This window comes from Salvelinus fontinalis, chromosome 26, assembly GCF_029448725.1.
Source record: "Salvelinus fontinalis isolate EN_2023a chromosome 26, ASM2944872v1, whole genome shotgun sequence".
NCBI classification, from domain to species: Eukaryota; Metazoa; Chordata; class Actinopteri; order Salmoniformes; family Salmonidae; genus Salvelinus; species Salvelinus fontinalis.
Window position 1 is genome coordinate 38,476,642 of NC_074690.1, and position 143,873 is coordinate 38,620,514.

Consider the following 143,873-nt stretch of genomic DNA (forward strand, 5'->3'; position numbering starts at 1 on the left):
AAAGACTATGAATAAATTAATCAAAATAACGTTTTTTTATGAAAATATGTCATTCATTATTTGAATATGTTGGTAACCCGTTGTAGAAAAGTGTTAATCCCCCTTGAAGCCTGTGTTAGGAGGATATATTGGCACGCTTTGCCGGCCATCGATTTCGTTTCGGGCCTAACATCACCTGTGCCAATATATCGTCCAAACACCGGCTTCTTGGGTATTATCACTTAATTATACCATGGCATTGTTGAATACTCCTTTCTGATTGGCTTGAAGGACATTCTAGAGCCTGCATTAGTTCCCTATAACGCACGGTATAGTTGCACGATAGAATTCAATGGCTACAGTACATTTGTACATGTTTTGTTTGAGCTGCTTTTGAAAGCAAAAGTCGAATTGAAAACAGTATTGGTATTGTTGAATTCGATCTTCATAATAGCAAGCTACTGTAGGACTGAGGGTTTGGTTAGCTAAACTAACAGGTCTGTTTGCTTACCAAGGCAACTACTGTAGCTATCTAGTAAACTTCCAACCTACTTCAGTGGATGTTGAACACATGTCTACTGGAAAATGAACACATTTCCAGGCTTTACTGTATATGTATTTATATTCCTAATGTGATTTGGTGATGGAGTGTGGTTTTGGAGCCTGGAGTGTGGTTTTGGAATGTTGCAGTGGTATCAACTGCTGTGGTTGGTTTTGGCACTCCATCGTGATTGTCAATCTGTCCTGGTATTAACATACAGTAGTGGTTCTGTTTTTTTTCTATAGAGGGGGAAAGATGGGTTGGGTTAGGGGGTTGAGAGGTTTAGGGAAAAGCTGGTCGTGCGAGAGGTGAGGTAGAGGTGGAGTTCTCTCTCTCTCTCAGTAATGAAGCAGGGGAGATGTGACAGGCAGACTGTGTTAGTGTTCCATGAAGACTGTCTGCTCTGCTCTGTCCTCTGTAGATTACTACCCTATGACGGGGGGGTAGGGTAAGGATTATTTGTGTGTAGTAGGGCTATGTAACGGTTGACCTTGCATGCAGGTTCTGGCATGTGAAGAGTTCATTCATGGACACATACGGTGTTATCCTCAATACTGCAGGACACATGGGGACATGGATATGGTGTTGTGGTGTTCCTCTCTGGCTACAGCTGCTAAGGAAGAACATTTTATTGCCAGGCTGACTGATGAACCAGCAGCTCTTACAGTAAATAAAATATTTGACATTGTTGAAATGTGTTTTAGCTCCTAAGTATCTCTGGGCAGAGTCTGTGTTTATCTTTTCCTTGGGCAGAGACAACAAAGTAATTGATTTCAAATACAAATCCCCTCCTCTATAGTCTGTCCTATCAATATTCAACTCATCCCAACTGAGATAGAGGGGTAGGGAGCCCATAAAGGACACAACTCTCTCCATCTCTACTCACTTTTCATTTCTTTCTCTCGGGCACTCTTCTCTTCTTCTATTCTGCAGTCAAGCGCTACAGTACTATAACAAGTTAAATGTGCTCATGTAGTGGAGGGGGTTTGGTGAACATGTAACGAGTAGCCTTACCTTGATCCTGAGGCCTCATGTTATCTACCAGAGCAATTACCTGTAGGCTTTAGCTCAATGGGCTAACATGGTCTTGAGGCCCACAGATGACATAGGGTTGATACCCAGTCTGTGACATATCCATGAAGTTTCTCTGCTTTTGGGGTCTTTTCACATGACCTCACAGCCAATTCTTCCTCTGCCGCTATGGCTACCTGAGCAAGTTCACTGAATCGACTTGACTGCAAATGACTCAATTCTTCTCTTTCTCCATTGATTGGACTCCTGGCTGTGAAAGTGTACCCGTTCCCCTCTCTCTCTCATCTCTCCATTCACTGTTGCCCTTTCTCCATCTCTCCCTCTCATTCTTCTTTTTCTTCTTCTCTCTCTCTCTCCAGGGTGTATCATGTTTCAGTCCAAACATCCGTGATTGTCCGGTCTGTGTTTGACTAGCGGGTGGCAGGTCCTCAGCTCTGAGTGCCCGATATTCAATGACAATGGCTCTTTTTCTCCAGCCGTAGTGGAATGTTCGAAACGCTGTCTTTGATACACTTGATCTTATGTAAATATTGTTGAAGCTGTCGGACCTTTCCTTGTGTGTCATAGTCAGACTAGCTATGAGAACCGACTCTGATATACCCCAGCATGTATTTGGTCAGCTTTGCCTTATGTAGACCTAGTGGTTATTTCTATCAACAAGGGTCTCTGTGGTTATAAATGTTGAATTGAAGTGCAGATAATCTATGGGAGTGTTAGAGGAATTTATTTCCCGTTTAGTTATAGTTCTAAGTTAAATGTATACAGAATTTAGTCATTATTCATAAAAATCCCATAACCCATAATCCCTGAAAATGTTGGTTGTATTTTCCAACCACAGTAATGTCCCCATTTACTATTTTCTCCTTCACACTTCTTTCTTTTCCTCTATTCCGTAGCTAAGGAATCCCAATTTGGGGCAATTTCCAAACTCATGTACATATGTTTCATTCTGTATATTGTTGCAATAGAAATGTTTGACACGGTAGGAGAATATGGTACGGCAACGGGAGAGTCCCAGTCAAACCAAGAGGGTTGTGTTGCGTTCCTCACCTTCGTCTCCAGTAAATGGGACTTTACTAGAAGCACCACTAATCACAAGCCTGACACCACGAGCACTCCCTTCTGTCAACACACTAGCTACTTCCTCTTTCTTCAGACAACTGTGGGTGCACGTGCGTGTGTGTATTTGCGTGCGTGTGCATTGTATTTCAGGCGTTACCTTCATTCTCTAGAGAGCAAGCAGACATCGGGGAGCAGCATCAGATTGTAACGGAGGGGGAAGATAGATAGTGATCTATAATAGGAGACATGATGTAATATAGATTGCTAGTGTAAGATATGATATAGATTTGTAGTTGACTTTGTAAGACACACACACGTGCGCGCGCATGCGCACAGACACACACACACACACACACACACACACACACACACACACACACACACACACACACACACACACACACACACACACACACACACACACACACACACACACACACACACACACACACACACACACACACACACACACAGACACACACGCACACACAAACACACAAATGAATGATGCACTATTGATTTCAGTCCCCTCTGGGGATAGACAGACACTCTTTCTCATGACGGCACACAGTACATTGGGCATTGTTGGGTATTAGAGTGTTATGTGTTATATTGCACATTTCTGAGCACCCCTCACAACGAGGAGATGAACAGATGGAGAGATGAGTGTAGAGACGCTTAAAAGAGAGAAGATCCATGACAGATGCTTTCATCAGCAAGAGACAGTATGTGTACCTTCTTCTCTCTCTCTCTAACTCTCTCACGCTCTCAAAAACACTCTCCTCTCCGTCCTCTCCGTCCTCTCCTTCCCACTCACTCTTTATTTTCTCCCATCCTCCAGCAGCAGTGGGGAGTACACCCCCTACCAAGTGAAAGCAGACTCGGTGTTTTCAGATGTTCGTATGAAACCATAACAAATAAGCGAGGACCGAACGATCTGACTGATGCAACTGAAACATGCTGTTGAATAGCCTCCAGAGCCTAAGGGATTTATGTTACAGACATACACCTACTGTACACACACACACACACACACACACACACACACACACACACACACACACACACACACACACACACACACACACACACACACACACACACACACACACACACACACACACACACACACACACACATACACATACACCAAGAGGATTAGACATTTGAGTTAGAATGTGAATTTCAAAAAAGTGAATACAATGGAATTCTCTTTGAGTTGGGAAGCAGAAACGTTAATGGTATACTCTTAGAAAAAAGGGTTCCAAAAGGGTACTTCGGCTGTCCCCATAAGACAACCCTTTGTGGTTACAGATAAAAAAACTTTTTGGTTCCAGGTTGAATCATTTTGAGGTCCATGTAGAACCCTCTGTGGAAAGGGTTCAACTTGTAACCAAAAGGTTTCTACCTGGAACCAACAAGGGTTCTTCAAAGGGTTTTCCTATGGGGACAGCCGAAGGACCCGTTTAGGTTCTAGACAGCATCTATTTTCTAAGAGTAGTCCTGCTCCTGAAAGGCACAATGTGTAAGCTGTGTTGGTTGATTAGGGAGCTAAGTGATCTGGCTCTGAAGTTGGGGTCATAGTTAATTTGGATGTCTCTCTCTCTCTCTCTCTCTTTCTGTCACTCACTCACACGAACACACACAAATGAACAGACAGAGAGAGAGAGATAGAGACTGTTTCTCATTAGGACAGTAACCCTAGTCTATGTTTGTCTCATGTGATCCAAAACAGGAAGTAAAGGGCCACCTTTCAGACATCCCCTAGCAGACTAGACTGCACTTTCATGTTTCTCTGTCCCGCACACACACACGCACACATGCATGCACGCACGCACGTGCACACACACACACACACATACACACACACACGTCTGTTTCAAGGTCTCCTCCCCATACATGTGCACCATATCATGGCCTTATTGGATTTCATGGGCCACAGTACCCTGCTAATTAATGTCAGAACATTTCTCTTCTGTGTTTTCCCTCTCCTCTCCATATTTCTCTACCCCTCTCTCTATCAAATGTTCTATCTTTCTCTCACTCTTATTCTCTCTCTTAAGGACAAGACAGACCAACACAAACGTTGGCTGTGCACAGCAGGTGGCCGTCCTATCGCCTCTGACCAAAGAACGTTGGCCGTCAATTTCTGCTAATTCCCCATTGATTCAACATGTCGAAATACAGAAGATGATCTACTGCGCATGGCCGATGTTCATGTTGGCCTGCCCTGTTCTGTCTCACACACACACACACACACACACACACACACACACACACACACACACACACACACACACACACACACACACACACACACACACACACACACACACACACACACACACACACACACACACACACACACACCCCCGTTACCCTGCTGCTGAGGACAGTAATTACATTAACCCTGCACCCCAAGAACCACAACACTTCATTTGTTCACTCAGCGAGATGCCAGATTGATTGACATGCTTTTCGTCTCCGCCTCCTCCTCCCCTCTATCTACCTCTCTCTGACCTCTAACAGAACCCACAGACACAGACCTCTTTTAGAGAGACACATACCTACAGTGGAGAGAGGGGAACAGTAGGACAATCAGTCAGTCAATCAACCAATCAATCCTCCGATCAAGGACAACCAATCAATCACATATAGAGATAGGCAGAAGAAGGAATTGGATATTTATCCGATTTTGATATGTACAGTGTAACTGACTGTATTTTAAACCCTGGTTGTCTGTGTGACTCAAACTTGATAGACATTTCTACGACTGAATCCCGGCCTACACTGCAACAACAACAACAAAAAAATTCAACGCACCATTGTAAGGCAACCTGCTACAATAGGATTGTGTGTTTGCTCAACATTTGGGCATGTATCTTAAACAACATGCATTTTCAAGTTGAATTGAATGTTGACTCAACTTGTAATTTTAGGTTGAGTGAACTTACAATTTAACTTCAGAATTTGTTCTACCTTGTTTGCATATTTCGCAGTGTGCCTCGTCTTTCGAGTGAATTGTAGTTACCACCCATATGTTATTTGTCACATGCTTCTTAAGAACAGGTGTAGACTAACAGTGAAATGCTTACTTACGTGCCCTTTTCCAACAATGCAGAGTTAAAGATTAATATATATATAGTAACACTAGGAATGAATACAAGGTGAATAACAAATAACAAGTCAAAAATAACATGGCTATATGCAGGGTGTAGCAGTTGATGTGCCGGGGTTCGAGGTAATTGAGGTGGCTATGTACATAGGTAGAGGTAAAGTGAATAGGCAACAGGATGATAATAGACAGTAGCAGCAGCATATGTGGTGAGTGTGAGAGTGTGTGTTTGCGTGTGTGTGTGTACGTGTGGCATGTTATGTGTGTGTGTGAACGTATGTATTTTGTGTGTGTGTTTATATATGTATGTATGCATGTGTGAGAGTGTGGGTAGAGTCCAGTGTGTGTGTGCATATAGTCAGAGCAGGAGAGTTAGTGCAAAAAAAGTGAATGTGTGTGTTGTGGTGTGAAAGTGTGTGTTGGGGGTTAGCGTAAGTATGTGTGAGTGTGTGGGTAGAGTCCACTGTGTGTGCATAGAGTCAGTGCAAGATAGTTAGCACAAAAAAGGGTAAATGCAGGCAGTCGGGGGAGCCATTTGATTAGATATTGATCAGTCTTGTTTAGCGGTCTTATGGTTTGGGGGCAGAAACTGTTCAGGTTCCTGTTGGTTCCAGACTTGGTTCACTGGTACCGCTTGCCATCAAGATGCTCTCAATGATGCAGCTCTAGAACTTTTTGAGGATCTGAGGGCCCAGGCCAAATCTTTTCATCCTCCTGAAGGGGGAAGAGGTCCGGTCGTGCCCTCTTCACAACTATGTGGGTGTGTGTGGAGCATGTTAATTCCTTAGTGATGTTGACACAGAGAAACTTGAGGCTCTCAACCCGCTCCACTACAGCCCCATCGATATGGATGGGGGTATACCCACCCCTCCGTTTCCTGTAGTCCATGATCAGCTCCTTTGTCTTGCTGACATTGAGGGAGGGAGAGATTGTTTTCCTGGCACCATACTGCCAGGTCTCTGACCTCCTCCCTATAGACTGCCTCATCGTTGTCAGTGATCAGTTTACCACCATCCTGTCGTCACCAAACCTGATGAGTTCAGGAGGGGACTAAGCACACACCCCTGAGGTGCCCCCGTGTTAATGGAAGTCCAGGATCCAGTTGCAGAGGGAGGTGTTCAGTCCCAGGGTCCTGAGTTTGGTGATGAGCTTGGAGGGGATGAGTGTTGAATGCTGAGCTCTAGTCCACGAACAGCATAGGTATTCCTTTTGTCCAGTTGTGTGAGGGCAGTGTGGAGTGCAATAGAGATTGGGTCATCTGTGGATCTGTTGGGGCGGTATATGAATTGGAGTGGGTCCAGGATGTCTGGGATGATGGTGTTGATGTGAGCAGTGACCTGCCTTTCAAAGATTTTCATGGCTATAGATGTGCCTTTTACGGGGAGATAGTCATTTAGGAAGTTTAACTTGGTGTTCTTGGGCACGGGGACTATAGTGGTCTGTTTGAAACAAGTTGGTATTACAGACTGGGTCAGGGATAGATTAAGCATTTCAGTAAAGACACTTGCCAGATGGTCGGTGCATGCTCTGAGCACGCATCCCGGCGTTCCATCTGGCCCCTCTGCCTTGCGAATGTTTACCTGTTTAAAGGTCTTACTGACATCAGTAGCCGTAGCGGAGAAAGAGATCACACAGTCGTCCGGAACAGCTGCTGTTCTCATGCATGGTTCAGTGTTTCTTGACTCGAAGTGAGCATAGAAGGCATTTAGCTCGTCTGGTAGGCTTGCGTCACTGGGCAGCTCGTGACTGGGTTTCCTATTGTAATCCGTGATAGTTTGCAAGCCCTGCCACATCCATCGAGCAGAGTAGGATTCGATCTCAGTCCTGTATTGACGCTTTGCCTGTTTTATGGCTCGTCTGAGGTTGCAGCGAGATTTCTTATTAACGTCCGGATTAGTGTCCTGCTCCGTCAAAGTGGCAAGTATAGCCTTTAGCAGAGTGCAGATGTTGCCTGTTATTCATGGCTTCTGGTTGTGGTATGTACAGTGCATTCAGAAAGTATTCAGACCCCTTGACTTTTCCACGTTTTGTTACATTAATTAAAGTTTTATTCTAAAATTGATTTTTTTTTTTTAAATCCTCACTAATCTACACACAATACCTCATAATGACAAAGCAAAAACACTGCAAATGTATTCAAAATACATCTCCCCGATTGCTCAGTGTGACCGGGTGGCCACCTCTAGGATGAGTCTAAGTGGTTAAAACTTCTAACATTTAAGAATGATGGAGGCCACTGTGTTCTTGGGGACCTTCAATGCTGCAGAAATGTTTTGGTACCCTTCCCCAGATCTGTGCCTCAACACAATCCTGTCTCGGAGCTCTACAGACAATTCCTTTAACCTCATGGCTTGGTGTTTGCTCCGACATGCACTGTCAACTGTGGAACCTCATGTAGACAGGTGTGTGCCTTTCCAAATCATGTCCAATCAATCAAATTTACCACAGGTGGACTCCAATCAAGTCGTAGACACATCTCAATGATGATCAATGGAAACAGGATGCACCTGAGCTCAATTTCGAGTCTCATAGCAAAGGGTCTGAATACTTATGCAAATAAGAAATTTCTAAAAACCTGTTTTTGCTTTGTCATTATGGGTTATTATTGTGTGTAGATTGCCGAGGGAAAATGTATAATTTAATCAATTTTAGAATAATTCTGTAACAATTCAAATTGTGGAAAAAGTCAAGTATGGTCTCATATTCCAGTCTGTGCTAGTGTAACAGTCCTTTAGCCTTGCGTCCGGATCATTGGAACACTTCCGTATTGAGCGCCTCACAGGTACTTCTTGAGTTTTTGCTTGTAAGCAGGAAGTAGGAGGATGGAGTTATGGACTGATTTGCCAAGGGGAGGGCGAGGGAGGGCCTTGTATGAATTTCTGTGTGTGGAATTAAAGTGATCTAGAGTTTTGTCACCTTCAGTTGCACAGGTGACCTGCTGGTGACAATTTGGTGAAACGGATATCAGTTTCCCTGCATTAAAATAACCAGCCACAATAAACGGCGCCTCTGGGTGTGTATTTGTTAGCGACAGAGACATGTTTGTTCTCTATGCTACAGGTGTGTTCGTAAATTCCATCTGGAGGAAACTCAGAGCATTGTCAGATTGTCCGTTCGTATATTCAGAGCTTTTCGCTCTCGGAGCGTTCAGAAAGCACACTGGACGCTCTGGCCGAGGAGTAGGGTTGATTTGAGCATTCTGACCTAACAACAGCAGTCAAGCACCCAAGCTAACTGGCTAATGTTGGCTAGCTTGCTAGTTACTTCCAGACACAAATGAGAGAACAGCTCACTGACCATTTTAATCACCATAGCAGAGCTGGTTAGGCTGTTTTTATGTTAACCAGACCATTGGTGACTGTAACTGTGCTGCTGGCAATAATTGAATTACGCTATTTTGCCAACGTTTACTGACACCAGCCACGGGTGTTGATGGCACGGAGTAGATAGCCAGTGCGAATTTACCAGCTACGTCTATTGACAGTTGTTGCAATGACATCATGAACATTCTATTGCAAGTAAATTGAGTAACTGTCAATAGACGTAGCTGGTAAATTCGCACTGGCTATCTCCTCCGTGCCAGAGCTCTGTGCCAAAGAGCAGAATAACTGACACATTTATGAACGCTCAACGCCCGTGGTCAGTACAGGTGCATCAAAGCTGGACCCGGGGGACTTAAAAACAGCTTCTGTCTCAAGGCCATCAGACTGTCAAATAGCCATCACTAGCCAGCTACCACCCGGCAACTTAGAGGCTGCTGCCCTATGTATATAGACATGGAATCACTGGTCACTTGAACCTCTCTTGGGTAGGGGGCAATATTTTCCTGTCCGGATGAAAAGCGTGCCCAGAGTAAATTGCCTGCTACTCAGACCCAGATGCTAAGATATGCATGTTATTAGTAGATTTGGATAGAAAACACTCTGAAGTTTCTAAAACTGTTTGAATGATGTATGTGAGTAAAACAGAACTCATATGGCAGGCAAAAACCTGAGAAAAAAATCCAACCAGGAAGGGGGAAATCTGAGGTTTGTAGTTTTTCAACTCTTTGCTTATCTAAGATACAGTGGAAATGGGGTCATATTGCACTTCCTAAGGCTTCCACTATATGTCAACAGTCTTTAGAACCTTGTTTGAGGCTTCTACATTGAAGTGGGGGCAAATGAGAGGGGAATGAGTCAGAGGTCTGCCAAAGAGCCACGAGCTGACCAGGCACGTTCACGTGAGAGAGTTAGCTTGCGTTCCATTGCATTTCTGAAGACAAAGGAATTCTCCGATTGGAACATTATTGAAGATTTATGTTAAAAACATCCTAAAGATTGATTCTATACATTGTTTGACATGTTTCTACGGACTGTAATGGAACTTTTTGACTTTTCGTCTGGACCTAGTGATCGCGCCTCATGAATTTGGATTACTGGGCTAAACGCGCTAACAAAAAGGAGTTATTTGGACATAAATGATGGACTTCATCGAACAAAGCAAACATTTATTGTGGAACTGGGATTCCTGGGAGTGCATTCTGATGAAGATCATCAAAGGTAAGTGAATATTTATAATGCTATTCTGACATCTGTTGACTACACAACATGGCGGATATCTGTTTGGGTTGTGTTGGTCTCTGAGCGCTGTACTCAGATTATTGCATGGTGTGCTTTTTCCGTAAAGTTTTTTTTAAATCTGACACAGCGGTTGCATTAAGGAGAAGTGGATCTAAAATTTCATGCATAACAGTTGTATCTTTTACCAATGTTTATAATGAGTATTTCTGTAAATTGATGGGGCTCGCTGCAAAATCACTGGATGTTTTGGAACTACTGAACATAATGCGCCAATGTAAACTGAGATTTGTGGATATAAATATGAACTTTACCGAACAAAACATACATGTATTGTGTAACATGAAGTCCTATGAGTGTCATCTGATGAAGATCATCAAAGGTTAGTGATTAATTTGATCTCTATTTCTGCTTTTTGTGACTCCTCTCTTTGGCTGGAAAAATGGCTGTGTTTTTCTGTGACTTGGCTCTGACCTAACATAATCGTTTGGTGTGCTTTCGTCGTAAAGACTTTTTGAAATCGTACACTGTGGCTGGATTTACAACACGTGTATCTTTAAAATGGTGTAAAATACTTGTATGTTTGAGGAATTTTAATTATGGGATTCTTGTTGTTTTGAATTTGGCGCCCTGCAGTTTCACTGGCTGTTGACAAGGTGAGACGCTACCGTCCCACATACCCTAGAGAGGTTTTAATAATGGAACACTCGTCACTTTTTCAATATTTACATACTGCTTTACTCATTTCACATGTTTATACTGTATTCTATTCTACTGTATTTTAGTCAGTGCCACTCCAACATTGCTCATCCTAATATTGATATATTTCTTAATTCCATTCTTTTACTTTTAGGTGTGTGTGTATTGTTGTGAATTGTTAGATACTACTGTGGTGTTGGAGCTAGGAACAAACTATTCTTTAGAAAATCATGATGAAAATGGACATTTTACGCCCTTTTTAGACCTATACATGCCTCCTTTAAGACTTTAATATCTGTGAACCGTACATGATACAGACAACATCTTGGTGTCATTATACTCCTTATAGTGTGCTCTAAAATATGAAGTATTTTTTTTAAAAAGGGCCCAAAATGGCCACTTTCATCACGATTTCCTGAAAATGGTTTGTGATACAAATGTAAAAAAATGAAGTGAATGAAGTGAGAATTGTGTGAGAATTGTGAGAATTGCCAGAACAATCTGAAATACCAAAAAGCTTTTCCACCTACAGTATGTTAGCATGGAATCACAGTGGTGCTAAACTCTTGGTTAAAAGGCCACATCAAACCTGCAAGTCACTTTATGCTGGCTAGCAAAGTGATATGTAATTCCTATTGGAATCCAGCCAGAGTGAGGATATCCAACAATTTGTACTTTTAATCACCCACAACCTGCATTGAGAATGACTGCCGGGGAAGAATTGAGACGACCTAAATCATATAAGCTGGAACTGCCGTCTCAGTAACGGGTGCAATAAATCCAACTACTAACAGATTAAATACATTTAGAAAAATATAATCTTATTTATGTTTGTGTGGCATAAATTAATCAACCAATCAATGTACATGCACAAACATAGGTATTGAAACAAACAATTCTGAAAAGCAACCTCCAATAGAGCATAGTGGGAAATATGATAATGATGGGCATGGTTTAGAGTGGTTCTGAGCAAACATGAATTTGTAGTTTTATATTCAGCTCACTTTAAGCTTGTACAGTAAACAAATTTTAACGCATTAGCTCAAATTCTTCTCCTTTTGAAGTCCAGTCAACTCACAGAATAACACTGATTAATTGGTTTAGTTTTTTTTAACAGTGTATCACAGAGGACACAGACATGAAAGAATACACACACAATTAGGACACCACACACACACACACACACACAAACACACACACACACACACTGGAGGGGTGTATCTGGTGGCAGATGGGGAGCAGTCTGGTACCTTGGCAGCAGAAGAGAGAACCCACATTTCTCTACCAGAATCAGTGGACACACTCACGGACATGGGGAAGAGAGAGAAGGAGGGGGGGAACCTGCACTTTGTCATTGTGCCCTGTACCGAACAAATACAATACAGTCAGCAGCATCTCAAACCAAATCAAATGTTATTTGTCACATGCGCCGAGGGGTGAAAGTATAATTAATTTATTCCCGGTACGGGACCTCCTATATGTGCATCCGGAAAGTATTCAGACCCCTTGACTTTATCTACATTTTGTTACGTCAGACTTATTATAAATGGATTAAATTAATGTTTTACCTCATCAATCTACACACAATACCCAATAATGACAAAGCAAAAAAATAAGAAATACCTTATTTACATAAGTATTCAGACTCTGTTCTATGAGACTCGAAATTGAGCTCAGGTGCATCCTGTTTCCATTGATCATCCTTGAGATGTTTCTAGAACTTGATTGGAGTCCACCTGTGGTACATTCAATTGATTGGACATGATTTGGAAAGCCACACACCGGTCTATATAAGATCCCACAGTTGACAGTGCATGTCAGAGCAAACACCAAGCCAACCAAGTCAGGTACCAAAAAATTTCTGCAGCGTTGAAGGTCCCCAAGAACACAGTGGCCTCCATCATTCTTAAATGGAAGAAGTTTGGGAACACCAAGACTCTTCCTAGAGCTGGCCGCTGGGCCAACCTGAGCAATCGGGAGAGAAGGGCCTTGGTCAGGGAGGTGATGGTCACTCTGACAGAGTTCCAGAGTATTTCACCAGTCAGGCCTTTATGGTAGAGTGGCCAAACGGAAGCCACTCCTCGGTAAAAGGCACATGACAGCCCTCTTGGAGTTTGCCAAAAGGCACCTAAATTACTTGTTTCTTGTTTCTCATGGTCTGATGAAACCAAGATTGAACTCTTTGGCCTGAATGCTAAGCGTCACATCTGGAGGAAACCTGGCACATTTCCTACGGTGAAGGATGGTGGTGGAGACTAGTCAGGATCAAGGGAAAGATTCATGGAGCAAAGTACAGAGAAATCCTTGATGAAAAACACTCTCAGGACCTCAGCCTGGGGTGAAGGTTCACCTTCCAACACGATAACGACCATAACCACACAGCCAAGACAACGCAGGAGTGGCTTCGGGACAAGTCTCTGAATGTCCTCGAGCGGCCCAGCCAGAGCCCGTACATGAATCCGATCGAACATCTCTGGAGACACCTGAAAATAGCTGGGCAGCGACGCTCCCCACCCAACCTGACAGAGCTTGAGAGGATCTGCAGAGAAAAATGGGATAAACTCTCCAAATACAGGTGTGCCAAGCTTGTAGCGTTATATCCAAGAAGACAAGAGGCTGTAATCGCTGCCAAAGGTGCTTCAACAAAGTACTGAGTAAAAGGTTTGAATACTTATGTAAATGTAATATTTCAGTTTATTTATTTATACATTTTGCAAAAAATTTAAAAAACTGGTTTGGCTATGTCATTACGGGGTATTTTGTGTAGATTGATGAGGAAAAAAGCATTTGACACATCTTAGAATAAGGCTGTAACGTAACAAAATCAACTGGTGGAAAAAGTCAGCTGGTCTGAATACTTTCCGAATGCACTGTATAGAATCCCTATTAATTGAGTCAATGTATTACCATTTATTTTGGCCAGACAATCCCTTCAAAGGGCTCCTTTACTGGGCTACCCGTGCACGTTCATCCACTTGCAACTTATAGTACCATCAGAAATGATCCATAAACCTTGACTTATTACACATCTTGTTGTGTCACAGCCTGCATTCCAAACGGATAACATATTTATTTCTCACCCATCTACACACAATAACCCATAATGACAATGTGCAAACATGTTTTTGGACATTTTTGCAAAGGTATTCTAAAATTAAATATAGAAATATCACATGTATGTAAGTCTTCACACAAGGTTAGAATAACCTTTGGCAGCGATTACAGCTGTGAGTCTTTCTGGGTAAGTCTCTAAGGGCTTTGCACACCAGGATTGTACAATATTTACATGTTATTTTTGTTTCAATTATTGAGTTTTAGGTTATTATCCTGCTGAAAGGTGCATTTTCCCCCCGTGTTTGGTGGGAAGCAGACTCTATGGTTTTGCCTGTGCTTAGCTCTATTCCATTTCTTTTTGTCCTCAAAAACTCCCTAGTTCTTGCCAATGACAAGCATATCCATAACATGATGCAGCCACCACCATTCTGGAAGGCGAAGGTTCACCTTCCAACAGGATAACTACCCTTTGGGGCGGCAGGTAGCCTAGTGGTTAAAGCACTGGGCCAGTAACCAAAAGGTTGTTAGATCGAATCCCTGAGCTGACGAGGTAAAAATCTGTCATTCTGCCCCTGAACAAGGCAGATAACCCACAGTTATCATTGTAAATTAAATTTGTTCTTAACTGACTTGCCTGGTTAAATAAAAAAAAGTATTGAAAATATGAAGAGTGGTACTCAGTGATGTGTCCTATTAGATTTTCCCAAACATAATGCTTTGTACTCGGGACATAATGTTCATAATTTCTTTGCCACATTTTGTGCAGTGTCTTATTGCAAACAGAATGCATTTTTTCAAATATTTTTATTCTGCGCAGGCTTCCTTCTTTTCACTCTGTCATTTAGGATAGTATTGTGGAGTAACTACAATGTTGTTAATCCATCCTCAGTTTTCTCTTATCACAGCCACTAAACTCTAACTAATTTGGTGAAAGCCCTGAGCAGTTTCCTTCCTCTTAGAGAAGGACGGATGTATCTTTGTAGTGACTGGGTGTATTGATACACCATCCAAAGTGTAATTAATAACTTCACCATCCTCAAAGGGATATTCAATGTCTGCTTTTTTACCCATCTACTGTACCAGTAAGTGCCCTTCTTTGCGAGGCATTGGAAAATCTCCTAGGCCTTTGTGGTTGAATCTGTGTTTGAAATTTGCTGTTTGACTGGGGACCTTACAGATAATTGTACACTACATATACAAAAGTATGTTGACACCCCTTCAAATTAGTGGATTCGGCTAGTTCAGCCACACCCGTTGCTGACAGATGCATAAAATTGAGCACACCACCATGCAATCTCCATATTTATTTATTTTATTTTATTTTTTTATTTAACCTTTATTTAACCAGGTAGGCAAATTGAGAACACGTTCTCATTTACAATTGCGACCTGGCCAAGATAAAGCAAAGCAGTTCGACACATACAACAACACATAGTTACACATGGAGTAAAAACAAACATATAGTCAATAATACAGTGAAAAAAAATAAAAAAAATAAAAATAAGTCTATATACAATGTGAGCAAGTGAGGTGAGATAAGGGAGGTGAAGGCAAACAGATATATGTATAAATAAATAAAAATATAAAAAGGCCATGGAGGCGAAGTGAGTACAACACAGCAAGTAAAATAAAAACTGGAAAAACACTGGAATGGTTGGTTTGCATTGGAAGAAAGTGCAAAATTAGAGACAGAAATAATGGGGTGCAAAGGAGCAAAATAAATTAATAAATTAATTTAATAAAATAAACATTGGCAGCAGAATGCCCTTACTGAAGAGCTCAGTGACTTTCAACGCGGCAGTCATAGGATGCCACCTTTTCAACAAGTCAGTTCATTCAATTTCTGCCCTGCTAGAGCTTCCCCGGTCAACTGCAATTGCTGTGATTGTGAAGTGGAAACGTCTAGGAGCAACAACAGCTCAGCCATGAAGTGGTAGGACACACAAGCTCACAGAATGGGACTACCGAGTGCTGTAGCGCGTAGCGTGTAAAATGTTGTTGTGTTGTGTATGTGTGGTCATGTTGTGTATGTGTGGAGTACAGAGCTGAGGTAGTCATTAAAAAATCATTTTAAACACTATTATTGCACAGATTGAGTCCATGCAACTTATTATGCGACTTGTTAAGCACATTTTTACTCCTGAACTTATTTAGGCTTGCCATTCCAAAAGGGGTTGAATACTTATTGACTCAAGACATATCAGATTTTCATTTTGTATTCATTTGTAAACATTTCTTAAAACGTAATTCCACTTTGACATTATGAGGTATTGAGTATAGGCTAGTGACACAAAATCTCAATGAACTCAATTTAAAATTCAGGATGTAACACAACAAGAAAAAGTCAAAGGGTGTGAATACTTTCTGAAGGCTCTCCAAACAGTGGTGAATGGAAAGTGACATCTGTTACACCAAACACCCCAAAATTTAATGACATTTGGCGATTGTCATTAGGCCAGAATGAATGAACCCGTTGTTGTCCTCGTGCGTCTAGGAGTTGAGCACTCATCTCTGCCTTGGCAAAATGTTTGTGTTCTCGTAGAATGACATCGCATTTTGGAGCGTAGGCTTTACCACAAATTTTTCATGCGTCTGAAATGTGGTAATTATAAAAAGTGGTGTAATAGCCTACAGTTTTCTTGTAATTTTGTTTTAATTCTTTTAATATGATCATGTTTTACCGATACGGCCTACCCCCACTATATATTTTGTAGGGACGCCGTACCAAACCGTATCAATTTACTTTCACCCCTGTATGCGCCGAATACAACTGGTGAAAACTGCTGTGAAATGCTTGCTTACGAGCTCGTCCCAACAATACAGAGTGTAAAATAGTAACACAAGAGGAATAAAATACAGTACACAAGAATGGAGCTACAGTGGGGAGAACAAGTATTTGATACACTGCCGATTTTGCAGGTTTTCCTACTTACAAAGCATGTAGAGGTCTGTAATTTTTATCATAGGTATATTGCCTGTGGATATTGCCTGTAATCCATGTTTTTTCATTTGGATCTATTCTTATAGTCACGGTGGGGACGACATCGTCTATGCACTTATTGATGAAGCCTGTGACTGCTGTGGTAAACTCCTCACTGCTATCGGATGAATCTCAGAACACATCGCAATCTGTACTAGCCAAACCGTCTTGTAGCCGTGCGTCTTCTATATTCAACCCCTTCCGTATTGAGGGCATCACTGGTACATCACTTGTTTCTAACACGGAAGCAGGAGAATGGAGTCATGGTCAGATTTGCCAAAAAGAGGACGAGGGAGGGACTTGTATGCATTTCTGTGGGTAGAATAAAGTGGCGCATGGAACGTGTTGGTAGAAGTGAGAGAGGACGGTTTTAAGTCTTCCTGGGTTAAAGTCTCCGCTCACTAGAAACACTGCCTCTCGGTGAGCGGTTTCTTTAATGTTTATGGCCCCAGTTTACAGTTTGCTGAGTGCCAGAGTGGTGTTGGCTTATGGAGGGATCTAGACAACTGTGATAATTACGGATAAGGTCTGTTGGTGGATAAAAGGCTGCTGCTTACCATGTGGTATATTATATCAGGTGAGTGAAAGCTTGAGATTTCCTTCACACTTGGAGCAGCACGCCAGTTGTTATTTACGAAAAACCACACACCGCCTCCTTTCGACTTCCCCGAGGCCGCCTTCCGATCCTGCCGCTGCATGGACAATCGTACGTAGCATGCGTAGCATCATCATCCAACCACGTTTCAGTAAGACATATAATATGGCAGCTTTTCAATTCTCTCTGATGGAAGACTCTGGAACGGAAGCTCATCCATCTTATTCTCCGGTGACTGGACATTTGCCAGTAGAACATAGGGGAGCGGCGTTCCGTTTCCTCATCGCAACCAATTTCCCCACCTCGTCTCCCGCGTCTACACCAGCTGCGTTTTGGTAGCCCCTGGAACAATGAATAAGGTTCGGTATGAACAGTGGAACAGCTGAGTCGCATTTGAAGTTGAAATCGAGGTTCGTAACTGTTGATCTGATGTCCAGAAGTGCTTGGTGGTCATGTGTGATAATAGTATACACTTTCTTTTAAGATAAACACGATTAAAGACACTATATAGTAAAGTTGGGGTCGAACTAGTAAGATGTCGCCCTTCTTTGTCGGTGCCACCGTCATGAGGTGTTGCTGTATCTCTCAACTCTCTCTCTCTCCCTCTCACTATGTGCGTGCATAGATGTGTGCATCTTAAAGAGAATATTTTTGGGGTTGGGGACTGGGGCTTGTAGTCTGTAAATGTGATTGGTAATTGGTGGCCCAAGTGTAATGTTGTAACGGTGGGAGGAGGTTTCGTAGAAAGCAGCAAGATTAGTGTTAATCACACTGGTATTCCCTAAGGAGATTCTGAATAGACAATGACAGAGACATGGTAGGTCTGCAGACCACCCCCTTCATCCCCCGACCCGGACAACTACGCCCTCAGCGATCCCTCTATGACGTTTAGACCAGGACTCCTCAACTCTGGGTCCATCTAGGATCAGGTCCCCTTTGTCAACGTATTCATTATGATCAGCATTTCCACTCTGAGACTCTGTTGGTTTTCATTACAACCACTTACTTTCATTGACAAGACTCCATTAAATGGCTGTGGCTATTTGAATTATTCCTGATAACTATTCCGCAGAGACGTCGTAGAGCTATTACCCATCTGCCTGCACTGTTTTTAGGTTGAAAGGTGCTGTAGTAAGATGCCACACCAGACTCATTAATTGGCTGCTAATGTCTGTCTCAGACTCATTAGTCAGCTTTTAATGTCTGTCAGATGTTATCTGTCCACTGGCAGCGGGAGAGATGGATCACATGACTCGAGTCAGTGGCTTCAGTAATAAAGGGAGCACAGGTTGCCAAATTGGACAGGTGGCTACACCAGGATGGCGTGAGAGAGGGAGATAAAAAGAGGGACTAGGCGTTTCTGTATACACTGAGTGTACAAAATGTTAAGAACACCTTCCTAATATTGAGTAGCACCCCACCCTTTTTGCCCTCGGAACAGCCTCAATTCGTCGGGACATAGACTCCACAGGGATGCTTCCCACAGTTGTGTCAAGTTCGCTGGTGGCAATTCTTGACACAAACCGGTGCTCCTCGCACCTACTACCATATCTGTTCAAAGGCACTCAAATATTTTGTCTTGCCCATTCACCCACTGAATGGTACACATACACAATCATTGTCTCAATGCTTAAAAATCCTTCTTTAACCTGTCTCTACACTGACTGAAGTGGATTTAACAAGTGACATCAATAAGGGATCATAGCTTCCACCTGGATTCACCTGGCCTGTCTGTCATGGAAAGAGCATGTGTTCTCAATGTTTTGTACACTCAGTGTATGCTATTTTACACTGGGGGGCCTGCCTGTCAACTCTCTACCAGTACCAGTGGGCATGCAAACTTGCATGCACGTACACACACAAAACACACACACCAGGGTTACCGTGGGAATGCCTCTGGCATTGCGTTGGTCAATGAGGTGATGCATTTAAATGGAAATCCTGAAAGAAATGTAAACCCTGGCTGTGTGTGTGTGTGTGTATGTGCGTGCGTGCATGCGACTGTGTGTGCGTGTGCTTGTGTGTCTAAACCCTGTCTCTCTCCTCCCAGTCACACACACATTAGGGTACGGATGGCTGGCTATTAAAGACACCCCACAGCCACTCCCCCTGTGTAAGACCAGGCGAGATTAGCCTGTTCTATTACCACACTAATCTAGTGACCAAAAGACCACAATGACACCCTACAGAGAGCGGGAGAGAGCGCGAGAGACAGAGGGGAGAATTTTTTTATTTAAGCATTCATTCTAACAGCGATTCCATTCTCTTAACATGGTTTCTTCAGTGGCAGCCTGCATAGACAGACGGACAGATTAAGAACGGGTGTCTATCTTTGTGCTCCCGTCTCCCTCAAACTGTTAGAGTGGGCGAGTGGGTGCACATGTATCTATAGGACAGAGTGTGTTCTGTGAGAGAGGGTGTAGTCTGTGGGAGAGAGGAGTGTGTCTAACACCCTTAACGGGAGCAACTCTTCAAAAAGACTGCATATCTGCCCCACACCCCTAACCCACAGGGCAGCTTGGTGTTGGTGTGTTTGTGTGTCTCTCTCAGATCCTATGCAAAACCCTGGTGTAGAATGTCTGAGTATCCAAGGTGATTTGCCTGTTGTCTCCAGCTGGCAAGGATTTTATTTAATCCAAAATCAAATATCCCTGATTTGAATGTGAAATTGAGGTTGGGTTTTGTGCAAGTACGTGTCGTTGCTAAAGTGACATATCTGTGTTGTACTACTGTGGATGTCCTTCACCTATGCTGTCCATGTGTGTGCCCGAAGTTCTCTCCTGCTGTGTGTGTGTCACAGTGTGTGTGTGTGTGTGACACACTGTGTATGCGTTTCTCCGTGTGTGTTTAGCAGATGGCTCTCTCCACACCACTGAACGTTTTAACAGAATGCCTCCCAGCACCCTTCACTTTAATCCACCTGGCTTTGTTGCCGGTCAGACCACACCAGTGCACACACTTCCCTTAGTTACACACACACACACACACACATCGAACACACACTTCCCAGTCGAACACACTCTTCCGCATCTGCGTCAAAAAGAAGCTCAGACAGAAATTACCCATTTGTCAATTTCATTATTCCTATTTTACAATGTACAACCTAGATAATAAGAAGACTATAAATAGAATGAAATCCTTTATGTACCTGATTGTATTTCCAAACAGTAACATTTACAAAGACATGTAATACCTAGAGTATATGTTAATCGTTGACTCGATAAAACTAGCTAATACCGTTGTTAAAGTGTTCATCCTAAATAAAACGCCATTAAGAGCTTGGCACATACATTCTATCACAAAACGCTCCCCTGCCCATATTTCTGTCTTTGAATATCCCAAACTGGTCCTCAAAGGCAAGCACACACACCAGGGTTAAGGTCAATTCCATTTCAATTCCAGTCTATTCAGAAAGTAAACCAAATTCTAATTTAACATTTTACTGATTGAAAAGCAGTGGAAGAGAATTGGAGTTGGAATGTCATTGTATTTTCTGAATTGACTGGAATTTAAATGGTATTGACCCTAACCCTGACACACACACACACACACACACACACACACACACACAGTGATGCTTCAGAACTACACTTTATCAGCTCGTCCATTACGTTTCTCTCGACTTCCAGACGACATTCAATTTGTCCTGTTTTTATTTGTTGAACTATGCTTGACTATTAACTTACAAGTCCTTGTTGGTGAATATTTGTAGCACTCATTAGTCCTTGTCTACAACGCTCAATGGATGGATTACTTCTTAGTGGGAATGGGAGCTGGAGTCCTTCTGGTATAAAGAGAAATGGGTAGTGTAGTCCTGAGATGCATATGAGGCAAACTGGAGGTGTCTATTCCATTTTGAAATGTGTCCGGGAGAGAAAACAGTTTCTAAACTGAAAACAAAGGCACCACTCTGAACGAGCTACAGACACGTTTCGCGCATGACAAGTCGGGATGACACAAAATCAACAACATGTACAAAATAAAAATGAGGAGCAGATGAAACGTTATTTACACGGACACGTATGTACAAAAAGTAAACAAAAAAGGGACAACATGTCTCGTTGTTTCCTCAGTGTTGCAGTGAAACCATCTTCAGCAGCTTCTTCAGCCTCAGGTCAAACCTCAGGTCATAGTTCAAGGGTCAAAGTTTATAGGGTTTATAAAAGTGCTGCTTTTCTCTCTTCCATTCATATTTTCTGTTGTAGTTTTTTGTATGTTGATGTAATTCCTTGTGAAAATCTCATTCTAAAGTGCATGGATGAGGTAAATAAAATTCATTAAAAACAAATTGTTTTAGTTTTGTATCCATTCACTGGCTCAGACGGGAACCATACTGTCTGGCATCTGTTCCTGTATTTGTTGCATGTGGGACAGCAATACCTGCTGCACACTGGCAAGGATCTGGTCCTGGTGTGATGGTGTGATAATTCCTATACTGGTCATGTCCCTGTAAACATGGAATAATTCAATTAGACATGTTCAGAGTTAAGAAGACCATGAGTACCCAAACAGAAAGGCAGAAAGAGAGACACAGAGAGAGAGAGAGAGATACACACAGAGAGAGAGAGAGAGAGAGACACAGAGACAGAGAGAGACACACAGACAGAGAGAGACACACAGACAGAGAGAGACACACAGACAGAGAGAGACACACAGACAGAGAGAGACACACAGACAGAGAGAGACACACAGACAGAGAGAGACACACAGACAGAGAGAGACACACAGACAGAGAGAGACACACAGACAGAGAGAGAGAGAGAGCGGGGGGGAATAGAGGGAGAGAAATAGAGCCATAGTGATATATAGAGAGGGGGGGGGGGGGGGGGTTAGAGATACAGAGAGAGAGACTCACTGATGTGTGAGGGTTAGCAGAGAAATAGACAGAGCCATAATGATATATATAGAGGGGGGGTTAGAGAGAGAGACTCACTGATGTGTGAGGGTTAGCAGGCTGTCAGGGCTGGTGTATCCAGCAGTAGTGAGCGTGTCTCTATACATGCCCATCCCTATAGCCTGAAGACAGTCTTCTGCTGACCACACTGACACAAACTCTGGGCCTACTACAGGCTCCAACAGACTGGGAACAGGTCTGCACAGAGAGATACAGACAGAGGATGAGATAGTTATGGGGAGTGAACGTTATGCTGGAAAAACACATTGAAAGAGCTTGCAATGAGAGACATCGTGTCCAGTGTGTGTACCTGTCTCCCCCTGTCCTCAGAGTGGTGGTCGGGTTGCGGATGAGTTTATCCAGCATGTTGAGGATCTGTGTGAAGCTGGGTCTGTGTGTTCTCTCTGTCTGCCAGCAGTCTAACATCAGCTGGTGTAGACACACAGGACAGTCCATTGGAGGGGGCAGACGGTAACCCTCGTCTATTGCTTTTATCACCTGGACAGAGAGGGAGGGAGAGAGACGTTTGTAATGTCTTTCTTCTTTTGGAACTTTTGTGAGTAACGTTTACTGTTCATTTTTACTGATTATTTCACTCGTTTACTAAGGGAAAATGGCGGCGGAAGAAACGGTAGCATTTTTACTGGCGCTCAACCAATTGTGCTATTATGTGTTTTTTTTCACGTTATTTGTGACTTATTTTGTACATAATGTTTCTGCAACCGTATCTTACGGCAAAAAAAGAGCCTCTGGATATCAGGACAGCGATCACTCACCTCGGATTAGACAAAGATTTTTTCTACAGCAAGGAGGACGCACAAGATACTCTCCAAACACCCCACAGGGCCGACATCCCCGTTATTTGCAAGAGGAAGCGACGCAGGTACAGAGGACAAAGAGCCGGATGCCTGGTCAGGACCCGGAGAAGGCGAGTGGGAAAGCTGCCGTTACCGTCAATACTACTCGCCAACGTGCAATCACTGGACAATAAATTAGACGAGGTACGATCACGAATATCCCACCAACGGGATATCAAAAACTGTAACATCCTATGTTTCACGGAATCGTGGCTGAATGACGACATTGATATTCTGCTAGCGGGAAATACGCTGCACCGGCAAGATAGAACACCACACGGTGAAACGGGGGGGGCGGTCTGTGCATATTTGTAAACAGCAGCTGGTTTACGAAATCTAAGGAAGTCTCTAGATTTTGCTCGCCTGAAGTATTGTGATAAATTGCAGGCCACACTACTTGCCTAGAGAGTTTAAAGCTATACTTTTCGTGGCTGTTTATTTACCACCACAGACAGATGCTGGCACTAAGACCCGCACTCAGTCAGCTGTATAAGGAAATAAGCAAACAGGAAACCACCCACCCAGAGGCGGCGCTCCTAGTGGCCGGAGACTTTAATGCAGGGCAACTTAAATCAGTTTAACCAAATTTCTATCAACATGTAAAATGTGCAACCAGAGGGAAAAAAATTCTAGATCACCTGTACTCCACACACAGAGACGCGTACAAAGCTCTCCCTCGCCCTCCATTTGGTAAATCCGACCACAACTCTATCCTCCTGATTCCTGCTTACAAGCAAAAATGAAAGCAGGAAGCACCAGTGACTCGGTCTATAAAAAAATGGTCAGATGAAGCAGAAACAGGACTGTTTTGATATCACAGACTGGAACATGTTCCGGGACTAAGAATGAATCATACTACACTGGCTCCGACGCTCGTCTTATGTGGCAGGGATTGCAAACTATTACAGACTACAAAGGGAAGCACAGCCGCGAGCTGCCCAGTGACACGAGCCTACCAGACGAGCTAAATCACTTCTATGCTCGCTTCGAGACATGCATGAGCGCATCAGCTGTTCCGGACGGCTGTGTAGCCGACGTGAGAAAGACCTTTAAACAGGTCAACTTACACAAGGCTGCGGGGTTGAGAGCGTCAAGTTCCTAGGTGTTCACATCAACAACAAACTAGAATGGTCCAAACACACCAAGACAGTCGTGAAGAGGGCACCCCCCCAGGAAACTAAAAAGATTTGGCATGGGTCCTGAGATCCTCAAAAGGTTCTACAGCTGCAACATCAAGAGCATCCTGACTGGTTGCATCACTGCCTGGTATGGCAATTGCTCGGCCTCTGACCGCAGGGCACTACAGAGGGCAGTGCGTACAGCCCAGTACATCACTGGGGTTAAGCTGCCTGCCATCCAGGACCTCTACACCAGGCGGTGTCAGAGGAAGGCCCGACAAATTGTCAAAGATTCCAGCCACCCCAGTCAGACTGTTCTCTCTACTACCGCATGGCAAGCGGTACCGGAGTGCCAAGTCTAGGACAAAAAGGCTTCTCAACAGTTTTTACCCCCAAGCCATAAGACTCCTGAACAGGTAATCAAATGGCTACTATTTGCATTTCTGTGCCCTCCCCAACCCCTCTTTTTACGCTGCTGCTACTCTCTGTTTATCATATATGCATAGTCACTTTAACTATACATTCATGTACATACTACCTCAATTGGGCCGACCAACCAGTGCTCCCGCTCATTGGCTAACCGGGCTATCTGCATCTCCTTTTTTACACTACTGCTACTCTCTGTTCATCATATATGCATAGTCACTTCAACCATATCTACATACTACCTCAATCAGCCTGACTAACCGGTGTCTGTATGTAGCCTCGCTACTGTTATATAACCTGTCTTTTTACTGTTGTTTAATTTCTTTACTTACCCATTGTTCACCGAATACCTTTTTTGCACTGTTGGTTAGAGCCCGTAAGTAAGCATTTCACTGTAAGGTCTACACAGGTTTTATTCGGCGCACGTGACAAATAAACTTTGGATTTGATTTGATCTAGTTCACTTGCTTTGGCAATGTTAAACATATGTTTCCCGTGCCAATAAAGCCCTTGACATTGAATTGAGAGAGAACAGGGTATAGAGAAAGAGGGTAAGAAAGCATGTTTAACTAACTTTGTCTACAGTGAATACATTTGCAAACATTTCTAAAAACCTGTTGTCACTTTGCCATTGTGGGGTAGCGTAACAAAATATGCAAAAAGTGGGCTCTGAACACTTTCCAAATGCACTGTAACCGTATAACTTTGCTTCAGTCCACACGGAAAATATTCCACGTTCAGGGGGAAATCCAGGTTTGAGTTATTACATAGAAAACGCACTTACATCCTGGTTACTCATGTCCCAATATGGTCTCTCTCCATAGGACATCACCTCCCACATGACCACGCCATAGCTCCAGGTGTCAGAGGATGGGGTGAACTTCCTGTAGGCGATGGCCTCTGGAGAGGTCCATCTGATGGGGATCTTCCCCCCTGGAGAGTGGTACGTCCCAGTCACCTCCTGTAACACATGGGAAGAGAATGTTATTTGAATCCACAGTCTAGCATTAAGGACCCATAGTTCAAAGGTGAGTGATCTTACACTCATTGAAACATGAACTTCTCACATACTAAATCATTACCCCAGAGTTATAGGCATGTTCTCCCCTGTGTTCTTACCCGTGTGGTGTAGGCATTCTCAGGGTCATCCTCCAGTACTCGGGACAGGCCGAAGTCAGACACTTTACACACCAGGTTGCTGTTGACCAGGATGTTGCGGGCAGCCAGGTCTCGGTGAACGTAGCTCATGTCAGACAGGTACTTCATGCCCGACGCGATGCCACGCAGCTTGCCCACCAACTGGATCACGGTGAAATGACCATCGTGTTTCTAATGGAGAGAGAGAGACTTTAGAACACGTGTCAAACTCATTCCACGGAGGACTGAGTGTCTGCAGGTTTTCACTCCTCCCTTGTACTTGATTGATGAACTCAGGTCACTGACTAGTAAGGAACTCCCCTCATCTGGTTGTCTAGGTCTTAATTTAAAATAAACCCCACCTGCTTTAGAATATAACACACAGTACAAAGACATAAAGATAGAACTTCTTTCTAATCTGTATTTCACAGGGCAAGTACGTTAAGAACAAATTCTTATTTACAATGACAGCCTACCGGGGAACAGTGGGTTAACTGCCTTGTTCAGAACGACACCTTGTCAGCTCGGGGATTTGATCCAGCAATCTTTTGGTTACTGGTCCAACGCTCTAACCACTAGGCTACCTGACGCTCCGAGGAACATGAGGACCTCTTACCCTGAGGAAGGCGTCTAGAGATCCATTCTCCATGTACTCTGTGATGATCATTACTGGTTTACCTGCACAGTAGACAAACAAGCAGCGATTAAGACAGGGGGGTGTTCCACAAGGATCCGTTTTGGGTCCTCTGCATTTTTATATCTTTATAAATGCAGACAGAACCTGTCATTCTCTGCTTGGATTGGTCAAAGTAGCTGTCAATCACTCACATCGCGTGACCACGCCCTCCAGTCTGATGATGTTTGGGTGGTCGAACTGTCCCATGATGCTGGCCTCAGAGAGGAAGTCCTGCCTCTGTTTGTTGGAGTATGCTGCCTTCAGACTCTTTATGGCCACGTAGATCTCCCTCTTTCCCTGGAGACGCAGACGGCCACTACACACCTCCCCAAACTCACCTACAACACACACAGACACACACACAGTATAAATAATTACACACTTCCCCAAACTCACCTATAACACGCACAGCATTAGCATCACACACCTTCAAACCTTGATGATGTACTGTGAGCGTGTGTCAGGCTCCCTTACCAATGCCAATGACCTTCTCTATGTGTATGTAGGAGGCGTCAATCTCTTTGGCAAACTCATGAACCGCCTGGTCAGGGTCCTCATAGGTGAACGGGTCCACGTATATCCTCACACCTACAGATGGAGAAAGGGAAGGAGATGGGTTGGGAAAATGAGTTTGACGCAATGGAGACCTGTTCGTGGAATAGGAGGAAGTGTGTGAGTGCATGTGTGGTCTTACCCGGGTTTAGGTGTTTCTCCTCCTCTGAGTCTTGCTTGGCTTGGCTGTATTTGCCCCTCCTGAAAGAAGAAAGGCAGAGGAAGAAGCAGTGAGCGGCACGGAACACACAATGCGAGTGATTGACAGCTACTTTGACCAATCCAAGCAGAGATTGGCTATTCAAGGCGAGTGGAAGGGAAGAAGGAGAAGGGGGATGGAGGGTGGGAAGGAGAGAGAATAGTGCCTCGGGTAATATAGGAGGAAAGGTGTGTTATCTTACAGAACCTGTCTGTAACACTACCCATTGTGTCTTTAAGCGGTGTGTGTGTCATACCTTGAGAGCCACTGTCAGGAAAAAAGAGGCCTCAAGGGAGAGGTTGTGTGTGAGTGTTCCGAGGCCAGGGGGAAGCTGATACAGTGGCTGGGTTGTTGTGGAGACACTAATGATAAGTCAGGGACAAGGGGATTACCAGGTGAACAATCAGACCTTTAGAAGGACATACTGTCTCCTCTTTAATCCCCCTCCACAGCCCCAGGTGATCTCTGTGTGTGTGTGTGTGTGTGTGTGTGTGTGTGTGTGTGTGTGTGTGTGTGTGTGTGTGTTTTAGCGGTTGCTTGTGTTTCTGAGGCCATATGTGTTTGTACCTGCGGCTGATGATGAAGACTGCGGTGGAGATGAGCAATAGAATCACACCTCCACTGATTGACAGCAGGAGCAGGGTGGAGTTAGCGGCATCACCAATCAGAGGCAAGGGATCTGTCAGTGGGAGGGGACAAGAGGTTACAAACCAGGATGTTTTCATTAAAAACAGGTTCCAGAAAAATGCAATATCTCTTGCTCAAAAACAGCTGAATATAATAGAATAGAATACATTAGAATGTCTTCTACCTGAGTTGGTGGAGAACTCCAAGGGGCCGCTGAACTCTCCGTATCCGGCGGCGGTGCGAGCGCGCACCTGAAACAAGTACACAGTAAGCGGACTCAGCCCAGTGATGTCAGCACTGCGAGACGCCGTCTTCATGATGCGGTAGGAGCTCTCCTTCTGATCCTGATTGGACGAGAGACAGGGAGAGAGAAACAGGGGAGGGATCTGTTAATGCTGGAGCAGAAATCTGCGGTCAAATACATGAACCTTTCCAAGATACAGCATAACTTAAATACACCCCATTTTAATTGGCAAGTGTAAAGAAAAGGGGTAACGGATGATGTCATGATCCTAAAATGTAATTTGAAGTTGCAAAACAATGTTATCTGTGTGGTTCTGGAGTGAAAAACCTCTCCCTGTGGACTCTCGGCCTATAATCACAAAACCAGACAAGCAAGGACAAACTTTAGCCACACAATTCCAAATCAACTACAAATCACTCCCGCCCATCTAGCTCCCTTTTTCTCTCCCAAGTCCCACATAAAAAAACTCCCTTCATTTCTCCCTCTCTTTTTCCATGTCAAACACAAGGAATGCTTTGAAGATTGTTTATTGGTTGTTTTATAGGTCTATTGATACCAGTTTAAGCAGATAGCATGTGAACACTCACAAACATGCATAGATACACAGAACACACACCAGTTATAGGTTTCCATAGACTCTTTACTAAAAGAAAGTGCCATCTAGAACCTAAAAGGGTTCTTTGGATGTCCCCATAGGAAAACCATTTGAAGAACCCCTTTTGGTTTCAGATATAATCATTTTGGGTTCCTTGTAGAACCCTTTCCACAGAGGGTTCTACCTGGAACCCAATAGAGTTCTCCTATACAGCCGAAGAACTCTTTTGGAACCTTTTTTTTTTAAGAGTGTAAAAAAAAACTGATTCCTGAACCTCGGTTTCCACGAGGAATCTCACCTTCTCGTAGTACTTGACCTCATACTCCAGGATCACCCCATTGGGACGGTCGGGCTGTTGCCATGCCAACGACACACCATGCCTGGAGACATCACCAGCCTGGATGGATGTAACTGGGGAGGGAGCTGAGTGAGTGAGAGAGAGAGGTACATAAGTTGAAGAACTAGGACAGCCCAAGATATATCACGGCTTTTATGTTTGTGTATTGGATCTCTTGAATAGTTTACCAGAAAATAATGTAAGACACATTGGCATAACATCTGCAAAATAAAATAATTCAAGCTACAGGATTGACAGGTTTTCATGCAAATCCACATTTGGAGTTATGAAACAACAATTCCCTGAATGTTTGACGGCAATCACAATGACCCAATTCACCACAGCCGAGTCCTGGAGGAAACTTTTACCTTTTCTCTAGGGAACAGGCCACGACCTTTCTCACCTCTTTTCAGCCTGTCTTTCTATCCCTTTATCATTACCTTTCCCACTTTCTTTCCATCCCTCCATCAATGTCTACCCCTTCCCTTTCTATCCCTCTAATATAGTCTTCCTCTTATGTCCCTGTATTCTTGTGATAGTCCCTCTGACATACTGAATGACAGGAGAAGAAGGTTCAATCACTGGTCAATGTGACTGTACAGTGTAGGATGCTGACTCACTAAAGACAGAAAGTAGTTATTTCAGAGTGAATGAGTATTGAATGACAACACTGTTTCTGCCTTTGAGTAATAGTTCCCAGCCCTCTCATTTATCACCCAGTAGGTCACGCTACTCGACACAGGGAGACAACACACTTCCCACAGGTAGTCAGAGCAGGTGTGTCTGCCACTATCTGGGACTCTGATCTTTTCTGATCTTTTCTTTCTTACACTCATTGATATTTTGACCAATCAGATCAGCTCTGAAAAAGATCTGATGTGATTGGTCAAAAGGTCAATTCCTGGGAAAAAAATATCAGAATTGGGCTTCCTGTGTAAATGCAGCCAGAGACATTGTAAAGATGCTAGAGTCAGTGGGCTGTGTTCCAGTTCACGTACAGTAAGCCACACGGGGGGAAAAAAACGTACATAAGCACACACTCCATCTGACTCACACTCCCCGTAGAAGCTCAAATGAAACACCTCGTAAAACTTTACAGACCTCCTAAATGTAGAGGTGATCAAACCAACACGCTTTCTCCCCGCACGCGCTACACACACACACCGTGGCATAAGCCAATAAGATGATGATCACCGTATCATTCAGTTCATGTCACCGAGACAAGTCGCTCCTTGAGAGTTTGACACAAACACACTCAGACACACACACACGTAACTCCCATGTACTGTTCAGAATGTATTCACACCCCTTAACTTATTCCACATTTTGTTGTGTTAAATTCAAAATGGATTACATGAAAATGTATGGAAAATGAAACACAGAAATATCTCATTTACATAATTATTCACACGCCCCAGTCAATACTTTGTAGGAGCGCCTTTGGCGGCTATTACAGCTTTAATTTGTCTTGGGTATGTCTGTATCAGCTTTGCACATCTGGATTTGTTCCTTGCAGATTTTCTCAAGCTTTGTTATGTTAGATGAGGATCGGAGCTGAGTAGCAATCTTCAAGTCTTTCCACAGATTTTCCATGGGATACAAGTCTGGGCTTTGGCTGGACCATTCAAGGACTTTCACATTCTTGTTCCGAAGCCATTCCAGCCTTGCTATGGCTGTATACTAGGGGCCATTGTCCATTCATTGTCCCCTGTATCCTTACCCTTCTCCCAGTCCATGCCACTGAAAAGCATCCACATAGCATGATGCTGCCACCACCATGCTTCATGGTAGGGATGGTGTTAGACGGGTGATGAGTTGCGCCTGGTTGTATCCAGACGTAGCGCTTTGTATTCAGGCCAAAGTGTTTAATCTCATCAAACCACAGAATCTTTTGCCTTATACTTTGAGTCTTTCACGTGCCTTTTGCAAACTCAAGGTGTGCTGTCATGTGACTTTCTCTCAGGAGTGGCTTCCGTCTGGCCACACTAGCAAAAAGCGCAGATTAGTGTAGTGCTGTAGAGACTGCCGTCCTTCTGGCAGGTTCTCCCATCTCAGCCAAGGAACTCTGTAGTTCTGTCAGAGTGGTCATTGGGTTCTTGGTCATCTCCCTGACCAAGGTCCTTCTTTCCCGGTTGCTCAGTTCGGTCGGCCGACAAGCTCTAGGCAGTCCCATATTTTTTCAATTTCCCAATGATGGAGACCACTGTGCTCTTGGGAAATTGTCAACACTCTAGAAATGGTTTTATACCCTTCCCCAGATTTATGCCTCATCACAGTTCTATCTCAGAGATCTACAGACAGTTTCTTGGACTTCATGGTATAGTTTCTGCTCTGACAACTGTGGGACCTTATATAGACAGGTGTGTTTCTTTCTAAATCATGTCCAAAGAATTGAATTGGCCACAGGTGGACTCTATTCAAGTTGTAGTGACATCTCAAGGCTGATCAAAGGAAATTGGATGCACCTGAGCTCAATTTGGAGTGTCATAGCAAAGGGATGTGAATACTTATGTAAATGTAATAGTTCTGTATTTAATTTCCAATAAAACATTTTTTTCTTCTAAAAACACATTTCCCCATTGCCTTTATGGGGTATTGTGTGTAAGAACAAAATATATATATATATATATTTCATCAATTTTGAATTCAGGCTGTAACAACAAGATGTGGAATAAGTCAAAGGGTATGAATACTTTCTGAAGACACTGTATACAGACACACACCAGTAGGCACAAAAAGTTTGTCCAACTTAATCCAATTCACATTCCCCCATTAAAGGCTACCTGCTTCACAGACATTCTCACACACCCCTCAATCCCCCACACTCCATGCAATGCACAGCCTGTGCTTGGCCCCTGAAAACACACACACACACTCCCCTCGTTACTTACATACTCCTTCACACAAACTCACCGGCCTGGTTGGTGGTGAGAGTGACAGACACACTCTGTCCTGCCCCTGCACTGTGGCCCTGGGAGACGCCGTTGCGGGCGAGGATGGTGAAGGTGTAGCGTGTGTGCGCCTGCAGCTCGCTCACACACACCCTGGTGGCCCTTAGGCCACTCTGCTGGGGAGAGAACAGGACATCTTGACTGCAGGGCAGGCAGAGCTGGGCCCCAAGAGGACCCTTAAGAGCCGCAAGGCTACCAGCTTCTCCAAGTCGACTCCCAATCTGAGTTTGATTCCCGGTTTGACTCTCAGGTCCGTGGCAGAGCAGGCAGTCCACACTGTAGCTGATGTCACTTCTCCCTCCGAGCCTGAGGGGGGCGCTCCACTCCAGAACCACTGACGTCTCGTTGACCTCGGAGATCAGCTGCTGAGGAGCAGATGGGGGTTCTGGGATACATAGGACAGGGAGGTAGAGTTAGAAAATATATTGTGGTTATGGTTACATATACTTTCCTCTGTGGTACAGTTTGTCGTTATGTTTTTGTGTGAGAGAGTGTTGTCTGTTTTCTCAGGCTGACTGGCTGAACCCTGTGCTGTATATAGGCATAATTAAGTTTATGACAAACAGACCAAAGTCTCAGTCAGATTACAGTTGCTGGGGGAGAGAGAGCGAGAGAATGAAAGAGAGAGAAAGAGAGAGCGAGAAGGAGAGAGAGGGACAGTAAGTGACATGTAACTGAGCCCGAGGACTATTCATTCGATCGCAACGCCTTATCTCCCGTCCAGGACACGGTGGATTAGTCAGAAGTCTTTAGATCAGTACAGAGGGACGACTGAGAGGAAAGAGAGAGAGGACAAAAGAGAGAAGAGGAACAGAGGGGAGAAAGAGTACAGCTGCATAGATTGATCGACCCCCTAGGGGGAAATGTGTGTGTGTGTGTTCTTACGTGTGCAGGGCATAGATGCAGGGTCACTCTCAGAACGGTAGTATGCCGGGTTGCAGTCACAGACAGTAGCCCCCTCCTTCTCTGAGTGACTGTGCGGAGGACACTTAGAACATGCTCTGTCTGTAGACACAGCTCTGTTGAAACCGACCGTACACGCTACAGAGAGAGGGGAGGGTTCCATTCATTTTCATTCTAGTACAATCAACACATGCATTGACATGACAATACCCAGTTGGACTTATTCAGAATGCCTAACCCCCATGGCTGTCAACCCATTCATGAAATCCTTCACTTTTTCACAACTCTTCTAGAAGTAATTACGTTATTATCATCTCTATTCTCCCCCATTTCATTTCCGGGGGTGACCAAGTCATCGCAGTGGGAGTGGTTCGGAATGTGGGAGTGACAGAGTTTGTGTTTGAAAATGGGGGATGACAGTGTGTCTGTGTGACAGAGTGTTTTAAAACACTCATCAGTAGAGGAAGTCTTCCCATAGGAATGTCCCGTCTCTGTAATCAACGCTGTCCTAACCATCCCTCTCTTCTGGGAGGCTCTACCTCTCTCACACACACTTTCTTTCTCACACTATCTTTCTCTCTGTATTCCTCTCTCCGTCTTTGTCTCTGTATTCCTCTCTCCGTTTTCCTCTCTCTCTCTGTTTCTCTCTCTCTCTGTTTCTCTCTCTCTCTGTTTCTCTCTCTCTCTGTTTCTCTCTCTCTCTGTTTCTCTCTCTCTCTGTTTCTCTCTCTCTCTGTTTCTCTCTCTCTCTGTTTCTCTCTCTCTCTGTTTCTCTCTCTCTCTGTTTCTCTCTCTCTCTGTTTCTCTCTCTCTCTGTTTCTCTCTCTTCCCCTCTCTCTCTCCGTTTCTCTCTCTTCCCCTCTCTCTCTCTTCCCCTCTCTCTCTCTTCCCCTCTCTCTCTTCCCCTCTCTCTCTCTTCCCCTCTCTCTCTCTTCCCCTCTCTCTCTCTTCCCCTCTCTCTCTCTTCCCCTCTCTCTCTCTTCCCCTCTCTCTCTGTTTCTCTCTCTCTCTCGGTTTCTCTCTCTCTCGGTTTCTCTCTCTCTCGGTTTCTCTCTCTCTCTGTTTCTCTCTCTCTCTGTTTCTCTCTCTCTCTGTTTCTCTCTCTCTCTGTTTCTCTCTCTCTCTGTTTCTCTCTCTCTCTGTTTCTCTCTCTCTCTGTTCTTCTCTGTTCTCTCTCTCTTCTGTTTCTCTCTCTCTCTCTGTTTCTCTCTCTCTCTGTTTCTCTCTCTCTCTCTGTTTCTCTCTCTCTCTCTGTTTCTCTCTCTCTCTCTGTTTCTCTCTCTCTCTCTGTTTCTCTCTCTCTCTCTGTTTCTCTCTCTCTCTCTGTTTCTCTCTCTCTCTCTGTTTCTCTCTCTCTCTCTGTTTCTCTCTCTCTCTCTGTTTCTCTCTCTCTCTCTGTTTCTCTCTCTCTCTCTGTTTCTCTCTCTCTCTCTGTTTCTCTCTCTCTCTCTGTTTCTCTCTCTCTCTCTCTGTTTCTCTCTCTCTCTCTGTTTCTCTCTCTCTCTCTGTTTCTCTCTCTCTCTCTGTTTCTCTCTCTCTCTCTGTTTCTCTCTCTCTCTCTGTTTCTCTCTCTCTCTCTGTTTCTCTCTCTCTCTCTGTTTCTCTCTCTCTCTCTGTTTCTCTCTCTCTCTCTGTTTCTCTCTCTCTCTCTGTTTCTCTCTCTGTTTCTCTCTCTCTCTCTGTTTCTCTCTCTCTCTCTGTTTCTCTCTCTCTCTCTCTCTGTTTCTCTCTCTCTGTTTCTCTCTCTCTGTTTCTCTCTCTCTGTTTCTCTCTCTCTGTTTCTCTCTCTCTGTTTCTCTCTCTCTGTTTCTCTCTCTCTGTTTCTCTCTCTCTGTTTCTCTCTCTCTGTTTCTCTCTCTCTGTTTCTCTCTCTCTGTTTCTCTCTCTCTGTTTCTCTCTCTCTGTTTCTCTCTCTCTGTTTCTCTCTCTCTGTTTCTCTCTCTCTGTTTCTCTCTCTCTGTTTCTCTCTCTCTGTTTCTCTCTCTCTGTTTCTCTCTCTCTGTTTCTCTCTCTCTGTTTCTCTCTCTCTGTTTCTCTCTCTCTGTTTCTCTCTCTCTGTTTCTCTCTCTCTGTTTCTCTCTCTCTGTTTCTCTCTCTCTGTTTCTCTCTCTCTCTCTGTTTCTCTCTCTCTCTCTGTTTCTCTCTCTCTCTCTGTTTCTCTCTCTCTCTCTGTTTCTCTCTCTCTCTCTGTTTCTCTCTCTCTCTCTGTTTCTCTCTCTCTCTCTGTTTCTCTCTCTCTCTCTGTTTCTCTCTCTCTCTCTGTTTCTCTCTCTCTCTCTGTTTCTCTCTCTCTCTCTGTTTCTCTCTCTCTCTCTGTTTCTCTCTCTCTCTCTGTTTCTCTCTCTCTCTCTGTTTCTCTCTCTCTCTCTGTTTCTCTCTCTCTCTCTGTTTCTCTCTCTCTCTCTGTTTCTCTCTCTCTCTCTGTTTCTCTCTCTCTCTCTGTTTCTCTCTCTCTGTTTCTCTCTCTCTGTTTCTCTCTCTCTGTTTCTCTCTCTCTGTTTCTCTCTCTCTGTTTCTCTCTCTCTGTTTCTCTCTCTCTGTTTCTCTCTCTCTGTTTCTCTCTCTCTGTTTCTCTCTCTCTGTTTCTCTCTCTCTGTTTCTCTCTCTCTGTTTCTCTCTCTCTGTTTCTCTCTCTCTGTTTCTCTCTCTCTGTTTCTCTCTCTCTGTTTCTCTCTCTCTGTTTCTCTCTCTCTGTTTCTCTCTCTCTGTTTCTCTCTCTCTGTTTCTCTCTCTCTGTTTCTCTCTCTCTGTTTCTCTCTCTCTGTTTCTCTCTCTCTGTTTCTCTCTCTCTGTTTCTCTCTCTCTGTTTCTCTCTCTCTGTTTCTCTCTCTCTGTTTCTCTCTCTCTGTTTCTCTCTCTCTGTTTCTCTCTCTCTGTTTCTCTCTCTCTGTTTCTCTCTCTCTGTTTCTCTCTCTCTGTTTCTCTCTCTCTGTTTCTCTCTCTCTGTTTCTCTCTCTCTGTTTCTCTCTCTCTGTTTCTCTCTCTCTGTTTCTCTCTCTCTGTTTCTCTCTCTCTGTTTCTCTCTCTCTGTTTCTCTCTCTCTGTTTCTCCCTCTCTCTGGAATGCTTTGAAGATTGTTATTTTTTTTTATAGCTCAATCGATACCAGTTAAACGCTGATTGCATAAGAACATGCACACACACGCGCACTAACACACACAGATAGGAGCCATTCACATCCGTTAACCCTGCTTTTATGGCTCTATGTCAAACACTTTACAGCTGTAAGGCCTCGATGTCGACATTTTACATTTGAGTCATTTAGCTAGCAGACGCTCTTATCCAGAGTGACTTACAGTTAGTGCATTCATGTTAGGATGAATGCAGACAACCACATATCACAATGCATTTTTCCTCAATAAAGAAGTTATCAGAAAGTCTGTGCTAGTCGCAAAAGGCAGGTTTGTTTTTGACTGAGCCCCCGCCATCAATGAGTGAGTGTAGTTCCGGGTATTATACTACTATCAGTAGAGACCTTGGTGTGTGTGTGTGTGTGTGTGTGTGTGTGTGTGACGCCATAAAGTCATACACTGTTGAGGGTGGTGGTCTTTGTGTGGGTGCGACAGAGGGGAAAGAGGAGTGGAGAGAAGGAGAGAGAGCGAGAGAGAGAGGAGAGCAGCAGTCCACCATCGCCCTCTCTTATATAGGGATAATAACACCTTTATGAGCTGTCATTCCAGGTCAACGCTCACTCTCCCTTTGCAGCACAAACACAAATCATGACACACACACACACGCCTTTTCCCCTCAGAGAGAGGAATGATGAAAAATAGAGATTATTAGAGACTGTGGGGAACGAGAAGAGAGAGGGACAGAAACATAGAAGATAGGGAATGAGCGAGAAAAAGAAAGAAGAGAGAAACAGTGACGTGAAAAGACGAAGGAGTGTTTATGGGTTGGTGGCCACACTCTCTCCCTTTCTTATTCTCTCCCTCTCACCTTCCCTCTGTTCATTGTGGAAAAAAGGGAGAACGGCAGGGTGGGATGGAGACAAAGCCAGCTCACAGCCTTGAGTCCTGCCCTCCTGCTACAATTCAATAGCTCACGGTGTGCCAAAAAATGTGTGCCAGTATGGCTGTATGTGTGCATGTGTGACAGAGTGTGTGTGTGTGTGTTCATGTCAACGGCAGGTCAGGTATCGCGTGTCTCTTTGATGGACAGCCCCGGGGTCGTCCATCAGACTCAGAGAGACAGGAGTACCGCCCTGCAGAACGCACACAGTAGGAGTGTGTGTGTGTGTGTGTGTGAGGGAGGGGGGTGGCAGTTGACAGAGGAGGAAGGACAGTAGGACACACACACACACTGTAAACAGTCAGATTCTTGGCTCTTGTCTCCAATCTCCTGATGAGAGCGGCTGAAGCTGCTGGGTAAGGGGTAGACAACTCACATTACTCTCTAAACTCTCTCTGTGTGTGAGAGAGATCCCTCTCCACTCCTATAGTTTCTCCTTCCCCTTTGCACTTCATTTTACAGAAAACGCTGAGTTGGGTAGAGTGAGTAAATGAGTGTAGGCTACTTCCTTTGTACTACAAACTCCATAAACTGTGTGAGAGCGAGAAGGACATCTTTGACTATGTACAGACTATGTACAGAGCATAGCCTTGCTACTGAGAAAGGCTGCCGACAGCAGACCTGGTTCTCAAGAGAAGACAGGCTATGTGCATACTGCCCACAAAATTAGGTGGAAACTGAGCTGCACTTCCTAACCTCCTGCCCAATGTATGACCATATTAGACACATATTTCCCTCAGATTACACAGACCCAAAGAATTCGAAAAACCAATCCAATTTTGATAAACTCCCATATCTATTGGGTGAAATACCACAGTGTGCAATCACAACAGCAAGATTTGTGACCTGTTGCCATAAGAAAAGGGCAACCAGTAAAAAATATTTAAAAAATATTTATATATTTAAAATATAAAAGTTTATTTATTTTTGTACTTTAACTATTTGCACACCATTACAGCAGTGTATATAGACCTCATATGACCTTTGAAATGTCGTTATTCTTTTGAAACTTTTGTGATTGTAATGTTTACTGTTAATTGTTTATTTCACTTGCTTTGGCAATGTAAACATATGTTTCCCATGCCAATACAGCCCCTTAAATTGAGCGAGAGCGAGAGCGAGAGAGAAGGGGGTAATTGTTGCAGGGGGCTTTTGACATGCTAATACTCTCACTGTCAGTTCCACCCGCCCCTCCCCCAGCCTGGGCACACACACTAAACACTGTGTGAATGTGAAACTAAATCCACCTAGACTAGTGTGTAACTAGCAGGTCTGGGTGACTGATGGAGGAAGAGGAGCGAAACAACTCTGTAATTATCCTCAAAGACGACGAGTGTCAACACCTTTCCAATGACAAATGCATTCCACATACAAACACACAGGGCTGTGCTTGCATATCTGTGCGTGCGGTGGTGAGGTAGGAGCTAATCCTGGTTTACCCTAAGGGAAAGGCAGGCTGACAGTCAGACAGACAGACAGACATCTCACTCACTCAGAGGAGCCATATATAACATCGAACCAGGCTCTCATACAGATGTCCTGTTGTGTTTAACTGCACCACACACTGTGTGTCACTGCAGAGGTGAGACATCTCCATCGAGGATAATCATAGTTCTTCTGGTTAGGAACTCTGATTTTGTTCACAAGCCACAAGAGGAAGTACCGGAAACACAAGAGGGATTATGTAATCAACCTAGATTGCAGAGTAGCTATATTAAGTAGCTATATTCTACTACAATTTTGAAGAGCCCCTTGATCACAGAGGAGTGAATGGGACAGCCTTGGGATCACTAATCTACAATGGTTAACTCATCTCGTTTTCCCCAGGTCTACCGGGCACCCATAACTCCCTCTGATGTCCATCCATCCAATGTCCATCCCTCCCTCTCATTTATCACTCCATCCATCCATCACCCTGTCCCTCCCTCTATCCATCACCTAGACAGCTGACACACTGGAGCGGTCAGAGGTACTTCCGACTCAGAGAGCGAGAGGGAGGGCGACAGGACAGGGTCATAGAGAAACTCAGGCACACACACACTGTATGTAATGAGATAGATTTGCATTTGATCTGGATTTGCATTTGCGCAAAAAAATGAATATGTAAATGACCAAGATGATAGCAATAAAAGGGCACCTTTACTGTGAATGTTTCTCTTTCACTCTCTCCTCTTGTTCTCCCACTCCCTACACCTATCTCTTCTCTCTATCGGTCTCCCTCGTCTCTCTCACTCACCTCTTCTCTTTCAGTAGACAGGTGATGATCATGTATTCAGTATTCTCCCACAGTGAGAAGCAGACAGGATATGAATATTCAGACTGTCAATACCTTTGTTTTACAGACACAGAAGCAACACACAGCACAGCACTGTGATCACACACACACATTTCCAAAATAAGTCATGTTTTTTTTCACAGGAACTTCCATGTGTGTGTTTTTTAAATGGGGTTTAAGGTAAATATGTAATTTAACTGTAAAAATGTTTTACATTTAATGTGGCTTGAACACAACCAGTCATGTTTTCAACTAATTGTCAAAAGAATCACTTCAAAACGAAGGTTACCTTCGCACGTTCATCCAAAATAATTCCAGCATCCAAACAGTGGCTGAAGCTATGGCATTTTCTTGTGAATGATGTCCAGCATAAGGCAAGAAACAATGCCTTTTTTTGGCAACTTTTTCTAATCATAGTCGCACACCTCATGTAGCCTAGCCCACAGGCCTTTATGTTTTGATATGGCTTTTTCACTATAAAAATGCAATATTTGGAATATTTGTGACCGACTGCCTTGATTCTGTCTTATGTAGCAATTTTTTTATTTTTTTATTTTTTACATTGGATAAAAGCAAAGACACAAAGCTACAAAATGGTACATCATACACCGCATTTGACGAACAATGGGAAAGTAATTCTGCTTTGAAAGTTGATAAAGTTATAACCTCACTTTTGAGAAAATGGCCTTTGAATGTTTGGTACCTACTGGAGAGCTCTTCTTTGTCTACACCCATTCAGCATTGTTCACACCCTCTTAAGCTTTAGCCCCACCCATCTCTTTAAGGGTTGATCCGAGCATTCTGTCCTAACAACAGCATTCAAGCACCCAAGCTAACTGGCTAACATTGGCTAGCTACTTCCAGACACAAATGAGAGAACAGCTCACTGACCATTTTACTCATCCTAGCAGAGCTGGTTAGGCTGTTTTTATGTTATCCAGGGCGTTGGTGACTTCAACTGTGCTGCTGGCAACAATTTACACTTTTTTTGCCAATGTTTACTGACACCGGCCATATTCAACAGGTGTTGAGTGTTCGTAAATTCGTCAGTTATTCTGCACTCTTGCACAGTCAGATGAGAGTGCTCTGAAATCGGAGAAGATAGCCAGAGCGAATTTACCAGCTACGTCTATCAACAGTTGTCGCAGTTACATTCTATTGAAATGGTTACTTGCATAGTGGAGTATTTTGTTAACCTCTAGGGTACGTGAGACGGTAGCGTCCCACCTCTTCAACAGCCAGTGAAACTGCAGGGCGCCAAATTCAAATACAGAAATACTCATTATAAAAATTCAGAAAACAAAACATTTTACATAGGTTTAAAGATTAACTTCTTGTGAATCCAACGACGGTGTTAGATTTAAAAAAAAAATGCTTTATGGGCGAAAGCATACCTTACGATTATTTGAGAACATAGCCCAGCAGGCAAATCATTACAAACAGTAACCAGCCGAGTAGAAGAGTTACACAAGTCAGAAATAGAGATAAAATGAATCCCCTACCTTTGATGATCTTCATATGGTTGCACTCAGAAGACATTCATTTACTCAATAAATGTTCCTTTTGTTTGATAAAGTCTCTTTATATCCAAAAACCTCCATTTTGTTTGCGCGTTTTCTTCAGTAATCCACAGGCTCAAACGCAGTCACAACAGGCAGACAAAAAATCCAAATTGTATCCGTAAAGTTCATAGAAACATGTCAAACGATGTTTATATTCAATCCTCAGGTTGTTTTTAGCCTAAATAATCGATAATTTCAACCGGACATTAACGTCGTCAATATAAAAGGTAAACATGAAAGGCACTCTCTTGGTCGTGCGCATGAAAAAGCTCTGTGACACTGCAGGGTCCACTCATTCAGACTGCTCTTACTCCCTCATTTTTAAGAATACATGCCTGAAACAATTTCTAAAGACTGTTGACATCTAGTGGAAGGCATAGGAACTGCAATTTGAGTCATAAGTCAATGGATACTGTAATGGCATTGAATAGAAAACTACAAAACCAAAAAAAATCCTACTTCCTGAATGGATTTTTCTCAGGTTTTCACCTGCCAAATCAGTTCTGTTATACTCACAGACACTAATTTAACAGTTTGAAACTTTAGAGTGTTTTCTATCCAAATCTACCAGTTATATGCATATCATATCTTCTGGGCCCGAGAAGCAGGCAGTTTAATTTGGGCATGCTTCCCATCCAAAATTCCAAATGCTGCCCCCTACCCTAGAGAAGTTAAGCCATGTAACTAGCTAGGTAAACAATAAACCATAATCCCAACTCATGACGTTACTACCCTGCATGAATCTGCAGGTAGCTAAACAACCAGGTTCAATGTTGGCTAGCTAACATTAGGCTATAACTAACAAAGCAAATGGCTCTGAGATATGAATAATAAGATCATACATGTAACAGCTAGCGAGACAGCCAGCTAACGTTAGCTAGCTAACAGTACACTTGAACTTGAAATGACTGTCAAAATTAGAAAAGTGTAATATCTGAAAATGTAGCTAGCGAGACTATCTTACCCATATACATCGTGGATGGGCGCTTCTCCCCATCACGGATGCCATGGCTGCCCTTAGTATGAAGATGTAATCCGGAGTGTTTACATAGAGTATGATAGCTATTTCCACTGATTTCAAAACTCGGTCCTCCAGAAAGTGGAGAGCGACACTTACGCAGTTCTGATACGCGATACATAAAAAAAAAAAAAAGCTGCGTTAGACAGGATTACCTACACATACTGACCAGCTCCAATAGAGAGCAGCGTGCTATATGGCAGACCAATCCGAACTCATCTCTCGGCATGTCCAGCCCACTCATTATCTCAGCCAATCATGGCTAGCGGGAAGGTTGCTCGCTTTTTTTCTGTTTTCTGTTACTAAACCAACTAGGCTCGTAATTTAAATATTTTAAATCGGATTTACAGATGGCATACAAGTCTTTTATTATGGAACATGAAAGTTCACACGTTCCAGAAGGCATTACTGTCAAAAATACGCATTTTGATTAAAACATAAGTTAGGTTCAAATGGCTCTCCTGTGAAGTAGTGACCCGTGACGTATGCCTAGTTTCCTGAAACGAGACATTTATGTCTTGCACAGAATAGGTTTACTGTTGTACTATGAAAGATAGTAAATTGACATAGGCTAGTTATTTTGCCATTTGTTAGGCCTACTCATCATATTGGCTGACGAAAAGTAAATGTGGAGAGTTCTTCCAATATCTTCAATATGTACCTCGGACATAGTTAAGGACACGCACAGTTGTGTCCCCGATGTGTCTGTCTTCACTTGTAGCCTGTGGAAAAACCTGATCACTTGAGGGAGAGCCATGTGAGTGAGAGGTGCTTCAGAACATGCAGCACTCCGGGCCGAGGGCACGATGGCCACTGGCCGCAAAAGGTATGGATTTTTTATGGTGCATTACGGCCAAACAAAGGGGATGCCGCCGGGAAATTCGAGCCGTTATCAAGTGCTTGTCAAATTGTGAATGAGAGACTGATGAAGTGTGTACAGCCTGCACAAAAAACAAAGAGGAGCTAACGCCTTTCAAGCGACTTTTTTCAAATCATCAATAGACTCACATCATGCAGCCTTACAATGTATTAAACATCAAAACATATAGCCCGACGTTTGTAGAACAACTAAAGTTACATTTATTTGTTAACTGCTCAACACAGAATAGCTGCATGTGCGCACTCCCTCAAATCATTTGGAGAAAATATCCTTTCTATTTAATTCAGCTTAGTTCAAGTGTAGTCTTCATACTATAATATAAAATAATGCCACGGAATTCTAAGCTAATCGTGTCTGCTAGATGAACTAGTGTAGCCCACAGCCATTTGGCATAGCCAGATCAGGACCTAACATAAGGACCGCTCAACTTCTGCTCTTCTAAAATAGACTACATTTTCTTCATATCATGTTTCTTTACACCCGTCTAAAAAATATATTGAATTTATTGTGAAGGTGTAGGCTATATTACATGAGTTATTTGCTTGACAATCACCGGTTTATACGTGTGCATGTTTTTCTCATCTGGCGAAAACAAAAGCTGATTCAAAGGGGAGGGGTGTCAGATTTCAAAACTCTTCCGTGGTAGAATACACATGAGTATCCTTGATGAAAGGTGGCTATTGAGGAGGGGAGGACGCTTCTGTTCACCTACTAACGAATTGACATCTCCCCAACCACTCAGCGGTTTCCGTGTCAAGAGAGAGAACGGAGGAGAGAGGGTGGAAGACAGACTTTTGCTCAAATGAGAAAATGCTTATCTCACCTGAGCGAGCAAAACAGTGCCCCTCTGTCTTACTATATGTAGCTCATGTATCTGATGCCGTCTGACCAAAAAGAGTATGACATGTCATGCACATGGGCAACACATACCGAGGCAGATGGATGCTGTTTCGCTCAGATGCTTTATCTGGGATTGTTGCGTCTTTATGTCGACGTGCGTCTCAGTCAAATAAATGATCAATATTTAAATATTTGATTTCGATGGGCAAGGAGGTACAGTAGGGCGGGCCTGGCCCCATAAGGCCCACCCATAACGCTGGCCCTGTCTCTCTCTCTGGCCATCTCTCTCAACACACACACACACACACACACACACACACACACACACACACACACACACACACACACACACACCAAGTCCTTTGTTGGTTGAGTATTGAAGGTGCACCGGAATGAAAGTCTCTCTGACGTCGATCACACTTGGACAACCGCCACCATGCATCTTATAAAATCTAATTTCAGGTCTCTCTCTATCACTCTCTTACTCGCTTTATTTTACCCCATTCAGTGTCTTCGGAAAGAATTCACACCCCTTGACTTGTTCCACATTTTGTTATGTTACAGTCTTTTTCTAAAATGGATGAAATATGTTTTTCTCAGCAATCTACACACAATACTCCATAATGACAAAGCAAAAACAGGTTTTTAGAGAAAAACAGAAATACCTCATTTACACAAGTATTCAGACCCTTTGCTATGAGACTCGAAATTGAGCTCAGGTGCATCCATTCCAAGACTCAGACCATGAGAAACAATAATCTCTGGTCTGATGAAACCAAGATCGAACTCTTTGGCCTGATAAGCAAGCGTCATGTCTGGCACCTGGCACCATCCCTACGGTGAAGCATGGTGGTGGCAGCATCATGCTGTGGGAATGTTTTTCCGCGGCAGGGACTGGGAGACTAGTCAGGATCGAGGGAAAGATGAACGGAGCAAAGTACAGAGAGATCCTTGATGAAAACCTGCTCCAGATCGCTCAGGACCTCAGACTGGGGAGAATGTCCTGTTGAAAGGTGAACAACGACCATAAGCATACAGCCAAGACAATGCAGGAGTGGCTTCGGGACAAGTTTCTGAATGTCCTTGAGCGGCCCAGCCAAAGCCCGGACTTGAACCCAATCGAACATCTCTGGAGACACCTGAAAATAGCTGTGCAGCAACGCTCCCCATCCATCCTGACAGAGGAATGGGAAAAACTCCCCAAATACAGGTGTGCCAAAATTGTAGCATCATACCCCAAAAGACTTGAGGCTGTAATCACTGCCAAAGGTGCTTCAACAAAATACTGAGTAAAGGGTCTGAATACTTATGCAAATGTGAATGTTTTTTATATTTTTGTTGCAAGAATTTCTAAAAAACTGTTTTTGCTTTGTCATGATAGGGTATTGTGTGTAGATTTATGAGGGGAAAAAACTATTAAATACATTACAGCCTTGTTCTAAAATGTAACAAAATGTGGAAAAAGTCAAGGGGTCTGAATACTTTCCGAAGGCACTGTATATCTCACACAAACACATATACACACTGCAGAAAATAGAAACACTCACACACAGATAACGCACACATGGACACACAGTAATAGCAGCAGATGAGCAACCACAGCTGAACAAAGTCCCTCTAAAAAGGCACCGTCAAAACTCTTAACAAAACGCAGAGGTCCTTTTTCATTCCGGAGTCTGACTGTCCCATTCACATTTAAACCACCTCTGTTGTCTCTCCTCTCCTTCTCTGTCCCTCCCTCGCTTCCTCTCCTCCCAGCCCGAATCACAGCTGTCAGAGTTTTGACGTCTTTATCAACCTCGGTCATGACCCTGCCCTTCACAACTTAACAGAGTGTATTTGTGTGTGTGTGTGTGTGTGTCTGTCAAAGTCTTTGACGGCTTCATCAAGCCTGGTCATGACCCTGCTCTTAAAGGTGTGTGTGTATGTGCGTGTGTGGAGGGGTTGGGCGTAAGGGACATTGGGGGATAAAGTCGAGGGGGGGGGGGGGTAACCTCTCTTATGTTTGTGTTCTTGCCCCCGTGTGAGCCCACTGCACCCCCTCTAACACCCCGACATAGTAACAATTGGGGGGACTGGGCTATCATTGATGCCTTATGCCGTAAATGGCCTCCTTATAGAACCCCCTCTCTATTCACAAACTAATTCCTCCTTCCTTTCCTCCCCCTCTCTCTCTCCAATCCTCCACCCCTACTGCTCCACCTCTATCCGCCGGTATCTCTCAGCACTATTTCTCTCTCTGTCTCTTCATAGCACTCTATAGCGCTAAAAAGTATTCTACTCATTCCCTGCCTCGCTTTGTCGTTTCTCTCTCCCTATTGGTCACCTGTCCATTGTTTGCAGGCCGCTAATTGATATGACGGAAAGACTTAATCTAGGTTCCAATCGGTCGTCAAGCCTGACAGTACTATGGCAAATCACTAGAGCGCTCCAGACCTGAGTGGGCTGTTTCAACTTAGAGTGGGGAAAAGGAAATACTTAAAAAGAGCTAGTCCTTCACTTCTGTTCAAAGGTGATCAGAGTCAAGGGTCTAGTTAAATCTTGTTAAAGAAAACAGCCTTTAGATGTCATTAACTCTGCTATGGATAAGGAGGGGGAGGTCTGGATGGAGAGAGAGAGGGATGGAGAGGAAGAGAGAGGGAGGGAGAGAACCTGGTGTCTGTCACATACAGAAAGATTTGATAGCTATCCCTTTCTCTACTATCACAGACACACACATACACACACCTTCTGCTCGGTCCGCAGGCCTTTAAACGTTTAAGCTGTTTGTTATATAATTAGCCTGCTGGGATGGCCATAATAAATAAGATTGAGAGAATAAACCCACAGCTGTATATCATTCCCTACTGAAGCACTGACACTCAACTGGTGTGTGTGTGTGTGTGTGTGTGTGTGTGTTGAACAGAGACTCTCTATTCAGAGAGAGTAATGGCGTGCTATAAAGCTGTCTTCAGAACGTCTGTTCCCTCCAGTCTCGCCTATTTCCCTCACTCTCTCTTCCAGAGGTCCAAGAGCTGATGACTTAACTTTAGCTCAGTCGACTACGTGCATACGCCCGGGGGTTCGATACAATTTAGAAGAAAATGTGGTCATTAAATTAAAAGTAAATCAAATGCCTTACCCTGACAGACTCCGCTCTTCTCCTCGTATCCCAAGTTACAGACACACCCACCAATGGGGACCAGCCATTCCCCGTCTGCGCCACAATACATCTTGGGCTCCTCCCTCTCTTCTGATTGGTTCACGCACGACCCCCTGACCTCCACTAACGAGGAAGTGTCAGCTCCGGTGTTGGTATCTGGGAAGGTTGCTAAGTTGCGGACAGTGAGGGGGCAGGTTTTGTAGAAGACACGTACGGAAACCAGAGCGATGCAGGCGCCAACATCCTGGAACGCCAGGTAGAAACCCTTCCGGGTTGTGACCTTTACGTCACGCACCTCAGTGTTCAGCTTCATGATGCGGTCCCCAATGTCCACCTGATCATTGTAATAATAACAGAATTACTGATAATAAATAGCCATAAGAACACAACAATGTTACTTCCTTGTAATTTTCCCATTGAAAAAAGATAATCAACACACCATCAGATCTTAAAATTTAACAAAGAGATGAAAAAAAAAAACAAGAGTCCTAACCTGAGTGAAGCTCTCGTCGGCTGCCACGGTGTCGATCTTGAGAAAGTTGCTCTCTCTGATGTAGTGCTCTCTGTCGTTGTTAGACTCATAGTAGTAGAGGTTGAAGGTCTCCTTACAGGTGCCGGTGACTCCAGGCAGGCTGTTACAGTCCCGGAGGGTGAACTTGATCTCGACGTAGATGCGCTGCGCTCCAGACCGAGGGATCCAGTCGGTTCTAAGCCAGTTGCTCTGGCTGGGTTCCATCACGTTACACACCTGGTATGTTCTGATAGGGACGTTCTTCTCATCCATGATGCTTACCTCCTCCCACTGGGAACACACATTCTGACCATTAGACCAAAGTCACTTCTAGTCATCAATCAGCTTCAGTGACGACAAAACCTTCCGTGCGTTTATCTTGGGATAGTTTATCAAGGACGTTTTATGGAGTTGCATGGTGACCTTGCCTAACTATGGCATCTTACTACCATGGAATAGTAATGTGGCCTCCCACTCCCTGCTGGTGAGAGCTTTAGACGGACCAAGCCAGAGAGTGTGTGTGTGTAGAGGTGTTCTATAGGAGCTGTCATAGAGTATGGCTCCAAGTTTTATTCCCTCCTTTGGAGTCTTTGTTGAAGGACAGAAATCACAGCTGTCACAGTCGTAAAGCTGTACACTGGCCCCGACTGTGACGTGGAGAGGGGTTTGTGTGTGTGTGTGTGTGTGTGTGTGTGTGTGTGTGTGTGTGTGTGTGTGTGTGTGTGTGTGTGTGTGTGTGTGTGTGTGTGTGTGTGTGTGTGTGTGTGTGTGTGTGTGTGTGTGTGTAAGCAATGGGTGGGTGGGGGTATGCTGGCAATCAAAGGGCTCAGTGTGTGGGGACCAGGACCTTGTCAATCAAGCAGTTCAGTAAAAGAAAGTGAGCGCAGGGAGACTGGAGAGGAGTCAAGTTCACCAATAACTCTTAAACTAACAAAGAGGCTGGAGAGAGTGAAAGTGAGCGCGAGAGGGTGTGCATGCAATAAAGACAGAGGGAGATGGAGACTGCAGTAGAATGCCATCTAGCTTGGATTATAGGGTATTTAAAAAAAGACTCACCCATAGTCTACCTGTGTACAATTATGCATTACAAACACATGTTCTCACTGAAATAGGTTATTTTGTCTCGGCAGGACCACATACCCCTCCTTCTGTTGGACTTGCCGCCCATTTCAGCTCGCCAGGAACTGTCCTTGTGTCCAGTAACGTCTCTGAAACACACAGTTACAAACAGGTAGGTAAGGTGATTTCCACTTTCCATTGGCAGCTACTCTTAGGCTCAACAAGAACCCATACATACTGTATTCATACAGATGCAGATATGGAAAGAAAATTACAAGATCGAGAAAATATCACAAACAGACAGACTATCTCAAATATACTGGAACGAATGTATAGATTTTGGGCTAAACGTTACACATATAGCTCGCCCATGACACTGTGTTGGGATTAACCGATGCCCCCGTACATTTTTTATTTAACCTTTATTTAACTAGGCAGGTCAGTTAAAAGAACAAATAGTTTTTTTACAATGACAGCCTACACCGGCCAAACCCAGAACGACGCAGGGCCAATGGGACTCCCAGTCATGGCCGGTTGTGATACATCCTGGATTCAAACCAGGGTGTCTGTAGTGACACCTCAAGCAATGAGATGCAGTGCCTTAGACCACTGCACCACTCACGGGGGCTCCAACATTGACTCTGTACCGGTATGCCCTATATGTAGCCTTGCTATTGTTATTTTACTGCTGCTCTTTAATTATTTGCTACTATAATTTCTTATTTTTTACTTAAAACTGCATTGTTAGTTAAGGGCTTGTAGGTAAGATTTTCACTGTAAGGTCTACCTACACCTGTAGTATTCGGCGCATGTGACAAATAAAATTTGATTTGGGAAAAAACCCGTAGCGCAAAGGCCGTAGGTCACTGCTTAAACCGAAAATGTTTGACGTTTTACTTGTTAGAAATGTGAATTTGGAGGTTTCATTTGTGCCCCTGCTGAGTAGGCTACTGACTGCATAACATTGAAATTCAGCTCAAATGAAACGGCATTCTGAACCTGATAAAGAAAGATAGTATGGGAGGCAACCGCATACATTTTTTGATTGCAGTGATTGCGATTATCATTCATCATTATAAGCTAGTGAAACAAATAGTTGGATAACAGTCATATGAAAGAGGACAACGGGGTTTTCCAGGCAGCGGGTAGGAACTCCAAGTATGTACATGCGAAATAAGAAATATCAGTTTCCAGTAGTGCCCGAATATGAAGGGAAAAACGGACCCTCAATTAAGACACGTTAAGTAGCCTAACCAAATATTTCGGAGAACCGTACACTCCCCCCTTAAGCCTAAACAATTCCAAAACACTGATTTCCTTACCTTCGTTAGGTGGATACACTCGGGCGGCGGAAATAACTGTAAACATCCATATAAACGCATAAGTTGTTTTGCAAAAACTCGCAGCCATTTGTGCTGTGTGGAAGTGTCTCCGTTTAGCTCCGCGCATCCCTCTTGGAAAACTGTGTGTGTGTGGGAATGATACTTGGAACGCTGTGGGCAAAAGGAGGTCTCTCGCGTTCCTTCTGACGCAGTTGTAGGTATCTTCTCTTCTCTGGTCAGCGGTATCTCGCTGGCATAGGGTGTAAGTGTTTGTCAACGTGTGAGTTGTTATATGTCATATGTGTAGATTATGTTGTAATGTCTGCGTGTTTCTACTGTTTTACCTGTGTTCCTGGCAATTAGGTCCCTGACAGTAGGGTGACAACATCACACTAAGCCTGCGTCATTGATTCGTCATGATGAGCCAATATAACGTGATCGTTTCGATAAATCAACAGACAAGCTTTCAACGAAACATTTGTAGTATGTGACAAATAATAACCTTTTTTTTGTTTGGGATTGAATAGGACTAATTTAAGATAGAAAACTGCTTATGGATTGAAACAAAAGTGATAGATAAAATAGTGTGCTTTGGAACTGTGAACACATCAAATATGAAGACCTCTTTCCACTGGGCAAAACACTGGTTGAATCAACATTGTTTCCACGTTATTTCAAGCCAAACAAATATATGTGATGACATTTAATCAACGTGAAAAACTGTTTAGATTTGCTAAAAGTAATCAATTTAAGGGCATTTCGTCTTTCTTTCACCCAACTTTTAACCTAAATCCAATGACATAGTGACCTTTTTGGTTGATTTCACATTGAATTCATGTTAGTTGAAATATAAATCAAAACTAGACGTTGAACTGACATTCTTCCCAGTCAGTAGGTTGTTTGTTGCTTGCTGAATTACAATGCCTCACTGAAAAGGATGGAGGAAAAACAAGAGGGAGATAGCGCCCCCTGTCGTTAGCTCATATCTCTCTCTACCTGACGCTCTTCCATTGGGAGTGAGATCTGGGGTGATGGTGATGACCTCAATAGCCTAAGGCCAGTGTTGGGTGGGTTACTTTCTAAATGTAATCAGTTACCGTTACTAGTTATCTGTCCAAAATTGTAATCAGTAACATAACTTTTGGATTACCCAAACTCAGTAATGTAGTCTAATTACGGCAGGTAGCCTAGTGCTTATATTGTTGGGCCAGGAACCAAAAGATTGCTGGATCAAATCCCTGAGCTGACAAGGTAAACATCTGTTGTTCTGCCCCTGAACACGGCAGTTAACCCAGTGTTTCCTCATAGGCTGTCATTGTAAATAAGAATTTGTTCCTTACTGACATGCCTCGTTAAAGAAAGGTAAAGTAACATTTAGTTACTTTGAGATGACTTTCCCCTCAAGAGGCATTAGAAGACAAAAATGTATGTTACCAATGTAACGACATCTAAATGTAATTTTATGGGTTGGTTATGTAGGATTCTTCTAACCCATTGCTTTCTAATACATATAATAATAATATTAAATTATATTTTCACATGAATGTATATCATTTATAAATCCAAAAATGGATGTAGCAACTACAGATTGTCCCTTTAAGGCTATCAAAAGTGTGCGAGTTTGAACATGTGTCCATTAGGCCTCTGGAATTAGATTGAGCAATAAAAGCCCCGCTTTTATTCCATAGGCTGGGATCCGCACTGTGCATCTGTTGCAAGAGAATTTTTTTTCACTGGCTGTCCACTGGTTTCAAAAACAATGATTGATAGGCAGCTTTCTGAATTTAAAAGTAATCCTCAAAGTAATCATCTGGTTTTTCAAAAGTATCTGTAATCCAATTACAATATTTTTTACAGGTAACGTAACGGATTACAGTTACATATTTGTTGCAATCCCTTACATGTAACGGATTACGTGTAATCCATTACTTCCCAACCCTGCCTAAGGCTATGACAACTACACAATAAGAACTGTAACACTGTCAACATAAAAAGGGTCTTAAAAACCAGCAACTTTGCTGTTATGGTATAAGCGCACTACCGTGCCATAACGATCCAGACCTCTTGGCAAAGGTCATACTATGCTTACGTCGACCGTATACAGGTAGTCCACTGAGGCAAACACGCACCACAGCCATTATTACACACTCTGTTCTAAAAAAAAAAGTCAGACTCCATCCTGTGCAGGCTGTGAAGGCGTAGAGGAAGAACAAAGAGAGGGGGTTGCGTCCACCCACACCTTCACTCTCTCAATGGAGTGGCTACAGAGAGAAACCCAGTGGGTATCTCTTAAGAGAAAAGACACAGGTCCTCTACTACAGCCTGTTCTAGCTGTTTATCACACCCCGACTTGGAAGTCTACGATCTTTAATTCCGCCCTATCCACGTCTAATATTGCTTTCAACAGGGTCACGCGAGTTGTACGCGTTTTGTTTAGAGCTCCACCTAGAGAGTTTGAGATTGAGGTAAATTGAGGTCTTTTATCACAGTGAAACTTGTTCAGCTCGATAGAGAGTGTGAGAGTGTGTAACTTTTGTGCTGACCTCAATTTAGAGACAGAGGGAGAATTCACGGTGTGTGAGACCTGTATGTGAATTCTATGTGTTCGCCATACACTTTCCATCTCAGTGTATGGGGCCATTCTCAGGTCCGGGCGGGGCCCTTAGTACAGGGTGTTTGTGTTTCTCCAGGGTCCTATTCTGAACGTCTTTGTGTCATTTCGGTTGCTCAGGCGAAACCATCCCATCCCCCATAATGCACCATAATGGAACCAGGAAGAGCATCTGGTGCTTTGAGACCGAACCCCATCGCCTCACATCGACCCGTCACTCACCGCCGCAGACCATAATGCCGTTTTCACCACCTTATTTTTCTCCAAACCCACGACAGACTGCGCAATCACAAAGACCCAATTAGCCGAGAGCGGGTGGCAGCTTCGCTGTGGAGCCGGTGTCCAATCACATCGAGCTGTGGAGAGCAGGGGCCTATCGGACGCGGGTGCCAGTGGGCAGACCCTCGCCACGGGTCGGAGGTGACACAGTGACATTATGGAGTTGCAGGCCCTTGTTTAGGCTCGTTGGTGTCAGTGTAGTTTTGATTGATGACCGTCGTGATGGTGTTTCCATTCTCCTGTGGGATTCCCAGATCTGAAGAGTGAACTCCCACTGCGGCCCCCGAGCCTTCGGCCCCCACACACACGTTTTGTTCCTATAGGGCCCCAGATGGGTCCTACTGCCCACACATCTATATTGTGTGTGTGTGTGTGTGAGAGAGAGAGAGTTTGTGTGTGTGTGAGCACCCCTCAACCCCTTAGGGATACTCTAGCTTCCCTTAATTACTAGAAAGCCTTAACCCACCAAAACCCACTAACCCGCAGAAGAGCTCCTGAAGACACAGTGAAGTCATCTTGGCCCTCTCCAAACCCCCTCCTCAAATCACCAACTAACTCCTCATGCCTCCCACAGACACCATCGGGTACTCGTCATAGAAGTAGTGATAAAAGGAGTCATGGGGAGAAGTTCACAGAAGGGCCCTTTAACAGTGTGACAAATATAAGTCTAACTGCTTTGTAGACACATCGCTGAGAAGGATAGGGGGATGCTTGTGTATGGAGAGATGTTGGACATGTGTTGTGTGTGTGTGTGTGTATATAAGGAGCTCGGGCAACGAGATATTTTTCAAATAGCATGTCTCAATCTCGCGCCCTCTCTCTCTCTCTGTGTTAGAAACACGACGGCCAGTTCACCGTGATCCAGTTGGTGGGCATGCTGCGTGGCATCGCGTCGGGCATGAAGTACCTGTCTGACATGAGCTACGTTCACCGAGACCTGGCTGCCCGCAACATCCTGGTCAACAGCAACCTGGTCTCTCTCTCTCTCTCTGTATGTATGTATATATGTATGTATGTATGTATGTATGTATGTATGTGTGTGTGTGTGTGTGTGTGTGTGTGTGTGTGTGTGTGTGTGTGTGTGTGTGTGTGTGTGTGTGTGTGGTGTGTGTGTGTGTGTGTGTGTGTGTGTGTGTGTGTGTGTGTGTGTGTGTGTGTGTGTGTGTGTGTGTGTGAATGAATGAGCTGCAGGTCTGGTAAAGGCTCTAGGGATGTAAAAGATATGTGGGTGGTTAAGACAGAAGAACAAAGGAGGAGAAGAAGAGGACAGAAGTGTTGCTAGTGGAGCTTCTGTATGGGGCCTTTCAAAAACCTCCTCCTATATCACGTACACTCCACCAACAAGAGTACGGGTTAACTGGCAACACAATCTGTGCTATTATATTGAGGCTCAAACATAGAAAGAGGGTAGCAGATATTTGTGTGTGTGTGTGTATGTATGTTCACGTGTGTGACCAGAGCCCACAGTTAACGGAGCATCATTAACATGCCTGAGGCGTAGTGGCGAGACCTAGGGATCGCTAGCATCTGTCACACCACTCTGAGGGAGCACAGACACACACACACATGAGTGTACACACAGCTGACGTGATTCCACTGAGCCACCGGCTGCTCTAAGGGAGGGCTGGGGGAGAGTTGGCGGAATAAGACTCCAGGTGCATCAAGTCTAGCATGATGGTCCTCTCCTCTCTTTTCCTTCATATGCTCTGATGAAAGGACTAAAGAGGTCAAATCCTCTTGCAATCCTCTGCCATAATGTATCTGCTGGCATTTGTGTGTGTGTGTGTGTGTGTGTGTGTGTGTGTGTGTGTGTGTGTGTGTGTGTGTGTGTGTGTGTGTGTGTGTGTGTGTGTGTGTGTGTGTGTGTGTGTGTGTGTGTGTGAAAAAAGGTTTAAGTTGCCAACAGAGGAAGAAGAGGGCAGCAGCAGGTGTCGTCAGTAAACCCAGGAGGAGTGTGTGTCCTTTTATTTGTTTACTTTGACACTAAAAGAACACAGCCAGGGAACCTCTCCCCTCTTTAATTCTTCTTTCTCTCCCCCCTCCCTCTCGTTCTATTGCTGTCTTTTCTTGTTAGCATGTGGTAGAAAGATAACTTTTTACGCGTTAATCTATGTGTGGGTATCTGTGAGTGCGTGAGTCAGTGTGTGCGGTTATGTAAAGTGAAGTGATATGATGCAGAACACGTTTGTTCTCTCCATCCATCCATCTGTTGTGCTGGCGTCTTGTTGGCGGCTCGCTCCTCAGGAACAGGGGAACACTTTCTCCCTCTCTCCAACTGGTACACTAAGGCAGAATGAGCAGATCACTGCAGTCCCAAGGGAAAGAGAGAGACGGGTAGAGTGAGTGAGAGAAATCGAGAGAGAGAGAGAGGCAGTGAGTGACTGGGAAAGAAAGATAGGAAAAAGAGAGAGGGTTGTGGGGTGGTGGGAGATTCCGTGGTGGCCTTGGTTCTGTCTGTCTGTCAGCACAGTCTGCGGCGCACACTCTCAGGTCACCTGGTGACCCCGCAGGCTCCATCCTGCCTCTCACCCCATGCACGTGTGCGTGTTTGTATGTGTGTGTATGTTTGACCAAACCACACGAAAACTGACAATACACCTCTCAACATCTCCCTCTCTCGCACACCCTGAGGTCTCCGACACGACTCACATGGTTATATATAACCAACCACGAATAGTTCCAAAGTGTGTGTGTCTTGGGTGCGCGTTTGTGTGTGTGTGTCCTTCTAGAGGGAATGTACTATGATTCTCATCCGTCTTGGTAGTTTGTGTCACTCTGTTGATGGATGCTATTCATCAAGGAAAAAGGCTTAGGGCTAACTACTATTCACCAGCCATTAATTATGTCAGTCAAGAGGATGCTCCGCTGTATGTGTGCGTGTGACATTCTAGAATGAGAATCGTTATAATCTAGTATCTAAATCGTTGCTGGTAATTCACACTTAATGACACAGTACTTGTTCAATTGGAGAGGACTTGAGGAACACAAGCTTCCACTGAAAGTTTAAGGCAACGTCTTTGCAGCTTCTGTTGCCCCACAGCCCATGCAGGAGAGAGGTGACCAGAGGACACCGTGTGTGGGTGGGCAACTCAAAGGGACTCCCTGCCTTTTCCACCATTTTGGGAGGGCGAGTGGGAGAGAGGCCCAAGGCGAGACAAATGTGGACAGGGAAGACTTTCTTTCTTGCTCACACACACACACACACACACACACACACACACACACACACACACACACACACACACACACACACACACACACACACACACACACACACACACACACACACACACACACGTGTTTGCTTATGCAAACATTTAGCTCTTTTGTGTTGGACAACATTCGTGCTGAACTCAAACACACATCAACACTCACATGCCACTGTATGGGAGCACCACTAAATAAACACAGACTCACATGCCACTGTATGGGAGCACCACTAAATAAACACAGACTCACATGCCACTGTTACTGAAAGCAAACACATGATTACAGGGCACAAGAGCCACAATAAATCAAAGTGGCAGAGGAGGTGGGGAAAGAAGAGGGGGGAGAGAGAGAGAGAGAGAGAGGAAGAGTGAGTGAGCAAAAGAGATTAAAGGTGTCTTCTCAGAGATGGATCTCTCTGTAGATCTCTCTTTGAGTGAGCACAGGGAAGGAAACAAAGTGAACTATGTTATGAGGGAGATTACTTGGGGATTAGATGTAAACAGATGATTGCACATATCAGGCCCTTGTTGCACTGATGAGACAGGACAGACACACACACACACACACACACACACACACACACACACACACACACACACACACACACACACACACACACACACACACACACACACACACACACACACACACACACACACACACACACACACACACACACACTACAAAGCAGCTCTACACCAGCCCTCTGATAACAACGCATTAACTTGGGTATTACATAGCAAAGCTTTGAGAGCAAAAAGGAGAGAAGAGGAGACAGAAAACAAGGAAGAGAACAGTAGACTCTCCCAACAGGAAGTTGGTTTTGAGATCCGTCACTCGTCACCTTTGACTTCCTGTCTCTGTCTGTTGACAGCCCCCTCCGCCATGTTTGTTCTTTCACACCAAACTAACAACACTCACACACATGCAGGAGGAGGGTGAAGGAGGGAAGTGTCAAATAACCAATCATCACTTCTTTCTTTGCCTTCTTCATCTCTCAGTACTTCAAGGATGAGAGGACAACAAGGCCCTGTGTTTTGCATGGCAGAGACAGAGAGAGAGCGAGACAGTCAGGGAGAGACAAACACCAAGATAGACCAACTCACGGAGAGTTCCTCTGAACCTGCTTGACCCATTTTTATTTTTTATAGGTGTTATTCACCATCTTCTACTGGCTGATTCTACCCCAAACCTGGGAGCTCCGGGATCAAGGTTATGTCTATTGGTTTGTGCTACACTCAGAACTCTCCACCATGTTTTCATTCCTTCTCTCTCTGCCTAAACTGAGGACGATCAAAGCATGGGGCTGTCTGACACATCTCCAGGACTGGGCTCATCAAAGTCAATGATAGTCTACAGATCAGCTGGAAGGCTTGCTCTGATGCCACTGCATTCTGGAGATAGAGTTTATCAGTCCGTACCAAAGGACTGAGACTTCGGGGGGTCACCAGGATCAGAGGTAGCTGACTGGAGTATACCAAAAGACTCAAAGGTGCGGGGGATGCACAAGGTCAAAGACTGCTGGACAATGAACACTAGAGCCAGTCAGTGCAGATATGACACAGACAGACATGAGAGGGTCAGACAGAGACCAAGAGCTTGCATATGTGCCTGTCAATGATTTATACATACACTACATGACTGCCTCCGCGCCTCTATTTTACTACTCCCCCACCGTTGTGAAAAAGATTTTGGAAGCTATAGAAATGCATTTATTGATGTCTACATTCATTTTTACCACGTTTATTCTATTACAGACAACTTGATGCATACTTTTAAATTATATTATGTGAGCTAAACATACAAATACATTTTCTTAGCATTTTCAAAGTACTTCTGTTACTGTCCCCACAACAACAAAATAATACTTAAATACATGTTATTTTGTCCTTGAAACATTTAATTGAAATACTGTACATTCCTATGGAGGACTGCTTCTTCTGAGGAGTACCAATATGGCTGACGGGAGGCTTCAAAGCTTCTCATTGGCCAATACAAAGCAATGGCAATCTAGTGTTTATATACATCATTGATGTCTACTGACAAATCTAACAATACAGAATGGAATGAGATTATACTAAATCTATTCATGCAGATTACATTTATTTTAATTGTAATTACTGTACCATATCCCCCTCCACTGATTATGATTAAACAACATTGACAAAAAGGCTGTGGAGTGTGGGTGGTGGGTGGTGGGTGTGGAGTGTGGGTGGTGGGTGTGGAGTGTGGGTGGTGGGTGTGGGTGTGGGTGGTGGGTGTGGAGTGTGGAGTGTGGGTGTGGGTGTGGGTGGTGGGTGTGGGTGTGGGTGGTGGGTGTGGAGTGTGGGTGGTGGGTGGTGGGTGTGGGTGGTGGGTGTGGGTGGTGGGTGAGTGAAAACCTTGAGCTGAGTGTGTCAACATCCTACCTAAGGGCACAGTGAGCCATGCATTCAGACATCGCTGAGAAGTTGTGATCTTGTTTAAAACAGAAACGTGCACCCCTTCCTCCACATCAGCGCTCTGCGGTGACAGTGTATGGATGGTAATGCACCATTTCAGAGTATACAAGTTCAACTGCTGATATAGATATTTCAGCACATATATGATCTTATGTGAGAGACCGTTAGACAACCTCTAACTTTTCCTTTGAACTTTTCAATATCAGAAGAGGCATTTGTAGGTCAACACAATATAATAGCCATATCTAGGAAAACCAAAGTTCCAGAGGCTGGTATAAGAGGTCGTGCAATAAGTTGTGTTGTGAATCATATGTTGATGATGTAAAGAATATTTGCTGGTGTGTAATGAGGAGCAACCAGGCGTGGCACTTGACACATTTATGAAATTGCTTATTCCATTTACTAACAAGCACACACCCGTTTAAAAAAATGACTGTAAAAATGGTTAAATACCCTTGAGTTGATGAGGAATTGAAAAAGTGTATGGTTGAGAGGGATGAGGCAAAAGGTATGGCAAATAGGTCTGGCAGCCCAACTGATTGGCAAACGTAGTGCAAATTAAGAAATCATGTGACGAAGCTAAATAAAAATAAACTATACTATGAAACAAAGATACATGATATAAAGAATGATAGTAAAAACCTTTGGGGCACCTTAAATTACATTTTGGGGAAAAAGCCAACTCGGCTCCATCATTCATTGAAACATCAGATGGCTCATCCATCACAAAAGCCCGCTGATATTGCCAACTACTTTAATGACTTTTTCATTGGCAAGATAAGCAAACTTAGGAATGACATGCCAACAACAAACGCTGACACTACACATCCACTTATATCAGACCAAATTATGAAAAACAAGAATTTTAGTTTTGAATTCCATAAAGTAGATGTGGGAAAGGTGAAAAAAGTTTTGTTGTCTATCAACAATGACAAGCCACCGGGGTCTGACAATCTGGATGGATAAATACTGAGGATAATAGAAGACGATATTGCCACTCTTATTTTTAAGCCTACTAGAAAGTGTGTGCCCTCAGGCCTGGAGGGAAGCAAAAGTCATTCCGCTACCTAAGAATAGTAAAGCCCCCTTTACTGGCTCAAATAGCCAACCAATCAGCCTGTTATCAACCCTTAGTAAACTTCTGGATAAAATTGTGTTTGACCAGAAACAATGCTATTTTACAGTAAAGCACACCCACAGCCTCGCCTCGTTGGGGCAGGAAGTCCAAATAAGGCTTGGGTGTGGAGCCAGGGGGCTGCAAGATATCTCCCCTCAATAACCACTCCCCTCACCTCTCCCTGCCATTCTCCACTTCCTGCCTGAATGACGTGCCCAAAGTAAACTGCCTGTAGCTCAGGCCCTGAAGCCCGGATGTGCATATAACTGGTACCATTGGAAAAAATACACTTTGAAGTTTGTAGAAATGTTAAAATGATGTAGGAGAATATAACACATAAAGATGGTAGGAGAAAATCCAAAGAAAAACCAACTAGATCTTTTATATTTTTTATTTAGAGACCATCCTCTTAGAAATACAAGAAAAAGGTCATATTGAAAATTAGCTCCCTGGATGCAATTTCTATGGCTTCCACATTGTGTCAGCAGTCTAATTTCAAGGTTTCCGGCTTGTAACTTAAAAAAAGAAGAAATATCAGTTTTAGTAGAAGGACACAGTCTTGGAAATTCTTGTTTGCGTGCGCCATGAAGACATTATGGACCTGCTAAAATCGGTTTCCTATTGAACATACTTCTTTCCGAAATAAATATTATATTTTGATTACATTTTAGGGTATCTGAGGAGTGAATAGAAATGTATTTTGACTTGTTGAAACAAAGTTTAGGGGTAGATTTTTGGATTCCTTTCTCTGCAAGTTGAACGAGTGAATTACTCAAATCGATGGTGCCAACTAAATTGACTTTTTGGGATGTAAAGAAGAATTTTATCTAACACAACGACACTACATGTTATAGCTGGGACACTTTGGATGACAAATCAGAGGAATACTGTCAAAAAGTAAGTGAATATTTAATCATTTTATGTGAATGTATGAAACCTGTGCCGGTGGAAAAATATTTTGATGTGGGAAGCTGTCCTCAAACAATCGCATGGCATGTTTTCGCTGTACTAGCTACTATAAATCGGACAACGCAGTTAGATTAACAAGTATTTAAGATTTCAGCCGATATATGACACTTAAATATACATAAATGTTTAAAATCCATAATATTTATAATTGTTTATTTGAATTGCGCGCCCTCCAGTTTCACTGGAAGTTGTCCTGCTAGCCTTAAGAAGTTTAAATGGAAGCCTCTCAAACCTAATCCAGGTAGAATCAGGAATTCCCCCGGGTAGCTGTTAAGGCCCTTTGCTTTTTTCAATCTTTCCTAACAACATGCCACTAACTTTGAGTAAAGCCAGAGTGTCTATGTATACTGATGACTTAACACTATACACGTCAGCTACTACAGCAACTGAAATGACTAACATTTAACAAAGAGTTGCAGTTAGTTTCAGAGTGGGTGGCAAGGAATAAGTTAGCCCTAAATATTTCTAAAACTAAAAACATTGTATTTGGGACAAATCATTCACTAAACCCTAAACCTCAACTAAATCTTGTAATAAATAAATAGGAAATTGAGCAAGTTGAGATGACTAAACTGCTTGGAGTAACCCTGGATTGTAAACTGTCAAGGTCAAAGCATATTGGTACAACAGTAGCTAAGATGGGGAGAAGTATGTCCATTATAAAGCGCTGCTCTGTCTTCCTAACAACACGATCAACAAGGCAGGTCCTACAGACACTAGTTTTGTCGCACCTTGATTACTGTTCAGTCTTGTGGTCAGGTGCCACAAAAAAAAGGACTTACAGTAGATTGGCAATTGGCTTAGAACAGGGCAGCACGCCTGGCCCTTGGATGTACACAGAGAGCTAATATTAATGTCAATCTCTCCTGGCTCATAGTGTAGAAGAGATTAACTTCATCACTACTTGTATTTATGTATTGACATGTTAAATGCACCGAGCTGTCTATTTAAAAAAACACCGTATGGAACAGCGGGGACTGTGAAGCAACACATATAGGCACAGACACATGCATACACACACACGCGCGCACGCACACGCACACGCACACACGATAACATACGCACTATACATGCACATGGATTTTGTACTGTAGATATGTGGTAGTGGTGGAGTAGGGGCCTGAGGGCACACCGTGTGTTGTGAAATCTGTGAATGTGTTATAATGTTTTTAAAATTGTATAAATTGGCTTAATTTTACTGGACCCCAGCAGCTAATGGGTATCCATAATATATACAAATACATTGTCCCTAACTCACACCCACACTGTCACTCCCCCGCTAATATGTTGTTCAATTGGAGTATTACTAAAATACTTTATGTGAAAAACACTTAATGTAGCTGACCCAAAATCAATAGGCTACTTCTCAGAAATCTGCATGTGGATGGCTTTTCAATAGCAGCTGCAAATATATTGGAGAGTTTAAAGTGGCTTAATGACAAAAAAGCATTTGAAAATTGTCAGAGTTGCCACAGAAGTAGCAAATGCTGAGTTCTATTAAAATATTATTGATTTGAGCTTTTATCAATTGATTTGAAGCTATTAGGCCATATTCAACTGTTCAAAAACGTACTTGAAACATGCACTTTTTATTGATCTTCTGTAGTTAGGCCACATATATTTTCTTTCATAGTGCTGCACCAGATTCTGGGCTCAATCGAACCCACATAGTTTTATTTACCCAATAGCTATTTTTCTCATGGTATTTGTTATTGAGACTAATGTTGAGTGCTGCATGAGGACACAATAATAGCATTTATTTTATCTAGGTCAGGTGATCTGGGTTTGCTCTTGTCAGCTTTCTGCAGGAACCACTAAATAGGTCACGGTACAGACGAGGGGTTTTGACAACCTGCTATTGTTTCATAACTTTATCACAAACACTTTCATACAGAGGAGGCTGCCTCATAATTATGGCTGGAGCAGAATGGCATCAAACCGTAAACCATGTGTTTGATACCATTCCACTTACTCCGATCCAGCCATTCCCACAAGCCTGTTCTCTCCAACATTTTTTTAAATTGAACCTTTATTTAACAGGGCATGTCAGTTAAGAACAAATTCTGAATATTAGAGTTTGAATATCAAACATGACAGCTAAACACTTGATCACCACACCTTTTTATGCCAATGTGGGGTGATGTTACTCTGTTTGGGAAAAGTCGAGGGGAGCCTGAGTTGGCCTTGAGCATGCAACCCTCTGTCAGCCCAACGATTCATTAGGCCTAGATGTCCGTACCTTTAGATTAAGTCCCTAGATTTGTAAGGACACTACTGTATGCATATCCGTCAAAACACACACCATTCAAGCACCATTAGATAAGCCCCTATGATATGACCTTAACCAGGTTATAAGGCCCAAACTAAACAGGTTATGTGAACAGGCAATGTTTGCATCTCTGTCAGCCATCACGCAGAGATGGGCTTCCTGTCCTCAATTTAGTAACCACAGGTTAGGAGTGAAGGACATGATTGACATGTATCAGTATCATCAACAAACACACACTGGCATGCACACACCTGTTTGTAGGGGTATCTAGGATCAGTCAGTAGGCGTGTTTGGTGTATCTTCTCGATTCCTACGTACCATCACCATGGCTCCCACATACCTGGAGACAATCCTGCTTGTCTGCTGCGTTGTGACCATGTTCAGTTCAACCTCAGCTGCATCTAAGTTTACCTGGTAACCAATTGACCTGTTTAAGAGTTTTCCCCATGTAAATGTACCACTTTTGTTTTACCAAGGTCTGATAAGGTCTAGCTGTGAGACCAGCCGACTCTGTTTTGGGGTCATGTTGGTTAGATCAGATTAGAAGACTATATTGTAGTTCACAGAATAGATTACAGTGAAAGAAACATTTGACATTCATGCTCTTGTGGTCTGCATGTGTGTGTGTGGCATGTGGCTGACTGATGTCTGTGCATGTGGTTCAGACGGTCCTAGGAGACTTTACTGTTGTGTGGAGTACCAGGAGAAGCCTGTACCTTACCAGCAGATAAAAGGCTACCAACTACAGAGCTCCAAGGAGGTGTGCAACATCGATGCTATCATGTAAGCCCTGAACAAAGTATACACACACACACCTTTACCATACTCTTAGAATGTATGCTTATATTTTGTCATCTCTATGGGGTCAAGGGTTAAAGCTACAGTCCTTAATTGAAACAATAACAAAGCGGGACCCCGCCTCTGTTTTGGAAAAAAGCTGAGGTATGGGCCTGGAGAAATATAACCACTCTCAAATTCATAGACAGAGCTATGGTTGCAAGGACTGACCATCCACGATATAAAAAAGGTTGTTTTAACCATGTTGAGGCTATATTGTTTTGTTTACATTGTTGACAAGCATTGGCGCTAAACAAGCTTATATATAGTGCGTTTTCTGTTGTAGCTTCTACATCGTGAAGAAGAAAAAGGTGTGCGCCACAGTTAAGGACGAATGGGTGAGGAAGGCTCTGGCTCTTCTCAGGTACACAAACACACTTCTCTTAGGACACACATGCTGCTTTTCAACTGTAACACCAGTGTTACACTAGTGTATACTCCTTCATGTTATACTAAGGAGCCAAATGCATACTAATGCCAAAAGCATTCTCATGTAACTACACACACCAAAATGTCTCAAAACTATAAGACTGGATGTCAATCGAACTTGCCATACAGGTTTTACCCAGTGTCTTCATGTACAAACTACTGCCTTCTAAAAAAAAAAAAAAAAATCACACGAGTCTGCTACAAAATGTCCTGAGTTTCATATTGTGTGTTATATGCAGCTCCAAACTGAAGTAGGTGTCAAGCAGTAACACTGTGACGGGCAACCCCCACACCGCCCCGATCTGAAAGGAACATTCAACCACAGCAACGAAACATTCTCCTACATCACCAGTAATCACAACATTCAGTAATGTGGTGAAATTATGAAGATATTATTTTCAAATATAATGCATTGCGTTCGCTCTGATGTTTGCTGTTGACGATTGTAGTACTCTATTCATGCTTAAGCTTACAGGGGTCCTCTGAATCCACAATATAAGTTAGTAAGTCGACGGCTTCAATTAATTCTACTTTTCTACATTTAAATGTTGAACGTTTGTTTCTTTTAAGGTCGGCAGAAATAAAGAATTTGAGATATTGCCAGCCTTGATTATTTATTTGAGTCCCATTACCGTAGAACTAGAGCAGACAACGGCATGGACGTTAGTTGTGAATGTGATTGAAACCTCGTTCAACAGTACAGTGTAAAACCAGAACCCATCGCGACTTCAAATGATCACCTGAGACAAACCAAGAGGTTGGGAAAATAACTGTATATTTAATCATTTTGAATTATATAAATCCAATTTATACAATGTCATTTTCTCAATTCCAGTTAAGGCACAACAAATCCATCATGTTATCAGGTGTGTGTATTTGTGTTTAGAAGACGCCGTAGCACATCTGCTGGAAGGTGTCCATGCGGGCCACTTCACAGATGATGTCACCGGTGGCCGTGTCCTTGTCGTCCTCGCTCTCGAGGGGCTTGGGGACCGGCGTGCCCTGCTTGAGGTCATACATCAGCTGGAGAGGACACAACACAGTTACAACGCAGACTAGTATAATCACAATCTAGGCCTCGACACAAAAGAAACAGGGACACACTCATCCTCTGTTGTGCAAGACAAGCTAACAAGGTCCGAGTTGGAAGTAGATGCAGAAACTTCACATCAATGCCATTGTATGTGCTCTACCTGGAGGTACTCCTCGAAGTTGATGGACTTGTAGTTGTCCTTGTCCGCTGTATTAAACATTTCTTTCCTGGCCTCCATAGTTGATGCATCGTTGACCATGTTCAGAGAAGCGCAACTGTCAGGGGGTAGAGGGAGGTAAGTGTGTTAGTAGTAGCCACTTTTTATTCAAGTGTGACGGTTTAAAACCACGACTCACAATAAGACTACTAGTAGGCCAACCTCATTATTGTAGATGGCATTTATGTGCATGTGCTGCCACCTACAGCCCCCTAGACTTGAGCTAAATACCACCGAGTAGCCACACGACATCAAAAGTCACGTCTGAATGTACTACGTTCACTCACAACTCGCTGAAGTCCAGCAGGCGGTCTTTGTTGGTGTCAAAAATCTCAAACTGCCGTCTCAGATTGAGCAGGTCATCAGCTGTCCAGTGGGGAAACTCGTTCTTCAGATCCAACACGCTGGTGTTCCAGTCGTAGCTGTACTCTACACGCAGGCAGACACACACGGGTTCCATTTATAAAAACACAGCAGGCCAAATAATCTACACAAGTAGTAAATACTTTCTGAACACACCCTTTTGACCTCAGATTGGTGATGTTAGTAGAAAGGTTTATAGGCAACACGATGACACAATATCAATTGCTTAAAAGCGATCAATATCTTTGGTTTTGTACTGCTGATTTTGTCAACAGGGGGGGGGGGGTCGCAGGATTTAGATCGCAGCTGTTATTTTATTTCTCAAATGGCACGGATAACTCGGGGGAGGTCTCTCTACAAAAGTCGCTGGCCCACACCAATACACGGATTTGATATTCAAACTATCTCTTCAACAGCAACCAACCATTGTCACTGTTGATATCCTATGGAGGGTTGTGATTAGTTGAAATTAACTATCAGAAAAGGTGATTTGTCCCCTTTTACGTGATTGCTGCCTGCCGAAATCAACACCCGCCATTCCAAAATATAGATAGAAGCCTTTTTACAAATTCTCATCAAACCAACCATGCATATGTTATTCCAAGTTTCCGTACGGCCTTTGTATAATGTACGTTTAAATAGCACATACTACCCAAACGTTTCAACGTGTATTGATGAGTGACTAACAAAGTGTTGTTACGTTACACTTCCCACGTTGGCGACTCACTTCAATCAAAATGCAACACTTCAAGATGTAGCTTGTCTTCTACAAGTTGTCCTCTACCAGTGAAACACAAATGATTCCCAGATTCCGTATGGTTTTTGAGTTGTGCTAGTGAACAGAATGTGGAACCTAACCCCCCCCCCCTCTCCTCTCGCTCGATTGATTTCAACTTGATATCGATATGAGTAATTGACAAAACAGTGTTGCGTTTCTCTTTGTTTTGGCAACCCCTTTATCAAAATTCAGCACCGGAATGTAGCTGACTATCTTCTGCAGGTTGTCCTCTAATCCATGATGTAAAAAAGATATCCAGTTTCCATGTGTTTTTTTAGTTGTGTTAGTTTCAACAGCACGTACAACCTGATTTCCCCCCTAATCAATGAGTAATATATTGTCACTTGTCAAAACAACAGGGGTTTTGGTGCGTGTGCAGTTTCTAAGGTGCTCGTTTAAAAAAAATACAAGTAATATGATTACTATTGTTGCACATGAATGTGTAGATAATACACTTTAATGTTTAGGTTTTCAATATATCAAACTGTTTCTGCATTGTGGTTATTGATTTGGAACTTCAAAACTGTTGTGACATCGGGCTATTTATTAAAATGTCTTGTCAACAAGAGCAGCAACAGCATAATTTTCAACAAAAGTTTTAGGAATATAAATGGAATTTTCAACATGAATTAAGTCCAAAAACATGCCCGTGATTGACTTATTTGATGATATACCAGAACTCACCAACATGAGTTTGCCCTGCCTACGTTAAGATGGAGCATTTGGCTGTTAAGGCTGTATTTCTTCATTATTTTATAGTCCTTTAAAATTTCTCTCATTTTTTTTCTTCATGATTATTGTATTTATTATATTTGTATTTAACATTTTCTGTGTGTCCCTGATATCACTTTCCACCCTGTTACTTTGTAGTAATTTGTAGTAATTCTCCTTTATGAAAACAGCCCCTTCCCACAATGACATCAAGTTCAGGATGTGCCATTATTTTTTGGGTGGGACATTGCTGTGGGGACTTGCTTCCATTCAGCCACATGAGCATTAGTGAGGTCGGGCATTGATGTTGGGCGATTAGGCCTGGCTCACAGTCGGCGTTTCAATTCCAATTCCTGATAGGGTTGAGGTCAGGGCTCTGTGCAGGCTAGTCAAGTTCTTCCACACCAATCTCTCAACAAACCATTTTTGTATGGACCTCGCTTTGTGTGCGGGGGAATTGTCATGTTGAAACAGGAAAGGGCCTTCCCCAAAATGTTACCACGAAGTTGGTGATGGTGAAGCGTGATTCATCACTCCAGAGTCCAATGGCGGCGAGCTTTACACCACTCCAGCCGATGCTTGGCGTTGCGCATGGTGATCTTAGGCTTGTTGTGAGGCTGCTCAGCCTTGGAAACCCATTTCATGAAGCTCCAGACGAACAGTTTTTGTGCTGACATTACTTCCAGAGGTAGTTTGGAACTCGGTAGTGAGTGTTGCAACCGAGGACAGACAATTTTTACACGCTTCAGCATTCAGTGGTCCCAATCTGTGACTTCGTGGCTGAGCTGTTGTTGCTCCTAGACGTTTCCACTTACAATAACAGCACTTACAGTTGACCGGGGCAGCTCTAGCAAGGCAGAAATTTGACGAACTGACTTGTTGGAAAGGTGGCATCATATGATGGTGCCACATTTAAAGTCACTAAGCTCTCCAGTAAGGCCATTCTACTGCCAATGTTTGTCAATGGAGATCGCATGGCTGTGTGCTCGATTTAATACACCTGTCAGCAAGTGCTGAAATAGCCAAATCCACTAATTTGAAGGTGGATAGTATAGTGTATATACACTCAGTTTGATCTATTTTCCAATGTTTGACAATGGTCTGCTTGTCTAATCCATACATTTCCACCGTGTTGTTAGGCTAAATTATAGAGAAAAGTAATACAATTTAACCGGTTAGGATTATGCAATGACTGTATGGGATTCATTTTAAGCACCTAACAGGGATATAAGATTATTCAATGACTGTATGGGATTAGTTTTTTGCACCTAACAGGAATTTGTGCCTGAGTTTGACCAATATGTTTTTCCTGAAAGTCAAACATTATTTTTTTGTATTTAACTAGGCAAGTAAGTTAAGAACAAATTCTTATTTACAATGACCACCTACCCGGCCTCCCCTAAACCAGACAACACTGGACCAACACCTCCCTATGGGACTCCCAATCACAGCCAGTTGTGATACAGCCCAGGATCGAACCAGGGTCTGCAGTGCCAAAGACCGCTGCGCCACTTGGGAGCCCGAGTAGTTCTGATAGGATATTTAACAAATATTATGAGGTCCAAACTCACTGTCAAATTTGGCGGACTCTTTGATAGAGCGGATCCTCTGCTGGATCATGTCGTATGTGTAGCTCAGGTTAATCTCATGCATTTCCATTGCAAAATTCATCTCGTCGGAGTCTGGTGTGGCGTTTGGAAACAAGAATGGTACACTAGCCACAGGTTATTCACTTAGCATTTAGCTACTAACGGTTTTAACGTCATTACCTTCATTTAAATCAGGATCCACATAACTTTCTGGCTCTTTCACCAGTGGATATGACAACGACATCCCCATCTTGCAAACGATGTTACCGTGGCTAGTTTGCACCTGTCAAGAATACAAAGTACAGTACATTTAGGATAGGAGTTGATTAGCTGCTGGCCAACAGTTCGGTAAGTAACGTTAGCTAGCTAGGTAACGTTACATTAACGGTTCCAACTAGGGATATTTTGCATAATCATTCGAATAATTTCGCTCGATTTGTTTACCGAAAGACACATCTAACTTAGCTAACTAACGTTATACATTTCTCCTCAAACCTCCGTGTCACTTCATTTGATAGACTGGCTCCAGGTGAAATGTTAATAATATCACTAGCCAAAGTTAGCTAGGAAGCAAATGACTAGAAAGGTCAGTTTGAAATTTCAGATATTTGAAAGGAAACGTCAGAATGTCGCGTGTCAAGAAACCAGGTGAGTGCGAGATCGTGCATTACATCTAGGACCTTTCTATCCCCTTCCATCTACACTGGTGCAGCAGGTCACAACATATTTCTGTTAGGCGTCCACCATATTGCATCAACTGTAATGCAAACCCTAGAAACTGATGGCGCTTCGAAGTCAGTGTAAATGAAAGAGTTGAAATAAGGAAAGGTCCATACGTGTTGAAGGCAAGCTGCAATGCTAAGTTGAATCCGCCTGGTGGCGACAAGAATCTATAAGTAGAGGCGATTCAGCCAAAATGTGGTTCGGAATGAAGAAATGAATGGAGTATAAAGCCAATTAATCCATGCAAATGGTGAATGTACAATACGCAGGACTCATGTTTATAACGAAATGACTAAACGATTGAGTATAAGATGGGATAGCAAAGGATTCAGTTGTTTTATTTGGTATAAATACTTGACATAAATTCTTACATCTCCAGTTTATTTAAACTTTGAAATAGGCTGTTGACCTTTGACTTTAAGATGTACATCATATGCACTAAATGTTAATAGCATATAGCAAACTGCAATTCATACAAAGCCATTTAATCTACATATAAAACCCCCAATAAATACTTCAACTGGCAATAAATAATAAATACACCAGTTTCTCTCATAATATCTAGATGGCTTTAAATGTACCTTCTTTAGCATAAATAATGTAATAGTTTATCATTTCAATTACAGGTTTAAACAACGCTATCCCTCAAGTTCAGCGAGTGACGTTGATGATGATGATGGTGAAGAGCGTCCTCTATGGGGATGTGGGGCGGGAGGTGGCGTTGGTGTTCTGTGTGTCCAGTGACTTTCTGGCTGTCCTAGAAGAAACGGCAGCAAAAGGAAGCATTTCAACTTTCCATCAACCATTTATTTATGTTACATCCAGTCGTTTCTCCTATGGCGCTTGTGCAGGTCTTTATGCAGGTCACCTACTCTAGCCAGCCATGAAAATATGTAACCGGTGAGTATTACAGGATTAGCCTACAGTGAGTACTACACTATGTATATGACTGACTATTGATCACTCATTGGTTGTATTGTTGATGACTTACTCCAGTTGAAAGAATGCTTTTCGAACCCAGGACTCTTTCCAATGGCTGCAGATGGTCTCTCCATCTTCAGTCTCGAAGCTGTGTGGAGCACAAGATGACAACTTTTAGACAACTGTCCTACTCTTGTCCTGACTCGTTCATCTGACTGGAGGTTGTAAAAGTGGGCCTAATACATTTTATATTTGTGAAGTTCTATGTTCTGTTGGGATGGGCAGGTTCTTACATGACAGCATTGACGCAGGGAAGGGCCCTTTTCTGCAATCTGGCGCCGATGATGGGAACTGTGATTTTCTGCTTGGAGACCTTTGTGCAACAGTTGTGGACCTTGTTTGCATCTGAAGAATTAAAGAAGCATATGTGGTTTAGTACAAAATGTTTTAACCCACCACCACCACCCCGCTCTAATGTCCCCTAGTACAGCATATTTGTAATAACTAAATTTAGTCCAGAAAATATTGTATTTACAGAGTTTATAAACCACAAAAATAGGGCTAAACCAATAACTTTGCCAACGTTTTCAGATCTCTTGGCATAATCTTAGTTGTTGGATGAACATATGAAAAGTTGTTGATTCAGGTCCTGCAAGGGCTATACCCCCCAAATTCACTACAGTAGCAGACTGTACTTACCAGTGGCAGTGGCCGTTAACGAGAGGACGACAGCGAAGAGAGCGAGGCACGCCATTGGTCCGTAGCACAGCTGCATGGTTGCTATAGAGATGTTCGGTGGTGTTCTCAACTGTGTTCTTGTCTGATTCAGAAGGCTAGAACCGGCTGGAGGAGAGGAGATGACTGATCTTTCTTGACCAGAGCCTCAGCTTTTAAACCCTAAAATGAGGAACCTGATTCAGTCTGTCCGGATCTGTGTTTTTCTTTCAGAGCGAGGATGGGGTTGGCTGGGGTGACGGGGGACGGGGAGACACTCATGGGTGCTTCTGCTGAGTCAGACATTTCCTGTAAAGATTGTGTAATTAAGACCATGGTGTGCTTATTGAATGAAACTATGAAAAAATGATGGTCAGGCTTCTGACTAGATGGATTCAGGCCTATGGATTTCTCTAGTGTTGGAAAATGTAGCATTTATGTTGGATTTAGGTTAGGGGATGGGTCTTTCATGAGTCCTATAGGGACCTGAATGTGCACGGGCCTAGTCCATTGAATCAAAACAAACCCAGGGCTACGGGTGACCAGATTGTGATTTCCACTGTGCAGCGGTAGGTACTTGGGGTGTGTGTGTGTGTGTGTGTGTATGCAATACTCAAAATGTGTAGAATAGCAGGGAATTAGCTTAACAACTGCACATGTTTCTATACTGCCATATGACACTGTGTGTATGTGTATGTGTGGCATGGTGGTGACGGGTGACGGGGTCCACAAGTGAGGATGTCAACAGATATGTTTGGGCATGCTGTGAGGTCATGAGATCATGTGCTGGTGACTGCACACATTTCACAGCCCTCCTTCCTCCTCTCCCTCCCTCCCTCCCTCCCTCCATCCAGATCGGTCCTTTTGCGGTCAGAGCAGGAAACTGAAAAGAGGAAGAAAGAGGGAGAGTTTTCCGTTCCCTGAAACCAAGTGCACCAGCCCCAGTCCACACCAATTCATTGGCCTAGGGCAGGGAAGGGCAACTTTGATAAGGGTAGGGGACACAAAAAATCAGGGCCAGTCGCTCGCGGGTCTGTGTACCCCCCCACCCCACACTACGAGCAAAACATTTAATGTCCCTCCTCTTGACAGCTGAGATTTAAAAAAATATATATATATAATTTTGCGTTAATTTGCAGTTTTAAAACAAGTTTGCTGCAATTCTACACATCTTGCCATGGGGCAGAGGGGAAAATGAGCTGGAGGCTGGAGAGAAATGTTTGCAGTTTTTTATTTGATATCTGAGTGAGACTGACTAACAAAATATGTTTTCTTAGCCAGGTCAGTAATTCGACCATAATAACAAGTTTAGATAGACTGTCATTGACTGACATAACAAGAGAAAAACAGCTGATAGACAACCATATTTTGAAATTGCACCTTGCGTGTTCTACTATTCTAACTCTCAACAGTAAGTTGATAATTCCAATGATCCGAGGGCTTTCAAATGGTCGGCGGGCGGCTAGTTGCTCATCCCTGGAATAGGGGAAGCTTCTTACCACCACCAGCATCTTATCAGGCAGAAAGGTTAACCTCAACAGGGAATATGGATGTATTTTTTGCAGTGTGCAGACTGCACTCTCCTGTACTTCAGATTGCACTTTTGGCAAAGATAGGAATTGAGCGAAAAGATGCCTCGTGGATAAAAAGGCAAGTCATAATACAGTGGGGCAAAAAAGTATTTAGTCAGTCACCAATTGTGCAAGTTCTCCCACTTAAAAAGATGAGAGAGGCCTGTAATTTTCATCATATGTACACTTCAACTAAGACAGACAAAATGAGGAGAAAAAAATCCAGAAAATCACATTGTAGGATTTTTAATGAATTTATTTGCAAATTATGGTGGAAAATAAGTATCTGGAAGTAAGGACACGGCCACCGGTGACATCATCTGTGAAGTGGCACGCATGGACACCTTCCAGCAGATGTGCTACGGCATCTTCTAAACACAAATACACACACCTGATAACATGATGGATTTGTTGTGCCTTAACTGGAATTGAGAAAATGACATTGTATAAATTGGCTTTATATAATTCAAAATGATTAAATATACAGTTATTTTCCCAACCTCTTGGTTTGTCTCAGGTGATCATTTGAAGTCAAATCAAATCAAATTTTATTTGTCACATACACATGGTTTGCAGATGTTAATGCGAGTGTAGCGAAATGCTTGTGCTTCTAGTTCCGACAATGCAGTAATAACCAACAAGTAATCTAACCTAACAATTCCACAACTACTACCTTATACACACAAGTGTAAAGGGATAAAGAATATGTACATAAAGATATATGAATGAGTGATGGTACAGAACGGCATAGGCAAGATGCAGTAGATGGTATAGAGTACAGTATATACATATGAGATGAGTAATGTAGGGTATGTAAACATAAAGTGGCATAGTTTAAAGTGGCTAGTGATACATGTATTACATAAAGATGGCAAGATGCAGTAGATGATATAGAGTACAGTATATACATATGAGATGAGTAATGTAGGGTATGTAAACATTATATTAAGTGGCATTGTTTAAAGTGGCTAGTGGTACATTTTTACATAATTTCCATCAATTCCCATTATTAAAGTGGCTGGAGTTGAGGCAGTATGTTGGCAGCGGCCGCTAAATGTTAGTGGTGGCTGTTTAACAGTCTGATGGCCTTGAGATAGAAGCTGTTTTTCAGTCTCTCGGTCCCTGCTTTGATGCACCTGTACTGACCTCGCCTTCTGGATGATAGCGGGGTGAACAGGCAGTGGCTTGGGTGGTTGTTGTCCTTGATGATCTTTATGGCCTTCCTGTGACATCGGGTGGTGTAGGTGTCCTGGAGGGCAGGTAGTTTGCCACCGGTGATGCGTTGTGCAGACCTCATTACCCTCTGGAGAGCCTTACGGTTGTGGGCAGAGCAGTTGCCGTACCAGGCGGTGATACAGCCCGACAGGATGCTCTCGATTGTGCATCTGTAGAAGTTTGTGAGTGCTTTCGGTGACAAGCCGAATTTCTTCAGCCTCCTGAGGTTGAAGAGGCGCTGCTGCGCCTTCTTCACAACGCTGTCTGTGTGGGTGGACCAATTCAGTTTGTCCGTGATGTGTACACCGAGGAACTTAAAACTTTCCACCTTCTCCACTACTGACCCGTCGATGTGGATAGGGGGGTGCTCCTTCTGCTGTTTCCTGAAGTCCACAATCATCTCCTTTGTTTTGTTGACGTTGAGTGTGAGGTTATTTTCCTGACACCACACTCCGAGGGCCCTCACCTCCTCCCTGTAGGCCGTCTCGTCGTTGTTGGTAATCAAGCCTACCACTGTAGTGTCGTCCGCAAACTTGATGATTGAGTTGGTGGCGTGCATGGCCACGCAGTCGTGGGTGAACGGGGAGTACAGGAGAGGGCTCAGAACGCACCCTTGTGGGGCCCCAGTGTTGAGGATCAGCGGGGTGGAGATGTTTTTACCTACCCACACCACCTCGGGGCGGCAGGTCAGGAAGTCCAGGACCCAGTTGCACAGGGCGGGGTCGAGACCCAGGGTCTCGAGCTTGATGACGAGTTTGGAGGGTACTATGGTGTTAAATGCTGAGCTGTAGTCGATGAACAGCATTCTCACATAGGTATTCCTCTTGTCCAGATGGGTTAGGGCAGTGTGCAGTGTGGTTGCGATTGCGTCGTCTGTGGACCTATTGGGTCGGTAAGCAAATTGGAGTGGGTCTAGGGTGTCCAGTAGGGTGGAGGTGATATGGTCCTTGACTAGTCTCTCAAAGCACTTCATGATGACGGAAGTGAGTGCTACGGGGCGGTAGTCGTTTAGCTCAGTTACCTTAGCTTTCTTGGGAACAGGAACAATGGTTGCCCTCTTGAAGCATGTGGGAACAGCAGACTGGGATAAGGATTGATTGAATATGTCCGTAAACACACCAGCCAGCTGGTCTGCGCATGCTCTGAGGACGCGGCTGGGAATGCCGTCTGGGCCTGCAGCCTTGCGAGGGTTAACACGTTTAAATGTTTTACTCACCTTGGCTGCAGTGAAGGAGAGCCCGCAGGTTTTGGTAGCGGGCCGTGTCAGTGGCACTGTATTGTCCTCAAAGCGAGCAAAAAATTTATTAAGCCTGTCTGGGAGCAAGACATCCTGGTCCGCAACGGGGCTGGTTTTCTTTTTGTAATCCGTGATTGACTGTAGACCCTGCCACATACCTCTTGTGTCTGAGCTGTTGAATTGCGACTCTATTTTGTCTCTGTACTGGGACTTAGCTAGTTTGATTGCCTTGCGGAGAGAATAGCTACACTGTTTGTATTTGGTCATGTTTCCGGTCACCTTGCCCTGGTTTGAAAGCAGTGGTTCGCGCTTTCAGTTTCACGCGAATGCTGCCGTCAATCCACGGTTTCTGGTTTGGGAATGTTTTAATCGTTGCTGTGGGTACGACATCGTCAATGCACTTTCTAATGAACTCGCTCACCGAATCAGCATATTCGTCAATGTTGTTGTTGGACGCAATGCGGAACATATTCCAATCCGCGTGATCGAAGCAGTCTTGAAGCGTGGAATCAGATTGGTCGGAACAGCGTTGAACAGACCTGAGCGAGGGAGCTTGTTGTTTTAGTTTCTGTTTGTAGGCTGGAAGCAACAAAATGGAGTCGTGGTCAGCTTTTCCGAAAGGAGGGCGGGGGAGGGCCTTATATGCGTCGCGGAAGTTAGTATAACAATGATCCAAGGTTTTACCAGCCCTGGTAGCACAATCGATATGCTGATAGAATTTAGGGAGTTTTGTTTTCAGATTGGCCTTGTTAAAATCCCCAGCTACGATGAATGCAGCCTCAGGGTGTGTGGTTTCCAGTTTACAAAGAGTCATATAAAGTTCGTTCAGGGCAATCGATGTGTCTGCTTGGGGGGGAATATATACGGCTGTGATTATAATCGAAGAGAATTCCCTTGGTAGATAATGCGGTCGACATTTGATTGTGAGTAGTTCTTGATCAGGTGAACAGAATGACTTGAGTTCCTGTATGTTGTTATGATCACACCACGTCTCGTTAATCATAAGGCATACCCCCCCGCCCCTCTTCCTACCAGAAAGATGTATGTTTCTGTCGGCGCGATGCGTGAAGAAACCGGCTGGCTGCACCGACTCCGTTAGCGTCTGTTGAGTTAGCCATGTTTCCGTGAAGCAGAGAACGTTACAATCTCTGATGTCTCTCTGGAATGTTACCCGTGCTCGGATTTCATCAACCTTATTGTCAAGAGACTGGACATTGGCGAGTAGTATGCTAGGGAGTGGAGCGTGATGTGCCCGTCTCCGAAGCCTGACCAGGAGACCGCTACGCTTGCCCCTTTTACGGCGTCGCATAGGGTCGCCGGCTGGGATCAGATCCATTGTATTGGGTGGAAGGCAAAACACTGGATCCGTTTCGGGAAAGTCATATTCCTGGTTGGAACGATGGTGAGTTAATTGCTCTTATATTCAGTAGTTCCTCCTGACTGTATGTAATGAAACCTAAGATTACCTGGGGTACCACTGTAAGGAATAACACATAAAAAAACAAAATACTGCATATTTTCCAAGGAACAGGAAACGAGGCGGCCATCTTGGTCGGCACCGGAAGTAGGTGTCGATCAGCAACACTGTGACGATCAGCAACACTGTGACGGGCAACCCCCACACCGCCCCGATCTGAAAGGAACATTCAACCACAGCAACGCAACATTCTCCTACATCACCAGTAATCACAACATTCAGTAATGTGGTGAAATTATGAAGATATTATTTTCAAATATAATGCATTGCGTTCGCTCTGATGTTTGCTGTTGACGATTGTAGTACTCTATTCATGCTTAAGCTTACAGGGGTCCTCTGAATCCACAGTATAAGCTAGTAAGTCGACGGCTTCAATTAATTCTATTTTTCTACATTTAAATGTTGAACGTTTGTTTCTTTTAAGGTCGGCAGAAATAAAGAATGAGATATTGCCAGCCTTGATTATTTATTTGAGTCCCATTACCGTAGAACTAGAGCAGACAACGGCATGGACGTTAGTTGTGAATGTGATTGAAACCTCGTTCAACAGTACAGTGTAAAACCAGAACCCATCGCGACTTCAAATGATCACCTGAGACAAACCAAGAGGTTGGGAAAATAACTGTATATTTAATCATTTTGAATTATATAAAGCCAATTTATACAATGTCATTTTCTCAGTTCCAGTTAAGGCACAACAAATCCATCATGTTATCAAGTGTGTGTATTTGTGTTTAGAAGACGCCGTAGCACATCTGCTGGAAGGTGTCCATGCGTGCCACTTCACAGATGATGTCACCGGTGGCCGTGTCCTTGTCGTCCTCGCTCTCGAGGGGCTTGGGGACCAGCGTGCCCTGCTTGAGGTCATACATCAGCTGGAGGGGACACAACACAGTTACAACGCAGACCAGTTTAATCACAATCTAGGCCTCGATACAAAAGAAACAGGGACACACTCATCCTCTGTTGTGCAAGACAAGCTAACAAGGTCCGAGTTGGAAGTAGATGCAGAAACTTCACATCAATGCCATTGTATGTGCTCTACCTGGAGGTACTCCTCGAAGTTGATGGACTTGTAGTTGTCCTTGTCCGCTGTATTAAACATTTCTTTCCTGGCCTCCATAGTTGATGCATCGTTGACCATGTTCAGAGAAGCGCAACTGTCAGGGGGTAGAGGGAGGTAAGTCTGTGTTAGTAGTAGCCACTTTTTATTCAAGTGTGATGGTTTAAAACCACGACTCACAATAAGACTACTAGTAGGCCAACTTCATTATTGTAGATGGCATTTATGTGCATGTGCTGCCACCTACAGCCCCCTAGACTTGAGCTAAATACCACCGAGTAGCCACACGACATCAAAAGTCACGTCTGAATGTACTACGTTCACTCACAACTCGCTGAAGTCCAGCAGGCGGTCTTTGTTGGTGTCAAAAATCTCAAACTGCCGTCTCAGGTTGAGCAGGTCATCAGCTGTCCAGTGGGGAAACTCGTTCTTCAGATCCAACACGCTGGTGTTCCAGTCGTAGCTGTACTCTACACGCAGGCAGACACACACGGGTTCCATTTATAAAAACACAGCAGGCCAAATAATCTACACAAGTAGTAAATACTTTCTGAACACACCCTTTTGACCTCAGATTGGTGATGTTAGTAGAAAGGTTTATAGGCAACACGATGACACAATATCAATTGCTTAAAACCGATCAATATCTTTGGTTTTGTACTGCTGATTTTGTCAACAGGGGGGGGGGGGGGTCGCAGGATTTAGATCACAGCTGTTATTTAATTTCTCAAATGGCACGGATAATTCGGGGGCGGTCTCTCTACAAAAGTCGCTGGCCCACACCAATACACGGATTTGATAGTCAAACTATCTCTTCAACAGCAACCAACCATTGTCACTGTTGATATCCTATAGAGCACAGGTGTCAAACTCATTCCACGGGGGGCCGAATGTCTGCGGGTTTTCGCTCCTCCCTTGTACTTGATTGATGAATTAACATCACTAATTAGTTAGGAACTCCCCACACCTGGTTGTCTAGGGCTTTATTGAAAGGAAAAACCAAAAACCTGCAGACACTAGGCCCTCCGTGGAATGAGTTTGACACCCCTGCTATAGAGGGTTGTGATTCGTTGAAGTTAACTATCAGAAAAGGTGATTTGTCCCCTTTTACGTGATTGCTGCCTGCCGAAATCAACACCCGCCATTCCAAAATATAGATAGAAGCCTTTTTACAAATTCTCATCAAACCAACCATGCATATGTTATTCCAAGTTTCCGTACGGCCTTTGTATAATGTACGTTTAAATAGCACATACTACCCAAACGTTTCAACGTGTATTGATGAGTGACTAACAAAGTGTTGTTACGTTACACTTCCCACGTTGGCGACTCACTTCAATCAAAATGCAACACTTCAAGATGTAGCTTGTCTTCTACAAGTTGTCCTCTACCAGTGAAACACAAATGATTCCCAGATTCCGTATGGTTTTTGAGTTGTGCTAGTGAACAGAATGTGGAACCTAACCCCCCCCCCCTCTCCTCTCGCTCGATTGATTTCAACTTGATATCGATATGAGTAATTGACAAAACAGTGTTGCGTTTCTCTTTGTTTTGGCAACCCCTTTATCAAAATTCAGCACCGGAATGTAGCTGACTATCTTCTGCAGGTTGTCCTCTAATCCATGATGTAAAAAAGATATCCAGTTTCCATGTGTTTTTTTAGTTGTGTTAGTTTCAACAGCACGTACAACCTGATTTCCCCCCTAATCAATGAGTAATATATTGTCACTTGTCAAAACAACAGGGGTTTTGGTGCGTGTGCAGTTTCTAAGGTGCTCGTTTAAAAAAAATACAAGTAATATGATTACTATTGTTGCACATGTATGTGTAGATAATACACTTTAATGTTTAGGTTTTCAATATATCAAACTGTTTCTGCATTGTGGTTATTGATTTGGAACTTCAAAACTGTTGTGACATCGGGCTATTTATTAAAATGTCTTGTCAACAAGAGCAGCAACAGCATAATTTTCAACAAAAGTTTTAGGAATATAAATGGAATTTCCAACAAGAATTAAGTCCAAAAACATGCCCGTGATTGACTTATTTGATGATATACCAGAACTCACCAACATGAGTTTGCCCTGCCTACGTTAAGACGGAGCATTTGGCTGTTAAGGCTGTATTTCTTCATTATTTTATAGTCCTTTAAAATTTCTCTCATCAATTTTTTTTTCTTTTTTCTTCATGATTATTGTATTTATTATATTTGTATTTAACATTTTCTGTGTGTCCCTGATATCACTTTCCACCCTGTTACTTTGTAGTAATTTGTAGTAATTCTCCTTTATGAAAACAGCCCCTTCCCACAATGACATCAAGTTCAGGATGTGCCATTATTTTTTGGGTGGGACATTGCTGTGGGGACTTGCTTCCATTCAGCCACATGAGCATTAGTGAGGTCGGGCATTGATGTTGGGCGATTAGGCCTGGCTCACAGTCGGCGTTTCAATTCCAATTCCTGATAGGGTTGAGGTCAGGGCTCTGTGCAGGCTAGTCAAGTTCTTCCACACCAATCTCTCGACAAACCATTTTTGTATGGACCTCGCTTTGTGTGCGGGGGAATTGTCATGTTGAAACAGGAAAGGGCCTTCCCCAAAATGTTACCACGAAGTTGGTGATGGTGAAGCGTGATTCATCACTCCAGAGTCCAATGGCGGCGAGCTTTACACCACTCCAGCCGATGCTTGGCGTTGCGCATGGTGATCTTAGGCTTGTTGTGAGGCTGCTCAGCCTTGGAAACCCATTTCATGAAGCTCCAGACGAACAGTTTTTGTGCTGACATTACTTCCAGAGGTAGTTTGGAACTCAGTAGTGAGTGTTGCAATTTTTTTGTTACAATTTTTTACACGCTTCAGCATTCAGTGGTCCCAATCTATGAGCTTGTGTGGCCTTACCACTTCGTGGCTGAGCTGTTGTTGCTCCTAGACGTTTCCACTTACAATAACAGCACTTACAGTTGACCGGGGCAACTCTAGCAAGGCAGAAATTTGACGAATTGACTTGTTGGAAAGGTGGCATCATATGATGGTGCCACATTTAAAGTCACTAAGCTCTTCAGTAAGGCCATTCTACTGCCAATGTTTGTCAATGGAGATCGCATGGCTGTGTGCTCGATTTAATACACCTGTCAGCAAGTGCTGAAATAGCCAAATCCACTAATTTGAAGATGGATAGTATAGTGTATATACACTCAGTTTGATCTATTTTCCCATGTTTGACAATGGTCTGCTTGTCTAATCCATACATTTCCACCCTGTTGTTAGGCTAAATTATAGAGAAAAGTAATACAATTTAACCGGTTAGGATTATGCAATGACTGTATGGGATTCATTTTACGCAATTAACAGGGATAAGATTATTCAATGACTGTATGGGATTAGTTTTTTGCACCTAACAGGAATTTGTGCCCGAGTTTGACCAATATGTTTTTCCTGAAAGTCAAACATTATTTTTTTGTATTTAACTAGGCAAGTAAGTTAAGAACAAATTCTTATTTACAATGACCACCTACCCAGCCTCCCCTAAACCAGACAACACTGGACCAACACCTCCCTATGGGACTCCCAATCACAGCCAGTTGTGATACAGCCCAGGATCGAACCAGGGTCTGCAGTGCCAAAGACCGCTGCGCCACCACTTGGGAGCCCGAGTAGTTCTCATAGGATATTTAACAAATATTATGAGGTCCAAACTCACTGTCAAATTTGGCGGACTCTTTGATAGAGCGGATCCTCTGCTGGATCATGTCGTATGTGTAGCTCAGGTTAATCTCATGCATTTCCATTGCAAAATTCATCTCGTCGGAGTCTGGTGTGGCGTTTGGAAACAAGAATGGTACACTAGCCACAGGTTATTCACTTAGCATTTAGCTACTAACGGTTTTAACGTCATTACCTTCATTTAAATCAGGATCCACATAACTTTCTGGCTCTTTCACCAGTGGATATGACAACGACATCCCCATCTTGCAAACGATGTTACCGTGGCTAGTTTGCACCTGTCAAGAATACAAAGTACAGTACATTTAGGATAGGAGTTGATTAGCTACTGGCCAACAGTTCGGTAAGTAACGTTAGCTAGCTAGGTAACGTTACGTTAACGGTTCCAACTAGGGATATTTTGCATAATCATTCGAATAATTTCGCTCGATTTGTTTACCGAAAGACACATCTAACTTAGCTAACTAACGTTATACATTTCTCCTCAAACCTCCGTGTCACTTCATTTGATAGACTGGCTCCAGGTGAAATGTTAATAATATCACTAGCCAAAGTTAGCTAGGAAGCAAATGACTAGAAAGGTCAGTTTGGAATTTCAGATATTTGAAAGGAAACGTCAGAATGTCGCGTGTCAAGAAACCAGGTGAGTGCGAGATCGTGCATTACATCTAGGACCTTTCTATCCCCTTCCATCTACACTGGTGCAGCAGGTCACAACATATTTCTGTTAGGCGTCCACCATATTGCATCAACTGTAATGCAAACCCTAGAAACTGATGGCGCTTCGAAGTCAGTGTAAATGAAAGTTGAAATAAGGAAAGGTCCATACGTGTTGAAGGCAAGCTGCAATGCTAAGTTGAATCCGCCTGGTGGCGACAAGAATCTATAAGTAGAGGCGATTCAGCCAAAATGTGGTTCGGAATGAAGAAATGAATGGAGTACTGTATAAAGCCAATTAATCCATGCAAATGGTGAATGTACAATACGCAGGACTCATGTTTATAACGAAATGACTAAACGATTGAGTATAAGATGGGATAGCAAAGGATTCAGTTGTTTTATTTGGTATAAATACTTGACATAAATTCTTACATCTCCAGTTTATTTAAAATTTGAAATAGGCTGTTGACCTTTGACTTTAAGATGTACATCATATGAATTAACTAAAAGTTAATAGCATATAGCAAACTGCAATTCATACAAAGCCATTTAATCTACATATAAAACCCCCAATAAATACTTCAACTGGCAATAAATAATAAATACACCAGTTTCTCTCATAATATCTAGATGGCTTTAAATGTACCTTCTTTAGCATAAATAATGTAATAGTTTATCATTTCAATTACAGGTTTAAACAACGCTATCCCTCAAGTTCAGCGAGTGACGTTGATGATGATGATGGTGAAGAGCGTCCTCTATGGGGATGTGGGGCGGGAGGTGGCGTTGGTGTTCTGTGTGTCCAGTGACTTTCTGGCTGTCCTAGAAGAAACGGCAGCAAAAGGAAGCATTTCAACTTTCCATCAACCATTTATTTATGTTACATCCAGTCGTTTCTCCTATGGCGCTTGTGCAGGTCTGTATGCAGGTCACCTACTCTAGCCAGCCATGAAAATATGTAACCGGTGAGTATTACAGGATTAGCCTACAGTGAGTACTACACTATGTATATGACTGACTATTGATCACTCATTGGTTGTATTGTTGATGACTTACTCCAGTTGAAAGAGTGCTTTTCGAACCCAGGACTCTTTCCAATGGCTGCAGATGGTCTCTCCATCTTCAGTCTCGAAGCTGTGTGGAGCACAAGATGACAACTTTTAGACAACTGTCCTACTCTTGTCCTGACTCGTTCATCTGACTGGAGGTTGTAAAAGTGGGCCTAATACATTTTATATTTGTGAAGTTCTATGTTCTGTTGGGATGGGCAGGTTCTTACATGACAGCATTGACGCAGGGAAGGGCCTTTTTCTGCAATCTGGCGCCGATGATGGGAACTGTGATTTTCTGCTTGGAGACCTTTGTGCAACAGTTGTGGACCTTGTTTGCATCTGAAGAATTAAAGAAGCATATGTGGTTTAGTACAAAATGTTTTAACCCACCACCACCACCCCGCTCTAATGTCCCCTAGTACAGCATATTTGTAATAACTAAATTTAGTCCAGAAAATATTGTATTTACAGAGTTTATAAACCACAAAAATAGTGCTAAACCAATAACTTTGCCAACGTTTTCAGATCTCTTGGCATAATCTTAGTTGTTGGATGAACATATGCAAAGTTGTTGGTTCAAGTCCTGCAAGGGCTATACCCCCCAAATTCACTACAGTAGCAGACTGTACTTACCAGTGGCCGTTAACGAGAGGACGACAGCGAAGAGAGCGAGGCACGCCATTGGTCCGTAGCACAGCTGCATGGTTGCTATAGAGATGTTCGGTGGTGTTCTCAACTGTGTTCTTGTCTGATTCAGAAGGCTAGAACCGGCTGGAGGAGAGGAGATGACTGATCTTTCTTGACCAGAGCCTCAGCTTTTAAACCCTAAAATGAGGAACCTGATTCAGTCTGTCCGGATCTGTGTTTTTTTTTCAGAGCGAGGATGGGGTTGGCTGGGGTGACGGGGGACGGGGAGACACTCATGGGTGCTTCTGCTGAGTCAGACATTTCCTGTAAAGATTGTGTAATTAAGACCATGGTGTGCTTATTGAATGAAACTATGAAAAAATGATGGTCAGGCTTCTGACTAGATCGATTCAGGCCTATGGATTTCTCTAGTGTTGGAAAATGTAGCATTTATGTTGGATTTAGGTTAGGGGATGGGTCTTTCATGAGTCCTATAGGGACCTGAATGTGCACGGGCCTAGTCCATTGAATCAAAACAAACCCAGGGCTAGGGGTGACCAGATTGTGATTTCCACTGTGCAGCGGTAGGTACTTGGGGGGTGTGTGTGTGTGTGTATGCAATACTCAAAATGTGTAGAATAGCAGGGAATTAGCTTAACAACTGCACATGTTTCTATACTGCCATATGACACTGTGTGTATGTGTATGTGTGGCATGGTGGGGTGGGGTGACGAGGTCCACAAGTGAGGATGTCAACAGATATGTTTGGGCATGCTGTGAGGTCATGAGATCATGTGCTGGTGACTGCACACATTTCACAGCCCTCCTTCCTCCTCTCCCTCCCTCCCTCCCTCCCTCCATCCAGATCGGTCCTTTTGCGGTCAGAGCAGGAAACTGAAAAGAGGAAGAAAGAGGGAGAGTTTTCCGTTCCCTGAAACCAAGTGCACCAGCCCCAGTCCACACCAATTCATTGGCCTAGGGCAGGGAAGGGCAACTTTGATAAGGGTAGGGGACACAAAAAATCAGGGCCAGTCGCTCGCGGGTCTGTGTACCCCCCCACCCCACACTACGAGCAAAACATTTAATGTCCCTCCTCTTGACAGCTGAGATCTCAAAATTATATATATATATTTTTTATTAATTTTCAGTTTTAAAACAAGTTTGCTGCAATTCTACACATCTTGCCATGGGGCAGAGGGGGAAATGAGCTGGAGGCTGGAGAGAAATGTTTGCAGTTTTTTATTTGATATCTGAGTGAGACTGACTAACAAAATATTTGTTTTTTTAGCCAGGTCAGTAATTCGACCATAATAACAAGTTTAGATAGACTGTCATTGACTGACATAACAAGAGAAAAACAGTTGATAGACAACCATATTTTGAAATTGCACCTTGCGTGTTCTGCTATTCTAACTCTCAACAGTAAGTTGATAATTCCAATGATCCGAGGGCTTTCAAATGGTCGGCGGGCGGCTAGTTGCTCATCCCTGGAATAGGGGAAGCTTCTTACCACCACCAGCATCTTATCAGGCAGAAAGGTTAACCTCAACAGGGAATATGGATGTATTTTTTGCAGTGTGCAGACTGCACTCTCCTGTACTTCAGATTGCACTTTTGGCAAAGATAGGAATTGAGTGAAAAGATGCCTCGTGGATAAAAAGGCAAGTCATAATACAGTGGGGCAAAAAAGTATTTAGTCAGTCACCAATTGTGCAAGTTCTCCCACTTAAAACGATGAGAGAGGCCTGCAATTTTCATCATATGTACACTTCAACTAAGACAGACAACATGAGGAGAAAAAATCCAGAAAATCACATTGTAGGATTTTTAATGAATTTATTTGCAAATTATGGTGGAAAATAAGTATTTGGTCACCTACGAACAAGCAAGATTTCTGGCTCTCAGACCTGTAACTTCTTCTTTAAGAGGCTCCTCTGTCCTCCACTCTTTACCTGTATTAATGGCACCTGTTTGAACTTGTTATCAGTATAAAAGACACCTGTCCACAACCTCAAACAGTCACACTCCAAACTCCACTATGGCCAAGACCAAAGAGCTGTCAAAGGACACCAGAAACAAAATTGTAGACCTGCACCAGGCTGGGAAGACTGAATCTGCAATAGGTAAGCAGCTTGGTTTGAAGAAATCGACTGTGGGAGCAATTATTAGGAAATGGAAGACATACAAGACCACTGATAATCTCCCTCGATCTGGGACTCCACGCAAGATTTCACCCCGTGGGGTCAAAATGATCACAAGAACGGTGAGCAGAAATCCCAGAACCACACGGGGGGACTTAGTGAATGACCTGCAGAGAGCTGGGACCAAAGTAACAAAGCCTACCATCAGTAACACACTACACCGCCCGCCAGGGACTCAAATCCTGCAGTGCCAGACCTGTCCCCATGCTTAAGCCAGTACATGTCCAGGCCCGTCTGAAGTTTGCTAGAGAGCATTTGGATGATCCAGAAGAAGATTGGGAGAATGTCATATGGTCAGATGAAACCAAAATATAACTTTTTGGTAAAAACTCAACTCGTCGTGTTTGGAGGACAAAGAATGCTGAGTTGCATCCAAGAACACCATACCTACTGTGAAGCATGGGGGTGGAAACATCATGCTTTGGGGCTGTTTTTCTGCAAAGGGACCAGGAAGGGGCCATGTATCGTGAGATTTTGAGTGAAAACCTCCTTCCATCAGCAAGGGCATTGAAGATGAAACGTGGCTGGGTCTTTCAGCATGACAATGATCCCAAACACACCGCCCGGGCAACAAGGTCCTAGAGTGGCCTAGCCAGTCTCCAGATCTCAACCCCATAGAAAATCTTTGAAGGGAGTTGAAAGTCTGTGTTGCCCAGCAACAGCCCCAAAACATCACTGCTCTAGAGGAGATCTGCATGGAGGAATGGGCCAAAATACCAGCAACAGTGTGTGAAAACCTTGTGAAGACTTACAGAAAACGTTTGACCTCTGTCATTGCCAACAAAGGGTATATAACAAAGTATTGAGAAACTTTTGTTATTGACCAAATACTTATTTTCCACCATAATTTGCAAATAAATGTATTAAAAATCCTACAATGTGATTTTCTGGATTTTTTTTTCTCATTTTGTTTGTCATAGTTGAAGTGTACCTATGATGAAAATTACAGGCCTCTCTCATCTTTTTAAGTGGGAGAACTTGCACAATTGGTGGCTGACTAAATACTTTTTTGCCCCACTGTATATGCAGAAACGTATTGCCTAAAGCTATTGAGATGCACCCGTCCCATTGATTTCCGTAGAGACAGCGCTGTGTCTGTTTGTGTTACATATGAGTTTGATGTGACAGGAAACAGGTAGATGGTGTGGGTATTGAGTCACGTTTGGAACCATGGGTTGGGTAGTCATGCCTTTCAGGGCACGGCCTGTCTTCAGACTGCATTGGGCAAGGTGTTTTTTGGTGGTGTTGTGGTCGTTGAATAATTCAAACGTTCAGATAAAGTGCACCCTGAAATGGTGAAAGACAAATTACCTATGTCTTGAATTCATGTTTGAAAACGCCCTTATTCTCTAGTTCTGCATTGTGATTCCCCCTTAATGAAAAGCAGAAGTAGGCCTCGACTTTACCAGCAGTTTGGTCATTCAGATCCGTTTATCTGAATGAAGATGTAATTTAAGCTATTGCGAAAGTCTTACATTTTATGAATTAGAAAGGAAAGAGAGAGTGTAATAACAGAAGTTCTGCTTTTCCCCCATTCATAATCCAGAGTTTGGTCATTGCCAAGTTGTAAGAGCTTGACCTATCTCTTACCTGGGAATGTCATGCTGGGTTTAGTTTAGATCTAGATTTATTTGAACATCTTTGTAAATACAGTGTACGGTAAAAAATACATACTGTAATATGTGATGTCGGGTGCTGTCTAGCAAAGCCTGTGTCAATGACTGATCTTGTCCAATGTTTCTTTGGCTGTGTGAACCTTTCACTTCAGTTTAGGGAACTCTCTATTGATATATAAACTCAGCAAAAAAAGAAGCGTCCTTTCACTGTCAACTGCGTTTATCATCAAACTTAACATGTGTAAATATTTGTATGAACATAACAAGATTCAACAACTGAGACATAAACACAACAAGTTACACAGACATGTGACTAACAGAAATTGAATAATGTGTCCCTGAACAAATGGGGGGGGGGTCAAAATCAAAAGTAAGTCCGTATCTGGTCTGGCCACCAGCTGCATTAAGTACTGCAGTGCATCTCCTCCTCATGGACTGCACCAGATATGCCAGTTCTTGCTGTGAGATGTTACCCCACTCTTCCACCAAGGCACCTGCAAGTTCCCGGACATTTCTGGGGGGAATGGACCTAGCCCTCACCCTCCGATCCAACAGGTCCCAGACGTGCTCAATGGGATTGAGATCCGGGCTCTTCGCTGGCCAAGGCAGAACACTGACATTCCTGTCTTGCAGGAAATCACAAACAGAACGAGTAGTATGGCTGGTGGCATTGTTATGCTGGAGGGTCATGTCAGGATGAGCCTGCAGGAAGGCTACCACAAGATGGAGGAGGATGTCTTCCCTGTAACGCACAGCGTTGAGATTGCCTGCAATGACAACAAGCTCAGTCCGATGATGCTGTGACACACCGCCCCAGACCATGACGGACCCTCCACCTCCAAATCGATCCCGCTCCAGAGTACAGGCCTTGGTGTAACGCTCATTCCTTCGACGATAAACGTGAATCCGACCATCACCCCTTGTGAGACAAAACCGTGACTCGTCAGTGAAGATAACTTTTTGCCAGTCCTGTCTGGTCCAGCAACGGTGGGTTTGTGTCAATAGGCGATGTCTGGTGAGGAACTGACTTACAACAGGCCTACAAGCACTCAGTCCAGTTTCTCTCAGCCTGTTGTGGACAGTCTGAGCACTGGTTGAGGGATTGTTCATTCCTGTTGTAACTTGGGCAGTTGTTGTTGCCATCCTGTACCTGTCCCGCAGGTGTGATGTTCGGAAGTACCGATCCTGTGGAGGTGTTGTTACATGTGGTCTGCAACTGCGAGGACGATCAGCTGTCCGTCCTGTCTCCCTGTAGCGCTGTCTTAGGCCTCTCACAGTACGGACATTGCAATTTATTGCCCTGGCCACATCTGCAGTCCTCATGCCTCCTTGCAGCATGCCTAAGGCACGTTCACGCAGATGAGCAGTGACCCTGGGCATCTTTCTTTTGGTGTTTTTCAGAGTCAGCAGAAAGGCCTCTTTAGTGTCCTAAGTTTTCATAACCGTGACCTTAATTGCCTTCTGTCTGTAAGCTGTTAGTGTCTTAACGACCGTTCCACAGGTGCATGTTCCATAATTGTTTATGGTTCATTGAACACGCATTGGAAAACGTGTTTAAACCCTTTACAATGACAAGCTGTGAAGTTATTTGGATTTTTACGAATTATCTTTGTTAGACAGGGTCCTGAAAAAGGGACGTTTCTTTTTTTGCTGAGTTTAGTATGTAGCAACCATCTGACCTGACCTCTAACCCACTCTACAGTCAGAGTTCTAGAAAACACTTTAATGACTGATGATGATGTATCATTTCTAATGCTGTGTCATGGAAAGTATGTTGACCTGCAGCTCAGTTGGTAGCTCACTATCAGTTGATAGTGGGTTTGATTACTGAGACCACTCGTATGTAAAATTATATGCACACATGACGATTTGGATAAAATCATCTGCTAAATTGCATATATTATAATATTATGATGATGATGATTTTATTATTATTTAATTGATGTCTGTCTAGTTGGGGACAATTCCATTTAAAATTCCACCTAGTATTAAAAAATATATAAAAGTCATTTTTACATGGATTTCTATGTTGCCAGTATAGCTAACAGTGACATGATCAGCCTGAATGGCTGAAGGAATTGGAATTTGTGTAATTGTTGGGGAATTGAATTCTTGGAATGCATCTAACGTTGTAATTGGGAGGAAATGAATCATCTCTGAATTCAGAGAATGACCAGGAATTTGAAATGAATTAAATGGAATTTACAATGAGGGGGAATTGAACTAGAATTGCATTTGTAGAATTAACCCCAAACCTGGTTGTGTTATTTACTTCTCTGCCCTTTTCTGACTATTGTGTGCAACCTTTCATCAAACCTTTATTACATTCAGTGTCCAGATTGGCTAGGAGTTGAAGTTATCTGTAGATAGGCCTGTCTCAGCCCAGAACATGGCTTAAAGAGAACTAGTTTGGAAATGACTATCTCCATGCTTACCCATTTCATTCTATTTTGCAACAAAGCATCCTTCACTCGTGCTGCCAAACATACCATCGTAAAACTGACCATCCTACCAATTTTTGACTTTGGCGATGTCATTTACAAAATAGCCTCCAACACCCTACTCAACAAATTGGATGCAGTCTATCACAGTGCCATCCGTTTTGTCACCAAAGCCCTATATACTACCCACCACTGCGACCTGAACGCTCTCGTTGGCTGGCCCTCGCTTCATACTCGTCGCCAAACCCACTGGCTCCAGGTCATCTACAAGACCCTGCTAGGTAAAGTCCCGCCTTATCTGGTCACCATAGCTGCACCCACCCGTAGCACGCGTTCCAGCAGGTATATCTCACTTATCACCCCCAAAGCCAATTCCTCTTTTGGCTGCCTCTCCTTCCAGTTCTCTGCTGCCAATGACTGGAACGAACTACAAAAATCTTTGAAACTGGAAACACTTATCTCCCTCATTAGCTTTAAGCACCAGCTGTGAGAGCAGCTCACTGATCACTGCACCTGTACATAGCCATCTATAAATAGCCCAAACAACTACCTCTTCCCCTACTGTATTTATTTACTTATTTATTTTGCTCCTTTGCACCCCAGTATTTCTACTTTGCACACTCATCTACTGTCAAATCTACCATTCCAGTGTTTTAATTGCTATATTGTATTTACTTCGTGACCATGGCCTATTTATAGCCTTTACCTCCCTTATCTCACCTCATTTGCTCACATTGTATATATACTTATTTTTCTACTGTAGTATTGACTGTATGTTTGTTTTATTCCATGTGTAACTGTGTTGTTTTATGTGTCGAACTGCTTTGCTTTATCTTGGCCAGGTTGCAATTGTAAATGAGAACTACATGGTTAAATAAAGGTGAAGTAAAATAAAAAATGTGCATACAAACATGTGAGGGAGGGAAGGACAACAGAGAAAGAGGGGAAGTGATGGTCAGAGTGTCCCAATGCCTCTCTCACCATAGGAATTCCTATACAGACAGAACAGTATGTTAAATATGACTTAGCTAATATATCCTGGAGGAACATTAACATAGACTAGCCCTGAGGCTATACTCTCTTTGTCTCTCAGCCGGAGAGCAACCCCTGGGCTTGGAACAGAAGTCTGTGTGTGTGGGGGCAACATGCAGTGTGTACTTTTGAACACATGGGCTGTGATAACAGACTACAGTGTTCCAGTCTCTCCTACACACTTATCTCACCTACAGTACATGTTTTGTGGTTAGACTACGCCTCGGCTCTTTCTCTTTCTCTCCCTCTCTGTCTTACTTTCTTTCTCTCTGTCGCTCTCTCTTTTTCTCTCTCTCTTTCTCTCACTCTCGCTCTCTTTGTCTTTTGCACAGATGCATGCACACATGCTCGGCCACTTCTATTTAAACTGTCTACACTGTATTACGGCGTCTGCCTTATTTGCATGAACCGTACGAATAGGACACACAATCAATCTCTGTCTGCAGCTACTTTAAATGCTTCTTACAGTACAGTGGTTGTGTTGCTACTTATTTCATGCACACAATGATGGAATGACTGAGTTGACCACCAACACTACCCCTACTTCCTTTCTTGTAAGCCCCTGTCTTTTCTTCACCTCTCTCACTCTCTTCCTGTCCCTCCCTCAGCCCCCATCACCTTTCTGTTCTTACCATGTCACACCTCAGCCCTGCGTTAAGAACACATCATAAACCAGTGGAAAGAGTGTGTGTGTGTGTGTATAAATAATCAGAGAATAGTAGCTCCACTCATCAGATACAACCCTGACTCAGAACCCACAGCAACAGAAAACATATCTCTAATAATAGCCAATGATTCATCTGGTCAGTGAAAAAAATTACTTTCAGATATGACCCCTGCAAACAATAACGAGTCGTTAGGACGACTCCGTGATGTCACGTAATAGTCGCCTAAAGTCGTCAGGACGTTGTGTCATGGTCCCTTGGTGGTTTTGTCTAGTTCTCGGTTGGTCCCGGGAATGCCCCCGAGGACGTTCTTGGGACGTTGTGTCATGGTCCCCTGGAGGGCGCCTGAACGTTCTTGGGATGTTGTGTCATGGTTCCCTGGAGGTTTTTGTGTAGTTCCCGGTTCGTCCCGGGGACGTCACCTGATGGTTGCAAAGAAATGTTCTACCAACAAACAAACCAAAATGTTACCCAGGGCACACGCACCCTAGTTTCATTACACATCGTCCCTGTTTACTGTTGCCAAGCCCATTAAGGCCCTGATTGGTGAACCACTGATGAATGTGTAGGGGACTTCTGAAATTTGACAGATTTTGGTGGCCCAGCAGGAAGTTCATCACACCCCAAGTCCAGAGGTTGTACATTCAAACCCATGTGGGGTCATATTATATTATTTTGCCTTTACCTCTTTTATCCTACCTCATTTGCCCACATTGTATATAGACTTATTTTTCTACTGTAGTATTGACTGTATGTTTGTTTTATTCCATGTGTAACTCTGTGTTGTTGTATGTGTCGAACTGCTTTGCTTTATCTTGGCCAGGTCGCAATTGTAAATGAGAACTTGCCTACCTGGTTAAATAAAGGTTAAATAAATATTGAAAAGTCAGTGCGAAGTGATCATGCCAAATGCAATCATATAGTCACTGATTGAAGATTTTACACTATTTTAGCTGAACAGTATAACCGTTACCTTATAACCCCCATACCATTTAATTACTTTACTTATAATAGTTTGGGGCACCTGGGACCATCACGTGTCAAAAATCTCCAGGGGGCCATGATACAATGCCCCAAGAACCTTAAGGGGACTTTCAGGGGTCTAAAGAACACGTGACCACAGAAATATCATAACCAGTGGAACGGTGTGTGTGTGCATGCATGTGTGTAAGTGGAACAGAGAGGTCTAAATAATCTGTGGTTGGAGAGATGAGCAGCTCCACTCATCAGGTAAAACTTTTACCTCAGAACCCACAGCAACAGAAAACACATCTCTAATAATAACCAATGATTCATCTGGTCAGATGATGACTGATGTACTGATGTCCACTATTTCTGCTCAAGGTGTGTGTGCATTACTTATCACTCAGATAATACGACTAGGGGTTTTCCTTGTCAGTTTACCTTCAAAGTGATGGTCACCATGGTGCATAACATCATACTAGGAGTTGAACTATCATCACAGTATTTGTATGGCCAAGCGGAATATTTGGAGGAAATATCATTGCCATCCTACAGATCAGTCTTGAATTGTTCAAACTGGACATAAACAGTAATAACATGACAAACACTAACATACTTATTTGATTTATTTGTATTTATTTCTACATTTATTACCTAGTAAACTGTTTCTAAATCAGTTTAAGATAAATACATTATATCAGCAATGTGTTTGGCTTGATATTCAGGTATTCTCCAGGTATTTTTACTGCTGCAAACCTTTGATATAAAAAGAAAAGGTAATTGACTACTTCTAATTTTACCCTTGTGGTAACTGACTCACTCTCACACAGTGACAGGTTGAAGTCTCCGTTTTAACACTGTCTGCCACGCTACTGCCACCACTGTGTGAATAGTACGTTATGCACAGTTAGTCAGGGTTAGCGTATGAATTGTTTTACGTCCCACTCAAGCCATATTTTCCATTTGGATGTGACGCCTCTGAAAATGTCCTCCCTTGCATTCTCAACCTATCTTGTGGTTAGCCTCAAATGCTACATGGGCCTTTTATTAAACCGTCTCACTAACACTAATACTGAGAGACAGTCGTGCTTGTTATCATGCCATTTCTTACCAAAACACAGGGCTTCCCTCTGTGTCCACATAGACATGCATTAAACCAGCCTCTCAGTACTACAGTCATAGAACTAGAATTCTATGGCTAGAGTAGTGTCACTCACCACCACTATGGAAACCTGCTCTGTCACCAGTGGTGAGAAAGTGATAGTGGGGGAGACAGTCCTCATGGTTAGGAGGCTGTGGGAGGAAACCTGTCTGTGATGCTCTCTGAGTGTAGGAAAAGTATTTGCATACGGGTATGTTGTGTCTCTGCGTATGAGGCTGGTGGGCTTAAAAAGAGCCACAGTTCAGGTGAACGTGACACATCTGACTGCAGACTCCGAGTCAGTGATACAGGCAGAATGAAGGCCCTCCTCTCTCTCCTGCTTCTCTTCGCCGCCGCTCTACTGATGTCCACTATTTCTGCTCAAGGTGTGTGTGTATTCTATGATCATGCATTTGATTAGATAGCGTTAGATTCCACTTAAGATGTTTGTTCTTAGCATAGGAAGCAAATTGATGATGATGGAAATTCATAGTGAAGAAAGTCATGTCATGCTTTATAAGTATAGTGGAAACGGATGATGGTGATGATGAACATGATGATACAACTCTTCTCTCTCTTGTAGCCGGTGGATCAGTAATCTCCTGCTGTTTGGAGATTAAAGGCACGACAGTGCGCCGCAAACTGATCGTTTCCTACTACCTACAAGACACAGCCATGTGTAACATAAAGGCAGTGACGTAAGTGCTCTCAGCATCATTGGCATTGTTGAATTCGATTTTAAGAATAGCAAGCTAAGACTGATGGATTGGTTGGCTAAACTAGCAAGTCTGTTTGTTTGGTTACCAAGGCAACTACAGTAGCTATCTGAGTACACTTGCTAGCTACTTCAGTGGATGTTGAACCCATTTTTACCTGCAAATGAACACATCTCTAGTGGCAAATGTGTTAAATTATAGCCATGGTATAAAAGGCATAATCAACTCTGGGAATCTATGCGTTCTCTGGAAAATAATGCAACTGTGGAAGGTTAGTTTCACTCTGCTAGCGGGTCGTGGAACACACTTTTCACGTTGTTCATTTTCCATTGATTATCCCTTACTTATTTCAGCTGTTGTGAATGCAGTCTATGAATGCATTTATAATGCATTATAACCAGATGGACAGTCGGTTCATAGAAAGCAAGACGGTTTTGAGCGTGTATCTGTTGTGACTTGTCTAATAGTTTTTTAAACCTGTTCTTTCCTCAGGTTTGTCACAGCGAAAGGCAAACGAATCTGCTCTGACACTTCCAACCCCTGGGCACAGACAACCATGCAGTACCTGAACGAGAAGAACAAGTCTCACACACTGCAAAAACATCACATCGCCTCAACTACTACTTCTACGACAACCACCACGATCGCACAACCAGCCAACAACAACCCTCACAAAACAAAATTTTCAGCTCACAACCCCAAAATTGCTTCTCAATGGTCAACAACTCACCACAAGACGTAGAAGAACACAGAATTTTCCAGTTCCTAGTACATCAGACTATTGACTTTGAATGTTTGAATATTTTCAATATGCAGCTATTATAACATTTATGTCACTTTAATGAATATCTTTATATATTTATGAATGATTAAATCGAATTTACTTCCACAGTGAATTTGATGATTGTGATTGTGTGTTAACTTGCTGGCTATTTGCCAGAATGCCTAAACAATGTATAATGTTTCTTAATAAAATAATAGTTTTAAATGGGCGATTTGTTGTCCTCTGTCATCCAATGTGATAGCCAACATGTGGTTAGGGTTCTGGTGCAAAATAGCTGCCATGCATCACCCAGGTGTGTGCTAGACATTAGTAATGGATGAGCAGCACTTTACAATACTACAAGTGAAGAAAGTTATATAGAAGCAACCCATTCCAATGATTAAGAGGAGTAAGTTAAGAAAAGTTGTTGACGTTTTATGCTGACCTCTAGATGTGGATATTGTTTCGCAACTGATGACCTATATGACCCATAAGTTCCATGATCGTCACATCTGGCCATGCTAGAAAGGACAGATGGATAGACACAAATGCTATTAACCCCAAACCTGAACTACAACCTTAACCTGAATTTGACCTCTTACCCTAAATGATAAAGAACAAGCTCTACCTAGTACCTACTCATCAAATCTGACCATATTGGCACTCTTATCCAGTCTAGCATGGCCATCTAGTGACCTCTGTGCTTCAACCATAGAGTCAGAACCAGACTGCTTTCTAGAATTAGACTCATTCTAGAATTAGCCATTTCAATGGCTCCAAGAGAGAGGGAAAGCTGTGGAGGGGGTCTTAAAGATGGGGGCCATCTTGTTTCAACTGTATCAGTGTACACAGTAAAACATGGCTGGAGCTCCGGTGGAACAACTGGTTAGCGCGTGGTGTACACTAACAGTGGGGGTTGGATGTTAAATAGGTTAGTACATGTGGGAAGAGAGAAAGTTAATGCTGTATCTCTGTTAACCGAAGGGGTTTTGGGGGCTGCTGTGGACTAGGTATGAGTGTTTGAGGTGTAGCGAATGCTCTAGTGTGCCACAGCGGATTTCCCCTTCTGTCTGTACAGCCACTTACTACACCTCCATTTCTGTTTCCACCTCTGTAAAGTCACATCGTTCTGTGCACTATGCACACTATTACGTGTATGGTTGTGTGTAAGTCACACAATGTACAGTATGTTGCTAACTATGAGCTTCTTTGGATAAACGCATCTGTTAATATTATCATGTTATTGTATTGTATAATTCCTCGTGTGTGTACAGTACCCTCCTTGGGTGTCTTGAAAGGCAGTTAAAACAAACTGTACCTTCATTTTGACTCTGATTATTAATGAAAAACATTTACATAAAAGCACTCACTTCTGGAAGGAGATTAGAAAACAATCACTTGTTGCTACTACATTGCTGGTAGCGATGATTAGGACTGCCTTTAATGCATTTCTTAAGTGATGTCTTTATTTTACAATTAGCCCATAAGAGTTTGTTTGAGACTGGGAATGTCTTGTTCTCCAAAGGAATGAGAGGCAGTCTGATTCGGAGTCTGAGTCATTGGTTTCTACTGTACCTGTATCTGTAGTTTTGCTTTGTTGTCATCATCAGTGACATCGTTATCCTGTCTCGTTACCAGTGCAATGAAAAGGTTCCAGTATTCTGTGTTTGTGTGTGTGTAGTGTCTCTCTCTGTATGTATGTATGTATGTATGTATGTATGTATGTATGTATGTATGTATGTATGTATGTATGTATGTATGTGCGTGCGTGCGTGCATGCGTGCATGCGTGCGTGTAGTGTCTCTCTGTATGTGTGTGTGTAGTGTCTCTCTCTGTATGTATGTGCGTGTGTGTGTGTAGTTTCTGTGGTTCAGTAAGAAGTGATGGAGAGGTTCTCTGTGGTCTGTCAGTCAGAAGGGGAAAGGTTAGGACTCCTACTGTTGTTCCTTTCTTCGCCAGTGTCTGAAGTAGAGGGTCCCACTAGCTGTGGTCAACACATGTTATCCACCATTAGGTAGGCTACATGTGTTAACCAAAACCCACAGTGGTGGAAACACTTCTGCATTAAAACTATGTTCCTATCTTTTCTATAGAGACCAAAGAAAGGTTATAACGGAGAGATCATCAGCAGAGACGGTGGCAGCAATAATAAAAAGCAACTCAGTGGTTAAGGAAGAAGACAGTGTTCGACACAGGAGCAAACATTTTCTGTGTGACACTTTATTATCAGCTAGGCTGTATCTCTGTCTAATGTAGTGCTCTGTGGCTGAAACAACAGCTATACACATTTTCTCGTGGGCCCTGTCATCGATTACTGGATTTGCTTTGACCAGTTAGGTCTAGGTAATCTTTCATGAAAAATGCTTCTGAAAGAAAAGGTTTTAATCTGTCAGTCTGTCTTCATCATGCATATCCTGTTTGTCACGATTCTTCTTTTATTTATTTGTATTTGTTTTGTTTTTCTGAGAACAAACTATCCGATATGTAACCTGTGGTTGAAACCGGGCCTGTATAAAGACACGCACTATACACACTATTCTACACACTCGGTTCTAGAGTACAGGAAGTGGTGTTTTTGGTTATACGATGCTTCGATTCAGTTCCAGTGAAAAGGTAGACACACCACAATTATTTAGAAGATCATGGCCTCAGACTCCGATTAACACAATATTACTTTATTAATTTACCTTTAGCTACCCAGTGGTGTAAAGTACTTAAGTAAAAATACTTTAAAGTACTGATTAAGTAGTTTTGGGGGGAATCGGTACATTACTTTACTATTTATATGTTTCACATCTTTTACTTTTACTGCACTAAATTCATAAAGATTTTTTTTTACTTTTCACTCCATAGATTTTCCCTGACAACCAAAAGTACTTGTTACATTTTGAATGCTTAGCAGGGCAGGACAATTGTCAAATTCCGCACTTATCAAGAGAACACGTGGTCATCCCTACTGCCTCTGGCCTGGCGGATTCACTAAATACAAATGCATATAATAATAATAATTTCTGAGTGTTGGTGTGACCCTGACTAACCATCCATTTTTAAAACAAGAACATTTTAATTGGCTTTTACTCAAGTCGTTTTTTACTGGCTGACTCACTTTTACTTGAGTAACTTTCTATTAAGGTATAAAATCAAATGTTATTGGTCACATACAATTTTTGGGGGGCAGATGTTATTGCTGGTGTAGCGAAATGCTTGTGTTTCTAGCTTCAACAGTGCAGTAGTATCTAACAATTCACAACAATACACACACATCTAAAAGTAATAATGTAATTAAGAAATATATAAATATTGATTGATCTTCAAGATGTTCAAACGTTCAAATAGCGTCAAATAATAATCACAGTGGTTTTAGAGGGTGCAACAAGTCAGTACCTCAGGAGTAAATGTCAGTTGGCTTTTCATAGCCGAGCATTCAGAGGTCAAGACAGCAGGTGGGGTAGAGAGAGAAAGAGAGAGTCGAAAACAGCAGGTCCTGGACAAGGTAGCACATCTGGTGAACAGCTCAGGGTTCCCTAGCCGCAGGCAGAACAGTTGAAACTGGATCAGCAGCACAACCAGGTGGACTGGGGACAGCCAGGAGTCATCGGGCCAGGTAGTCCTGAGGCATGATCCTAGGGCTCAGGTAGCCCACTAAGATCTCCTCCACCACACGAACAAGAGGGGGCGCGTGGTTGATGTCTTTGAGGATCTTTTTGGGCTTCCTGTGACATTGGGTGCTGTAGGTGTCCTGGAGTGCAGGCAGTGTGCCCCCAGTGATGCATTGGGCAGACCGCACCACCCTTGGTTGTGGGCGGTGTAGTTGCCGTACCAGGTGGTGATACAGCCCGAAAGGATACTCTCAATTGTGCATCTCTAAAAGTTTATGAGGGTCTTAGGGACCAAACCAAATTTCTTCAGCCTCCTGAGGTTGAAGAGACACTGTTGCGCCTTCTTCACCATACTGTCTGTGTGGGTGGACTGTTTCAGATTGTCAGTGATGTGTACGCCAAGGAACTTGAAGCTTTCCACCTTCTCTGCTGCGGGTCCTGTCGATGTGGATAGGGGCATGCTCCCTCTGCTGTTTCCTGAAGTCCACGATCAGCTCCTTCGTTTTGTCGACATTGAGGGAGAGGTTATTTTCCTGGCACCACTCCGCCGGGGCCCTCACCTCCTCCCTATAGGCTGTCTCATCATTGTTGGTAATCAGGCCTACTACTGTTGTGTCGTCTGCAAACTTGATGATTGAGTTGGAGGCGAGTGTGGCCACACAGTCATGGTTGTACAGGGAGCACAGGAGGGGGCTGAGCACGCACCCTTGTGGGAACCGTGTTGAGGATCAGCGAAGTGGAGGTGTTGTTTCCTACCGTCACCACCTGGGGGTGGCCCGCCAGGAAATCCAGGACCAGGTTGCACAGGGCGTGGTTCAGACCCAGGGCCCTGAGCTTAATGATGAGCTTGGAGGGGTATTGTGGTGTTTTTAGGCTGATCTATAGTCAATGAACATCATTCTTAGGTATTCCTCTTGTCCAGATGGGATAGGGCAGTATGCAGTGCAATAGCGATTTCATCGTCTGTGGATCTATTGGGCCAGTAAGAAAATTGAAGTGGGTATAAGGTTGTCAGGTAAGGTAGAGGTGATCTGATCCTTAACTAGCGTCTCAAAGCACTTTATGATGACAGAAGTGAATGCTACGGGGCGATAGTCATTTAGTTCAGTTACCTTTGCTTTCTTGATTACAGGAACAATGGTGGACAAGTGGGGCAAATAGGGACATAAGACTGGGAAAGGGAGAGATTGAATATGTGTGTTAACACTCCAGTTAGCTGGTCTGCGCATGCTCTGAGGACGCGGCTAGGGATCCCGTCTGGGCCGGCAGCCTTGCGAGGGTTAACGCGCTTAAATGTCTTACTCACGTCGGCCACAGAGAACGAAAGCCCACAGTCCTTGGGATCGAGCCTCGTCGGTGTCACTGCGTTATCCTCAAAGCAGGCGAATAAGGTGTTTAGTTTGTCCGGGAGCAAGACGTCAGTGTCCGTGACATGGCTGGTTTTCCCTTTGTAATCCGTGATTGTCTGTAGACCCTGCCACATAGTCTCGTGTCTAAGCCGTTAAATTGCGACTTTGTCTCTGTAGTGACATTTTGCCTGTTTGATTGCCTTATGGAGGGCATAACTACATTGTTTGTATTCAACCATATTCCCAGTCACCTTGCCATGGTTAAATGCGGTGGTTCGGCGCTTTCAGTTTTCCGCGAATGCTGCCATCTATCCACGGTTTCTGGTTTGGGTAGGTTTTAATAGTCACAGTGGAAACAACATCTCCTATACACTTCCTGATGAACTCAGTCACAGTGTCCGTGTATACGTCAATGTTATTCTCAGAGGCTACCCACAACATATCTCAGTCTGCATGGATTCCGATTGGTCAGCATTGAAAAGACCTTAGCATGGGTACTTCCTGTTCGAGTTTATGGCTATAGGAAAGGAGGAGCAAAATGGAATCGTGATCTGATTTGCCGAAGGAAGGGCGGTGTCCTATACTTTTACTTAAGTATGACAATTGGGTATGCTATCTTACCTGGTATGAGGTTTGAAAACACGGTATTTTACAAAAACAATTGAAGTCCACTCCAAACCTCAAGAGAATGCATGCTAAAATATGGGCCAGGTTCTATAGAAGCTCTTAACAACTTACTGCACAGTACAGAAATAAGCACATCAACATCTGAAAAAAACATTTTTTCAAGAACACATATAGCAATTAAAGGGCTGTGATCAGTCACCTTTCGGCAAAAATTCACCATTTTGAATCCAAATAGGTGACCTACGTGATTTGTGTAGATCTGATGAGAATCGTTCACATTACAACAGAATGCAGCATGCGACTGAAGAGAGAAAAGACAACCAATTTGCTAGTTACAGCATCAGTGCGCACTCTGGAAAGCGAGTGGAAAGGCAGTTTGCCAGTTAACTTCAAGCAATGCGTCCCCTGAACGATATCGAAGAGGTAAGTGAGAAGCCTGACCACGAAGATGGGGGTGAGAAGGTGATGAAGCGTACTTCATGAGCTCTAACCGAAAAACAACTGGCATTTGGAAAGTTTGAGGTGAGGGAGAAAGTGTGTTGGAACAAGTATTGTTAGCATTGTTAAGTACCTTGCTAGTCGGATCGAATTATCCGTTAGCTAGCCAGAGAAATGTTGCTAGCGAATAAAGTCAGGCAATTTTACAACATCCGATGAGCTAACGTTAGTAACCTAACCAATTCGCTATAGTATTAACTGGTAACGTTATACGACTCCTTGTCATTCCTCAAGTTATAATGCGTTAGTTGCTTACTGGACCCTGGAAATCTGTGTGAAATGTTAACTTGTTAACTAGCCAACGAACTAACTACAAATGTGAACTAATGTTATCCCTCTACAGTATATGGTTAATTTTCAGAATGACAGAATTAGGTGAAAATGAGGCGTCGCTTGTTAAACAGTTAAGTGGAGCTGGAGCTGGGCCTGGCTTAAGCTGGATGCTACTATAAAGGTGCAAGGAACACCACACACACTTCTTCTTTCTCACTTTTTCAATACAGTGGATTAAAAGGGGTATGCCAGGTGTACTCTGTCTGAAAGAGATCAATTATGCCAACAAAGGGTATCATGCTCTGCTGGCACATTGTAGAACAGATGTCCACAGGCAGAAAGTGTACAATGTAATAATGTGCAGTGTAGCCCAAAGATATTGCTTTTGGGGTGTTAAACTTGACAGTAACACTTGTGTGTGAGTGAGGGGGTATTATGAAATGTTTATCTCAGTGAACGTTATTTTTGCACACATGTGGCCTTGTGCCCTTGATCGATGTCCACTCTGATTCAGAGGGGTTGGGTTAAATGCGGAAGACACATTTCAGTTGAATGCATTCAAACTGACTAGGTATCCCCCTCTCCCTTTCCCTACTATAGTGGCCACTATAATAGAGAACAAATGGAATGCCTGTTTGTTTCATTCTATTTCTACTTACGATAGCTCCCGAGTGGCACAGTGGGCTGGGGCACTGCATCTCAGTGCAAGAGGCATCCCTACAGACACCCTGGTTCAAATCCAGGCTGTATCACAACCGGCTGTGACTAGGAGTCCCATAGGGTGGCGCACAATTGACCCAGCATCATCCGGCGTAGGCCGTCATTGTAAATAAGAATTTGTTCATACAGACTTGCCTAGTTAACAAAAAAAATCCCAAGTGCGATATTTAGATGTGTGTGGTCACAAGCGTTCTATTATAAAGGCTGTCATGGCTAACTGTAATGTTAATGTATTGTTTTTTCCCCCAAGACTTGGGTGTCATTTGCAGTAAAGTCTAGGCAACAAATACCATTGGATTGCTTTCTTTACATTTTGCTGTGAGTTAGGTTCACATTAACCACTTCTTATGTTACACAAAGAGACTGATCATGTACAGTAGATCATATTATTTGTTGTTTAATTAGTTTAAACCTGCATTTCCCCTACAATGATTTTCTGCATGTTTCAGTGCGAAACAAAAGTGTCACCTTTTTGGGCCCTCACCAGTTTACATCCCTGTGTAATGAATGAGATGAAGTCATTATTTGGATTCGTATTTAATGTTTTTGAGAAGTTATTCATATGGGACAACTGTCATGTGATAGTGGCTTATTGTGTTGTTAAGACTTAAAATACATCATGACCACCAGGTGACAAAAGTTAGCATGATTATATAGTTTTATTGACTTAACATAAACACGCAATATTGAGAGAAAAAATTACAAACATAAAGAACATTTAAGAGGTATCAGGGTAGGTAATAGATACAAATCTAACTTATTATTGTTATTTACATGTTCTTTCTACTCATTTATCATGGCGCTGTCGAAGTGAGCAGGGATTTGGGTTATATGGTATTCAGATCAACCATTTGACTTACATGAACTTTCAGTGTATTCAATCAGAGCCAGCTTAAATACACTTCTACCCATATTTCTACCCTCGGCACGTGTTGCCAGGGCCGTAACCAGGGTTAGATTTTTAGTGAGGTGCGGATGCAGTAAATGAGCTTCAATTTTCAAAACATTTCTATACAACTAAAAAACGTTAATATGGTATTTGGAGAACAGCAAAAACAAGCAGAATTGACCCCAGCCATGATCACCTTGGCTGCAGTAGATTCATTCACCTCAGTCGATCTACAAACACAAAGCCTATTAGCTATACAATTGTAATGTTACATCCCTGAAAGGGGGGAAATATGAGAAAGGATTCACACTGACACATATCAGCCATGAAAGGAAAACATACAACATGATTTGAACTGTGTTGTTTTCATTTTGATTGCATGTTAATGTAAGTCTAGGCCTGTATGGAAGACAGGCCATGTGGAGATGTACATTCTAGTCATTTATCAGAAGATCTGAGAAATGGATATAAAAACTAGGCTACGTTCCACAAAGGTAGGCGAGGCAACGTGCTGTACCACCATCATCCCAAGAGGCCTGAGCCTTTCTCAAACATGCGCTAGTGGCAGCCAGTGCAAGAATAAAAATGTGATTTAAAGTTCTGTGCTATGATTTTTTTAGTCAATATTTTACTAAAACAGCATTGGTCCCATATATCAGTGACACAGAGAGTAGAAAAACAACTTTATGTCCAGTCCTGATTGAAATGTTTATTTATTTACAACATGCCAACATAGGCAGATGTCCGTGCCGTTGTACTGCTTTTACATATGTTTATTTTCTTGCTCTCCTAGAGGCAGAAGTCCACGATTTAGACTTAACATCAATTGTGCTCAGTTACTGAATTGGTTTGTTACACCAGTTCTCTTGCGCCCTCTTCTCTCTCTCTTTCCTCCCCTCTTCCCTCCTTTCCCCTTTCCCTTTTTGGCTCCCTTCTTTTGTCCCTTTCCCTGCTTACGTGGCACTGCCGGTGCCACGGTCACTGTCTTGCCCTCCTTTCCCTCCTCCTCCTCTCTCTTGATTGCCTTGGTTTCGTCCACCTTTCCCATGGCCTTCCTGACCCAATCACTTCCTGGGTCACCACAGATCGTCTTCCTTTCTATGGTGTGTAACCTGGAAGTAGATTAATCAAGAGGTCAATTGTCTCCTCTGGTGAGGTTATTTTTTATTCACTTTGTCCTTTTCGGATCACAACATTGGTAGTGAAGTAAAACCAGGGGTTATGTATGATATTGTAGGATACTCTCAATAGGACGAATTCTTATCTTTACGGTGTAGTGTGACTGTGTAGGAAATATGGATATAGGGTACTCACTCTATGACTTTGATGGGACACAGTGCTGTTGTCTGTACGGTGTAGTCCACTACTTTCTTAGGAGAGATTCTTTTCTGAGTCAGCTTAAGACAGCAAGAGTTGACTGGTCCAACGCCTATACAGGGTTATACATGGCAATACATTACTGGTTTACACACAGCTACACGTTACATACGTACATCGTCGACACGCACTCTTTCAGCCGTAAAATAAGAGGTAAGAACTCACTTGCATCGACCCCGGTCATCCATGTGGCTACACAGAGCAGAGAAGAGAACACCAGACTCAACCTCATTTTCAGGTGTTGAAGTTTTCAGATTTGAAATTTAGGTATAGAAGTTTTCATGTGCTGCCCAGCCGTTCTGACTGATCGGCTATCTCTTAGCCCTGGCCTTATAAGTAGAGAAAGTTCCACCCACACCATTAGGTCTGATAGCCCCCCCTCTTTCATCTTCCTCCGAAACCATTTCACCCCCCCGCCCTGTGGTCTATCACTAACAGAGTAACTCTGCTGTGGTGGTGGAGAGGAAAATATGAGAGCTCACTATGAACGGAAGATTGTGACTAAAAGACCCCTCACGACAAACACATTAACACACACACACACACCTCTTATACTAGGCCACAGGTCTCTATTTAGAGAGATAGAAGACAGCGTGAGTTTGGTATTTAGTATTTTATTAGGATCCTCATTAGCTGTTGCAAAAGCAGCAGCTACTCTTCCTGGGGTCCACACAAAACATGAAACATAATACAGAACATCATTAGACAAGAACAGCTCAAGGACAGAACTGCCATCAATGTGTAATATTAAATGCTGGACACTGGGAATGTATGATATGATAGTGTATGCTGTGCAGTAGTAATTTGTGAATTCTTTCCCCCCTGAAGTGGAGAAATGGAGTGAGGTTTTCAGTGGGTGTGGGTGGGTGACAGTAGCAGAGCTTTTTTACATTGTCTAAATAGGGTCTGTAGAGTTACAGTTACAATAGCTGCACACTCTGTCTCTCCTTGTCCCATACAGTGAAGTCAATGTCATTATGTCCTTAGCTCAGGCCAGGTCTGAGTTAAACCTCACTGCTCCAATTCAATTTAGTGTAGTTGTGTGGCATCGGCTTCCTATGTGACAGACAGCAGATGTGTTTTACCGTGGGCAAGGGGGCATGGCAGCTGTACTTGCTGAGGTTGGACTTTGAAACGGACGCCACATATCCACTTTAACACAGCACTCGATCGATAGGGCTTGGGAAGGAGGGAGAGAGAGAGAGGGCAGAGCCCCAAATATTCACACTTTTGTACAGCCACTCCGGAGAGAAGTACTTAATGCCAGGCTGAGTGGCAGTATAATAGACCTGCTTTCCATCTTATTACCACGTCTAACTGAACAGAACAAGACAGTGCACACAGAGAGAGAGAGGAGGGTGAATGACAGGATAAAAAGGAGGGAGAACGGAAGAGAAAGATAGATAGATAGGGACAGGACGGCAGTGAAAGGAGGAGATGTAGAGAGGTATATAATGAGAGGGGTAGAAGGAGAGAGATAAAGAAGGGTAGAGAGGGAGAGCGGCCGAAGGAGAGGTATAGTAAAAGGGAGGGAGAAAATAACTAGGCCCGTTGGAGAAAAGAGATGATCGTCACATTTGTATTCTCAACCATAACTCTTAACTCTAATGCTTGCTCTGATATGAGGAGTAAACACTTGAATCGTGTCCCACGTGGGATACAGCTGAACGCATCCCAACTATTAGTTTAGTTTCTCGTCCATCAGTAAACAACATCAAATCTCCAGCGACATAAAAGCCTGAATCACCAGCATCCAATCATTAGATTAGGACTTGGCACCTGCTTTTCCCTGTACACTCATTCAATCTGTGTGGAGATATATATCCTTACACACACACACACTTTGAGAGTCATTGTCAACTCTCCATACAAGCACCCTGTTTATCTATGCAGGAGTGAGAATGCCTTGGTAGAATATTCATTTATTTGCTATTCATTTATTGGTTATTCCCTGGTTCTTTTGGATCACTGACTGCGCTGCAGATAGAAATTAGATTGGTGATAAGGCAGGCGATTGGAATGAGCGTTGCAGGAAATTACAATCAATACTGACTCTCATATCCTCACCCGACATCGATCTGGGAGCTGAGAGGAGAGACTCATCGTAAACAGCCAGGAAACAAACATGACGGAGATGGAACAATGCATAAACACACACACATAAATGTATATACGCTAATACTGACACACATGCACACAAATGAAGGGCTGCATTAAATGGGCTTATTGTTTTATAGAACCCTGAGGAGAGTCAGATAAGTGCATGAGAGCCAGACAAATCTCCACTGTACAACACACACACACACAGATTTGTTTGTTGTTCTCTTAGTGAATTGATTATGGCTGATCAAAGTTTGGCCTGTCACACAGATGTAAACATAATATATAATACTAATATATGCCATGATTGTTTTGTCTATAAAAAAACATCAGCTCATGGCGCTGTTGAAGTGAGCAGGGACGTGTGGGATAAATGGTATTCAGATCAACCACATGACTGTTACATGAACTTTCATTGTATTCCTTCAGCTTAAATACACTTCTACCTACACTTCTACTCCAGGCACGTGTTGCCAGGGCCGTAACCAGGGTTAGAGTTTTAGTGAGGTGCGGATGCAGTAAATGATCTTCGTCTTTCAAAACATTTCTATGCAACAAAAAAACGTTAAAATGGTATTTGGAGAACAGCAAAAACAAGCAGAATTGACCCCAGCCATGATCACCTTGGCTGCAGTAGGTTCATTCACCTCAGTCGATCTACAAACACAAAGCCTATTAGCTATACAATTGTAATGTTACATCCCTGAAAGGGGGGAAATATGAGAAAGGATTCACACTGACACATATCAGCCATGAAAGGAAAACATATGACATGATTTGAACTGTGTTATTTGCATTTTGATTGCATGTTAAAAGGATTCGCCTAAAATGATATACCCAAATCTAACTGCCTGTAGCTCAGGCCCTGAAGCAAGGATATGCATATTTCTTGGTAGCATTTGAAAGGAAACACTTTGAAGTTTGTGGAAATGGGAAAGGAAGTTAGGAGAATATAACACATTCGATCTGGTAAAAGATAATACAATTTGTACCATCATCTATGAAATGCAAGAGAAAAGCCATAATGTTTTATTCCAGCCCAGGTGCAATCTAGATTTTGGCCACTATATGGCAACAGTGTATGTGCAAAGTGTTAGACTGATCTAATGACCCATTGCATTTCTGTTCAAAATGTTGCATCATGACTGCCCAAATGTGCCTAATTTGTTTATTAATAACTTTTCATAAAAAAAATTATGCACTCTCCTCAAAGAATATAAAACTAGGCTACAATCCACAAAGGTAGGCGAGGCAACATACTGTACCACCATCATCCCAAGTGGCCCGAACCTTTCGAAAGGGAGGAAATATGAGAAGCGATTCACATTGACAAGTGTGCTGCTCTATCTGAGACACACTGAGCATTCATTGCATGTTTTCATTTGGCCTCTCTGTGAGAGAGGAAAACGTATGACTCCTGGTTGAGTGGACAGACAGACAGACAGACAGACAGACAGACAGACAGACAGACAGACAGACAGACAGAAAGACAGACAGGCAGGCAGGAAGGTGGGCAGTGTGAACGTGTGTAATAAAACAGCTTAATAACACTGCAGAGGTAATTACGCTTCTGTAGAGCAGCAGTGCGTGAACTATTATAACACAGTACCAAAGCACTGGCTGCCTCCTGCCCAATGACTATTCCACAGATAGAAAGTGGCTGTGGAGGTACAATGTGATGCTCCTACTTCACACTGTAGCTAGTGTGTGTGTGTTTGTGTGTGTGTGTGTGTGTGTCAGCCTCACCCCAAGGCAACCTTTTTCATGACTGAGAATGCCCACAGGGGTGGCAGAACCTTTGATTCCTCTAGTCTTTTATCATTTGCATGTTTAGCATGGTGTGTGTGTGTGTGTGTACTTCTCTGTGGGTGGATGTAGTGGCTAGACTAGAGTGTGCATGGAAGTATATAGCCTCGTCATTGTTCTTTTATTGTTACTTTTAATTACATTTTTAACTTTATTTAAATAATATTTTCTTAACTCTATTTCTTGAACTGCATTGTTGGTTAAGGGCTTGTACGTAAGCATTTCACGGTAAGGTTGTATTCGGTACCTGTTGTATTCGGCACATGTAACAAATACAATTTGATTTGATTTGATTAAATGATATGTCATTATGTTTATGACCTTGCTCCTTCAGGGAAGCCAAGGAACAAATGCAGGACGCTACCCCCCACAGCATGGGCTTCGCTCCAGATCAAAACTCCAAACCTACAAACTCATTTTGGCCAAAATTACCCGGAGGGATTACTGCTACCAAGGTTTACTTTTTCCAAGCTATACGGAGGGTGCTCTGGCAAACAAACAGCAGAGACCTGAGGACAACATCCAACCTGGAACTGAGTGAGTAGTGTTTGGTCTGATGCTATTTTGAAAGCCAAGAAGAAAAATAAAAACGTTTTTTTATTTTTATAAAGTACATTACAATGATATATTTATTTTATGGGGACTGAATGCTGAGTTAAGGCTCCCAGATTTGCTTGGACAGACCAGATACAACTTCAATTAGCACTGATGTGTGAAGTGAGAGGTGTCGAGGCCTTTGGGCCCAAAAAGTGGCAGGAGTCTTTTGAAGCCCCCTCCCGCTGTTCAAAGACCATCCACTGGAATTTTCTATAAGAAATCTGCCCCCAGAAATAAAAGTTTCTCCCAAGTGGGTGTGACACCTACTCCCGTTGCCTGCTGCACTGCTGCTTGGATTCCTCCTGGCGATCTGTTCACCGTCTGCCCTGGCCTGTCTCCCCCTGTCTGGTACAGGTACCTCCACCACACTCACCCCTCTCTCCCGAGATTTCGCTCGCCTCCAGCACACACGCACTGTTGGGGCGAGTGACTCGGGAACTTACAATGGCTAGCCCCAAGTAGTTATATATTTTTAAAAATATTGTGCATTTTGCTATTTTGCTAATTGTCTCATGACTCCTGCATGCTTTGTTGACTACGAACTTTCTTTACCCAACCGTGGGACAGACGATGTTTGTTCCCACACTCAGGACTCTGACTCTCTATTGGTTACACAGACTTTTGGCCTCCCATCCTATTCTAACCACCTCTCGCCGGCTTTGTATTCATGTTACCTGATGAAATTGCTGTACAATGTGATCTTGTTGCCATCTAATGCACATTCAGATGTCATAAATCAGCACTGCAGAGCTCTCCCTGTCCTATGCTGTGCCTTGATTGTATTACTGCTGATGATATCTGAAAATGTGCACGTACACCCTGGTCCATCTACTGTTGCTAGCCCCAATTCTGACTTGTGTTCTGATATCTGCTTCACTGATTTCTGCTCTCGTAAAAGCCTGGGTTTTCTGCACGTTGACACTAGAAGCTTTTTACCTACAATGGATCAATTGAAAGTGTGGGTTCACAGCTCCAATCCAGATGTGTTGGTCATTACTGAGACGTGGTTAAGGAAGAGTGTTTTGAATACTAATGTTAACCATTCTGGCTATAAGCATTTTCGGCAAGACAGATCTTCCAAAGGTGGTGGAGTGGCAATCTTTACCAAGGATCACCTTCAGTGCTCGGTTGTCTCCACCAAGTCTGTCCCAAAACAATTTGATTTGCTGATTTCAAGCATTAAACTTTCAAATAGCTCTTTGTTGACTGTTGCTGTGTGCTATTGTCCTCCATCAGTACCGGCCTGTACCCTACCTGCCCTAAGCTCTCTCCTGGCCCCTTACACTAAGTCTGAATTTGTCCTGCTAGGTGACCTGAACTTGGACATGCTTAAACCACCTGACCAAGTCCTAAAGCAATGGGACTCCCTAAATCTTTCTCAGAGTATCACCAATCCCACAAGGTATGACTCCAAACACCCAGAAAAGGCTACTCTCCTCAATGTTATCCTCACAAATAATCCTGATAGGTATCAGTCTGGTGTTTTCTGTAATGACCTTAATGATCACTGTTTTACAGTCTGTGTTCATAAATGTAGCTGCTCAGTCAAACGACCTGTTCTGATTTGGCTTACTAAAAAACTCTAATGAGCATGAACTGACCTCTGTAAAATGGTATAGAATCAGCTTGATCCCCTCGGTCGAAGATGCTTGCACCTTCTTTTTTGATATTTTCAGTGGTATTGTTAACAAACACACCCACATAAAGAAAATGAGAATTAAAAACAGGTTCAGCCCTTGGTTCGACCGTGATCTTGCAGAGTTACTCAAGAATTGCATTTGGCGAAAGACTCGGCACACGCATACTCAGGCTGTTGATCAGGCAAATGAGAAATAAGTGCACTCAGGTTACTGGGAAGGCCAAAGTTAGTTACTTTAAGGAGAAGTTATCTCTCTGTGGGTCTAACCCAAAGAAGTTCTGAAAAAAGGTTAAAGACCTGGAGAATTAACCCACCTCTTCACAGCTGCTCATGTCCCTTAATGTCGATGATGTGGTTGCTACTAACAAGTAGCACATAGCTCAGCCCTTCGTTAAGTCAGGATTCCTATTTGACTCAGCCATGCCTCATTTCCCGTCCAACATTTCCTCATCTCCCCCCTTCTAATGCGACTATCCCAGATGATTCTCCCTCTTTTCCCCCTGCCCCACTACAAAGTTTCTCCCTGCAGGCAGTCTGAGTCCGAGGTGTTAAAGGAGATCCTGAAACTTGACCCCCCAAAAAACATCTGGGTCAGATGGTTTAGACCCTTTCTTCTTTAACTTCTTGAGAATACAGGGGGTGCTGTTTTTGCATTAGCATAATTTCCTCTACAGATTAAACTGCCTCTTATTCAATTATTGCTCTTACTATATGCATATAATTAATACCATTGGATAGAAAACAATCTATAGTTTCTAAAACCGTTTCAATTTTGTCTCTGAGTGAAACATAAGTCATTTGACAGCACTTTCCCTGAGCAAGAAGAAGATTGCAAGATGTGTATGCTCGCTTCAACGCTCTGCCTATATATGGTCACGCCACCTATGACCCGAAACACACTTCATTCGTCTTCCTCTGGGTGTCAAGAAGACGTCAGAGGAGAAATTTTTTGTTTATCTTGTACTGACGTGAAATAAGACCTATTTCTTTAGCGTGACCGACAACTTCCGGTTCTCTGGAACGCGCGTTTTAGAGGTGCAATTGTCTTTTGTTATGCTGCCGTTACGGATGAAAACTATCTCCGTCTCGAAGTTTGTTTGATACATGTGACCAAATCATCTTAATGTATGTTTTTTCAATATAGTTTAATCAGATTATTTGAATTTTTTCGGGAGTTTTGCCGTGTTCCGTTCTGTGAGTTTTTTAACTTTGGACAGAACCGTGCCAGTCGACCAGTACCTATGCTAAATGAAGAGGGAAAGTTGCCATTGTGAATGGATTGAACGACCCATCAGGACTAAGGACACCTTTATCAACATTCTGATGAATGATCAGCAATAGTAAGACCCAATTTACGATGTTATTTCATATATCTGTCGTGCATGTGAACTGGTCGGGGGGGCCCAGCTTGTTCTGGCTGGCGTGGCTATGCTAATTTAGCGCTACATTTTGTTTTCGCTATAAAACATTTAATAAATCTGAAATATTGTTTGGATTCACCAGATGTTGGGCTTTCAATATCTGTACGCTGTGTATTTTTTCTGAAATGTTTTAAGACAAGTAATTAGTTATATGACGTTGGTCTCTGTAATTGTTCTGGCTGCATCAGCACTATATCAGATTGCAGCTGCAATGTAGAACTGTGATTTATACCTGAAAAATGCACATTTAAAAAAAAAAAACTATGCTATACCATAAATATGTTATCAGACTGTCATCTTATGAATTTGTTTCTTGGTTAGTGGCTATATATATTTTCATTTAGTCGAATTAGTGATAGCTGCTGACGCAGGAAAAAACTGTTGGAGTAAAAAAATTGTGTCTTTTGCTAACGTGTTTAGCTAATAGATTTACATATTGTGTCTTCCCTGTAAAACATTTTAAAAATCTGAAATGGTGGCTTTATTCACAAGATCTGTGTCTTTCATTGGGTGTCTTGGACTTATGATTTAATGATATTTAGATGCTACTATTTAATTGTGACGCTATGCTAGTGATGCTAATCAGTGTGGGGGGGGGGGGGGGGGGGGGGGGGGGTGCTCCCGAATCCGGGTTAGGTGCTCGGGAGAGGTTAAGGTTGCTGCACCTGTCATCGCCAAGCCTATCTCCAACCTTTTTAACCTGTCCATCCTTTCTGGGGAGGTTCCCATTGATTGGAAGGCGTCCTTTACTTAAAGGGGGAGATCAAGCTGATCCTAACTGTTTTAGGTATATTTCTATTTTGCCCTGTTTATCAAAAGTGTTGGAAAAACTTGTCAATAATCAACTGACTGACATAATTGATGTCTATAGTTTTCTCCCTGGTATGCAATCTGGTCTCCGCTCAGGTTATGGATGTGTCACTGCAACCTTAAAGGTCCTCAATGATGTCACCATTGCCCTTGATTCTAAGCAATGTTGTGCTGCTATTTTTATTGAGTTGTCCAAAGCTTTTGATATGGTAGACCATTCCATTATTGTGGGCCGGCTAAGGAGTATTGGTGTCTCCGAGAGGTCTTTGGCTTGGTTTGCTACCTCTCTCAAAGAGTGCAGTGTATAAAGTTAGAAAATCTGTTGTCTCAGCCACTGCAAGCCAGCAGTGGGATGCAGGGTGGTATGCCAGCAGCATAACACCCTGCTTCCCGTTGCTGGCTTGCTTCTGAGTTAAGCAGGGTTGGTCCAGGTCAGTCCCTGGATGGGAGATCAGATTCTGCTGGAAGTGGTGTTGTAGGGCCAGTAGGGGGCACCCTTTCCTCTGGTATTTTTTTTTATCCCAATCACCCAGGGCAGTGATTGGGGACATTGCCCTGTGTAGGGTATTGTCTTTCGGATGATAGGTTAAACGAGTCTCCTGACTCTCTGTGGTCACTAAAGATCCCATGGTACTTATTGTAAGAGTAGGGGTGTTAACCCGGGTGTCCTGGCTAAATTCCCAATCTAGTCTTTATACCATCATGGCCACCTAATCATTCCCAGCTTACAATTGGCTCATTCACCCCCCCCCCCCCCTCCTCTCCCCTGTAACTATTCCTCAGGTCGTTGCTGTAAATGAGAACGTGCTCTCAGTCAACTTACCAAGTTAAATAAAAATAAAATAAAAACCAAGGGTGTACCCCAAGGCTCCACCCTAGGCCCCACGCTCTTCTCAATTTACATCAACAACATAGCTCAGGCAGTAGGAAGCTCTCTCATCCATTTATATGCAGATGATACAGTCTTATACTCAGCTGGCCCCTCCCGGGAATTTGTGTTAAATGCTCTACAACAAAGTGTCCAACAAGCTTTCTCTTCCTTTAACCTTGTTCTGAACAGCTCCAAAACAAAGGTAATGTGGTTTGGTAAGAATAATGCCACTCTCCCCATAAGTGTGATTACTACCTCTGGGGGTTTAGAGCTTGAGGTAGTCATCTCATACAAGTACTTGGGAGTATGGCTAGACGGTACACTGTCGTTCTCTCAACACATATCAAAGCTGCAGGTTAAAGTTAAATCTAGACTTGGTTTCCTCTATCGTAATCGCTCCTCTTTCACCCCAGCTGCCAAACTAACCCTACCCATGCTAGATTACGGAGACATAATTTACAGATCGACAGGTAAGGGTGCTCTCGAGCGGCTAGATGTTCTTTACCATTTGGCCATCAGATTTGTCACCAATGCTCCTTATAGGACACATCACTGAACTCTATACTCCTATGTAAACTGGTCATCTCTGTATACCTATCACAAGACCCACTGGTTGATGCTTATTTATAAAACCCTCTTAGGCCTCACTCCCACCTATCTGAGATATCTACAGCAGCCCTCATCCTCCACATACAACACCTGTTCTGCCAGTCGCATTCTGTTAAAGGTCCCCAAAGCACACACATCCCTGGGTCGCTCCTCTTTTCAGTTAGCTGCAGCTAGCGACTGGAACAAGCTGTAAAAAACACTCAAACTGGACAGTTTCGTCTCAATCTCTTAATTCAAAGACTCGATCATGGACACTCTTACTGACAGTTGTGGCTGCTTTGTGTGATGTATTGTTGTCTCTATCTTCTTGTGTTGCTACCATGTTGTTGTCATATTGTGTTGCTACCATGCTGTGTTGTCATGTGTTGCTGCTTTGCTATGTTGTTGTCTTAGGTCTCTCTTTATGTAGTGTTGTCTCTCTTTTCGGGATGTGTGTTTTGTCCTATACTTATATATGTACACTTCTGGTCAAAAGTTTTAGAACACCTACACATTGAAGGGTTTTTCTTTATTTTTACTATTTTACTATTCTTTATTTCTACATTGTAGAATAACTGTGAAGTCATCAAAACTATGAAATATGGAATCACATATGGAATCATGTAGTAACCAAAAAAGTGTTAGATTTTATATTTGAGATTCTTCAAATAGCAACCTTTTGCCTTGACAGCTTTGCACACACTTGGTATTCTCTCAACCAGCTTCACCTGGAATGCTTTCCCAACAGCCTTGAAGGAGTTCCCCCATATGCTGAGCACTTGTTGGCTGCTTTTCCTTCACTCTGCGGTTAGACTTATCCCAAATCGGGGGCAGGTAGCCTAGTGGTTAGAGCATTGGGCCAGGAACCGAAAAGTTGCTAAATTGACTCCTCGAGTTGACAAGGTAAAAATCTGTCGTTCTGCCCCTGAACAAGGCAGTTAATCTGATAGGCCGTCATTGTAGGAAATAATTTGTTCTTAACTGACTTTGAATTTGAGCTGTTCTTACCATAATATGGACTTGGTCTTTTACCAAACAGGGCTATCTTCTGTATACCACCTCTACCTTGTCACAACACAACTGATTGGCTCAAACACATTAAGAGTGAAATTAATTCCACAAATTAACTTTTAACATTGCACACCTGTTAATTGAATGCATTCCAGGTGACTACCTCATGGAGCTGGTTGAAAGAATGCCAAGACTGTGCAAAGCTGTCATCAAGGCAAAGGGTGGCTATTTGAAGAGTCTCAAATATAAAATATATTTTCATTTGTTTAATACTTTTTTGGTTCATTGTTTTGATGTCTTCTCTATTATTCCACAATATAGAAAATAGTAAAAATAAAGAAAAAACCTTGACTCATAGGTGAGCTAAAACTTTTGACCGGTAGTGTATATATATATTTTTAATCCCAGGCCCCGTCCACCCCCGTCCATGTCAAGAAGAATTTGTTCTTAACTACCTTGCCTAGTTAAATAAATGTTAAATAAATAAATAAATATAATTCTGAGCTCTCTCTTACCCCCTGCTGGTAGTGAACGTCTGAAAGGCGAGGGAGAGGGGGGTAGAGAGCGCGGGAGGATTTGACGGAGAGGGGAAGGGGGGGTAGATGTTTCATTAGCTAGAGAAAGAGAAAGGGGGATGTTAGACGGAGAGAGGAAAGAGAAGGGAGAAAGGAAAAAATAGGAGGGAGGGAGAGGTAGGTAATCTATTAGCTAGATATAGAGAAGTTAACTGTATTTTTTAAAATTTTAACTAGGCAAGTCAGTTAAGAACTAATTCGCATTTATAATGACGGCCTACAAAAAGGCAAAATGCCTCCTGCGGGAAGGGGGCTGCGATTAAAAATTAAAACTAAATAAAAATATAGGACAAAACACATCACGACAAGAGAGATACCGCAACACTACATAGAGACCTAAGACAACATAGCATAGCATGGCAGCAACACATGACAACACAGCATGGTAGCAATACAACATGACAACAACACAACATGGTAGCAGCACAAAACATGGTACAAACATTATTGGGCACAGACAACGGCACAAAGGGCAAGAAGGTAGAGACAACAATGCATCACGCGAAGCAGCCACAACTGTCAGTAAGAGTGTCCATGGTTGAGTCTTTAAATGAAGTGATGGAGATGAAACTGTCCAGTTGGAGTGTTTTTGCAGCTCGTTCCAGTCGCTAGCTGCAGCGAACTGAAAAGAGGAGCGACCCAGGGATGTCGGTGCTTTGGGGACCTTTAACAGAATGTGACTGGCAGAACGGGTGTTGTACGTGGAGGATGAGGGCTGCAGTTGGTATCTCAGATAGGGGGAGTGAGGCCTAAGAGGGTTTTGTAAATAAGCGACGGGTATACAGAGATTACCAGTTTACAGAGGAGTATAGAGAGCAGTGATGTGTCCTATAAGGAGCATTGGTGACAAATCTGATGACCGAATGGTAAAGGACATCTATCTGCTCGAGAGCACCCTTACCTGACAATCTATAAATTATATATCAGTTTTATGAAAAGGTCAGTCTGTCACGTTTTAGGGAAGACCCAGATGCAGACAGTGTCGAAGTAACAAATGTTTATTACTAGAACAGGGGGCAGGCAAATCAACAGGTCGAGGGCAGGCAAAGGTCAGTAATTCAGGTCAGATTCCAAAAGGTACAGAAAGGCAGGCAGTCTCAGGGTCAGGGCATGCAGAGGTAAAAAATCCAGGGTGGTGTGACAAGGTACAGAACGGCAGGCAGTCTCAGGGTCGGGGCAGCAGAGGTCAAAAATTCAGGGTGGTGTGACAAGGTACAGAACGGCAGGCAGTCTCAGGGTCAGGGCAGCAGAGGTCAAAAATTCAGGGTGGTGTGACAAGGTACAGAACGGCAGGCATGCTCAGGGTCAGGGCAGGCAGAATGGTCAAAACTGGGAAAACTAGAAAACAGGAACTAGAAACAGACAGGAGCAAGGGGAAAATCATTGGTAGGCTTGACGAAACAAAACAGGAGACAAAGGGCTTTGAGACATGGGTTTGATTCTCGACACATGAATGGTGGGATGTATACGGAGGGTACGGGGCAACAGAAGACAAACAGCAGAGGGGCTAATGACCTTGGAGATGGGAAGGGCTGATAAACTGGGGTAAAGTTTGTGGGACTCCATCCGGAAGGGCAGATCCCGGGTGGACAGCCATACCATCTGCCCGAGACGATACCGGGGAGACGGGATCCGGTGGCGGTCCACTTGTCGTCGATACATGGAGGTGGTCTGTAGAAGAGCCGTTGGGCTCTCTTCCAGGTACGTCGACAGCAGCGGACAAACATCTGGGCTGAAGGTATGCCGACCTGTTCCTCTTGCTCAGGGAAGAGCGGGAGCTGATAACCCAAGGAACACTCAAAGGGCGAGAGACCCATGGCAGAGCAAGGAAGGGTGTTGCGGGCATATTCGATCCACACTAGTTGCTGGCTCCAGGTGGTGGGGTTGGCAGAGACCAGGCAGCGAAGAATCGTCTCCAGGTTTTGGTTGGCTCGCTCCGACTGGCCGTTGGACTGGGGGTGGAACCCAGAGGACAGGCTGGCCGATGACCCAATGAGTGTGCAGAATCTTCCAGAACCGGGACGAGAACGGAGGACCCCGGTCAGAGACCATGTCCACTGGGAGTCCATGGATCCGGAAGACGTGCTGCACCATGACCTGGGCCGTCTCTTTGGCGGAGGGTAGCTTGGGAAGAGGAATGAAGTGGGTGGCTTTGGAAAACCGGTCCACTACTGTTAGGATGGCGGTGTTCCATCAGATGGGGAGACTCGTGACAAAGTCCAGGGCTATGTGAGACCAGGGACGGTGAGGGACAGGCAGAGGTTGAAGGAGACCAGTCGGAGCTTGCCGAGGAGTCTTGTTCTGTACAGGCGTCTTGTTCTTGCCGAGGAGTCTTGTTCTGACGCGGAAGAGTCAGGAACCATGGTAGGTCACCAAAAGTGTTGTCGCACAAAGGCCAGGGTCCGACGGGAGCCCGGGTGGCAGGCACTCCAGGACCAAGGAGCGGACCGCGTCAGGAGCAGACATCCGGATATCTATGTTATAATGTTCTCTCTCCCTTTTTCGCTGTCCATCTGCATCTTATCGGTCTATCTCTTTATCTCTGAATCCCTTCTTCACTCCCCTGTTTCTGCGTATCTGCTGTCTGTCTGGCCTTCGTCAGTTACAGAGGGAGGTATGATTAGTGGCTCGGCAGGCAGGGTGAGAGATGCAGCGTGAGATGGAGAGAAGACTGACTGTCTGTCTGTTCTGAGATTCAACAGATCTGTCTATTATTCACCAGCCCGGTGCGTGGCTCAAGACTAAACACACCACAGCTCGCGCACACACACACACGCACGCACACACACACGCACACACACACGCACACTTGCTGGTGAATAGCTAATGGGACCCTGAGATAAGGTCAAGTTCAATGGGGAAAACATATGAAAAGTTGTTGGTTCAAGTCCTGCAAGGGCTATACCCCCCAAATTCACTACAGTAGCAGACTACTTACCAGTGTCAGTGGCCGTTAACGAGAGGACGACAGTGAAGAGAGCGAGGCACGCCATTGGTCCGTAGCACAGCTGCATGGTTGCCATGGAGATGTTCTGTAGTGTTCTCAACTGTGTTCTTGTCTGATTCAGAAGGCTAGAACCGGCTGGAGGAGAGGAGATGACTGATCTTTCTTGACCAGATCCTCAGCTTTTAAACCATAAAATTAGGAACCTGATCTGGTACGTCTGGATCTGTGGGGGGTTTTTCAGAGCGAGGATGGAGTTGGCTGGGGTGACGGGAGACGGAGGGGAACACCCAACAAACTTCTACTTAATCAGACGTTTCCTGTAAAGATTGTGTAATTAAGACCATGGTGTGCTTATTGAATGAAACTGAAAAAATGATGGTCAGGCTACTGACTAGATTGATTCAGGCCTATGGATTTCTCTAGTGTTGGAAAATGTAGCATTTATGTTGGATTTAAGTTAGGGGATGGTTCTTTCATGAGTCCTATAGGGACCTGAATTTGCACGGGCCTAGTCCATTGAATCAAAACAAACCCAGGGTCAGGGGTTACGGTCAAGTTCAGTGGTGAAAATCACATTTGTGGGTAGAAAGTGTCAAGTCCTTTCTACCATGACCAGATTGTGATGTCCACTGGTTTGTACTTGGGGTCTTTGTGTGTGTGTGTGTGTGTGTGTGTGTGTGTGTGTGTGTGTGTGTGTGTGTGTGTGTGTGTGTGTGTATGAACGACACAAAATGTGTAGAATAGCAGAGAATTAGCTTTAAAAAAATTATAGGCCTCATTGCAAAATATGTAGAATAGTATGACATTAGCTATAAAACTGCACATTTTTCTGTATGCCTCATGGCAATATGTGTAAAATTGCAGGAAATGAATCCTTTCCCAGACCTTACAGGGAGGCTCCGCAAAACTGTGGTATGTGTCTTTGTATGTGTATGTGTGCCATCGTGAGGGGACGGGGTCCACAAGTGAGGATGTCAGCAGATGTGTTTGGGCATGCTTTTCCGTTCCCTGAAACCAAGTGCACCAGCCCCAGACCACACCAATCCTTTGGGGAAGTTTGGTATGTTTGGCCTAGGGCAGGGAAGGGCAGCGTTGATAGGGGTGGGGGACACAAAAAATCTGAAGTCATCATGATGGCCCGCAGTTGCTCGCAGGCCTTCGTAACCACATCCATCCGCCCTACCATGGCGGATGGATGTGCGAGCAAAACGTTTTGGTGTCCCCCCTCTTGACAGCTGAGGTAAAAAAAAAAATATATATCTTGACTTAATTTCCTGCAATTCTACGCATTTTGCTATAGGCTGGAGAGAAATGTTTGCAGTTTTTAATTTGATATCTGAGTGAGACTGACTAACAAAATATTTGTTTTCTTAGCCAGGTCAGTAATTCGACCATAATAACAAGTTTAGATAGACTGTCATTGACTGACATAACAAGAGAAAAACAGCTGATAGACAACCATATTTTGAAATTGCACCTTGCGTGTTCTACTATTCTAACTCTCAACAGTAAGTTGATAATTACAATGATCCGAGGGCTTTCAAATGGTCGGCGGGCGGCTAGTTGCTCATCCCTGGAATAGGGGAAGCTGCTTACCACCACCAGCATCTTATCAGGCAGAAAGGTTAACATCAACAGTCAATATCGATGATGCATTTTTGCAGTGTGCAGACTGCACTCTCCCTTACTTCAGATTGCACTTTTTGGCAAAGATAGGAATTGAGTGAAAAGATGCCTTGTGGATAAAAAGGCAAGTCATAATATATGCAGAAACGTATTGCCTAAAGCTATTGAGATGCATGCGTCCCATTGATTTCCTAAGAGACAGCGCTGTGTCTGTTTGTGTTACATATGAGTTTGATGTGACAGGAAACAGGTAGATGGTATGGGTATTGAGTCACGTTTGGAACCATGGGTTGGGTAGTCATGCCTTTCAGGGCACGGCCTGTCTTCAGACTGCATTGGGCAAGGTGTTTTTTGGTGGTGTTGTGGTCGTTGAATAATTCAAACGTTCAGATAAAGTGCACCCTGAAATGGTGAAAGACAAATTACCTATGTCTTGAATTCATGTTTGAAAACGCCCTTATTCTCTAGTTCTGCATTGTGATTCCCCCTTAATAAAAAGCAGAAGTAGGCCTCGACTTTACCAGCAGTTTGGTCATTCAGATCCGTTTATCTGAATGAAGATGTAATTTAAGCTATTGTGAAAATCGTACATTTTATGAATTAGAAAGGAAAGAGAGAGTGTAATAACAGAAGTTCTGCTTTTCCCCCATTCATAATCCAGAGTTTGATCGTTGCCAAATTGTTAGAGCTTGACCTATCTCTTACCTGGGAATGTCTTGCTGGGTTTAGTTTAGATCTAGATTTATTTGAACATCTTTGTAAATACAGTGTACGGTAAAAAATACATACTGTAATATGTGATGTCGAGTGCTGTCTAGAAAAGCCTGTGTCAATGACTGATCATGTCCAATGTTTCTTTGGCTGTGTGAACCTCTCACCTACTTCAGTCTGGGAAACTCTGTATTAATATTTAGTATGTAGCCTCCATCTGACCTGACCTCTAACCCACTCTACAGTCAGAGTTCTAGAAAACACTTTAATGACTGATGATGATGTATCATTTCTAATGCTGTGTCATGGAAAGTGTGTTGACCTGCAGCTCAGTTGGTAGCTCACTATCAGTTGATAGTGGGTTTGATTACTGAGACCACTCGTACGTAAAATTATATGCACACATGACGATTTGGATAAAATCATCTGCTAAATTGCATATATTATAATATTATGATGATGATGAGTATATTATTATTTAATTGATGTCTGTCTAGTTGGGGACAATTCCATTTAAAATTCCACCTAGTATTAAAAAATATATAAAAGTCATTTTTACATGGATTTCTATATTGCCAGTATAGCTAACAGTGACATGATCAGCCTGAATGGCTGAAGGAATTGGAATTTGTGTAATTGTTGGGGAATTGAATTCTTGGAATGCATCTAACGTTGTAATTGGGAGGAATTTAATCATCTCTGAAGTCAGAGACTGACCAGGAATTTGAAATGAATTAAATGGAATTTACAATGAGGTGGAATTGAACTAGAATTGCATTTGTAGAATTAACCCCAAACCTGGTTGTGTTATTTACTTCTCTGCCCTTTTCTGACTATTGTGTGCAACCTTTCATCAAACCTTTATTACATTCAGTGTCCAGATTGTCTAGGAGTTGAAGTTATCTGTAGATAGGCCTGTCTCAGCCCAGAACATGGCTTAAAGAGAACTAGTTTGGAAATGACTATCTCCATGCTAACCCATTTCATTTGCATACAAACATGTGAGGGAGGGAAGGACAACAGATAGAGAGGGGAAGTGATGGTCAGAGTGTCCCAATGTCTCTCCCACCATAGGAATCCCCAGGCAGAACAGACAGGGCGATAGAGTCACAACGTCTGTTATTTGATGCAATATAGCCATGGAGAATTGCATTGCAATTGAGTTCTGCACATATACAGTATGTTAAATATGACCTAGCTTATATAACCTGGTGGCACATTAACATAGACTATCCCCAAGGCTATACTCTATTTGTCTCTCAGCTGGAGAGCAACCCCCGGGCTTAGAACAGAGGCCTGTTTGTGTGTGGGCAATGTGCAGTGTGTATTTTTGATCACACATGGGCTGTGATAACGGACTACAGAGTTCCAGTCTCTTCTACACACTGTGCTCACCCTATCAACATGGCTGCAGAGATAGGAACGTCCAATCGTTGCCAAATGTGCTTTCTTTAAGAATAAAGTAACGGTTAAAAGCCGGGGCAAAAAATAGGGCTGGCACGAAAATAGGCATGAATGATCAGTTCCCGAGGGAGATTGCAGAATGGCACAAAGTGCTGTACACAATCTTCAAGGAGAAGAGATTGAAAGGAAAGTGTGTAGCTCTCGTAGTCGATAAACTGTATATTGACAGCCAAATGTTCCCGAGACACAAAGACTGCTCCATGGCTATTCTAAACAATACAAAGTTCTCATAGAGGAGGCAAATAATGGAACACCCAACATTATCCATGGTAGGGATTGTAATAATGCAAAAATAATGATAGAAAAGCAATAAAAACAAATATTGTTAAATAAAAAAAGTACAACTACACTGTACCTTTCAAGATAGGGAATGTTGTAAAAAAAAAGAATGGTATTACATTTTCCATTTATAGTATTTTATAAATGGACAAGACAGCATTATAAGAAAGGATACCTGGCAAAATAACACATCTTCAAATATAACTGATTGGAACACAAACGACTAATTCAACATGGTAGATATAAAAACACAGCAGACATAGAAGGCGTGGTATGTGGGTATGTGTGGATGTATTGTGATGGAAGGTCTGGTGTGTGTTTTTGGTGTTTGGAAAAGTGTGGCGTTAAGTAAGTGAGAAAGGAAATGTTTGCATATCCTAGAATCATATTTGAATACATACATTATATTTATTTTTTAATAGCTATAATATTGCTATTAAAAAATATATACTGTATATATTCAAATATCTTGCGCACCTTAATTTCTATCATTAACAATTACATAATATGCATAGTAATGTCAGCAGTTTGTGCAAAGGATTGTTACCTAAGATATGTATGTATTTATATGTGTGTTTATGTGTATATCTACAGTTGAAGTCGGAAGTTTACATACACCTCAGCCAAATACATTTAAACTCAATTTTTCACAATTCCTGACATTTAATCCGACAAAAAAAATCCCTGTCTTAGGTCAGTTAGGATCACCACTTTATTTTAAGAATGTGAAATGTCAGAATAATAGTAGAGAGAATGATTTATTTGAGCTTTTATTTCTTTCATCACATTCCCAGTGGGTCAGAAGTTTACATACAGTCAATTAGTATTTGGTAGCATTGCCTTTAAATTGTTTAACTTGGGTCAAACGTTTCAGGTAGCCTTCCACAAGCTTCCCACAATAAGTTGGGTGAATTTTGAACCATTCCTCCTGACAGAGCAGGTGTAACTGTGACAGGTTTGTAGGCCTCATTGCTCACACACGCTTTTTCAGTTCTTCCCACAAATGTTCTATAGGATTGAGGTCAGGGCTTTGTGATGGCCACTCCAATACATTGACTTTGTTGTCCCAGGAGACAGAACGCGTCTCTTTCCTCAGCGGTATGACGGCTGCGTGGTCCCATGGTGTTTATACTTGTGTACTATTGTTTGTACAGTTGAATGTGGTACCTTCAGGCATTTGGAAATTGCTCCCAAGGATGAACCAGACTTGTGGAGGTCTACAATTTTTTTCTGAGGTCTTGGCTGATTTCTTTTGATTTTCCCATGATGTCAAGCAAAGAGGCACCGAGTTTGAAGGTAGGCCTTGCACTACATCCACAGGTAAACCTCCAATTGACTCAAATTATGTCAATTAGCCTATCAGAAGCTTCTAAAGCCATGACATCCTTTTCTGGAATTTTCCAAGCTGTTTAAAGGCACAGGCAACTTAGTGTATGTCAACTTCTGACCCACTGGAATTGTGATACAATGAAATAATCTGTCTATAAACAATTGTGGGAATAATTACTTGTGTCATGCACAAAGTAGATGTCCTAACCGACTTGCCAAAACTATAGTTTGTTAACAAGAAATATGTGGAGTGGTTGAAAAACGAGTTTTAATGACTCCAACCTGAGTGTATGTAAACTTCCGACTTCAACTGTATAATGCTTCTTAATAAAATAATAGTTTTAAATGGGGTGATTTGTTGTCCTCTGTCATCCTCTATCGCGTTTCAGGAGAAGACCCAGATGCCAACAGTGTCGAGGTAACACAAGTTTATTCCTAGAACAGGGGGCAGGCAAAATGACAGGTCAAGGGCAGGCAAAGGTCAGTAATCCAGATCAGAGTCCATAAGGTACAGAACGGCAGGGAGTCTCGGGGTTGGGGCAAGCAGAATGGTCAAAACCGGGAAAACTAGAAAACAGGAACTAGAAACAGTGTCACGCCCTGGCCTTAGTTATCTTTGTTTTCTTTATTATTTTAGTTAGATAAGGGTGTGACATGGGGGATGTTTGTGTGTTTTTGTCTAGTCGAGGGTGTTTGTATTGTCTAGGGGGTTTTGTAGAGTTCATGGGGTTGTGTTCAGTGTAGGTGTTTATGTAAGTCTATGGTTGCCTGGATTGGTTCTCAATCAGAGACAGCTGTCTATCGTTGTCTCTGATTGGGAGCCATATTTAAGGCAGCCATAGGCATTAGGCAGGTTGTGGGTAATTGTCTATGTTTGACTTTAGTAGCTTGTGTCTGCACTTTCGTTTTGTAGCTTCACAGTCGTTTTTTTGTTTAGTTTGATTTAGTGTTTCGTGTTCGTTTTCATCTTCAAATAAATAGAAGATGTATTTATATCACGCTACGCCTTGGTCCTCTCTTTCACCTAAAGACGCTCGTGACAAACAGACAGGAGCAAGGGGAAAATCATTGGTAGGCTTGTCGAAACGAAATGAACTGGCAACAGACAGAGATATTGATGTTGATGTTAAAGGTGACGTTTTCTGTTGACCACTAGGTGTGGATATTAGTCACTTTGTTCCACAACTTATGACCTATACGTTCCATGATCGTCACATCAGGCCATGTTAGAAAGGACAGATGGATAGACACAAACGTTACACAAATGCTATTAACCCCAAACCTGACCTGTAAACTTACCCTGAATTTGACCTCTTACCCTAATTGATAAAGAACAAGCTCTACCTAGTACCTACTCATCAAATCTGACCATGTTGACACTATTGTCCAGTCTAGCATGGCCATCTAGTGACCTCTGTGTTTCAACCATAGAGTCACAACCAGACTGTGCATTCTAGAATTAGACGAAGAATTACATTTCTATGGCTCCGAGAGAGGGAAAGTGTAGAGGGTCTCAAGATGGGGTCCATCTTGTTTCAACTGTATCACTGTATCATCAAGGTGTTGTTTCCTACCTTCACCACCTGGGGGCGGCCCCTTAGGAAGTTCAGGACTCAGTTGCACACGGCGGGGTTCAGACCCAGGGCCCTGAGCTTAATGATCAGCTTGGAGGGATACTGTGGTGTTGAATTCTGAGCTATAGTCAATGAACAGCATTCTTACGTTGGTATTCCTCTTGTCCAGATAGGATAGGGCAGTGTGCAGTGCGATGGCGATTGCATCGTCTATGGATCTATTGGGGAGGTAACAAAACTGAAGTGGGTCTAGGGTGTCAGGTAAGGTAGACGTGATATTATCCTTAACTAGCCTCTTAAAGCACTTCATGGTGACAGAAGTAATTTAGTTCAGTTTACCTTTGCTTTCTTGGGTACAGGAACAATGGTGGACATCTTTAAGCAAATGGAAAAAGCAGACTGGGATAGGGTGTGATTGAATATGTTCGTAAACACTCCAGCCAGCTGGTCTGCGCATGCTCTGAGGACGCGGCTAGGGATGCCGTCTGGGCCGGCAGCCTTGCGAGGGTGAACAAGGTTAACCTGTCTAGGATCAGCGTGGCGCTAGCGGCACACCCCCCCCCCCCCCACTGAAAAACCAGTGCCGCGAAATTCAAAAAAAATATATTTTTAAAATATTTAACTTTCACACATTAAAGTCCAATACAGCTAATGAAAGACACAGATCTTGTGAATCCAGTCAACATTTCCGATTTTTAAAATGTTTTACAGGGAAGACACAATATGTAAAGATGTACATCTATTACCTAAAAACACATTAGCATAATCCACCATCTTTTATTTGTCCACCAACACCAGTAGCCATCACCAATTCGGCTAAACTAAGATATTTATAGCCCCTAACCAACAAAAAAACTCATTAGATGACAGTCTGATAACATATTTATGGTATGGGATAGGTTTTGTTAGAAAAAAGTGCATATTTCAGGTAGATGGCATAGTTTACAATTGCACCCACCATCACAAATGGACTAGAATAATTACAATGAGCAACGTGTTTACCTAACTACTAATCATCAAACATTTCGTAAAAATACACAGCATACACGAATCGAAAGACACAGATCCTGTGAATACAGACAATATTTCAGATTTTCTAAGTGTCTTACAGCGAAAACACAATAAATCGTTATATTAGCTTAGCACATAGCAATTAGCAGCCCAGCATTGATTCTAGCCAAAGTGAGCGATAAAAGTCAACATCGCCAAAAGATATTAATTTTTTCACTAACCTTCTCAGAATTCTTCCGATGACACTCCTGTAACATCACATTACAACATGCATATACAGTTTGATCGAAAATGTTTATATTTAGCCACCAAAATCATGGTTAGACAATGTGAAATGTAACTCAGCTGGTCAGAATTTGTCCTTGCGCCACTTAGACAGTGATCTACTCTTATACATAAATACTCATAAACGTGACTAAAAAATATAGGGTGGACAGGGATTGATAGACAATTTAATTCTTAATACAATTGCGTTATTACATTTTTTAATTTATCCTTACTTTTCAATACAGTTTGCGCCAAGCGAAGCTACGTCAAAAAACATGGCGTCCTAAGCCACTAAAATGTTTCGACAGAAACACGATTTATCATAATAAAAATGTCCTACCTTGAGCTGTTCTTCCATCAGTATCTTGGGCAAAGGATCCTTTCTTGGGAGAAATCGTCTTTTGGTGGAAAGCTGTCCTCTTGCCATGTGGAAATGTCAACTACGTTCGGGATGAACTGAAAAGCGTGCCCAACTTTTCACATCGTTGCAAAAATAAATGTCCCAAAATCGCACTAAACGGATATAAATTGCTATAAAACGCTTTAAATTAACTACTTTATGATGTTTGTAACTCCTATAACGAGTGAAAAGATGACCGGAGAAATATAACAGGCTAAACTAACGCTTGGAACAGGAGAGGGTCGGTGTCTTCCACGCGCGTTACGCAGCAAGAAAAGACTTGCTAGCTAAAGGTTTTTTTCATTTGTAGGGCCTGTGAACGAGCAATCGAGCCCGTTGGAATCGTCATCACGTAAAGGCATCCAGGGGAAGACGTAAGAAGTGTCCGTATAGTCATAGCAACGACAGTGCCCTTTTAACTGACTTCAGAAAAGTGGCCAACATTTCTCAAATCTGACTCCATGTCAGGGAAATTGCTGTAGAATGGGCTCTGTTCCACTTAGAGACAAAATTTCAACTCCTATAGAAACTATAGACTGTTTTCTATCCAATAATAATAATAATATGCATATTGTACGATCAAGGATTTTGTGGGAAGCCGTTAAAAAAATTAGCCACATTAGCATAAATAGTCTAAACAGCGCCCCCATCCCCAACAGGTTAAATGTCTTACTCATGTCGGCCACGGAGAACAAGAGCCCACAGTCCTTGGGAGCAGCCCGCGTCGGTGGCACTGCGTTATCCTCAAAGCGGGCGAATAAGGTGCCTAGCTTTGTCCGGGAGCAAGATGGCAGTGCCCGCGACGTGGCTGGTTTACCCTTTGTAATCTGTGGTTGTCTGTAGACCCTGCTACATACGTCATGTGTCTGAGCCGTTGGATTGCGACTCCACTTTGTCTCTGTACTGACGTTTTGCCTGTTTGAGTGAGTAACTACACTGTTTGTATTCAACCATATTCAAAGTCACTTTGCCATGGTTAAATGTAGTGGTTTGCGCTTTAAGTTTTGCACGAATGCTGCCATCTATGTACGGTTTCTGGTTTGGGTAGGTTTTAATAGTCACAGTGGGAACAACATCCCCTATACACTTCCTGATGAACTCAGTCACCGTGTCCGTGTATACGTCAATGTTATTCTCAGAGGCTACCCGGAACATATCCCAGTCCGTGTGATCAAAACAATCTTCAAGCATGGATTCCTGATTGGTCAGACCAGCGTTGAATAGTCCTTAACACGGGTACTTCCTGTTCGAGTTTCTGCCTATAGGAAGGGAGGAACAAAATGCCGAAGGGAGGGCGTTGTATCTGTACTTTTACTCAAGTATGACAATGGGGTACCTAACCAGGTTTGAGGTTTGTGAACATGGTCTTTTACTAAAACGATTGAAGTCCACTCCAAAACTAATGCCAAAATATGGGCCAGGTTCTATATAAGCTCTTAAGCACTTACTGCACAGTACAGAAATAAGCACATATTTACATCATGAAACAAAACCTTTTTCAGGAACACATATAGCAATTAAAGGGCTGTAATGAAAGGAGATTAAGTCATTATTTGGATTTATATTTAATGTTTATGCGAAGTTATTCATATGGGACAATTATCATTGTGATTTGACCTGATGTGATAGTGGCTTATTGTATTGTTAAGAATTAAAATACATCATGACCACCAGGGGACAAAAGTTAGGATATTATAGTTTTACTGATTTAACATAGAAAATAATTACAAATATAAAGAACATTTAAGAGGTATCAGGGTAGGTAATAGATACAAATATAACTTTAACACAGACAAGCATGTTATTTACATGTACACTACCATTCAAAAGCTTGGGGTCACTTAGAAATGTCCTTGTTTTTGAAAGAAAAGCAAATGTTTTGTCCTTTAAAATAACATCACATTGATCAGAAATACCATGTAGACATTGTTAATGTTGTAAATTACTATTTTAGCTGGAAACGGCAGATTTTTATGGAATATCTACATAGGCGTACAGTGGCCCATTATCAGCAACCATCACTCCTGTGTTCCTATGGCACATTGTGTTAGCTAATCCAAGTTTATCATTTTAAAAGGCTAATTGATCATTAGAAAACCCTTTTGCAATTATGTTAGCACAGATGAAGACTGTTGTTCTGATTAAAGAAGCAATAAAACTGGCCTTCTTTAGACTAGTTGAGTATCTGCATTATCAGCATTTGTGGGTTCGATTACAGGCTCAAAATGGCTAGAAACAAATAACTTTCTTCTGAAACTCGTCAGTCTATTCTTGTTCTGAGAAATGAAGGCTATTCCATGCGAGAAATTGCAAAGAAAATTAAGATCTTGTACAACACTGTGTACTGCTCCCTTCACAGAACAGCGCAAACTGGCTCTAACCAGAATAGAAAGAGGAGTGGGAGGCCCCGGTGCACAACTGAGCAAGAGGACAAGTACATTAGAGTGTCTAGTGTGAAGAAACAAACGCCTCACAAGTCCTCAACTAGCAGCTTCATTAAATAGTACCCGCAAAACACCAGTCTCAACGTCAACATTGAAGAGGCAACTCCGGGATGCTGGCCTTCTAGGCAGAGTTGCAAAGAAAAAGCCATATCTCAGACTGGCCAATAAAAATAAAAGATTAAGTTGGGCAAAAGAACATAGATACTGGACAGAGAAACTCTGCCTAGAATGCCAGCATCCTGGAGTTGCCTCTTCACTGTTGACGTTGAGATATTTCTGATCAATTTGATGTTATTTAAAAAACAAGGACTTTTCTAAGTGACCCCAAACTTTTGAACGGTGGTATACATTCTACTCATTTATCATGGCGCTGTTGATGTGATGTCACGCCCTGGCCTTAGTATTCTTTGTTTTCCTTATTATTTTAGTTAGGTCAGGGTGTGACATGGGGAATGTATGTGTTTTTGGATTGTCTAGGGGTTTGTATGTTAAATGGGTCAGTGTCTTGTCTAGGTGTTTGTATGTCTATGGCTGCCTAGATTGGTTCTCAATTAGAGGCAGCTGTGGTTCATTGTCTCTGATTGAGAGCCATATTTAAGGCAGCCATAGGCATTGGGTTTTGTGGGTAATTGTCTATGTAGAACGTTTGTAGCTTTTGTATTGCACTTACGTTTGTAGCTTCACGGTCGTTTGTTGTTTTGTTTCGTTTTGTTATAAGTGTTCGTTTCGTGTTTCACTCGTCTCAAATAAAAGAGATTGTATTTTTCACACGCTGTGCCTTGGTCCACTCATTATCCTCAAGATGATCGTGACAAGTGAGCAGTGATGTGGGTTATATGGGATTCAGATCAACCACTTGACTGTTACATGAACTTTCATTGTATTCCTTCAGCTTAAATACACTTCTACCCATACTTTTACCCCCAACACGTGTGCCAGGGTCGTAACCAGGGTTAGATTTTTAGTGAGGTCTGAATGCAGTAAATAAGCTTCAACTTTTAAAACATTTCTATACAACAAAAATAATGTAATTGTATTTAGAGAACTGCAAAAACAAGCAAAATTGACCCCAGCCATGATCACCTTGGCTGCAGTAGGTTCATTCACCTCAGTCGATCTACAAACACAAAGCCTATTAGCTATACAATTGTAATGTTACATCCCTGAAAGGGGGGAAATATGAGAAAGGATTCACACTGACACATATCAGCCATGAAAGGAAAACATACAACATGATTTGAACTGTGTTGTTTTCATTTTGATTGCATGTTAATGTAAGTCTAGGCCTGTATGGAAGACAGGCCATGTGGAGATGTACATTCTAGTCATTTATCAGAAGGTCTGAGAAATGGATATAAAAACTAGGCTACGTTCCACAAAGGTAGGCGAGGCAACGTGCTGTACCACCATCATCCCAAGAGGCCTGAGCCTTTTGAAAGGGAGGAAATATGAGAAGTGATTCACATTGACAAGTGTGCTGCTCTATCTGAGACACACTGAGCATTCATTGCATGTTTTCATTTGGCCTCTCTGTGAGAGAGGAAAACGTATGACTCCTGGTTGAGTGGACAGACAGACAGACAGACAGACAGACAGACAGACAGACAGGCAGGTAGGAAGGTGGGCAGTGTGAACGTGTGTAATAAAACAGCTTAATAACACTGCAGAGGTAATTACGCTTCTGTAGAGCAGCAGTGCGTGAACTATTATAACACAGTACCAAAGCACTGGCTGCCTCCTGCCCAATGACTATTCCACAGATAGAAAGTGGCTGTGGAGGTACAATGTGATGCTCCTACTTCACACTGTAGCTAGTGTGTGTGTGTGTGTGTAGGGGGGGGGGGGGGGGGGGGGGTAGATAGACAGAGAATAAAGCGAAGGGGGTGCGGAAAAATAGTCATGGGAGCGGGAGTGAGGGAGGGAGAGGTAGATATTATCTTAGCTAGATATGGAGAGCTAGACTGAATAGGTTGGTGATATCAGTTTTGTGAAAAGGTCAGTCATATAAAGGGAAAAAAATTACAAAAAGTTAGTCTGGGAGTTTTCATATCTAATGAACATTTTGAAACTTGCTCGAAGCTTAATTAACAGACAACACACTGACTATCCATGTACAGTATCTCATTCTCTCTCTAAATGTTCTCTCTCCCTTTTTCTCTGTCCATCTGCATCTTATCGGTCTATCTCTTTATCTCTGAATCCCTTCTTCACTCCCCTGTTTCTGCGTATCTGCTGTCTGTCTGGCCTTCGTCAGTTACAGAGGGAGGTATGATTAGCGGCTCGGCAGGCAGGGTGAGAGATGCAGCGTGAGATGGAGAGAAGACTGACTGTCTGTCTGTTCTGAGATTCAACAGATCTGTCTATTATTCACCAGCCCAGTGCCTGGCTCAAGACTAAACACACACACACACACACACACACACACACACACACACACACACACACACACACACACACACACACACACACACACACACACACACACACACACACACACACACACACACACACACACACACACACACACACACACACACACACATACACACACACACACACACACACACACACACAGTGGCGGTTCTAGCTTGTATGCCTCCCCCCCAAAAAGCACCATTCTGCACTAAATGTAATTTTTATTCAGACATTTGGAACAACACAAATAAATAATCATAACATTTAAAACTATGTAAATATAGAAATATATACATAAATAAGAATCAAAAAGAGGTAACAAAGACAAATAGAAAACATTTGTGTTGATTTGGCACTTGAGCATCAATACATTTCCCATCCCCCAAAACTGTCAACCAAGAGTCAAGACTACATTACCCATCCCCCAACACTGTAAACCAAGAGTCAAGACTACATTACCCATCCCCCAACACTGTCAACCAAGAGTCAAGACTACATTACCCATCCCCCAACACTGTTGACCAAGAGTCAAGACTACATTACCCATCCCCCAACACTGTCAACCAAGAGTCAATATTACATTACCCATCCCCCAACACTGTCAACCATGAGTCAAGACTACATTACCCATCCCCCAACACTGTCAACCAAGAGTCAAGACTACATTACCCATCCCCCAACACTGTCAACCAAGAGTCAAGACTACATTACCCATCCCCCAACACTGTCAACCAAGAGTCAAGACTAAACCAATTCACCTTGGTGGTGTGCAGACTGGTTTTATATTATTCTTAACCATTTCGCACAAACCAGAGAAAAATGCAACAATATGTCTGTGAAACTATATATTCACAGTATTATGAATGAATTGTGGTTGATTTGGTAGCATTTCGTAGTGTGACTGATTTGACTAATTGCATTAGTACTGTACAAAGTGCACGTGCGCACTAACACACCTGAAGAATCCTGCTGGGGTAAAGTGGAAGGAAATGGGTCTTCATCCTCAGGCTCAGACAACATTTGTGAAGACACCTGTGTGGCTGAGGAGGTGGATGGCATCTCATCCTGGCCAGTGCCCAGTGGGTGCTTCAAACTATTTCAGAAGTGCCCCTGAATTATCATTGAAATGCAATATATGAGTCTGACACCCTAATTGCATTAGTACTGTACAAAGTTAGAGGTGTGCTATTTGATAGATTCCCCCGCTCCCCATACCTCAGGCTACCAGTGGGGAGACCTGAGGTCAACATACCCCCGTCCCCCTCCCCCTCTCATACTTCTGAGTGGGAGACCTTCCCAGGCAGTAGCTTGCCTAGCTCACAAACTAGAATCAGGGGACACACTCCGGCAAGGTTAAATGACCAACAGTCCCACACGGTGACATGATATCATTGACGTGACGTGCAAATGAGCGATAGAAAACCGATTGCGCAAATGTCACCATTCCACAATTTTTTTGTGCGGGAGCTCCGCCCTGGGTGGCTGCCCATGTCGCCTATACCTTAATCCGCCACTGCACTCCAACACACACACAAACACACACACACAAAATCACACACACACACACACACACACACACACACACACACACACACACACACACACACACACACACACACACACACACACACACACACACATATGCCTGACTGGTGAATTGCTAATGGGACCCTGAGATCCAGTGTGTCTGTCTCTAATCAGTAAAACAGTGACCGTGGCCAAGTGGCTCTGGCTGTCTATCATCCATAAAGTAACAGAAGCAACTTGATGGACTGGGCAGCCATGATTAGAGCCTGCTTGCCTATCAGACTAGAGGGAACCACTGTAGTCTTTTATTCATTCGCATGTCAGAAGATAGAGAACATCGGCTCAGATCTTTTCAGGTGGCTGCCAGATGTGTGTGTGTGTGTGTGTGTGTGTGTGTGTGTGTGTGTGTGTGTGTGTGTGTGTGTGTGTGTGTGTGTGTGTGTGTGTGTGTGTGTGTGTGTGTGTGTGTGTGTGTGTGAGTGGGCAAGGAGAAAAGGTGCTTTGATAGGACATAAAAGGCAATATAAAGTCTATGGAGATGATCGTCTTTCTTTGTGTTTTTTGTAAAGAGCACTGGAACCAAGTCATTTTGTGCCATCAGAAGTGTTCAGGTCTGGAGCGATGTTTTGATATGTCACAATGGAGATGTTACACAGATCGATACGCAGACCTTTCAAGGATTGATCTGAGAAGACTCTGTTCTTTGTCCTCTGGCCGCCTGTCATCCTTCTACAGTGTCTCCCCTCTGTTCATAAATACTAGATATGACGGCTTCTCTCTCTCTCCCTCTCTCTCTCTCTCTCTCTCTGTCTCTCTTTCCCTCTCTCTCTCTCTCTCCCTCTCTCTCTCTCTGTCTCTCTTTCCCTCTCTCTCTCTCTCTCTCTCTCACACACACACACACACACACACACACACACACACACACACACACACACACACACACACACACACACACACACACACACACACACACACACACACACACACACACACACACACACACACACACACACACACACACACACACACACTTATTTTAAATGTTTTCTCTCGGTGAATTGATTATGGCTGATTGAATCAAAGGCTGCCTATCAAATTGCTTTTCTACTTTCTTGTAACATCTTGGCAAAGAACATTCTGTCGTCAGGACAAATTAGCTCTCTTCAGAAGTAGCTATCTGTGCCGGGCTCAATTCCAATTCAATGCAGTCAATTCTGGAGATGGAATGAAGTCCCAATTGAAGAATCCACAAGTGCCATTCATTTTAAGAGATTACTTTTTAAATGTCAATCTCTCGAATTGATGGACTTGAAGTGGAATTCACACCAGTCCATCTCCTCTTCTCTCTATTTGACGTTCCCCACACAATGCTGCGAATTTGGACCGACCGTCCACTTGGAAACCATCAATAATCGACTGAAACTAATCCTATAAGCTATTAGCATACCATTCAGATAGTAAAGGCTACAATTGAAGTATCCTATCAGGCTGACGAAGCAGCTGCCGCCAGTCACGACCTGCTCGAGTCCTGCGGTCCTGGTCCATAGTACGCCGAAGCGCGGTAATCAATAACGCTTTAATTACGGGAGAGCACGCGGCTTCACGCGGCTTCACGGCTCTTCACGGTTCAGTTCAGCTTAATGCCGGCAGCTGATCCAGAAATGATCTTTTTAGATAGAGGGGTCTTTACCGCCTCAGTGGCCGCTGATCACTAGCCTTTCAATAGCTCACAATTGGCCCTCTCTGGCTCTCTCCTCATCTTCAAGTTGTTTAAAGGAGTTGGGGTAGCAGAGGCATACGGGGTCACTTGTAGGTTATTATGCTGTTTTTGTTTGGTTTTTGTTGGACTGTAAAATGCATTTAAAGTACTCAGATCTAGATACTTACACCTAGTACAGAATCCAAACAAATGTTTTCTTAGTTTTTCCCCAAAATATCACAACAGTTGTGAATTCAGTCATGTCAGTGTCCGCGACAGCACACAGGTCTCCCTCATGATGTTTCACTGCAGTGCCACTAGATGGCGCACATCTGACAGTGAGTGGATGGTGGCTGAGCTCAAAGAACACGCCTACCCTTAAGACCCTTTTCATGCTTTGTGCATCTGGACTTAATATCTCTCTCTTCTGGTGTAACTTGAACTTTTTTTCTTTGATCCTACACTCCCCAGTGTAACTCCTATTGACCAACAATACAGATCTAGGATCTAGTCAGTCTCTGTCTCTCTGTCTCTCTGTCTGTCTCTGTCTCTCTGTCTCTCTCTCTCTCTCTCTCTCACTCTCTCTCTCGCTCTCTTTCTCTCTCTCTCTTTCTCTTTCTCTCTCTTTCCCTCTCTTTCTCTCGCACTTGCTTCTAATCATGAACACACTCCTCAGTGCTAACTGCCCCATCTGTCTCTCTAACTCCCTCTCTTTTTTATTATGCCCCTCCCCGTTCACTCCTTCCCTTCTTTCCTTTCTCAGTCTTGTCGCTGTGGGGTTAAATAGGGTCAGAATTTAAACTCCAACTCTGAATGTGTTTGTGTGTGTATGTGTGTGTGTCTATAAAAGCGCAAGGGCCCCTCTGTTTGGCCTAAATTATAATGAAGGCCTGACCTCTGGGCATTGAGAGGCCCATGTTTGGAAACACAGGCAGCCACTGTGTCCCTTTGGCCCAGCAGGGAGCCTCCTTCTGGGCCCTGTGTCCTCAGGCAAGCCCCTGGATGGGCCTGGCCTGCTGATCCTCAGTGTCGAGGGTCCAGCACTGTAGACAGAAGAGACTTGGCTTTGAGCAGCTGGCAGCATAAGGATAAAGAAGGACTCATTGCTTATCAGAGAATACTTTCAGTTGTGAGCAAGTATGGATTCCTACCCCACCAAATGTGGACTTGCAGCTAGCTACCCACCAAATGTGGACTTGCAGCTAGCTACCCACCAAATGTGGACTTGCAGCTAGCTACCCACCAAATGTGGACTTGCAGCTAGCTACCCACCAAATGTGGACTTGCAGCTAGCTACCCACCAAATGTGGACTTGCAGCTAGCTACCCACCAAATGTGGACTTGCAGCTAGCTACCCACCAAATGTGGACTTGCAGCTAGCTACCCCACCAAATGTGGACTTGCAGCTAGCTACCCCACCAAATGTGGACTTGCAGCTAGCTACCCCACCAAATGTGGACTTGCAGCTACCCACCAAATGTGGACTTGCAGCTAGCTACCCCACCAAATGTGGACTTGCAGCTAACTACCCACCAAATGTGGACTTGCAGCTAGCTACCCACCAAATGTGGACTTGCAGCTAGCTACCCACCAAATGTGGACTTGCAGCTAGCTACCCCACCAAATGTGGACTTGCAGCTAGCTACCCACCAAATGTGGACTTGCAGCTAGCTACCCCACCAAATGTGGACTTGCAGCTACCCACCAAATGTGGACTTGCAGCTTACTAACAACCCATATTGACAGTGAAAATGAGGTATCCCAATCCCCTCTAGAAAAACCAGGTAAACAGGGCCCAATCTGAACCACTGCTACCATCAGTGCTCTAAAGTGCATACAATTTGGTTGCATATGCAACAAAATATTTTGCTGTTAGACAAGGAGTTATTTTGAGAGCACTGTTCAACTGTGAAAAAATCTCTAGTACTGTTGTTTCCGAGTGCCCTCCTGAATTAAGCGAGTACAGATTTGTTAGCATCATGGTTTCACAGCTTGCTTGTCGCCAAACCAGATAGAAGCAGGTCAATCAATCAATCAATCAAATGTATTTCTAAAGCCCTTTTTACATCAATAAATGTCACAAAGTGTTTATACAGAAACCCAGCCTAAAACCCCAAACAGCAAGCAATGCCGATGTAGATGCACAGTGGCTAGGAAAAACTCCCTAGAATGACAGGAACCTAGGAAGTAACCTAGACAGGAACCAGGCTCTGAGGGGTGGCCAGTCTTCTTCTGGCTGTGCCGGGTGGAGATTATACTGTAAGAGTACATGGACATCAAGGCCAGATTGTTCTTCAAGATGTTCATATATGACCAGCAGGGTCAAATAGTAATTATAGTGGTTGTAGAGGGTGCAATGGGTCAGCACCTCAGGAGTAAATGTCAGTTGGCTTTTCACAGCCGAGCATTCAGAGGTCGAGACAGCAGTTGCGGTAGAGTAAGAGAGAGAGATTGAGTGCTGAGTCTGCTGAGTCTACTATGCTCACATGTGATAGGCCGAGGGTCATGGTAAGATGAGCACAGGAACACCACCATCCTCACACTACATCCACCCAAGTGGCATGACACAAATTCTATCTTAAATGATAAACAAATCACATTTGCAAAATAAGAGTTTACTTTAATTGAAAAATCCTGTTTTAATGGTTCTTCTTGGATTGTGAATGTTTGTCTCATTTTGAAAGGTAAAGAAAATAATAAAAAAAAAAAGTTATGAAGTCTTTTTACGTTGCATGTTGGAATATACAAGGATTGAAGTCCTCTGCTTTTGTGCTAAAGAGCAGAAACCCAGACTTCCTGAAAGAAATTGATGATGTTGATATTGTAGTACTACAGGAAACACGGTGCAGAGGTGATGTTTCCACTGGCTGTCCACTAGGTTATAGGGAGATAATCCTACCATCCACTAAATTAAAAGGAATCAAACAGGGCAGAGACTCAGGGGGAATGTTAATATGGTATAAATCTGAACTAATTAATTCAATCGAATTGATCAAAACAGGAGAATCCTTTATCTGGTTAAAAATCAACAAGGAGGCTATCTTGACAGATAAAAATATCTTCCTCTGTGCCACATACATTCCCCCCTCAGAGTCACCCTACTTCAATGAAGAGAGCTTCTCCATTCTAGAGGGGGAAATTAGTCACTTTCAGGCCCAAGGCAACGTACCGGTCTGTGGAGACCTGAATGCTAGAATAGCAGAAGAACAAGACACTATTAACAGTCATGGGGATAAACACCTACCAAGAAGCAATAATCTTTCCCTCCCCACATACCCCCACAGAAACAACTATGACAAAGTGAAAAACAAAAACGGAGTACAGCTCCTGAGGCTCTGTCGAACACTGGGTCTGTACATAGTCAATGGCAGGCTGAGAGGAGACTCTTTTGGTAGGTACACCTACAGCTCATCCCTTGGCAGCAGCACTGTAGACTACTTCCTCACCGACCTAAACCCAGAGTCTCTCAGAGCCTTCACAGTCAGCCCACTAACACCTCTCTCAGACCACAGTAAAATCACAGTGTATCTGAGAAGAGCAGTACCCAACCATGAAGCATCACGGCCCAATAAATTACATGGTACTAAACAAGCCTATAGATGGAGTGCAAACAGTACAGACATCTACCAAAAAGCAATTAGTAGCCAAAAAATACAATCTCTCCTGGACAACTTTTTAGAATTAACATTCTCCTTCAGCAATGAAGGTGTAAATTTGGCCGTTAGGAACATAAACTTTATATTTGACAAATTAGCCTCCTTGGCTAATCTAAAGAAGCATAAGAGCAAACCAAAAATAACAGATAATGAAAAATGGTTTGATAATGATTGCAAAAATCTAAGAAAGTCATTGAGAAACATATCTAATCAAAAACACAGAGAACCAGACAACAAAAATATACACCTTCAATATGGGGAAACACTGAAGCAATACAAACGCACCCTAAGAACAAAAAAGGAACAGCACATTAGAAATCAGCTGGTTGGAATTGAGGAATCCATAGAATCAAACCACTTCTGGGAGAATTGGAATAAATTAAACAAACCTCATCATGAGGAATTGGCTATCCAAAATGGGGATATGTGGAGAAATCACTTTGCAAACCTCTACAGCAATATAACAAAGAGCCCAGAACAAAAAGATATACAAGAAAAATTACAAATCCTTGAATTAGCAGTCAAAGACTATCAGAATCCTGTGGATACCCCAATTACAGAAGAAGAATTATTGGAAAAACTATGCAATCTCCAACCCAAAAAGGCCTGTGGTGCTGATGGTATTTTAAATGAAATGATCAAATATACAGACCACAAATTCAAATTGGCTATACTCAAACTTTTCAACATTATCCTCACTGCAGGTATTTTCCCCGATATTTGGAACCAGGGATTGATCACACCAATCTATAAAAATGGAGACAAATTTGACCCAAATAATTACAGAGGAATTTGCATTAACAGCAACTTGGGGAAAATTCTCTGCAGTATTATAAATAGCAGACTACATCATTTCCTTGACGAACACAACGTCCTGAGCAGAAGCCAGATTGGATTTCTAAAAAATTAACGTACAACAGACCACATTTACACCCTCCACACTCTAATTGATAAACAAGTTAACCAAAACAAAGGCAAAATCTACTCGTGTTTTGTAGATTTCAAGAAAGCATTTGATTCAATTTGGCACGAAGGTCTTTTTTATAAACTAATAGAAAGTGGTATTGGAGGGAAAACATATGATTTTATTAAATCAATGTACACTAAAAACAAATGTGCGGTTAAAATTGGCAACAAGCAAACAGACTTCTTCTCTCAGGGGCGGGGAGTCAAACAGGGCTGCCCAATAAGTCCAACATTATTTAACATCTACATTAATGAATTGGCAAAAACATTAGAAGAATCGGCAGCACCTGGTATCACTCTACACAACACTGAAATCAAGTGTCTGCTATACGCAGATGACCTGGTGCTGCTGTCTCCCACTAAAGAGGGGTTACAGCAGCACCTAGATCGTCTTCACAGGTTCTGTCAGACCTGGGCTCTGACCGTTAACCTAAAAAAAACAAATATAACGATATTCCAAAAAAGGTCGGGAAATAAGGATGACAAATATAAATTCTATTTGGACACAGTTCTATTAGAACACACCAAAAACTACACATATTGTCACGTTCCTGACCTGTTTTCTCTTGTTTTGTATGTGTTTATTGGTCAGGGCGTGAGTTTTGGGTGGGCAGACTATGTTTTCTATTTCTATGTTGGGTTTTTGTGTTCGGCCTGGTATGATTCTCAATCAGAGACAGGTGTGTATCGTTTGTCCCTGATTGAGAGTCATGCTAAGGCAGCCAGGGTTTCACTGGTGTTTTGTGGGTGTTTGGGGAGTGTGGCGAAGCCGGGTTGGTTACCTGAGCCAACTCCCCGGGCTTACCGTGGAGTGAGAGGGCGTCGTATTGGTCAGACACCGTGTTATGCGGTAAAGCGCACGGTGTCCCCAGTACGCGTGCTTAGCCCAGTGCGGGCTATTCCACCTTGCCGCACTGGGAGGGCTAGGTTGGGCATCGAGCCGGATGTCATGAAGCCGGCCCAACGTATCTGGCCTCCAGTACGTCTCCTCGGGCCGGCGTACATGGCACCAGCCTTACAGGTGGTGTCCCCGGTTCGCCTGCATAGCCCAGTGTGGGTTATTCCACCTCGCCGCACTGGCAGGGCTACGGGGACCATTCAACCTGGTAAGGTTGGAGAGGCTCGGTGCTTAAGAGCGCGTGTCCTCCTTCACGGTCCGGTATATCCGGCGCCACCTTCCCACCCCAGCTCAGTACCACCAGTGCCTACTCCACGCACCAGGCTTCCAGTGCGTTTCCAGAGCCCTGTTCCTCCTCCACGCACTCTCCCTATGGTGCGTGTCTCCAGCTCAGTGCCTCCAGTTCCGGTACCACGCACCAGGCCTACTGTGCGCCTCAGCAGGTCAGAGTCGGCCGTCTGCCCAACGCCGCCTGCACTGCTCGTCTACCCAGCGCCGTCTGAACTGCCTGCCTGCCCAGCACCATCTGAGCCATCTGCCTGCCCAGCGTGGTCTGAACTGTCTGCCTGCCCAGCGCTGCCCGTCTGTCCCGAGCCTTCAGAGCCGTCCAGCCAGGACCAGCCAGAGCCGTCCAGCCAGTACCAGCCAGAGCCGTCCAGCCAGGACCTGCCAGAGCCGTCCAGCCAGGACCAGCCAGAGCCGTCCAGCCAGGACCAGCCAGAGCCGTCCAGCCAGGACCAGCCAGAGCCGTCCAGCCAGGACCAGCCAGAGCCGTCCAGCCAGGACCAGCCAGAGCCGTCCAGCCAGGACCAGCCAGAGCCGTCCAGCCAGGACCAGCCAGAGCCCCTCGGCCAGGATCTGCCAGAGTCCCTCGGCCAGGACCTGCCAGAGTCCCTCGGCCAGGACCTGCCAGAGTCCCTCGGCCAGGACCTGCCAGAGTCCCTCGGCCAGGACCTGCCAGAGTCCCTCGGCCAGGACCTGCCAGAGTCCCTCGGCCCGGAGCTGCCGCCCCTTATCCCGGTGCTGCCCCTTATCCCGATGCTGCCCCTTCATTTAGGTGGGTTTAGTTGGAGGGTGGTCATTGGAAGGGGGATACGGAAGCGGGGAGTGACTATGGTGGGGTGGGGACCTCGCCCAGAGCCTGAGCCACCACCGTGGTCAGATGCCCACCCAGACCCTCCCCTAGACCTTGTGCTGGTGCGCCCGGAGTTCGCACCTTAAGGGGGGGGGGGGGTTATGTCACGTTCCTGACCTGTTTTCTCTTGTTTTGTATGTGTTTATTGGTCAGGGTGTGAGTTTTGGGTGGGCAGTCTATGTTTTCTATTTCTATGTTGGGTTTTTGTGTTCGGCCTGGTATGATTCTCAATCAGAGACAGGTGTGTATCGTTTGTCTCTGATTGAGAGTCATACTAAGGCAGCCAGGGTTTCACTGGTGTTTTGTGGGTGTTTGTTCCTGTGTCAGCGTTTGGGCCACACAGGACTGTTGCAGGTTAGTCACGTTTGTTGTTTTGTTAATTTGTAGTGTTTGTTGGTTTGCCATTAAAACATGAATACCTACAACTCCGCATCTTGGTCCGATCCATGCTCCTCTTCGTCTGAGGAGGAGAACGACTACGAGAACCTTTACACATATCTAGGACTAAATATCAGCAACACAGGTAGCTTTCACATGGCTGTGAATGAGCTGAGAGACAAAGCAAGAAGAGCATTCTATGCCATTAAAAGGAACATCAAAATTGAAATTCCAATTAGAATCTGGCTCAAAATTTTTCAATCAGTTATAGAACCAATTGCTCTATATGGCAGTGAAGTATGGGGTCCACTCTCTAATAATGAATTTACTAAATGGGACAAACATCCAACTGAAATATTGCATGCAGAGTTTTGCAAGACTGTATTGCAAGTACAAAGAAAAACTCCAAATAACGCATGTAGGGCAGAATTGGGCCAATACCCCCTCCTCATTCGAATAGAAAAAAGAGCCATCAAATTTTACAACCATCTAAAAACAAGTGACCCTAAAACATTCCATCACACAGCTCTACAATGTCAAGAGATGAAAACAGAGAAGAGTCCCCTCAGCCAGCTGGTTCTGAGGCTCAGTTCACCAACCCAAACCAACCCCATAGAGCCTCGGGACAGCCCTCAGAAAATCTGGCCCAACCAAATCATCACAAAACAAAAGGAAAAATATATAACCTATTGGAAAGACAACACAAAAAATCAAAGTAAACTTCAATGCTTTTTGGCTCTAAACAGACAGTACATGGTGGCAGACTATCTGACCACTGTGACTGATAGAAAACTGAGGAAAACATTGACTAGGTACAGACTCAGTGAGCACAGTCTGGCTATAGAGACCGGTCGTCACAGACAAACCTGGCTGCCCAGAGAGGACAGGCTGTGCTCACTCTGCTCCAGGGGAGAGGTAGAGACAGAGGTGCATTTCCTACTACACTGTGACAAATACTCAAACCTAAGAGCGTATTTCTTTCCCAAAATTATAACTCAATACAAAGAATTTGAAACTATAAAAGATGAAGAAAAAATCAAATATTTATTGGGTGAAAAGCCAAATATGTGTCCTCCTGCCACAACCTGAGGAACAGCCAGTGAAAAATGCAAAGTAATGTTGATAATATTTCCCATTTAGCTTCGTTTTGTTTTGTCTTTCATACCAGGTCATATGTCTTCTCAAGTCATATTGACACTGGTCTACTACCATTGCTTTAATGTATTGTTGTTCTGATTAATATTGTTGTTGTAGTTGTTGTTAATGGTAATCC

General features: G+C 43.2%; 8 protein-coding genes across 14 annotated transcripts; 2 read left to right on the forward strand and 6 right to left on the reverse strand.

Moving 5' to 3' along the window:
- Positions 1–20,491: 20,491 nt before the first annotated feature.
- LOC129824288 (ephrin type-A receptor 4-like) lies at positions 20,492–50,138 on the reverse strand. Its single transcript, XM_055883830.1, has 18 exons — positions 49,752–50,138; positions 48,511–48,578; positions 47,353–47,661; positions 46,839–47,193; positions 33,115–33,270; positions 32,192–32,614; positions 29,240–29,364; positions 28,287–28,446; positions 28,043–28,154; positions 27,419–27,477; positions 27,199–27,312; positions 26,877–27,062; positions 26,665–26,726; positions 26,031–26,240; positions 25,696–25,872; positions 22,821–23,008; positions 22,550–22,708; positions 20,492–22,063 (listed from the first exon to the last, which is right to left on the reverse strand). Exons 1-18 carry the CDS (start codon positions 49,876–49,878, stop codon positions 21,934–21,936), a joined length of 3,120 nt encoding a protein of 1,039 aa, XP_055739805.1. The 5' UTR covers positions 49,879–50,138; the 3' UTR covers positions 20,492–21,933.
- Positions 50,139–62,972: 12,834 nt separating this feature from the next.
- On the forward strand, positions 62,973–64,168 carry LOC129824549 (C-C motif chemokine 20-like). The gene is made up of 4 exons (XM_055884236.1): positions 62,973–63,048; positions 63,313–63,430; positions 63,771–63,848; positions 64,153–64,168. Exons 1-4 carry the CDS (start codon positions 62,973–62,975, stop codon positions 64,166–64,168), a joined length of 288 nt encoding a protein of 95 aa, XP_055740211.1.
- A 561-nt stretch (positions 64,169–64,729) lies between these two features.
- Positions 64,730–69,400, reverse strand: LOC129824551 (calcium-binding protein J-like). Of its 4 annotated transcripts, none has more exons than XM_055884238.1 (6): positions 69,285–69,400; positions 68,785–68,887; positions 68,587–68,697; positions 65,451–65,592; positions 65,107–65,221; positions 64,730–64,936 (listed from the first exon to the last, which is right to left on the reverse strand). In XM_055884238.1, exons 1-6 carry the CDS (start codon positions 69,300–69,302, stop codon positions 64,796–64,798), a joined length of 630 nt encoding a protein of 209 aa, XP_055740213.1. In that variant the 5' UTR covers positions 69,303–69,400; the 3' UTR covers positions 64,730–64,795. The 4 variants fall into 4 exon arrangements, with proteins under 4 accessions (XP_055740213.1, XP_055740212.1, XP_055740214.1 ...); XM_055884237.1 differs by having other exon boundaries at positions 69,276–69,400; XM_055884239.1 differs by lacking the exon at positions 69,285–69,400 and adding an exon at positions 69,100–69,250.
- A 307-nt stretch (positions 69,401–69,707) lies between these two features.
- LOC129824552 (C-C motif chemokine 4-like) lies at positions 69,708–71,156 on the reverse strand. Its single transcript, XM_055884242.1, has 4 exons — positions 70,948–71,156; positions 70,542–70,653; positions 70,319–70,396; positions 69,708–70,084 (listed from the first exon to the last, which is right to left on the reverse strand). The coding sequence occupies exons 1-4, from the start codon at positions 71,021–71,023 to the stop codon at positions 70,021–70,023; spliced, it is 330 nt and encodes a 109-aa protein (XP_055740217.1). The 5' UTR covers positions 71,024–71,156; the 3' UTR covers positions 69,708–70,020.
- Positions 71,157–77,070: 5,914 nt separating this feature from the next.
- Positions 77,071–82,035, reverse strand: LOC129824553 (calcium-binding protein J-like). 4 transcript variants are annotated; one of them, XM_055884244.1, is made up of 6 exons: positions 81,923–82,035; positions 81,423–81,525; positions 81,225–81,335; positions 77,854–77,995; positions 77,508–77,622; positions 77,071–77,337 (listed from the first exon to the last, which is right to left on the reverse strand). In XM_055884244.1, exons 1-6 carry the CDS (start codon positions 81,938–81,940, stop codon positions 77,197–77,199), a joined length of 630 nt encoding a protein of 209 aa, XP_055740219.1. In that variant the 5' UTR covers positions 81,941–82,035; the 3' UTR covers positions 77,071–77,196. The 4 variants fall into 4 exon arrangements, with proteins under 4 accessions (XP_055740219.1, XP_055740218.1, XP_055740220.1 ...); XM_055884243.1 differs by having other exon boundaries at positions 81,914–82,035; XM_055884245.1 differs by lacking the exon at positions 81,923–82,035 and adding an exon at positions 81,738–81,844.
- Positions 82,036–82,280: 245 nt separating this feature from the next.
- LOC129824291 (C-C motif chemokine 4-like) lies at positions 82,281–83,771 on the reverse strand. Its single transcript, XM_055883833.1, has 4 exons — positions 83,593–83,771; positions 83,187–83,298; positions 82,964–83,041; positions 82,281–82,729 (listed from the first exon to the last, which is right to left on the reverse strand). Exons 1-4 carry the CDS (start codon positions 83,660–83,662, stop codon positions 82,666–82,668), a joined length of 324 nt encoding a protein of 107 aa, XP_055739808.1. The 5' UTR covers positions 83,663–83,771; the 3' UTR covers positions 82,281–82,665.
- A 9,976-nt stretch (positions 83,772–93,747) lies between these two features.
- LOC129824289 (lymphotactin-like) lies at positions 93,748–95,354 on the forward strand. The gene is made up of 3 exons (XM_055883831.1): positions 93,748–94,031; positions 94,229–94,343; positions 94,854–95,354. The coding sequence occupies exons 1-3, from the start codon at positions 93,821–93,823 to the stop codon at positions 95,101–95,103; spliced, it is 576 nt and encodes a 191-aa protein (XP_055739806.1). The 5' UTR covers positions 93,748–93,820; the 3' UTR covers positions 95,104–95,354.
- Positions 95,355–103,773: 8,419 nt separating this feature from the next.
- Positions 103,774–104,772, reverse strand: LOC129824290 (C-C motif chemokine 2-like). The gene is made up of 3 exons (XM_055883832.1): positions 104,622–104,772; positions 104,394–104,508; positions 103,774–104,191 (listed from the first exon to the last, which is right to left on the reverse strand). The coding sequence occupies exons 1-3, from the start codon at positions 104,686–104,688 to the stop codon at positions 103,912–103,914; spliced, it is 462 nt and encodes a 153-aa protein (XP_055739807.1). The 5' UTR covers positions 104,689–104,772; the 3' UTR covers positions 103,774–103,911.
- Between the last annotated feature and the right edge of the window lie 39,101 nt (positions 104,773–143,873).

Bases quoted from the DNA above. Each gene is read 5' to 3' on its own strand.
- LOC129824549 (XM_055884236.1), top strand. From the start codon at position 62,973: ATGGCTCCCACATACCTGGAGACAATCCTGCTTGTCTGCTGCGTTGTG. The intron at 63,049-63,312 runs CTAAGTTTACCT...CATGTGGTTCAG, and splicing joins CAGTTCAACCTCAGCTGCAT to ACGGTCCTAGGAGACTTTAC. The intron at 63,431-63,770 runs GTAAGCCCTGAA...TTTCTGTTGTAG, and splicing joins TGCAACATCGATGCTATCAT to CTTCTACATCGTGAAGAAGA.
- LOC129824288 (XM_055883830.1), bottom strand. From the start codon at position 49,878: ATGCGCGGAGCTAAACGGAGACACTTCCACACAGCACAAATGGCTGCG. The intron at 33,271-46,838 runs GTAAGGCATTTG...CTCTCTCTGTAG, and splicing joins GAAGAGCGGAGTCTGTCAGG to CGTGTACGGTCGGTTTCAAC. The intron at 29,365-32,191 runs GTGAGTTTGTGT...TCACTCACTCAG, and splicing joins TCTCACCACCAACCAGGCCG to CTCCCTCCCCAGTTACATCC.
- LOC129824552 (XM_055884242.1), bottom strand. From the start codon at position 71,023: ATGCAGCTGTGCTACGGACCAATGGCGTGCCTCGCTCTCTTCGCTGTC. The intron at 70,654-70,947 runs GTAAGTACAGTC...TTAATTCTTCAG, and splicing joins GTTAACGGCCACTGCCACTG to ATGCAAACAAGGTCCACAAC. The intron at 70,085-70,318 runs GTAAGTCATCAA...CGTTTCTTCTAG, and splicing joins AAAGCATTCTTTCAACTGGA to GACAGCCAGAAAGTCACTGG.
- LOC129824290 (XM_055883832.1), bottom strand. From the start codon at position 104,688: ATGAGGTTGAGTCTGGTGTTCTCTTCTCTGCTCTGTGTAGCCACATGG. The intron at 104,509-104,621 runs GTGAGTTCTTAC...AACCCTGTATAG, and splicing joins GATGACCGGGGTCGATGCAA to GCGTTGGACCAGTCAACTCT. The intron at 104,192-104,393 runs GTGAGTACCCTA...ATCTACTTCCAG, and splicing joins TGTCCCATCAAAGTCATAGA to GTTACACACCATAGAAAGGA.
- LOC129824551 (XM_055884237.1), bottom strand. From the start codon at position 69,302: ATGGAAGGGGATAGAAAGGTCCTAGAT. The intron at 68,698-68,784 runs GTAATGACGTTA...ACGCCACACCAG, and splicing joins GGATCCTGATTTAAATGAAG to ACTCCGACGAGATGAATTTT. The intron at 64,937-65,106 runs GTAGAGCACATA...TGTCCTCTCCAG, and splicing joins ACTTCGAGGAGTACCTCCAG to CTGATGTATGACCTCAAGCA.
- LOC129824291 (XM_055883833.1), bottom strand. From the start codon at position 83,662: ATGCAGCTGTGCTACGGACCAATGGCGTGCCTCGCTCTCTTCGCTGTC. The intron at 83,042-83,186 runs GTAAGAACCTGC...TGCTCCACACAG, and splicing joins CCCTGCGTCAATGCTGTCAT to CTTCGAGACTGAAGATGGAG. The intron at 82,730-82,963 runs GTAAGTCATCAA...CGTTTCTTCTAG, and splicing joins AAAGCACTCTTTCAACTGGA to GACAGCCAGAAAGTCACTGG.
- LOC129824289 (XM_055883831.1), top strand. From the start codon at position 93,821: ATGCTCTCTGAGTGTAGGAAAAGTATTTGCATACGGGTATGTTGTGTC. The intron at 94,032-94,228 runs GTGTGTGTGTAT...TCTCTCTTGTAG, and splicing joins GTCCACTATTTCTGCTCAAG to CCGGTGGATCAGTAATCTCC. The intron at 94,344-94,853 runs GTAAGTGCTCTC...TTCTTTCCTCAG, and splicing joins TGTAACATAAAGGCAGTGAC to GTTTGTCACAGCGAAAGGCA.
- LOC129824553 (XM_055884243.1), bottom strand. From the start codon at position 81,940: ATGGAAGGGGATAGAAAGGTCCTAGAT. The intron at 77,996-81,224 runs GTGAGTTTGGAC...GCCTGCGTGTAG, and splicing joins AGAGTCCGCCAAATTTGACA to AGTACAGCTACGACTGGAAC. The intron at 77,338-77,507 runs GTAGAGCACATA...TGTCCCCTCCAG, and splicing joins ACTTCGAGGAGTACCTCCAG to CTGATGTATGACCTCAAGCA.